The sequence below is a fragment of the Crinia signifera genome, chromosome 7 (assembly GCF_055691185.1).
Source record: "Crinia signifera chromosome 7, ASM5569118v1, whole genome shotgun sequence".
NCBI lineage: Eukaryota > Metazoa > Chordata > Amphibia > Anura > Myobatrachidae > Crinia > Crinia signifera.
The window spans coordinates 150,244,151-150,388,329 of NC_139223.1; the positions used below are offsets into that span (position 1 = coordinate 150,244,151).

Below are 144,179 nucleotides of genomic sequence, written 5' to 3' on the forward strand. Positions count from 1 at the left end.
CTGAGCGCGCGTCAACGTCCGGCGGAAGTGCGGGACTGATGACGCGGCGGCGTCCCGGCTGCCTAGCAACAGCAGGGGCGCTGGGAGTGGGACTAGTCGGAGCAGTGCTACTTGCATCCGCATCCAGCAGAAGCGCAGAGGGAATGACGCGACGGCGTCCTGGCCACCTAGCAACAGCCGGGGCGCGTCGCCCATGGGCCACCGGAGCCGCGCAGCCAGCGCTGCTCCTAACATACATTTATTTTGTTAAGTTAATATATCTGCAGTTGAGTGAACATGATAATGTAATATTATAAAATAAATGTACTATCAACATAGAATATAAACGTTCTTTGTGACTTAGAAGCTCAATATGGTGTTGGTCAGACAAAGGAACCAATAGCGTGAAATGGGAGGCATAAAAAATGTGCGTATAACAAGTTTACGCCTAAGCAAGCAAGTCCGTCTATGACCGTCTGAGCAGCAACATGACCAGATGAGCGTGTGCTAAAACTTAGATGGACCTGTAATCTCAATTAAACAAAAATGTTATGAAAAGAAAATCAAGCATATAGATAAAGGAGAAACATATGGTGGAGGTTACTGACCTAAGAAGCTCACAGACTGTTACAGTTTATGGAAAAGCAAATAGAATGAGCAGGTGACAATTAATATTCTAATTTAGAGTTATCGGCAAGTCCAGCTACATCTCTTCTGAGTTGAGTTGACCTTGTCAGTTTAGTTGTGTTAGCAATATTTATAAAGTGTAATCACAAGTTTGTCGCTTCCATTGCTTTTTTGTGGGATTTTTTTTAAGACTATACAAACTAAATGAGTTTATAGTAATATATATGTATATATATATATTATATAAAACGGCGTTGGCATGTGCAACAGATCGTGTTGTTACATTCTCCACACCGCAAGGTGTGTACTTGTTCGATGTATTTATGATGGCTGTCAAAACAAGTCTTGATAAAGGCCCTAATTCGGGTCGAAACGTTGACCAGAGTATTGGCAGCGTATGAAAATGATGAAATAAAGCAATGATTTAAAAATTTCAGTCTGGCGAGTGACCTTACCTGTACCCACGTATATATTATAAACTGTAAATATATACACTACTGTCCTTGTTAAATAGACCTCCGCCTCCCCAAGTGGTGATTGCTATAACAGCACTGAGGGCTTTAATAAATCGTGAGAAGCCAACGGCAGTACTTCTGGCCGAGTATCCAGTCCGTATCTCATTGACAGCGGTACTGTAAGTCTGCTGGTGGTTACTAGAGCATGGTTAATATTTTGGCTGTGAAACCTGGGGACCTGCCTTGGGTGGTGCCCCCATGGGTACAGCAGGCCTTAACGAGTACCATTTAAGTGCTCAATAGAGTAAAGTATAAGCCTTAAGGCCCCCATACATTGAGGCGATTTGGTCTGATTTCGGCCGATTGTGACCAATCGGGCCGTTAAATTAAACCAAATCGCCTTTCCCTGACATGCCATTGGATCCGATGCACGGTCCTGTGCGACCAACCAATCCTCCAGGCGGCGAGGCGGGCGGGAAGCAGGGACGCATGAGATCCATCACATCGGATCGCATGCATCCTTGCCGCCGGGGCAGGGTATCGGGTGTCCGTACACTGCTGCAAGACATTGCAAGCAGTGTATGGGCACCTTTACACTGGTACTGTATATGGGGAGAAGGAATCTTGGAATGCACACCCTAATTAAACACATGTACAGTATCAAGAGGTGCTATCATGCTGGAACTTGTAGTTTCACAAAGTAAAACCATAGTGCTGATGCACACGCCACAATATTAAGCTATGCTGTCTCCTATTGAGCAATAATTGAGGTTCTTGGTATATTTATTGGCCAAGAAACCTAACTAGCGTCTAGGTGACCTTGTATCTCTGGCGGGTCCCTAACAATAAGGGGATATTCAATCGCCGGCGGGGGAGATTGTCGCCGTGCCCTATTCAATGCTGTCTTCCCCGACAGTATTGAGCAGGGTTTCTCGGCACCACAAGCCCGACTTCCCAAGCTGTCGGGCTCGCTCTGCCGAGAACGGAAGGGAAGTGACGAGCTGCCGGCTGCAGCTCGCTTCTTCTCGGCAGCACGCCCCCTTCTTGTCCTGCTGCAAGCTCGACCGCCGTGACCTACACATTGAATACCCTCCTAAGTTTGAATTCCGGCGCAGGACACTAAAAAAAAAAAACCCAAGCCCGTTAAAAACCAGTATCCCCCGGACAACACACTGGTGAAAACGTAAAGTGTTAATAACTGTTAAATAGACCCCTATAACCTCCATTATATTACGCTTAATGATTGCAGTCATTTGAAAGATACTGCCTTTAATTAATCTATGTATTTAGTGTTTTCTCCTTCATCTACTATAAACAAATGCTGTGTACATTATCAGCATATTATTGTTCCAAGCGTAGTTGGTGCACCCACATATTCTGTAATACATTAGGCTTGTCCATATGATGCATTTGTTGTGTGATCCATTATACAATGTGCTTTGACAGGCTGTAATTATAGCAGATGGCTTATTACAATAGGGCACTTTTGACATCAGATTCCTCGCATTATTCTCCTTCATCGTGCTCATCCACGTCAGTGAGCTTGCAAGGGCTGTATGAAAATCACACCTACTGTTTTAATTACCAAAATGATTGTATTTTTCACAGAATAGGTTTTTTTTTGTAGTTCCAGTTTTATTCTTCATTAAACAATTTGAGACATGAAATTAGTATCACTTTACAGTTATCCGGCACGGGCTATTACACATTTTGCAAATGTAAAAAGAAGCCTACAGGTGCATATAACTTCAGATCATTAACTACTTCGGTGGTATGGCCGGCTGTCCGGGAAAATTTCTGGGCATACCGTGATACAGTAGGTGCGCGCCAGTGGTGCACCACCTCTAGGGGCACCCCCCCGTCGCTCCCACCTCTTGTCGCTCCACTCCCCCCCCCTCCTCATTGCTCAGCTCTGTTCTGGCAATCGTACGCCTGCCGCTGACCCCGCCTCCATTCACAGCAGTGACCAGGCGGCAGGCCCCGCTTGGGGATGTTCGGGGGGACTCGGGAGTTCGGGCATCTGAGTCTCCCCTGAGCCGCTCCGGCTATCCAAGGTGGGGACTCAGGACTGGCTCGCGGTGATCAACATGGAGGGGCGGCATGACAGGGGGGAAGGCTTCCCCTAAGTGCTGTGGTGGGTATTTCTTGGCTGGACAAACCTGCCCTGGCAGGTTTGTCCTGCTCTAGCAAAACCCACCACTCAAGGGGTTAAAGGAGCCATTAGTTTGGCAATTTACATGAAATAGTTCAACATACATTAGGTTGACATGGTCAAAAGGTTTACAGAAGCAAAATACTTTACTATACCAGTGGATGTGGAGGGGGAATGTCATGGTGTGAGGCACCGTGCCCAAAGCATGGCGAAAGCAGCAAGCCATGCGAGGGGATGTGGTATCCATGTTGACATACATCAACACACACACAAAAACCTTTAAAAACTCACGTCGACCTTAGCATGTGAACCCTTTGCCTGTGTTGACCTTTTGACCATGTTCACTTAATGAATGTCTGTCTTTTCCATGTGATGACCTACTGCCTGTCGGCCAATAGTGGTAGACCTAATGACTGTCGAGCTAGATACTGTTGACCTAACCCCTTCAATGTCTACATCATTGGTTCCCAAACTTTTTTGAATAACGGAACCCTAGAGAATCAGAATTGTTTTGATGGCGCCCCTACACCAAATGTTTCTTATTGAGAATTTTTAAAAAAAAATATAAAATGATGTAAATGGTGGTCATTGGTCATCCTTGGGTTCAGTTATTTGATAAGGGAAGGATTTGCTTTTGTTTGTCCACATATTTTATGATTTGCAGCCACCACTACTGGTTTTGCCTATTACATTGACCATAAACATTTTCCACGAGTAATAACTATAGCTGGTAAATCCATTTCAATGTCACAATGGGCCTGATTCAGACCTATTCACTAAGCTGCGTATACTCGCAGCCTAGCGACCAGGAAGCCCGTCCCACCCCCGCTGCCTGAATTCCCTCTCTAGCATGCCAAGGAATGTGTACGTGAACCCATCCCCTCGCATGCAGCCACCCGCCCAAAAAAACATTCGATGGTCACTCACCATCAAATAATTTTTCTGCCGTTCGTAAACAGAAGTCAGTTTAAACCAACTTTTATTGTGCCCGTAGATTGCGGAAACGGTGGCAGGTGCTGAAGTCATGTGACATCAGCCATTGATCATTGACATCACCCACTCGCCCTGAGCAGGCATCGTCACACCTGCGTGTGCAGGGGAACGCCCCCAGTAACTGTGTGTTTCCCTGCTACCACCCCCTGCCTGCCCCCTTCCCTCCTCTCCTTGAACGCTCGGCTCGGTAATTGTGGAACATTGGGGAAGGGACCGAATTCGGACCCGAACGAATGGGTCTGAATTGGACCCTATATACAGTGTTACGATACAGCAAGAATTGGGGAGTGACTTGTACACTTCATCCATTTCACCTACTCCTCCAATCTTGTTATTTAGTTAACTGGTACAATGTTGTTATGGTAGAATCTATTTTCCCTTCACAGAAAGGACCCGGATGTGATGTCAACTGAGAAGTCCTTTGATGCCATTACTGCATTTTTATTTTTTCTCTAATCTAGGTTTGTTGTAGGTTATTTACTTTTATTTAGGCTGCATTGCACACTCGCCATACTTCCAGCACGGTGGCTTTTTTCACTCGCCACAGATTACTATTCCCACTGGGAATATGTCGTAGACCCAGTGCATGATGGAAAAGGTCCCTTTTTTTTCATGCCATTCTAAGGCATAAGAATTTAGGTGTGTTACCATACTTGAATACTCAAAAGTCTCAATGGCAAACATATCCTGTTAGCAATGTACCTTGAACTCAACAATCTAGACAAACAGTCTAGTGCATATACACTGAATGATATCATTAACATGACCCGGCATCTGCTAAGAACAGGCAGTCGTTGAGGATATAGTGAACATTTGACTGCTTGTTCAGATTATAGAGGACATGGTTAATGACCCGCGGGAGTGAGCATCGATAACGATATAGTGCATACACACTAGATGTGTACAGTATATACAGTATATATACAGTATATTCAGAGGCTGCACATACTGTAGCCTCCATGTAGATATAACAACTGAGAAAGTGAGTTTTGGAGTACATGTAGCTACATACAGTATAGAAAGTACTAACTGTTTTCAGGACAACAGACATCCCAGCCCTTGCTGCTATTAAACAAACTACATGATCTTCTGTTTCAACCCTAAGGAGGTATTCAATCTGGGGTCCCGACAGTTGGAATCCTGGCTGTTTTCACTGGCTTCCAACAGTAATGTGACTGTATTCAAATTAGAGACAGTCGAGTGTCGGAAAGTCCTGAAATCATCGAAAACGGATGCGAGTTCGACAGTCCACGCCATTTCTGACCAAACAGATCTGATGGATCTGACAGCCTTCAATGCTGTCGGTAATGATAGCATTGACTAGGCAAGTGCCGATATTTATCCTGTCAGGAAATATCAGCACAGATTGAATACCCCCTTAATCTTCACTATACTAACAATCCCAAATCTAACCATCTAGGCCAGTTATTCCCAAACTGTGTACATATGCACTTCGTGGTGCCATGAGGATCTTACAGGGGTGCCTCGGGTTGGTGGTCCAGGACCAAATCAAATTATTTAAAGTGATAGGCAAAATCAGTAGCTGCCAATCATAAAACATAAGGACAAACAGAAGCAAAACTGTACGCTACCACATATCTGAACCTAAGGATGACAGATAGGCCCAAATTCATTTAATTTCATATTTTCCCCAAAATGTCAAAAATCAATAAAAAACTTTTATCCTAGCAGAGCTGTGAAAGAAAGCAGATACTCTAACGCACCATGATTTAAGATAGTTTGCAAACCACTGATTTAGACACAGGTGAATGAAATCCAAATCCTAATTCCCAACTCTTGCAGTACATTCAACTACTTCCTGGACCAGCACACATTATGGGGGTTATTCTTGTTAATTCACAAGGCTGCAAATTCACAGCCTTGCGAGTCCACCAAACCCCGCCTTGCGAATGGTGGCCTGGTCACCAGCCATTCGCAGACTATGTTCTCACGCACTGGCTGTGAATGGATGTTTTACATAAACATCCATTTGCAGCCTGCGGGGGAACACCCACATCATTCGATGGTCGCCGCTCAGAGCAACCTTAGATGCGCGTGTGCACTCTGAGGGAAGTGAGCGGGCAGCTGACATCCGGTGATCCATATGCCCCTCTCCGCCCCCCGCCCGCACACTTGGGTGCGCACGCGCGGCAAATGATCTATTTGCCATGGGCACACAGGCCCAGCATATGCACATGCGCAGAAATGACCCTACGCATACACCCACCATTGATGCCCTTGCGAATATTTCGTTCTGTGCAAACGGACTAGAATAATGCATACCTCCCAACAGTCCCGATTTCAGCGGGACAGTCCCGATTATCAGGGCCTGTCCCGCTGTCCCTCCCACGGGCGGCAGTGTCCCGCAGTGAGGGGGGGGCTGTTGGGAGTCCCCTCTGTCGGCTGCTAAGCAGCGGGAAATAAACGCTGTGCGCATGCGCACAGCGTCTATTCCCGCAGCCAGGGGGCTGGGGGCATGGCTAGAGGCTCACAGAGCCTCTGGGTCATGCCCCCATAGCGGCAAAATGGGGGCGTGGCCTCACGGAGAGCCGCACGTATAGGCCACGCCCCCGGAATTAGGCCACACCCCCGAAATTTCCGGCGTGCAGCAGCTGTGTCCCGCATCGGTCTCGGCAGAAGTTGGGAGGTATGATAATGTCTGATTATAAGCAGCAGCAGTAACAGCATACTCCTCATCTACCTACACTGTCTCCTAATACTTGTTAATTAGTAAAGTTATAATTAGTTTTACAGGAAAGCATCTTTTAACTTCAAAATGTAATCAAATGTCTTCTGCAAAGTCCTATTTCTGAACGTACTGTACTGTCAGGGAAATTATCCATGTGTGGCTTTAAATGAAGAGATTGTACTTGCAAGAATAACACTATAGATAGACGATGACAATCATAGGCATGCGCAGCACATTTTATTAGGGGGTGCACCATCAAAGGGGTGTGAGTAGCTCCACCTATTGGGCGTGTCTAACAACGCCAGTCAGGCGTGTCTTCCGTCATCTATTGGCACTCGCTACAATATAAAAAGTCTCTCAGCCACATCATAATCTCCTGGAAAAATTGTGAATATGATACAGCGCTAGGGTTTTTTCTGAATAAATTGATTACAATACTAAAAGAGGTATAATACAAATCGGTACTTGTGTATTATCACGGCGCCCACGTTTTCCATCGTAGGGCTTTGTACGACCAAAAATCGCATCGCATTGCATCGCATACGATATGATCGCATGCGATGCGACACGATTGGACCCGATTTTTAATTGTACAGGCACCCAGATGCCTGATTCCTATGTTAAATGCCCCCCCCCCCAGACCTGATTTTTGATTGTACACCCACCCTGATGGGTAATGACTATGTTAAATGCCCCCCCATTGTTAACGCCACCCCACTATCAACACCAATTCAAAGCGTGGCGAGCGTAGCGAGCCCGCGAGGGGTGGTGGTACGCGTCCTCCGACCTTTTCATACTCCCACTATCCACATCGGCGTGGAGTTGATTTTACAGAGTACCGAAGCGTGGCGAGGAGACGCGGATGACTTCACATATATTGCGCGGAGCTCGCTGCGCTCGCCACGCCAACGTGAATAGTGGGGGTATGAAAAGGTCGGAGGACGCATACCGCTGCGCTCGCCACGCTTTGGGTTGGCGTTGATAGTGGGGTGGCGTTAACAATGGGGGGGCATTTAACATACTCAATACCCATCAGGGTGGGGATACAATTAAAAATCGGGTCTGGGGGGGCATTTAACATGGGAATAAGCCCAAATCGGGCATGATCGCGTCGCATCGCATGCCATTATAATGGCATGCGATGCAACGCAATATTAAAATTGTATACCTCAGCCCGGGGAAAGGCTGAAATCGGGTCCCATCGCATGCCATCGCATACCTTAATTAGTGGTATGCGATGCGATGCGATGGGCACCGTGATAATACACAAGTACCTACAAATCATATACAATACATTGCTTATGAGAATTCTCATAAAGAAAACATTAATAAAACTGTGTGTTTAAAAAGGATAATTTCCAGCTAGCATTCGATATTGGGGCAAAAGTGAGTATTTTGGGTCCAAATCAACACCGGGGTATATAATTACCATGTATTGTGGATGACCTTATTAGGAAAGGATTTTCAAAGTCCCGGAGATTTCCCAGTGGAGGATTCCCAAGTGTCACACAAGTGGTGAGATGGTGAAAGAGGCAGTCCTTAAGGTATGGTGGATACCAGATGTAATGGCTGCAGGTTTTGGGGATCCAAGAAGGTATTGAAAACAAACTGGTCCGTGTATAATGTCCTGTGGAATTCCAAGGTCTAATGGATGGAAATGAGTGTGAGATGGATTGCTCTCCAATAAAGTGCTAGGGCAGGATGCAGTGGCTCAATGCGTTTCGGCGTGTTCGCACGCCTTCATCAGGAGCTGGAATGTTTTGATGCTGCCAGGGTTCTCCTTTATATACCCTAAGATCAGAGGCGTAGGGAGGGCGGAGCCACCGGAGCTCTTGCTTCGGGCGCCGATTGGTCGAATGGCGCCGCCGGCCCGCCCCCCCTCCGCAAAAATTATCCCTGCACAAGTAAGAACATCTGTACTAACGGCGGGCAGCGTGCGCCGGCGGCTGCCCTGCCCGGCGCCTGCCCCCTGCCCAGCTGCCCTGGCCTGCTCGCCCGGTCCGTGATGCTTGGGCGACTGACAGTGACTCACTTCGTCCAATCTAAATTGCTGCTGCTGCTGCTCGGACCGGCTTCCGGGTAGCGCAGCGCAGCAGCACTCAGACTCAGAGTCGCCTGCCTCGGCTCTCACTCCCTCCTCCGTCATCAGCCACAGCCATCCCAAGCGCTGGTGAGGAGAAAGTTTCTGCTGCCGCCCGTGCCGCCCTGCTATCATTATTGAAGGTGGATTTTTTTTTTCCAGCTAATTAATGATGGGGTTTAACTTGGGGTTTGGGGGATTCGTGGGTCCGGAGGGAGGGGAGGAGGGGGGGTGCAAAGTGAATCTCTCTGGCATCTGCTGCTAACCTGCTGTGCTGTATATATATTTATTTATTTACAGCTGTCAGCATCTTATATAGCGCAGCAGATTCCGTTACAGCGTCTTATATAGCGCAGCAGAATCCGTTACAGTGTCTTATATAGCGCAGCAGATTCCGTTACACTGTCTTATATAGCGCAGCAGATTCCGTTACACTGTCTTATATAGCTCAGCAGAGTCCGTTACAGTGTCTTATATAGCACAGCAGATTCCATTACAGTGTCTTATATAGTGCAGCAGAATCCGTTACAGTGTCTTATATAGCGCAGCAGAATCCGTTACAGTGTCTTATATAGCGCAGCAAAATCCGTTACAGTGTCTTATATAGCGCAGCAAAATCCGTTACAGTGTCTTATATAGCGCAGCAGAATCTGTTACAGCGTCTTATATAGCGCAGCAGATTCCGTTACACTGTCTTATATAGCGCAGCAGATTCCGTTACACTGTCTTATATAGCGCAGCAGATTCCGTTACACTGTCTTATATAGCGCAGCAGATTCCGTTACACTGTCTTATATAGCTCAGCAGAGTCCGTTTCAGTGTCTTATATAGCACAGCAGATTCCATTACAGTGTCTTATATAGTGCAGCAGAATCCGTTACAGTGTCTTATATAGCGCAGCAGAATCCGTTACAGTGTCTTATATAGCGCAGCAAAATCCGTTACAGTGTCTTATATAGCGCAGCAAAATCCGTTACAGTGTCTTATATAGCGCAGCAGAATCTGTTACAGCGTCTTATATAGCGCAGCAGATTCCGTTACACTGTCTTATATAGCGCAGCAGATTCCGTTACACTGTCTTATATAGCGCAGCAGATTCCGTTACAGTGTCTTATATAGCGCAGCAGATTCCGTTACAGTGTCTTATATAGCGCAGCAGAGTCTGTTACAGCGTCCTATGTAGCGCAGCAGATTCCGTTACACTGTCTTATATAGCGCAGCAGAGTCTGTTACAGCGTCTTAAGTAGCGCAGCAGATTCCGTTACAGTGTCTTATATAGCGCAGCAGATTCCGTTACAGCGTCTTATATATCGCAGCAGAGTCCGTTACAGTGTTTTATATAGCGCAGCAGATTCCGTTACAGCGTCTTATATAGCGCAGCAGATTCCGTTACAGTGTATTATATAGCGCAGCAGATTCCGTTACAGCGTCTTATATAGCGCAGCAGATTCCGTTACAGCGTCTTATATAGTGTCTTATTTTGTAAGTTTTTTCTTTTCAAATGTAACATGCAAACACATGTTAGCCACGCCCACAATTCATTACCGGGGTAGGGGGGCGCGAAATATGCCCTTGCTCCGGGCACCATGGCACCTAGCTACACCGCTGCCTAAGATTGATTATGGGACAAATCCCAGGTGTAGTAGGGCTTCATTGGAAGTCTCATAATAAAACACATAAATAAAAACCATTTATAAAAAATTGATCAGTATTGTACGAGTGCACAGAAGGACTTTAATTTTATTTAAACACAGTTTTATTAATGTTTTCTTTGTGAGAATTCTCATACGCAATGTATTGTATATGATTTGTATTATACCTCTTTTAGTATTGTAATATATGTATTCAGAAAAAACCCTAGCGCTGTATTGTATTCACAATTTTTCTTGTTCTTGTACCTTTGGGAGCTTTACACCCTCCCAATACAGCAGCTATAGCTACACTGGTGGTTCCTCTTTTTTATTACATCATAATCTCCTGCCTATTTCAGTTTTCATCTTCTAATTACTCTGTGTAACACTAACAGAACATGCAAATACTGTAAAGTCATACACATATATGGATGACGCAGGTATGTAGTAATATGACAATGGTCTAGTACAATTACCAATGCAAACACACATTATTGATTGATGGGCTCTTCTTTAAAAAGCTTCTTCTTTTACAGTTCTAAAAAGCAAAAGTCTTTGGTTAAAGCTATTGTTGGTATTGCTAGCGGCAGGGAGGTGTTCATAAGGGTGGGCACAGCATTAGCGGGTGCCTGTGCACCCTTAACATTCAATGTGCGCACACTCACAATACAGATTGAGAAGGGTCATCTACCTTCTGCATTCAACAGTATGGGGGAAAGTTACTAGCCTAAAAAAGTCGTATTTGTCTGAGTAAATACAAATTAATTAGGCGTATTCGTATTTTTGGCATTTACTATGCCAAAAATACACCAATTCGTATTCATATTGATGGCACATTCGTATTCATATTTACAAATACGAATGTATACGCCATCGGAAAATACAAATAGGAATCACCATTCAAAAGAATGGTTAAATCCTATTTACAGGCCGTATTTTCAATACGGCCAGTAATTATCGGCAATTAGCGGGATACAGCCGCTAATTGCCGGTAAAATATGGCTGGAAAATACGCTTCATTTCCAGCCGTATTTTGCTTTATCCTGCACGGAATAGGGCCGTTCCTGGTTCCCAAAATATGGGGGACAAAACAAGTAGGGGTCCCCCGTATTTCAAAACCAGCACCAGGCCCAACCAGCCAGCAGGGTAATGCCACAGCCGGGGGGAGACTTTTTATACAAGTCCCCTCGGCCAAAGCATTTACCTCCTGACCGGTGAACCTGGGCAGGGATCCTGGGGAAGTGGGGACGCCCCCAATGAAGGGTCCCCCCCCCCTCCAGAATTTACCTACCCAGGATGAAGGCTGGGACTGTCCCCGGTACTCCTGTGTAGTGGGTACTGGGCTAATTTTGGTGTAAATTATAGAAGAAACTATTGTATATTGCTGTGGAATTATGAGTCCCAGCAAGCCTCCCTTGCATGCAGGGACTTGGAGAACCACAAATCCCAGCATGTGGGGCATTAAAGGGCCCACTGGAACTTGTAGTTCCACAGCAATACAAATAGTAAAATAAACACACTGACACACCTGAAAAATAAAACTTTAATACACACGGAGCCCATTCATACAAATACTTACCTACCTTGACCCCGTAGGTAGGTCACCGTTCATCTGTCCGTCAGCTGGGTCCTCCGGCGTAGATCGTGTCCTCTTCGTTCCATGTAGGCATCCCCGGGTCTTGGCAACACCAAAAAAACGCTAAACCCGAGCCACCGGACTGAGGAAGAAGCCGCACGATAACTTTGTTTACATCGTGCGGCTCCTCCTTCCGAATGCCGCCATTGGCCACCTAACGACTCCTGATTGACCTGGTTGACTCCAACACCAGACTTCTTGGAAGCCTCCATCTTTTTGTGTTCTTTCAGGAAAACTGTCCTGAGATTTTGAAGCGTTTCTGCACCCATTCTGCATTGTACATACAGGTGAATGGGGCCTAGCCTAGCACTAGCACACAGTGACATGGTCAGGTGCTTGGGTGATGGTACAAACTAGTGCTGAAATAGCAGACTATACATTGGTGGCATCAGTGGGCATGCATAGGAGAGCATTGGGAGAGCAAACATACTAGGTTGTTGATGTGGGAGATGAGCCAAGAAGGAGAGTCCAACTGCACCAGCACTGTTTGCAATGTGGAAAAACAAGGCGCCGGGGGGAGTGTTTAGGAAATGACACTCAAATAGGCTGGGTCGCACGACGGTCGCCCCGACGGATGGCGGCAAAAAACACTCACGATCGGTCAGACTGGTATTGACGGATCCTACCTGCAGCACGTAGGACCCACGACTCGAGCAAACGAGCGGCGGTTACACGCATCGGATCGGAATCGGATCAACAAAATAACAAAACCCCACAAAAGTACATACAATCTACATACAATTGGTCGGTATTGTATCAGTATTGACGGGATTGAGGGAAAATCGTCCTGGTGTGTACCCAGCATTAGATTTTGTTCCTTGACAATTATCTCCTGTACCATTGCCTTGCGACTCCCAAGATCCAGCTGTATTATGAGGAATTATATTAGACCTTCATGCTTTGAGCATTCCTCACACCTAGCACTCCTTTCCTCAGACACAGAGATGCCTATAACCCAGAAAATAACATTCACCCTCATCAATGTTAATATCATCATTAAATAATATTAGCCCATCCCCACTGGAATCCACTATTACAGATGTCTTCGTATTTCGGCCCTTATTCCGGTTCACCCGCAAAGGCAAATTTCTTCCCAAATGGACAAAACCATGTGCACTGCAGGGGGGCAGATATAACGTGCAGAGAGATTCAGATTTGGGCGAGTTATTTTGTTTCTGTGCAGGGAAAATACTGACTGCTTTATTTTTACACTGCAATATAGATCTCACTTTGAAGTAATACTCCACCCAAATCTAATTCTCTCTGCACAAGTTACATCTGCCCCACCTGCAGTGCACATGGTTTTGTCCATTTGAGAAGGAATTTACTTTGCGAGTGAACCAGAATAACCTCCTTTATATAATTGTCAGGGATTTGTAACTCACGGAATTTGGAGTTCATCTCTATGAATACCAGGAAGTAGCCTCCTATTCCAATTGCTAACAATGTTTCTGGATGTGATAAACCCTCTTCCGGAGGGTGGGGCACTAAAGTAAATCTACTTTGCAGAAAGGACTTTGAATTGCCTTTTATCCTTCCAGTATTAAAAACAATATGTCTGACATCGTTGTTGATAAAATGACCATCCACCATTCATATGCCTTGCTTGAACAAAACACAGAAGTTTAATTTTTTTGTTTACTCTGTGACTCATGGCTTCTAGTAATGGTGTCACACTGGCACTGGAACATTATTGTTTTGCAACACAATGTCTGAACCTTAACAATACACACATTTCCCCCTGCCAGGTTACATTGCATATGTTACTCTGCATCTGTTCGTAGACCTTGGAGGAATCGGTCACATTTAAATCTTCAGTATTACAACTTTATCAAAGATGAATGAGTCTGCTAGCTAACAGAAGAATGAACCGTCCAAGTATTAGAAATGTTTTACATGAGGATAAAAAAAAAGTAATATCTATTTTCCTCATGTAATTCAACTCTGCAAATAAGCAGTTTGCAGATGCCAATGACATTTTTCCATTGTCATGAAATGTTTATTTTAATTTTTTTCATATTTGTTGAATATTTGGACGTGTTATAGGGATTGCGGCAATGCAGGGCTGCAGCTGCATTAGTCCCTTATTAGGTAGTTATTAGCATGCAGCACAGCGCACGGTGTGCACAATCTGTCACCGCTCAGCCAGAGGACGCTGCTGCTGCTGCATCAGACGGATAATTAGCTGCCCCGTACGGATGCCGCACTCTTCTCACCCCTGATTGCTATCACCTCCTTGCTCCTGGCAGTTTTGACACCTCATAATCAGCCTGCTGCTTTTCTCTTTCTTTCCCTGGTTCTTTCTGGGGTTTTTTCTTTTCATACCGTATTCCTATTTTGATTCTTCTAAGCATTTTTTTAATCTTTTCTTGCCTTTCAGTAAATATAATTACACGCGGGGAGATTCTATTTCTTGAATTTACTTATAGAAGTTACATTCTGGAGCACACAGCCTGTCCCAATCAGAAAATATTTAACCCTCTACCTTCCTCTGCCTGGAATGTGATTGTGTGTGTGTGTATGTATGTATGTATACAGGCCTTTGGATATATATATATATATATATATATATATATATATATATATATTTGTTTATATACACACACACACAGATTTCAGGCAAATGTATATATTTATATAGATATCTACTAGAGAGAAAAAGAGAGAGCATCTATCTATCAACACACACACGCGCGCACACACACACACACACACACACACACACACACACACACACACTAGATATTTATACCTATGTACCTTTCTCTCTCTCTCTATTTTTCTCTATATAAAGTGTATACAGTATATATATATATATATATATATATATATATATATATATATATAAAACTATGGATACATAATTATTGGTCAGGTGTATCAATTAGACTCGTTGCCACTGGTGTATAAGATCAAGCACCTAGCCAAGCAGTCTCCCATTGCAAACAATTGTGATACAAAATGAGTAATTCGGAAGAACTCAGTGACTTCAAGTGTGGTACTATGATAGGATATCACCATTGTGTGATACTGTAATAGAATATCACCTTTGCAAAAGGCCAGTTCATTAAATTTCATCTCTGCTGAATTCCATGGTCAACTGTAAGTGATATTGTTAGAAAGTGGAAGCATTTAGTAACAACAGTAACTAAGCTGCGAAGTGTAAAACCGTGTAAAAGAATAGGGTCAACGACAGCTAAGGCGCATGGTGAATACAAGGCACTCTGCTAAAGAGTTCCAAAGTCTACGGGTATCCATGTAAGCATAAAGGTCCTGATTCTGGTTCACTCGAAAAAAGCTAATTCTCTCTTTAATGGACAAAACCATGTGCACTGCAGGTGGGGCAGATGTAACATGTGCAAAGAGAGAGTTAGATTTGGGTGGGATTTGGACTTCAAACTGATATCTATATTGCAGTGTAAAAATAAAGCAGCCAGTATTTTACCCTGCAAAGAAACAAAATAACACCAAAATCTAACATCAGCCCCACTGCAATCCACATGGTTTTGTCCAATAGAGAGAGAATTTGCTTTTTGGAGTGAACCAGAATCAGGCCCAAAATTCTGTGTGGCGGGAGTTTAATGGAATGGGTTTCCATGTCTGAGCAGCTGCATGTAAGCCTCACGTCACCAAGGCCCTTATTCTGATTGGTGCGGCCAGAGCCGCACACGGTGCTCTGGCCGCACAAACCAATCCCCGCCCACGAGACGGATCGCCACGGCCGTCCGTACACGGACGGCTGGCGATCCGCATAAAAATGGTGGAGGCGTACGCCTCCACCATGGTGGGAGCTGCCCCCTGCATTCGATGGTCGTCGACCATCGAAGGCAGGTCCGCACGCCCCAGCAGCTCCCGCAAGCTGAGATCACACGGACAATCGTCCGTGTGCTAGCTTGTATGGGGGCTGAGAGCTGACATCCGGCGACGTCAGCTTTCCGCCCCCATGAGTTGCGTCATACCCTCATTACCATGCATACGCCCCGCGTTTGCATGGGAACGCCCATGAAACGCGGGGCGTACACATAGGGAAATGAGGGTATGAAGCCCCTCACGCCCCTATACGCCCCCTTTGCGGCGGACGAAATACGTCTGCGGCGAAGGGGGCTGCACATGCGCAGATTGACCTCTGCGCATGTGCAGAATAAAAACATCGGCGGTACGGCCGCACACGGGCCGTACCGTCCGAATTAGAATAAGGGCCCAAGTCTGATGCCAAGCGTCAGATGAAGTGGTGTAAAGCATGGAGACACTGGACTGTGGAACACTGGAAATGTGTTCTGTGGAGCGACGAATCACCCTTCTCTGGTCAGATGGGCGTGTCTGGGTTTGGTAGATGCCAGGAGTACGTTACCTGCCTGACTGCATTATGCCAACTGTTAAGTTTGGTGGAGGAGGGAGAATGGTATAACGGCTGTTACAGCTTACTTAGGGGTATATGTATGAAGCAGTGATAAGGGAAGAGAAGTGATAGAGTGCCTGGTACTTTATCACCGGCCAATCAGCCTTTTTTAAACCCAGCCTGTAACTTAACAGTCAGGAGCTGATTGGCCAGTGATAAAGTACCAGGCACTTTATCACTTCTCCTCCCTTATCACTGCTTCATACATCTACCCCATAGTCCCAGAGATCCCGCCTTGGTGAAAAAACGTCAGAGTTCATAGCGCTGATGTCTAGAGAGGAGGGAACCCAGATGAAGTCTGCACATGGGCCTTCTCCACTTTAGAAGTGCCTCTACCGCTTCTTTCCCCAGGAAGTGGGCAAGTCTCCTGTATTACCCATATCGTGCTGCCCACTTACCGATTAAAGTGGATAGCCTGGGTGACAAATGACATGATTCTCAGTTATGCATCATCGTAGCTATAACCCCATGGTACAATTCCAGTTATATCAGCATTGCATAGCTATGATGATGCATTCATTAAGCTATACCCCACTTGCAGCCTTGTCCATCACATCATGCCCCCTCCCGTTCGCTATACCTTGCCCCCTGCATCTTCAGTTGCTGTGCTGACCTGCCTTCCTCTCCCCCCCCCCCCCCCCCCCGCCAGAGGGAGCAGCACCTATGAAATTAAGTCACCTGTGTCTAAGCATGGATATCCTGAAATCTTGTACTGCTGCATACCTCCCAACTTTCAAAGTGACGGAGGCGGGACGTCGCTGCTGCGCGCCGCAGACGCGCCGAAAATTCCGGGGGCGGGACCTAATTCCGGGGCGTGGTCTATACTCGCGGCTCTCCCGTGAGGCCACGCCCCCATTTTGGCGCTATGGGGGCATGACCCAGAGGCTCTGTGAGCCTCTAGGCATGCCCCCAGCCCCCTGGCTGCGGGAATAGACGCAGTGCGCATGCGCACAGCGTCTATTCCCCGCTGCTTAGCAGCCGACAGGGGGGACTCCCAACAGCCCCCCCTCACCGCGGGACACTGGCGGCCGCGGGAGGGACAGCGGGACAGGCCCTGATAATCGGGACTGTCCCGCTGAAGACCGCTTCGGGCTTCGGGCTGTCCCGCTTCGGCCGCTTCGGGCTCGGTGGCTCGCTGCGCTCGCCACACTATTCTATTCTCAACTCCACGCCGACGTGGATAGTGGGGGTATGAAAAGGTCGTAGGACGCGTACCGCCACCCCTCGTGGGCTCGCCACGCTTCGGGTTGACGTTGATCGTGGGGTGGCGTTAAAAATTGGGGTGGCCATTTCACACTTCAGGGTGCCTATTTGGCCCATTTAACATTGTTTCCTATGGAAAAATCGGGTCAATTGAGGCATTGAACAGGAAAATTGGGTCAATTGAGACATTTAACATTGTTCCCTATGGGAAATCTCGGGCATCTCGTCGGTCGCATCGCACCCGATTTTTTAGTGCATTCAATGCCCGAGATGGCCACGATGGGCGCCCTTCTAGGTAAAGAGTACCCATTATTCTTATAAACACAACTACAGTCATGTGCGCCTTTATTTTTTGTTTAATTATTTTGTGGTTTACACAGGTTTTTTTTGCAGTGTGAACGGGTCGCATACCCGGATCTCATACACAGGTAAAACCCTTCTTTTTACCCGTGTTTGAGATCCAGGTAAGCAGTGACACGGGTTGACCCGTCCACACTGCAGAAAAACCTGTGTTAAAAGGCAAATTTACGGGTAGAACTTCTTTACCCAGGAATTTGCCTTGCAGTGTCTTTCTCACTGGCAGTGAGAACACGGTATTAGTAACTAATAAGTATTTGTTGAGAAAATAGCTTTCTGCATACAGCAGTGCATTTCATATACTTATTTGTGCACTTTATTGGTAAGAAATAATATATTTATAAACTTATTTGGATACAACTCAAAGGGCGGAATGCACTAAGATTTTCCGCCCCTCTCCGCCGCATATCGCCAGCTACCACATACATAATTATCGCATATGCACTAACACAGTGGTCTCCAACCTTTTTTGGGGCGTGAGCTACTCGCGGAAAAATTAACCACCCGAAGAGCTACTAAAATAAAAAAATCTGTGTAATAACCAAATAATGCCCTCTACACATTATGCCACACACTGTAATGCCCCTGACACATTATGCCACACACTGCAAGTCCAATATGCCGCATACATACCTCCCAACACTGGAGGCAGAGGAGAAGGGACAACTGCGCGTGGCGAAGGTACGCGCCCAAAATAAGGGGACATTACCTACTATCGTGGAACTCCTCATACCTTTAGTATGGAAAATTGCAGAAATACAGCAATTATACCTTTTCCTAATAAATAGTAAAACCAGGCCAGAACTGAATGTAAACTTATCAGAGCACCTTTGACATTATCATTAAAACAATTTTCGTATTGTGAATAATTGTTACCTACACACCAAACAAGAGTTTAAAACTGCCATGCCATACCATTAGTATCCCATGGGCAAAAACACAGACACATTGACCTGTACGGGGAAAGAAAATGCACATAAGGGAAAAAAACACACAAATAGCTCACACAGCAATTAAGTAAATAAAAATACACTGGCCTCTATCTGTGAATCAGTAGACGTGATGGTCAATTCCCCTCTTCCAGGCTCAGTGGGGGGAGTTTATGCAGCCAGAATTTGTTAACATTAGGAGCAGTGATCAGTACTGGGCGAGCAAGTGGGCAGGGAAGTTGTGTGCCTCACCAATGTCCTGGGTCTGTGGTCGCCGCCGCTGCTGCTTCCCTTCTCAAGGGGGAGGAGAGGAGGGAAGTTCTGTGCCTCACCAATGTCCAGGGTCGCCACCGCTTCTTCCCTTCTCAGGGGGGAAGAGATTAGGGAAGTTGTGTGCCTCACCGAGGTCCGGGCCGCCGCTGCTGCTTACCTTCTCAGGGGGGAGAAGAGACGCGCACCGAGCGTCTCTCCTTCCCCTCACTTCCTTGTGCCTGGGCTGTCCGACAATCAAAGCTCGCGGGCCGGCTCCTGATTGGCTGCCGGCCCGCAAGCTCTGATTGGCGGACGGCACAGTGAGGGGTAGGAGAGACGCACAATGCGCTCTCCTCCCCTCAGGGAAAAGGGAAGCTGCTGCGGCGGATAATGGAGCGGCGGCAGAGTGGTCGAGCCACCCAGATCGCTGCCGCGAGATACCGGTAGCTCGCGAGCAACGGGTTGGCGACCACTGCACTAACATATGCGATAATTATTGCAAAGGACAGCTCTTGCATTGAAAGCTGCTCTTTGCGTTGTGGCCGGCGATGCGCAGCGGGTCCCTGGCGGCACACCCTCCCTCCCTTACCAAGCTGATGCTCCTCCCCCTCCCTGTACCCAGAAGAGGATGTACAGTGCAGGGAGGAGGAGGTCACTGGGCCGGGCAGCACAGCACTGTGCTGCTCCAACACAGGTGGTCAGCAGGGGTCCGTGGGGGTAGGTGCAGGGTGGCTGGGGTCCGTGCGGGGCAGTGCCGGGTCGCATTAAGAGGAAACCCCTGCAGCGATAACCTGGCGTGCGGGTTTTTCTGCATGTCAAAATGCGGTAAAAAAACCCGATAACAAGGTTTCTACCGCATTTTTCGCGTAGTGCATCTTTCCCACAATCTGGCAGAAATGTAATCTCAATGTCTTTAGCCCTTTCAGGTCCAACATCTAGACCCTTATAGAGATCTCATCGCAGTACAAATTTGTTCTCAAAATGGGCGAAACCATGGCCCTTATTCTGATCGGTGCGGCCGGATCCGAATATGCGGCCAGCACCGTGCGTCCTAAACCCCGCCTTCCATACGGATCGCCAACTCCGTCCGAACGCGGTAAGAAGCTGTCCGAACGGACCGCACGTGTATTTCTCATGAATACACCTCCTCCATCTCAGGGAACCTCCCCCATCATTCGATGGTCGCAGACCATCGAATGCAGGACCGAGTAGCCAGGCAGCTCCCGCAACCTCAGACCACACAGGTATTTCTCCGTGCAAAAGCAGGGATCTGGGCGGGCAGCTGACATCCGGCAATGTCATATGTCCGCCCCCTACACGTGCGTCATGGCCGCATTACCATACGTACGCCCAGCGTTTGCATGGGAACGCCCATGAAACGCGGGGTGTAAACATATGGTAATGAGCCCAAACAGCCCTTCACACCCCTCTCCACCCCCTGTTCGTAGTGTACACATTTCATGCGGAATGTGGCCGTGCGTCCCGCTCGCACATGCGCAGAGACGCCTCTGCACATGCGCAGACACAAAACATTGGCGGCACGAACGCACGCGGATATTACCGCACCAACCAGAATAAGGGCCCATGTGCACTGCAGGTGGGGCAGATGTAACATGTGCAGAGAGAGTTAGATTTGTGTGAGTTATTTTGTTTCTGTGCAGGGTAAATACTGGCTGCATTATTTTTACACTGCAATTTAGATGTCAGTTTCAACACACCCCACCCAAATCTAACTCTCTCTGCACATGTTACATCTGCCTCACCTGCAGTACATACGATTTTGCTCATTTTGAGAACAAATTTGTACTGCGATCAGATCTGAATAAGGGCCCTAGTCAGGCTTAACAGCCCTATCGCTAGTAGCAGATCCAATGGTGAGCCACTTTAAAATAAGAACATTATCATCATTCAACATAGGCCTTTTTTAATTTTAAAAAATACAATTAATTTAAACATTTAAACCAGACTGTTAGAATTGCAAAAAAAATTTGGACTGCAAAAGGTTAACTTCATTGATATGTACAAACACTGTGGGGTTTATTTCTTAAAATGGGAGTTCTATTGAATATGGGATGTTGGCAATAGCAATCAATCAGATTCTAGAACATAATAGATATGGTTGCCTATAACAACATCCCATCTTCAATAGAACAGTGGTTGGCGACCACTGCTCTAACCATTCTCCCATCTATTCAATGGATGAAAATTAGTTATACGAGTTGGTTGACAGTCAATACAATATGGTCAACATACATTAGGTTGGCAGGTACAAAAGGTTTTTGGGTTCAAAAGATCAGCATGACAACGATTGATACTTTTTTTTACTTTTTAGCGCACTTTCGGAACACCTTCTTCATTGACTATCCACGTAGCCATCTATTGAGAATAGTAGTAGTACGTTTATTTATAAGGTGCCGCAAAGTGTCCGCAGCGCCGTACATAGCAAACAAAAAACGAATTACAAGGTAACATACAGGGTGTGTTGAAAAATACAGTATAAATAGGGGTATAGCTGGTAGAACTAAAATCAGCATCAGTTCAGAAGTAATGTCAAAATTGTCGAGGAGACTGAAGATGAAGTAGAGGAAGGGAAGAACAGGACAGGAGCACAGGTGAGGTAAAGAGGTAGGGTGAGTACGTGAGGAAGGAGGACCCTACTCATAAGAGTTTACATACTAAAAATAGGTGGGTGGACGAACAAAAAACAATAGGATAAGTAGGAATGGAGGGGAACGGAGGCAGGATAGGAGGATCAAAAGAGGTTAGGAGGAGGGAGGAGGCTAGTCGAAAAAAGTGGGTTTTGAAGGAGCGCTTGAAGGAGGTAAGGGAATCGGAAAGCCTGATGGGTGGCGGGAGGTTGTTCCAGTGCAGGGGGGCAGCGCAAGAGAAGTCTTGGACACGGGAGTGGGAGGAGGGTATTAGGTGAGAGGTCAGTCGGCGGTCAGCGATGGATCGAAGAGGACGGAAGGGAGTGTGGATAGAGATCAGTGAAGAGAGGTAAGGAGAGGTGGAGGAGGAGAGAGCCTTGTAGGTGGTGGTGAGGAGTTTAAAGAGAACTCGGAAAGGAATGGGAAGCCAGTGGAGAGATAGACAGAGGGGGGAGGCAGAGGTAGAGCAGCGGGAGAGGAAGATGAGCCTAGCAGCAGCGTTAAAAATGGATTGGAAAGGTGCGAGGCGGGTGAGAGGTAGCCCAGAGAGAAGGATGTTGCAGTAGTCAAAGCGGGAGAGTGAATGAGAATTTTAGTCGCGTCAGTGGAGAGGAATGGTCTGATGCGTGAGATGTTGCGTAGGTGAAAGCGGCAAGACTGTGAGAGAGCACGAATGTGGGGGGTGAAAGAGAGGGAGGAGTCAATGATGACACCGAGGCAGCGCGTTTGGTTGGTGGAGGTGATCTCGGTTTCACCAATGCTGATGGAGATAGTGGGAGAAGAGGGGATGTTCGGGGGATGGAAGATTAGAAGTTCAGTTTTAGCCATGTTTAGTTTCAGGAAGCGTTGGGTCATCCAGGCTGAGATGGCCGTGAGGCATTCGGAGACCTTGGACAGGAGTGATGGGGATAGGTCGAGGGAGGAGAGATAGATTAGGGTATCATCATCATAAAGGTGGTAATGAAAACCATAGGAGCTGATGAGGGTGCCCAGAGATGTGGTGTAGAGGGAGAAGAGGAGAGGGCCAAGGACTGACCCTTGGGGAACACCGACTGGCTGCGGGGTAGTAGGAGCTCGGAGTGGAGACGGAGAAGGAGCGATCGGAGAGGTATGAGGTGAACCAGGAGAAGGCCGTGCCAGTGATGCCAAAGGAGCGGAGGGTGTTGAGCAGGAGAGGGTGGTCAACAGTGTCAAAGGCAGCCGACAGATCAAGCTGGATGTGGATAGAGAAGAGGCCTTTGGATTTAGCCGATAGTAGATCGTTAGTGACTTTGGTCAGGGTAGTTTAAGTGGAATGTAAAAGGCGGAACCCAGATTGGAGGGGGTCTAGAATGGAGTTAGCAGTAAGGTGGCTTAGGAGACGATTATAGGTCAGACGTTCTAGGAGCTTGGAGGCAAAAGGGAGATGGGCCTGTAGTTGGATGGAGAGTTGGGGTCCAGATTTGTTTTTTTGAGAATTGGGGAGACAAGAGCGTGTTTGAAGGAGGAAGGGAAGATCCCAGAGGATAGGGAAAGATTAAAGAGGTGAGCCGGTAGAGGCTCCTACCCTGGTGGAGTGGAGAGTCTGCCACTGTCCGTGTTGCCTCTGGCCCACAAGGGTATACAGTTGTAGTGATGGTGGTCACATAACATAAGATTTTTCCCAAAAAACATGGCCTATTGTACCTTTTGACCTTAACATTGTTGATCAATTGAATCACACCCCATCTACTAGACACACATTTACATTGTATTGAACACTGTGAAACTGCAATTTTAAATGTATATATAAAATTATACTGCCCTAGTAGTGCCTTACTCGCCCCCTGCCTTTCCGTAGCTTAACCCTAGCAAGTCCTCCCTAGTGTCTAAACCTAAACCCTTCCCTTTTCCCGCCCCAGAATACTTACATTCGGCATCCCGACAGTTGGGATTGCTGGAATTAAAGCCGGGATTCAGACACCAGTCTCCTGGCAGATGCTGCCGTCGGTATAGTGATCGCTGGCATTCTTGCTCTATAACCATGGCAATTAACATCTATGGCAGTAGTTCCTAAACTCAGTCCTAAAAGAACTATAGCAGTGCAGGTTTTAAAGATATGCATGGTTGAGCACCGATGGTTAACTCAAATTGACCAAAGTCTATTTACAGATGGAGCCAGCCTCCCTCTTGCTGGCGAATCGCCAGATTGTCTCCGCTGACGATCCGCCAGTGGCGAGGCGCTCCATCTGACTGAGACGCACGTGCGTCTCACAAGCACGCGCGTCTCAGTTTCTGGGCGGTGGGGCGACGGGAACCCTGTCTGTCTCCACTTCAGGGAGATGGACAGGGTTAGGTGGGAGAGCGGGGAGGTGGTGGGGACCCCTGGTCTCCTTTCGCAGATCAGATGGCGGCTGGCGGGGGATGACGGCTGGCGATTCTTCCGCCATCCCCTGCAAAGCTGGGACTGGCTCCATCTGTACTAAATCTTGGAGAGAGATAAAGCCAATGGAGATAAAGTAACAACCATCAGCTCCCCAACTGTTATTTTTAAAACTCAGGGCTAGATGTATTACGCCTTTACAAGAGTTAAAATGGAGCGTGACATGGAGTGATAAAGGAGCAACCTTTCAGATTGTATCTGTTATCTCCTAGAAAGGTAAAACATAAATAAGAAGTAGGTTCTGATTGGTTGTTATGGACAACATCCCATCTTCAATAGAACTCCCATGGTACTAAATGTACCCCAGTATCTTATGGAGGAATGCATCTTACAGGTAACGTGTACACCGAATCACATCTAGTAAGATCTCCATGCTTTTTATTGTTTTAATAGAACCATTTATGTCAACAGAAAACAAAAAAATGCAAGGCTAGAAACAATAGCATTTGACTATTAAGTCATTGTCTAAAGGCCCATACACACTGGACGACTTTGAGCTGAAAGCCGCTGAAACAGCAAGTTTTTTGCCTGGGCCTCCTGCAATCCCCCTCAGCCCTCCCGGTTTTTGTGACCCCTCCATTCCAATCCAGACACACAGAGCAGGCTCTGGGCTGGCTCCGTGCATCCGCATGAGGCCAGCCCTGCTCCCCCTACTCCTCTCCCTGCTGAGATGCCTCCCTCACCACGCTGCCGGGTCCCTGCACCTCCTAAGAAGAAAAAGCAACACAGAAAGGTATAGGCTGGGGGAGGGAGGATTCTGCTTAATGTGAGGAGGGCTGTGTGTAATATAATTTAGTGGTGTGTATAGGAGTAATATGGGGGGGATTGCTGTATGGACTGTGTAATATGGGGAAGGCTGTTTTCAAATGGTATATAGTGGTGTTTGTAGGATTCCCACCTTTTTGTTTAGAGATTCCCGGACAGTGGCCTGCCCCTTGACCCACCCCTGCGACCTACTTTTTTGTGTTTGTTTTTTAACTTTTGCTCCAATTCTATTCTTGAGTTTGCACACCGTAATGCCACTTACACGTGCCAAACACAGTAATGCCTAATACACATTATGCAACAAATGCGATGCCTATAACATGTTATGCCGCACACCAATGCCCATTACATGTTTTTCCACACACTGCGATGCCAATTAGACATGTTGCCACACATCGCAATGCCCTTTACTCATTATGCCACACACCGCAATGCCCATTACACGTTACACCACAATGCCCATTACACATTACTCCACACACCATGATGCCCATTACACATTACCAGCGGCGTAGCTAGGATGGAGCCGGCGGAGCACAAGCTCCGGGCGCAGAGATATCACAAGGCGCCGGAGCCGTGCACTCTGCCACCGGCTCCCTTGCCCTGCTCGCCCGCTCCCCAGCGCCTCAGTCTCTGTTGGTCTCTGCTCAGCGGAGCAGGGGCCGGACGCACTCGCAGGGCTGGCAGAGCGACGAGGCATTTCCTGCTCTGGCTTCTAATCTGTTACACAGACACTGAGGCCGCTGGGCTGCCTGTAGGGGGAGCTCCAACGCACAGCTCCTCCGGCATTACTGTACTTGTCTGCTCTGCACTGGCTGGGTGAGGCAGCGTTTGACACACTGAAGGTATTTGTTGATGCAGGAGGGAGGGGGGCTGTATCTATAATAAATAATACTGGGCTGGCCCAGTGAGCCCTCTCCATGACTTTCTGTCTGAGGGCTCTGGAAGCCAGGAGATTTATGTGCTGTAATAAATGATGCTGGTTTTCATTTGTATGTGAAGCAGGTGTGTGTTACTTACAGTATGTGTATGTATACTGTGCATGTGTGTGTATGTATACTGTGCATGTGTGTGTAGGCTGCGTGTATACCTTGTCTGTGTGACAACTGTGTCTATACCATTTGTGTGTTTTTGTCAGCATTGTTTGTATACAATGTGTGTTACATAGTAGGTAAGGCTGAAAAAAGACTTGCGTCCATCTAGTTCAACCTGGTATAGATATCCATTGCTGATTTGGTAGGTTCTGGTATTTTACAGACAAATTATATTTCTTATTTGTACCCATGGATGTTTTTCTCCAGTAAATGTTTGTCCAACTTTGCCTTGAACGCATTTAATGAGCCAGCCGTTACCACCTCTCTGGGAAGAGAGTTCCAGAGTTTGACTGTTCTGACCGTAAAGAAATTCTTTCTACTAGCTGAATGAAATCTTTTTTCTTCTAATCTATACTCATGTCCTCGCGTCCTAGATTCCTTTCTAGTAGAAAAGAGGGTGCGTGACAGTTCCTTATATTGGCCCTTGATATACTTGTACATGTTGAGCATGTCCCCCCTTAAACGTCTCTTTTCTAATGTAAATAGTCCCAAATTGCTTAATCTCTCCCCGTAGCTTAAATTCTCCATTCCCCTAATAAGCTTTGTTGCTCGCCTTTGGACTTTTTCTAATTCTATGATGTCCTTTTTATAGTGTGGGGCCCAGAACTGTACTCCGTACTCTAGGTGAGGTCTCACCAATGCTTTATATAGTGGCATAATTACCCTTGAGTCCCTAGTTTCCATTCCCCTCTTAATACATGCCAGAATTTTGTTGGCCTTTTTTGTAGCTACATTACAATGGGCACTACATCCTAGTTTGCTGTCTATTTGGACTCCTAGATCCTTTTCAAGTATGGAATTACCCAGTTCCTCTCCGATAAGGTTGTAACTTGCACACTGGTTGTGTCTCCCAAGGTGCATAACCTTACATTGGGAGACACAACCAGTGTGCAAGTTACAACCTTAAGCTGTTTGTATGTATACTAATATGTGTGTGTGTGTGTGTGTGTCAGCTGTCTGTATGTATTCTATATGTGTGTCACCTGTATGTATGTATACTATGTGTTTGTCGGCTATGTGTATGTATACTATGTGTGTGTATGTATGCTAGGTGTGTTTGTGTGTGTCAGCTATGTGTATGTATACTATATGTGTTTTTGTGTGTCGGCTACATGTATGTATACTATGTGTGTGGCTGCAAATTGGCGACACTCACATATTCTTAAATCAAAAAAAGTTGCGGTCATATCTGAAGATGGTAAACTAGGCAACATGCTGCGACATAATTTTAGAATTACTTTAATGCATTTTTTTTTATGAGAATGCATAAAATCCTGCGTTTGCCCCTGTTGCCTGCAGTGGCCACTCCAAAGATGCCCACCGCTTTGCAGGAGACAGACACTAGAGGTAAACCTCTCGGGGATCCCTTTGCCCTGTCCCTGAATTCTCAAGCCTCGTTGACACCCTGCAACTCCCCCCACAGATTGGCGAGTACCCAAGGATCACTGTACTCACCAACCCCTCTTATGTGACCCCCTGTCCCTCCTTCCTCTGTGACCCCATCTACCCCATCTTCCCTGGTGTCTGATCCCCTCTAACCCCGCTGACCCCTCTCCTCTATGTGTGTGATCTGCTCAACCCCTTATCCATGTGTGTGTTAGACACCATTCCCAAATCCTTGCCCCTCTACCCCCCTTATCCCTAGGGTATGACCCCTGTACCAATAAACAGATGTCTGTGGCATTACAGTGTTTGGCATAATATTTAATGAGCATTACGGTGAGTGGCATTATGTGTAATGGGCGTTACGGTTTGTTATAGAGTATGTAATGGGCATAATGTGTTCATGTGTGGCCTTACGTGTAATTGGCATTATGGCATGTGGCTTTATGTGTAATGGGTATTACAAAGTTTGCAAAAATGTGCAATGGGCATTACGATGTGTGGTAAAGTGTTAGGCTGCGCACCCTTTTCGCTGCGCAAGAGCCTGGCCTACTACAAATCTGGGCGGGGCACGAAACATGCGTTTGCTCTGGGCACCGTGGGCCCTAGCTACACCACTGCACATTACACCACACATTGTGATGCCGATTACAAGTTACACCACACACCGTGATGCTCATTATAAGATACGCCACACACCATGATGCCTATTACACATTACGCGAGGGCTCGGCAATTTTTTTGAAAATGTAGGAGCCAGGATGAAAGTGTAGCGGCCAGACAAACCAGAAAATAGGGGTAATGCGCCAAAAATTTGCACCACAATGCTTATTAAACGTCACACACCCATTATATATTATACCCATGCCATAATGCCCATTACACATTATGCCACACACTGTAATGCCCATAATACATACCACATAATGTAATACCTGTTATATATTACACCACACGCCGTAATGCCCATCACAAATTCTACTAAACACTGTAATGCCCATTACACATTCTACCAAACACTGTAATGCCCATTACACGGGGTTGGGATCATTTGGTCTATTGCATTATGGTAGAAAGTCATTAGGTCGAATCCATTAGGTCGACATGCTAAAAGGTCGACATGATTCTAGGTCGACATGGGAAAAGGTCGACATGATTCTAGGTCGAAAGGTCATTAGTTCGACAGGTCATTAGTTCGACAAGGTCATTAGTTCGACATTGTCTATGTCGACATTCACAAGGTCGACATGGGGTTTTTCACTGTTTTTTTACCTGAATGTCAACACAGTCGACATGGACACAGTTTAAAGTGCACTGCATCCCCTCGCATCGCTCGCTGCGCTCGCTATGCGTCGGGCACGGTGCCTCGCTACGCTCGGCACACTATTTTATTCTCCCACCACGCCCTAGTGGATGGTAGGGCATGAAATACCGCCTGTCGGCACATGTTGGCTCAAAAAACAGTGAAAAACTCCATGTCGACCTTGTGAATGTCGACATAGACAATGTCGAACTAATGACCTTGTCGAACTAATGACCTGTCGAACTAATGACCTTTCGACCTAGAATCATGTCGACCTTTTCCCATGTCGACCTAGAGTCATGTCGACCTTTTAGCATGTCGACCTAATGGATTCGACCTAATGACTGTCTACCATAATGCAGTAGACCAAATGACCGCATCCCATTACATGTTATACCAAACACCGTAATGTCCATTACATATTATGCCTCACACTGTAATGCCCATTATATATAATACCACATGCTGTAATGCCTATTACATATTACATATAAGTGCTGCTTACCTACATGCTTGTTGCTACTAGTTTCATTCTTGATGCCAGGGGTTACATGATCCCGCAGCGGTTGTATGGGATAGGGTTACTCAGCATGGGATAGGGTTACTCAGCATGGGATAGGGTTACTCAGCAATGTATCCATCTTTGCGTACGATACAAAACTTAGCAAAGTCATCAAATCATCAGAAGATGTCATCATGCTTCAAAATGATCTTGCAATTCTAGATGAGTGGGCAAAAAAATGGAAGATGAGGTTCAATGTAGATAAATGTAAGGTTATGCACCTTGGGAGACACAACCAGTGTGCAAGTTACAACCTTAGCGGAGAGGAACTGGGTAATTCCATACTTGAAAAGGATCTAGGAGTCCAAATAGACAGCAAACTGGGTTGTAGTGCCCATTGTAATGTAGCTACAAAAAAGGCCAACAAAATTCTGGCATGTATTAAGAGGGGAATGGAAACTAGGGACTCAAGGGTAATTATGCCACTGTATAAAGCATTGGTGAGACCTCACCTCGAATACGGAGTGCAGTTCTGGGCCCCACACTATAAAAAGGACATCATAGAATTAGAAAAAATCCAAAGGCGAGCAATAAAGCTTATTAGGGGAATGGAGAATTTAATCTACAGGGAGAGATTAAGCAATTTGGGACTATTTACATTGGAAAAGAGACGTTTAAGGGGGACATGCTCAACATGTACAAGTATATCAAGGGCCAATATAAGGAACTGTCACACACCCTCTTTTCTACTAGAAAGGATCTAGGACACGAGTGCATGAGTATAGATTAGAAGAAAAAAGATTTCATTCAGCTAGTAGAAAGAATTTCTTTACGGTCAGAACAGTCAAACTCTGGAACTCTCTTCCCAGAGAGGTGGTAACGGCTGGCTCATTAAATGCGTTCAAGGCAAAGTTGGACAAACATTTACTGCAAGGGTCCTCAAACTGCGGCCCTCCAGATGCTGTGAAACTACAAATCCCAGCATGCCTTGCCACAGTTTTAACACTCCCTTATAGCAAAACTGTGGCAAGGCATGCTGGGATTTGTAGTTTCACAACATTTGGAGGGCCGCAGTTTGAGGACCCATGATTTACTGGATACAAATAAGAAATATAATCTGTCTGTAAAATATCAGAACCTACCAAATCAGCAATGGATATCTATACCAGGTTGAACTAGATGGACGCAAGTCTTTTTTCAGCCTTACCTACTATGTAACTATGTATGCTCTATGCCAGGGGTTACATACTCTTTGCCAGGAGTTACATACTCTTTGCTAGGGGTTACATACTCTGTTCCAGGGGTTACATGCTCTATGCCAGAGGGCACATGTAGGAGAGTAAGAGGTTTATTACCATGTGGGAGTTTGAGGCCACTCGACTCACTTCAGTGGTGGCGGTGCATTGGCACTGCTGTTTGCAGCTGTCTAAGTCACTGTCATTCTGTCTGAGGCTGATCTTGTGAGCTGCTGGCTGCTGCTTGCTCCTCTAGTGGGGCCGAGGCCTGGGGCAGTAGCTGGGCACCACTGGCCAGGTGAGGGGCTGATGGCACAGACATGGGGTGCGGTGGGACTGCTAGTGCGGGTCCAGGTCGAGAACAGGTCGGCTGGGATGCCTACAGAAATCGCAGTCAGTCAGCGAGCCCACCAACATGAAGCGCCGAAGGACGAGCTGGAGGATACATGACACACTGTCCCTCCTCCTCGCAGCGCGTGCCGCTGCAGATTGTCAGTGTCACTCACAGAGTAAAGCTTCCGCCGCGCAGCTCAGCACAGAATTCCCAGACACCCGGGGTCCGGACGCCGGTCTCAATTTCCAGACTGTCCCGAGTAATCCCGGACGGGTGGTAACCCTAGGTGTTTGTACTGAGAGTAATATGGGGGGCTATGTGTATTGTAATATGGGGGTTGCGATGTGCTATGAGGGGCTGTGTGTATTGTAATGGGGGGGGGTACTATGTTTAGTGTAATATAGTGGTGTGTGCAGTGGGTGTAATATGGGGGGGCGGTATATAGTGTAATATAGTGGTCTGTGTACTGGCTGTAATATAAGGGGCTGTGTATTGTAATATGATGGTGTGTGCACTGGGTGTAATCTGGGGGGGGGGGATGTGTCTAATATAATGGTGTGTGTGTCAGGGTTGCCTACACTTCCGCATTCAGCAGGGAGGCTCACAATTTTTGAATGAGCCACCTGCTGCCCCGCACTTTAGTTTTAGTTTAAGTGTATTGCTCCCCTAAAATACAGCTGTTGCCACAGTGTATGGGAGTGGAATGGTTTGTGTGTGCAGAGCGTCTGGCGTGCCGTGGGCGATTTTACCAGTGGCAGGAGGCCAGGTGCTGTGTTAAGCTGAGCTGCTGCTTCCTGTTGCTGATCTGTCTTCTCCAGCAGTGGACCCCTGCAGTGAATTGGAATCTGTCACAGCAATCTCCTCTTGCTGGCTGTGTTCCAGGGACCGGCCTCAGACGCAACCGCTGCAGTAGAACACAGATCAGCAGCACAGTAAGTGCCCACCAAGCAATTGTAAGTTAGGTAAAGGTATTGCTAGAACCCTAAAGCCCTGTGCACATAGACCTGCGGCGCCCTGTACGGGAAGCAGGCATGCAGCTGACATCTGCTGATGTCAGCTGCCTAGCACCCGCGTCGCCAGCGAACTATTATCGGAATGCCCATGGGACTGTGGACATTCCCATGGGCGTGACCACGGCCTGCCACCCCATGTGCCCCACTGGCTGCAGAAAATTCTACCCTCACAAATCTCCCTGAAAATGATTTTCAAAAGTAGGCAAGTATGCAGCAACTTGGAGTGGCGTTCAGCTGAAAGCCGCCCAGTGTGTATGGCCCGCATCATCGCCGGGAAAGCCGCTCATCTGCTGGTATTACCAGCAGATGAGCGGCTTTGAGGACGGCTTTGCAAAGTGCTACGCTATGCAAAGCCGTCTGCCCCCAGTGTGTATGGACCTTTAGAGGTCAATTTGGCACCTTAACCAAAGCACTGTTCTGTTAGACACATCCGTATGTTAAATGCAGCATTGGATATAAGAAATTAGAGCTGTATACTGTATATGTACAGTACACCAGTATAGTTTAAATAAAGAGTTCTTATGTCCCTAAAAGAACTGTAGAACACAACATATGTTCTGTAAGTTGTTACATAATTACAACAGCAATAAGAGATGCAGAATCCTCAAATACAGTAATAATAATATACTAATATCCATGACAAAATGGAGAGTCTTGGAATCTGTCACAGCGCTGTTTTCCTCTCTAATATAACAAGCAGTGACAGTATAATTATCTACAAGCAGCTGTCTGTGATTCCAGAGAGAGAATGGGTGTGCCACAGGCTGTGCGTGGCATTATATCTAGACACTGACAAAATAATAAGCAGCCCAAGGTGTGGGATTGCTGTCACTTCCAGCATTTTAGATCTTGCATTCCTTTTTGAAGATCCTGAACAGGAGGGAAGAGTGTACTGCATAGGATGGAAAAGACCACCTTCATTTACTTTGGCACTACCAGGGACATTAAAGGGACAATGCCCTGGAAATTACGGTCTTAAAAACAAAAACAAAAATACAATTTGAGCTGGTTGAATGCATCAAGGTTACACCATTCTCTGAGCAAAATGCAGGCTGCAAAATTCCACCATGATTTTCTGACCATTTGTGGTAAAACAAATGAGAACTTAACATTAAAAATGATCTTGCAGGAAGGTTATGCTCAGTTTTTAACTAAGTACCTTCATAGAACTACATGACAGTCAGATGTCAAGATACAATGACATTGTAGGTAGTTCCAGAGGCATAACTCTGGGAGACAATGGAGTCATCTGCCACCGGGCTCCTGCTCCCAAGGGGGCACCTATACTCCACTGTTTGAATCAGTTAATTGAAAGCCATTGATATCGCTTCTGTGGCTGATCCCCTCCTAGCAGGACCAAAGATGTTACACTCTCGTTAATTTAAATAGAACATACAGTATATAACATACAGTACATACACACATACATACATATATTTATATAAATATATGTGTGTGTGGGGGGGGGGGGTGGGAACACAAATATTGATCTTGCCTCTGGGCAACTTGGACGAACTTATGCCGCCAATGGGTAGTTCTACTTGTGCCAATAGGCAAAGGCAGGGGTAGCCAACTCCAATCCTCGAGAGCCACTATAAGTGCACGTTTTCCAGGTCTCCTCACAGAATCATGTGTAGTAATTAACTCCAGCTGTGGATCATTTCAAATGTGGCAGTTAGTAATGACTATACCTGTGCACCAGTTAGGCGGTCTGAAAAACATTAACTGGGCAAGGGTAACCATGGCTTGGTGGGGCTGTAGTTTTAAAACTGGTACTTATTGCTATTTTTCTTTGCTGTTCGCCTGACGCAGACTGTTTAACAGATGCCAGGCCAAACCTCAGTTACTTTATGTACTCACCAGGTTAAGGCTAATATCAAGATACATTTAGACCAGTGGTTCCCAAACTCCATAAGGCAGTGGTTCTCAACCTCGGTCCTCAAAGACCCCCAACAGTGCACGTTTTCAAGGTCTCACAGAATCACAGGTGAAATAATCAGCTCCACCTGTAATCTTTTAAAATGTTTCAGTGAATAACGAGTGCACCTGCCGTGTGACCTGAAAAATGTACACTTGAGGACCAAGGTTGAGAACCACTGCCTTAAGGGACCCCAACATATAACATTTTCCAAGTTATCCGGCAGGTGCACTCAATACTCAGCCACACTTTGTAAAATATCCACAGGTGGAGCTAATTATTTCACTCTCAAGTCTGTGATGAGTCCTTGAAAATGTGCACTGTTGGAGGTCCCCGAGGACAGAGTTTGAGAACCACACATGTTACATCTGCCAAAATGCATACCTCCTAACATGACCCTCTCCAGGAGGGACACAATGCTTGGTACTTATGTAGTATCTGGGCGTCCGATTTAGAAATCGGATCAGATCGCATCGCATGCGACCAAATCGTATGTGATGCGATGGTCAAGATTTTTCCATAGGATTCAATGTTAAAATGGTCTGAGTCCATTTTAACATAGAATTCAATGGGAAAAAGGGGTCCTTTTCCTTTCTCCACTATCCAAGTGGGCATGGAGTTGGATATAAACCTGTGGCGAGCGTAGCGAGCCACCGAGCCCGAAGCGTGGCGAGCGTAGCGAGCCCCGCGAGGGTACACAGAATACTTTTTAAGAAATATGCGTTCGCTCGCCATGCTTCGGGCTCGGTGGCTCGCTACGCTATATAAAATCAACTCTATGCCCACTTGGATAGTGGGGAAATGAACAGGACCTTCTTAACATTGAATCCTATGCAAAATCGCATCTGATTGTATGCCTTAAGGTAAGGCATACAATCACAAAATCGGACGCCCAGATACTACATAAGTACCCAATGCTCTGCTCCTGCACTTTTCTCTTAATGTATGATTGCCATCACCTGTGTTGAACAGGTTAATTGATAAGAAAGGCGTTTCAACACAGGTGATGGTAATCATACATCAGGAGGGAAGTGTAGGAGCAGAGCAATGTGTCCCTCCTGGAAAGGGTCATGTTGGGAAGTATGAAAATGTGTGGTTTCAAACATAACCAGCCACAAACAGCCATCAACAAACGTTCATGCTCTGAATACAAATCATTGGATTTATTAAGCCAGACTCCATACTGCCATAAATGGGTATGAATCATAGGATAGACAGCAACTAGGTCGACATGACTGAAGGGTGGCATGGGTTAGGTCGACATGGGGAAGGTGGACAGTCAAAACGTCGACATGGGGGTTTTCACTTTTTATGTCACAGTCGACATAGGCACTGTAACGTAGCGCCGCGTCCCCTCTGTTAAAACAGAAATAACGCATCAATAATTCTATACTTTTGTTATACTGTTTTCTCAAATATTGTTATTTATTGCTGCAGGTGGCGTTAGCTTGTTGCACAAGGTACTAGCCACGGCGTATGAGGCCTACCCTTTGCGCTAAGCAGCAGGTGTTTGTTAGAAGCAGCAGCCATTTTGTTGAATCATGACTTGCATAATAACATTATAAAATGGCTGATCATTCAGAACAGTGCTGTAAAAGTGATTTCTTATAGAGAATTGTTTTTGGTTTTAGAAGCTTAAGAATGTGATGTTGACAGTATAATGGAGCAAGGACAGAAAGCTAGTCTCCACAAACTGAATAATATGGGAACAAGGCCACACATGCGTAGACCCCCAAGGCCACTGAAGTTGGGTGTTGGGTTAATTATGACATCATGATTGAAAGCAGAGCTTTCCAATAAGACTCAATGCTTATGAGTAATTAATTAATGTGATTAAGGTTTAAATATCAGAGTTAGAGAAGGAGGAAGGAGGCAGTTGAGGAAGAACAAGGAAGCACAAGGGGCTGGAGGTAACTATGAAGGAGGTTTAATCATGGCTGATCACTGTCCGAAAGGTGTCCATTTTGATTTGATTTAGAATTACTGTTTAAGTATTAGCTAGTCAGTTTTATGTTTCTTGTGTTAGTCTGCATTTGCAAATACCTGTAATGAAGCTATTCTTTAAGTAAAGCATTGTCATACATTTTATAACAAGGTTGTGTGGGTGTGCAATCATTTCAGCGTTGCCGTTATATTTAAAGGTAATAAAGTAAATATATACAGGTTTGGGTTATCAATCATATCTAATCTTATCAAACAAATCTTTGCATTGTCACCTCGCATGGCTCACCATGCTTCAGGCACACTGCATGGTGGATGGTAGAAGGGGGACACTCATACACCAGCGCCTTTCGTTTGGATATTTTTATATCCTTTTTTCATGGTGGATGGTAGGGTACAAAAGAAAGTGAAAACCCCATGTCGACCTTCTGACTGTTAACCTTCCCCATGTCGACCTACTGTTTGTGTCAACCTAATGACACTGCATACCTAACCCATGTCGACATTGTCATGTTGACCTTTCTACATGTCGACCTATTGCTTGTAGACCCAGTGACCATATCCCCCAGAAATACAGGTGTGTCTGGCTGGGGAGATGTCCCAATATGTATGGCTTCTCAGCTATCTGGCCATTCCGGATTTAGGTAGGAGCCACCATTGACTGCTGGCAATGATTATTTCTTAAATAAGTATACCAAAACAGTAGATAATTAATGTTTATGGGTTCAGAGTTATGTTCTAACTTACTTACTAATTTGTTATACTTACTAGTTACCAGCCTGTCAAAATGATGGAACAAAGTATCTAATGTCACCACTCAAAAGGAGAAATTCTTGAAATGCCACCAGTGATCCCAAAACACTTGAATACCCCCACAGAGGTGAGGAGCAGCATTAGCCTTTTACTAGATAGGATAAAATACTTGCTAGATATTAAAAATGAGGACAATAATCTTTAGATGCTTTTTGGGGCCACATTAGTTCATTAATGATTTGGGCATATGCATTTTGGCACTTGTAACACCAGAAGCATGCAGCATCATTGGTACCAATAGGGTCATATTGACCAATAGCTTTCCGGAATTCACATGGACACCAGACAAAATTAAGTATTTTCTCACAGTGCCATTCGCTCTTCCTTTTGTCTTTTGGACCAGCGCTATTGTGCTATAGTAGTTTGTGGTCTCTTAAATCTGCTACAGATTAAACAAAGGCGAAGAAATCTCGGTCTTCTGATAGAGATCCTGGCCTAGTCACTCCCCCAAAACATAGGCTACACTTCCATTATATTGTGGGATGAAACCAAACCAGATGGAGGTAACCCATGAACACACAAGGAGTACTTACAAACCCCACACAGATAGAGCCTTGGTAGGACTACAATCCAAGGCAGTAATTAACCACTACTACAACCATGCCACCTGTGAGATTCAAAGGGTATTTCCACTCAATGAGTATGAGTGATTGTGAGTAATGTACACACATGGTTACATAGCTAAGGAGTTCATACCTAGAGGCAGAAATGCTGATATCTTACAAATGCCTTTACGTTGTCGCCCACACCCTCCAGCATTCACTATATATATATATATACAGCTCAAACATCTTGTATGACAACCCCTTTGTCCACCTAACCCTGCCTTTCCAATAACCCCGTTGCTTCTTTGCAGAAATCCACCCAAAAAAATCCCCCAATTGGCCAGACCAGTCACCAGTGTCTCCTACAACACTCACATCTTTGTAGTTTCTGACAATCTCTTTACTAAAGTCCCCACTCCCAGAATACTAACACTGGTACGTAGTCCCGCTGCTGTTCCAATCTCTGTGAGGAGCACTCCTCTTATCTGTCCACTATCCGTTGATCATAAGCAATGTATTCCCTACCCTTTAACTCCAGGTCTGCATTTATTTACTGTATCTTGTACAGTATGTACCAATAATATGTATGCGGTTTTCTCCATGGTCTCCTGCGGCATGGTACAGAGGAAGTTCCTAAACCACGAACCATAAAATCACTTGCAACAGATTATCAGCAGTCTAGTTTTTTTGAACCGGCGATGTTTCATCCCATCCCATCCACTATGGTGTGGTGGGAGAATAAAATAGTGTGCCTAGAGCTGCATGGACCTTGTGAGGGGACACGGTACACTTTGACAGGGCCCATGTCGACTATGTCAACATTCAGGACAAAAAAAACAAACAAAAAAAAACCTCATGTCAACCTTTTGACAGTCAACCTAATGCTTGTGTTGACCTTCCAGCAATGTCGACCAAAGTCCTGTGGAGCCTTCAGTGGTCAACTTAAATTGGATGGGCCCAATGCCCCACACTAGTCTAGAAATTAAAGAAAAATAAACATTCATCTGGATACACCAGTGGTTCCCAAACTTCCCAAATCATGGCACCCTACAGCATCAGAATTTTTTTTACGGCACCACTAGGCCAAAAGTTTTTTATTCTGTAAATTGATTTGTATGTCATACATAGGTTTATTTATGGGTGAGGGACAGGATTAGCTTCTGTTTGTCCACATTTTTTATTATTGGCAGCCCACCAGCAATGTTTTTGCCTTTTACATTGACCATAAACAATTTCAATTGGCACTGGACCACCAATCCAAGGCACCCCTGCAAGTGTCCCGAGGCACCCCAGGGCGCCACGGCACACAGTTTGGGAACCACTGGCATACACACATTTCCTACCTCCATGTCGGTTTGTTTCTACCCAGTTTGATTAATCACTGTTGTTTCCAATTGTAAAGCGGCAACGAAATATACTGTGCTATATAAGAAACTATAAATAAATACATTTACAAAAAGTAAAAATCTCAGTGTTTGTCCAAAATCTTGACACTCCAGTCAAGTGCCACACATTTATCCTATGCATTTACATCTTACAAAAGTTTAGTGGCAGTGCGGTTGCCATTGTTGTGTAAAGAAGTTATTTTCTTTATTTTTCACAAATCCCTCCGTGCCTTTGAAACACATGTATACGTTATTTATGTCATATGTGCTTGCCTGATTTATTTTTGTAATTTAAAAAAAAAAAGTTATTTCTTTACATATGATAGGTTGTTTGCATCAAAATTACTATTCATAAACTTGAGATTGCTTGTGTTTAACAGCATTTCCAGGGTGTTCCTGATCAGACATGTGGTATAATTAGTGGTGTAGGGGTTAGAAGAGGTGGGATAAAAAGCATCACTCTTCTCACAAGCACATCTTAGAATAAACAAGGTCTCTAGGTATAAAAGGAGGAAGGATGCTGCAGGAGGACTAAACGCAGGCTAAGGGTTGGGGATTTAGCACAAGGTTGTTAGAGAGAAGTTCAATATCCTTGCAGAGCAGCTGCTATGTATATCCACAGTAGATACACTCCACAAACACTCTGGTCTCAGCAGCCATGCAGCCTTGTAACTAGAACCATTATGGGGATAGTCTACAGTGGAACAATTCTGTTTACTCCGAAACGTCCTTTGTTACACCTTACATACGCCAATTCATTAATACAGACATCCTGACCCTGCATGCAAACATATGGCATACATAATATCAGTAAGCTTGCTTATCAGAATGTTCTATACGGTACAATAGCGGAAACACAAAATGTTACGCATCTTAAATGTCAGAAATTGAATTTCTTCTCTTGTATTATTGAGAAGATCTTTAGAATAATGGACTAGTACTGATAAATTGGTAAGTAAAATAATGATTTAATCTAGGAGTCCTAGAATCACAATGTTAATGCATTGTTTAACATAAAATACATATTTACTGGGAAAAAACGAAATCTTAGTTTTCGAGGTGCATTTTTAAATAGGGAAACATACAGCTTTATACAATCCCTACAAAATAAAATACAAATATAAATTGTTTAAATACATATAGTCATAATGCTTGTATTAACATTTTTTTAAAGGATATGCAGCAGAGTCATTGTCTCCTACCTACCACATTTTATTAATGTTCTAGCACATATTTGTAATAGAGACACGCCTACACGCATATAATCATTTGTGCATAAATCATTAAGAAAAAAACAAAAACGAATGCAGGTATCTTTATGCTTTAAGGGTTTTGTGTTCTGGTCAGGATCATTTTTATTTCAGCATTTTTTTTTTCAATTAAAAAGGAGAAAACAAGCAGTTTGTTTTAAGGAAAAATATTATATTTATCCCATAAATTCTCAGTTACTGAAATAAGTCGTACCGCTACAAAAACTGCAACTTACATCTTCATAATAAACATACTTGCAAGCATTTTCTGTATAACTGAAGAACTTTACAACATTTGAATTTCTATACATTTAAATCAATATACTTATCCTGTACAGATTTAAAATTCTGCTTCATTCGTAACATTTGAATTCTACCTAAATACATCTAAAATGTACAGTATTTTTTTTTTTTTTAGGAAAAAAAAATATTAACTTGAAAGATACAAGTTATCTGACAGTTTATAGATTCAAGCTACATGATAACTATGTAATGAATGTATAACATCTTACAGTACATGCAAACAACAGTTATATTGGACAACAAAAATAAGCATAATGCATTAAATTCAGGGGTTACTACAAAGATTACTACAAAGATTACTACAAAGGTACTAATTCCCAAAAAATGCGTAACCGATCATTGAAAATAAGGTCTAATAATGCAGTTATATACAAAGGCTTTAGTTCCATTTCGCACAAAATTAATTCATGTGAATTTTACAAAATAAAGTATTGCTAAGAGTGCTTGATCATATTGATTTCCTAAAACAAAAGTTTAAGACTGTCCAAAAAAGTGCGAGTTAAGATGTCTTAAAAACTCTTCTCCTGATCTAGTTGATGGTGGGAATTCAGCTTGGCAGAACTCACATATATCCAAAAAGTCCCGTCCACCCTTCTCATAGGTTGTAACGGATAAGCCATCTTCTTGAGGAGACAATGGTTTCCAAACAGACTGTAAGAGAAGAAATCAAATTTAAATTATAAGGTGTGGAATGTTCAACACCAACTACTTATTCTACCAACATTTTTTATTTAGTTTTAAGATTTATTGTATACATTAGAATGGTATCCGGACTCATGATAGATTGACTGTAGGTCGACAGTCATAAAGTCGCCCACTATTGGTTGACAGGGTCAAAAGATCAGCATGCATTTTTTAACCAAATTTTGAGCCGACATGTGCCGACAGGTGGTATTTCATACCCTCCCATCCACTATAGCGTAGAGGGAGAAAAGAACAGTGTGCCGAGTGCAGCGAGCCCGAAGCATGGCGTACACTTAGATGGTGTCCATGTCGACAGACACAAAAAACATGAAAAAATTTCGACATTTTGAATGTCAACCTTTTGACCCTGTCGACCTTTGGACCCATCTACCATATGACTGTAGACCTAGACATTGTAGATCTAATATACCATAAACCATTAGAATTGGGTTCTAAAAAATAAAATGGACACACTGTTTAATGTAGCATTTAAGAAACAAGGCAAGTCAAGATTCCACTGACAGCATTTAAAAAAAAAAAGGAATTGCAGGAACAAAAAAGGATTGGGACAACAACTAAAAAATAAATAAAACAAATATAGAGGAATATTTTTAGATCAATTGGAATTTTGTAAAAAAAAAAAAACCATGCAATTGCTTAAGTTTATTCAGTAGAAGAGTTTATATTTATACAAGGTCAACATTTTTGCATCTGAATATTTTATTACATGGGGTACAGACATGGACTAATTTGCTGGTGCCCTTATAAACTCATGGAGACAATTCTCCATTCCTCCTGGAAAGTAAAAATTGAAATTGAATGTCTCTTATTGTCTAAATTGTAGATTAAAACAAATAGACTGTGAAAATGAAATTATTATTTTTCTCCAAAAATATTCTAAAATGGAACACAAAGATTTGTTGGTATATTGGATTACAGTGATAATTCCAAACGAACTGCTTTCTTAAATTAGCATCATACGTATGGTCGTTAGTCTAATTTATTCATATGAGAAAAGTATCAACTCTACTGCTTGGTATCATCATGTGCACCGCAATGAAAATGAACCAGAGAAAGCAAAGGAGAAAATTGACTGAAGAGATTAAAAGGAAAGTTACTGTACACAAGCATCTCAAACAAAGAAACGCTTTAGGAACTTCCAGAGGAGATAAAAGTTAAAAAACAAAAATGATAAAGTACTTGGTCCCCATCCAACAGTTTTTTGAGCAGAAGGGATCTGGGATTATCTGGGAGCGTATCTAGGTGTGCCCAGGTGCTTTAAGGGAGGGTCTGTGTTGTCAGCGCCGGCCTTGATCATCCTGTCTCTGTCACTGAGTTGTGGAAGGGTCAGACTTATTCACATTTGCACAGACTGGGAAAATCATTAAATTAATAAAAAAATGGATATGCGACTAGACACTGGATAGTGATATTTCAGCAATTCACTCATATATACACAAGGTGGGTTTTAATCCACTCGCAGCCATCTGCAAATTTGCAGTTAAGTGATCAGGTCTAAATTAGCTACATAGTACACTTGAAGTAAGGACTCCTTTAGCTTGGAGTGACACCTCTCCCACATGTCCTGAATGCATTTAACTAGTATTGGTCTCTAGTATCCACAGACTGCATAATGAAAGGCACACTGATGATAAATCCTACAAATTGTACAATTCATCAGTTGTAGGGATGAGCTAGGGGCGCGGTGCCCCTGGGTTGGTATGGCCGAGCTGCATTGGGGCGGCACACTAGAATATTTAGTTTTGCACTTTTAAACACTTTACTACTACTACTAATACTACTCTCTTTAGCAATTTTAATTAACACCTTTTACCTGTGAAGCACTTTTTAAAGACACAGCTTTTGCTTCTTTACTAACACTCATTAACACCTTGGTCTAGAGTGCCAGCTTGGGGTTGCTGGCCTAGCGGGGTTCTGCACCACAAACTTCGTATTAGTGACCCATCAGAGATTAGGTTGTCTAGACATTGGTTGATGGGCTGGTATTTTTGGCCAAAAAGTAAGCCAAGATCCTTGTAGAGTGTACATATATAATATATTTATTATCAGGTGTGGGCCATTTCTGTAGGTGACACTCAAAAAAAACCAAAGGGCTGAACAAGGACAAACTGCGCGTGCGGAAAAAGAACTGTTGTCATAATCGGTAGGGCCTATAGGTTAAGAAAAGTATAGAGCAGATAATACAGGTTTGGGCAAAACTAGCACATTTTTGCTTCTAAAAATTAGTAAATGAGCTTTTTAAATATATAATATTTGGGGGATTTTAAACAACAGGTCTCATCTGTAAACTGCTGTGTTGGAAGAAGGACGCACCCTCTCACGGATCTGCTAGAAAAGGGGAAGTAGTGCATCTAACCTTTTAAAACACGTTTGACAGCACTACATTAGCCATTATAGCTCACCCTTATAGATCAGTTTGTAGTGTTTAGCAAGTTTCTTCTTCATGGTTACAAGAACAAAAAAATATCTAAAAAGTCTTTGCAATGTTAATGCAATTTTATGCTTTTCCCAAAAGGTACGTATAAACATGTAACAGTTGATGATCATTTTCATCACTGCGAGGAAATGTATCACAGTCTAGCAGAGTTGCGATGTATCCCTATCATCAATTACAGCTAAATAACCCGGGCTGCTTAGTATTATAAATAACTGTGTTTTGTAACAGAGCTTTTTTTCTTCTGTTGATGGGTTGGGGCACAAACATATGGACCATATGGGATCTCTTGAGCATATCGTGAGATGTCCACGTTAATATGTCAACCTCAAGAGTGGAGGAAGTGGAGTACAGCTGTCTGTATTGGATGTTTTAAGTAACAGATTAAAGCATATTGAGACCGGAGAAGGGAATTACTTGGCAGTATGTTAATGTGATGACTACATGATGAAGCATTGTATGGACCTCCATTATCTGCCGAGATAACAATGTGTGTTTCTCCCAATTGTGTTTTCAGTTGTCAGAAAACTTTTGTTCTAGTTGTTCTTCAACAGTGTTGCTTTCCCACAATTCCTTGTGCTGTTACTTGAGTTTTTTTGGGCCACGGGAGATCATATCAAATAGAATACTAAGAGGGTTTATTTAATAAATTATAAAAAAGCAATACAAGCAATATATACAGCAACGAGTCACAACATCTTCATATTTATGAACCTAATTTGCGCCTGATTCCTTGTTTTTTTGTTTTTCTTCTATACATTGTGTAGTCTTCGGTCAATATTATTTTAATATAACCTAATTTGCGCCTGATTCCTTGTTTTTTTGTTTATCTTCATATTTAACCCATGGCACAAAACCAGCAATGCACTGCAGGGGCTGCATGGGTGGATCTCTAACCTACGATATGAACATTATAGTTAAGCTCCTGAATACAGTACATTAATACAATATTTAATGAAGAGTGACTTATAAATTAAAGTATACGTAACCATTTCAAAAAGTGTTACAAGCTATAATAAACAAAATCAGACAAAAAAAGAGGAAGGAGCTAGGGGCCACCGATAAAGGCTTAGAGGGCCACCTGTGACTATCGTTACTGCATTCCTTCATTACACAAGGTTATTAATTAAGTCCCAAGTAGACAGTAAAGAACATACCTATAACTCCTGATCAGGAAAGCACAAATATCACAATGGTTATTATTATACAGTGGTAACATTATAGTATCCTCCAACTAAAATATCCCTCCACACCATGTCCATCCCAGTCTATGAACAGCATCTCCCCTTCTAAATATAGAATATTTTGGTGGTCTTGCGCTTTGTAATTAAGCAGCTCCTGTATTTTTAGTTATAGAAATCGTGGGGGGGAGGAGCGCTATGGGTTCTTAATGTTAATTGGGCTTATGGGCTTGTGGTTATTTGAGCTTACGTTTAAAAAAAAAAAAAAAAATTAATATATAGATATAAATAAATTAATGAATATATAATGTGATTATAAATATATTAGTGGTACCTGTAGGAAAAAAACTTTGATTAGTGCAAATGTTTACACTCTTTCGGTGAAAGAGTTTTGTTGAGATTTTTTTAAAAATATGTTAGTCCGGTGGTGCTATCCCGGTCTTACCCTTTGCTCCTGTTGATCTTTGTCCTGGCTTCTTTTTGGTCTCTGTGGGCTGTGAGGGCTTCTAAGCGCAAGGCGGCTGCACTGCGTTTGTGCGTTACAGCCGCTGCGCCGATGCTCTGTCTTCGCCGTGCGGACCGGAAGTGGCCGGAAGTTGGGATACGATCGCCGATGGAGCTGGGGATGGAGACGCGGTGATGGCTTGCCGGGGGATCTTGTCTCTCCAACGCGTTTCGTGCGTCATGGATCCTTGAAAAAGTGCGCATGACGCATGAAACGCGTTGGAGAGACAGGAGCATAGGGTAAGACAGGGATAGCACCACCGGACTAACATATTTTAAAAAAAATCTCAACAAAACTCTTTCACCGAAAGAGTGTAAACATTTGCACTAATCAAAGTTTTTTTCCTTCTAAATATAGGGCAAACCTGGTCCACAGGGTGGTGAGGGGGGGGGGGGGGGGGCTTCCTACATGAGGCCCCCAGGTTCTCCTCTATGGGTGCTTGGTTTGTTTCTATGGAAACTACACTATGATTAGCCCTCCTGCCAATTAAAGTGGGTGATCCTGACACATCCTTTGACTCCTTTATTAAATAAAGAGGCCATGTTCTTTGCATGTGTTCTATTGGTAAGCAAAGTTCCTCTGATTGCTGGCCACACTGCTTAAGCTTCGGGCCCTACCTTGGTCAGCCCTCATGTCCCGGACAGTAATTCTGACCTTAAAATATGCAGAAAATGTCACAGTACTTACACATCAACAGAACCTGGTATTATCAGCGCCTGTGTTATCATCTATAGCTGAATACATAATCCTTAATTTTTTTTTATACAATTGCTTTTATTGAAACTTCAGCGAGTGACCACATGTGTATTAAAATGTACATTATAAGTGTCCATCAAAGACTAACAGAATAAAAAGCATTTAAGCATGAACGATTTCCAGCATTTTCATTACAATAACAGTCACATTCTTCTCATTCCCCCTTGCATAATACGCAAGTGTACAATGTTATGGGAGGATCATTAAAAACCATACTAGTATCATACCAAACAGCAGCAGTTCTTAAACTGTTGGTCCTGACCTTCTCAGCATGGGGTCGTGACTGCATGTTGCTGACCATCAGGCTGATGACTTTTCTAATCTCAGTCAGGGATTCAAGGAGTCTGAAAAATCTGTTGAATTGTGCTTCCACAATGCTGCCGTGTATGTGCTGTCTGCTGACTACACATGTGATGTCATGACCTTCTGCAGTAACTTGCTGGAATCCTGTAATTATTTATATTGTCTGATGGGGTCCCAGAGCAAAATTGTTTGAGGACCTCTGCCATACGGTATTATGGAAACATTTATAAATATTTGCTTTCATGTTGAGTGGTAGCACCTCTATGTAACACTCCCAAGTTTTGAAAAAAACTTTTTGAAGTGATGCCTCTAACCAATCCATATGAAAAATGAAGAAAAGTTAATCTTTAAATAATTTAATGTAAAGGGGAATGTGTAGTATACACAATTGTAGTATGGTTTAAAGCAGGGCTGGGCAACACCAGTCCTCCAGATGTTGATGAACTACACATCCCAGCATGCCTTGCATCAGTTTCAGCATGGCCACATAGCAAAACTAATGCAAAGCATCCTGGGATGTGTAGTTCATCAACATCTGGAGGGCCGGTGTTGCCCAGCCCTGGTTTAAAGGGTCGCCTAGAGACTGCCAGAAGTAATTTTTGGACAATACGGGGGATTCTAATGTCAGAAGGTAATAAAGCAAAACCACGCCCATTCTGGTGTAAGAGGAGCATAATTAACTAAATAGTCTACTCTATCATAAAGCACCATATTTGTCTCTAGAATCTTTTGTGACTTTCCAAAATTCCCATTTGAAATACTCTATAAGTGGAGATATAGAATACAGTATGTGAAATTTATTAAAGGAACATTTCTGTAAAATTTGCTATGGGAAAAGTTGTTATAGAGTATTCCAATATTTTAAGAAGGTCTTCAACTGTTAGGTATGGAAAATGTTCAAGCCTTTTTGCTATACCAGTATTTAAAGAGGAATGTTCCACAGAGGTCCTAAGAAACCTATAGAATAAAGAAATTGCACCACTCGAAGGGGGAGGTTTTACCAATGCATTGTCTAGTAGGTTGTCCCAATCACCTGCTGGAATGAGGTGTGATCTCTTGCTTATTGGGGTTGAAGAATTAAAAAAATTGAGGCTCCAACCACAGGGAATTTGGTGGTAGCTTCCGTGTAGGACATTGGTTTACGTGTTAGGGGATCAATGAGTTGACCTACATTTCACAATCCCTCCCAACTGAAAAAAAGTTTGCGATGCTTCACAATATTGAACATTTTGATTTTATATAAATGGTAAATTTATGAAGCATTGTGAGCTTAATTTGTATTTATGCATTATTTATTAAAAGTTTCTTATATAAAGCACACATATTCTGCAGCGCTTTACAGAGTATAGTTGAACATTCACATCAGTCCCTGCCTCAGTGGAGCTTAATCTATATTCCTTACCACATTTACACGCACACACAGACATTCTAGGGTTAATTTTGTTGGGAGCCAATTAGCCTAACAGTATATTTTTGAATTTTGGAAGGAAACGGGAGTACCCGGAGTAAACCCATGCAAGCATGGGGATAATATACAAACTCCACACCGTTATGGCCATGGTGGGAATTGAACCGATGACCTTGGTGCTGTGAGGCAGTAATGCTAACCATTACACCATCTGTAATGCCTTAATATCAACCATAGTTTTCTAGTAGACATAAGCAGAGTCCAATATATCTGGTGGGATTTCTCAGTCAGTCATGTAAGAAAGTTCAATGAAGTTTGATTTAAAAAAAAACACATGCTTCTAAAAAGAGGTATTGGTATAGTTAAGGTGAGACATTGACCAATATTTAAGATGTCAAAGTATTGCTGCACAGTTATACATAGAATTATCCAGAAAATGGATGCCCCCATTCCATTATGGTTGACGTAACTTAATCATACTGTACCAATTTTTGCCAGTTTATTAATCCAGATAAAATTACGAAATAATTGTATAAGTGAGAAGTTATCTTTTAGATAACAAAAGTTGGAGCACCTGAAGAGGATCTAAAAGTTGGGGAAAGTGTATCATACTTAACAAAATCGCTCTACCCAAATAAGATAATCAAAGATGGCTCAGCTCCTTTAGATCATTTGTGAGTTTAGTTATAATTTCTTTAATATTGCATTTATATAGATTATGAATGTTTTTAGGAAGTGTAATTCCTAAATATGAAATACATATATGTTGAGTAAATCCATGCTTTAAATATAGTAAGCTGTATTGTTATAATAAAAGTTGCAAGTACTTCCCCAAGCTCTAAACAGAATTCTACATGTGCTTATGTGTGTTTGATATTGGGGGTGACATTCTATGTGCTGCGATTTGCGTTTTTTTGCATTAATTAGTAAAAAAAATGGCGATATCGCATTTGTCCTTCAAAACGCATATTTAATAGGATGCGCTAAGGGACAGAAATCGCATATTATGTGCGTTAATGCATGCTGACCAAAAGTGCGAGATAAATTCGCATTTTTATCGCATCCAGATGTTTTAATAAAGAAAAGTATACAAATCGCTTATTTAATGCAATGCGTTTTCGCAAATCGCACTTTTAAGCTGACTAATATTCGCCCTTATTTCAGACCAGGTTCTGTTTGGCAAATTAGCCAGAACCCTGCACAGATCGCAATGTTCTGTGCAGGGTTCTGGTGTAAAAAAAAAAAAAAACCTTTAAAATTAAAAAAAAAAAAACGAGCGCGGGGTCCCCTGCCAGAGCATAACCAGCCCCGGGCTCATTGAGCCGGTGCTGGTGACATAAAATCAGGGTCCCCGACAAATAGGGGTCCCCTTGATTTCATGAAACCAGCACCAGGCTCAAGGTCCGGCGCTGGTTCCCAAAATACGGGGGACAAAATAACTAGGGGTCCCCCGTATTTTAAGAACCAGCACCGGACCCAACCAGCCAGCAGGGTAATGCCACAGCCGGGGGACACTTATTATATAAGGTCCCGCGGCCAAAGCATTAACCCCCTGGCTGGTCAGCATGGGCAGGGGTCCTGGGGAAGTGGGGACCCCCCCAATGAAGGGGTCCCCCCCCTCCAGGACTTACCAGCCCATGCTGATAGTCTGGGGCTGTCCCCGATGCCCCTGGGCGGTGGGCATCGGGCTGATGGATTGTGTAAAAAAAAGAAGAAAAACTATTGTTGTCTACTGGCGAACTATGAGTCCCAGCAAGCCTACCCCGCATGCTGGGACTTGGAGAACCACAAGTCTCAGCATGCGGGGCATTAAAGGGCCCGCTGGCACTTGTAGTTCTACAGTACAAAAAATAGTTAAAGAAAACACACTGACACCCTGAAAAATAAAAGTTTAATACATACATAACACACACACATTGATACTTACCTACCTTGAGCCCGTAGGTCGGTCCCTGGATCCTGGGTCCGGGCTCCGGGGCAGAAGAGTCCGGTTCCGGGGCCTTGGTCCTGGTTCCGGGGCTGGTCCGGGGTTCCGGGGCTCCTGGGCTGAAGAATCCGGGGTCCAGGATCCGAGGTAGTCCCCAGGGGTACCTAAGGAAGGAAATCCTACTCACCTGGTCCCCGGCGACGACCTCGGCATCCTCTCCGGCAGAAGCGCTGCTCCCATCTGGTACCCGGCTCACAGGACTTACACAGGCGCAGAGATGTTTCTTCCTCGGCGTCTGTATTCAGAATGATTTCTGGCCAATCAGGAGCCGACTTTCTCGGCTCCTGATTGGCCAGAAATCATTCTGAATACAGACGCCGAGGAAGAAACATCTCTGCGCCTGTGTAAGTCCTGTGAGCCGGGTACCAGATGGGAGCAGCGCTTCTGCCGGAGAGGATGCCGGGGACCAGGTGAGTAGGATTTCCTTCCTTAGGTACCCCTGGGGACTACCTCGGATCCTGGACCCCGGATTCTTCAGCCCAGGAGCCCCGGACCAGCCCCGGAACCAGGACCAAGGCCCCGGAACCGGACTCTTCTGCCCTGGAGCCCGGACCCAGGATCCAGGGACCGACCTACGGGCTCAAGGTAGGTAAGTATCAGTGTGTGTGTGTTATGTGTGTATTAAACTTTTATTTTTCAGGGTGTCAGTGTGTTTTCTTTAACTATTTTTTGTACTGTAGAACTACAAGTGCCAGCAGGCCCTTTAATGCCCCGCTTGCTGGGACTTGTGGTTCTCCAAGTCCCAGCATGCGGGGTAGGCTTGCTGGGACTCATAGTTCGCCAGTAGAAAACAATAGTTTTTCTTCTTTTTTTTACACAATCCATCAGCCCAAAGCCCAGGGGCATCGGGGACAGCCCCGGACTATCAGCATGGGCTGGTAAGTCCTGGAGGGGGGGGACCCCTTCATTGGGGGGGGTCCCCACTTCCCCAGGACCCCTGCCCATGCTGACCAGCCAGGGGGTTAATGCTTTGGCCGCGGGACCTTATATAATAAGTGTCCCCCGGCTGTGGCATTACCCTGCTGGCTGGTTGGGTCCGGTGCTGGTTCTTAAAATACGGGGGACCCCTAGTTATTTTGTCCCCCGTATTTTGGGAACCAGCGCCGGACCTTGAGCCTGGTGCTGGTTTCATGAAATCAAGGGGACCCCTATTTGTTGGGGACCCTGATTTTATGTCACCAGCACCGGCTCAATGAGCCCGGGGCTGGTTATGCTCTGGCGGGGGACCCCACGCTCGTTTTTTTTTTTTTACTTTGCGCTTTCCTGCAAACGTGCGATTTTCAGACATGAAAATCGCACATTTTCAGGTCTAAAGACATCGCACCACTTCGCCGCAAATCGCACCACTTCGCACTTTTCAGCCTCCAAATCGCATTAAATATGCGAATTATGACTGAAAAATGCGATTTTAAAAAGTGCGAATAGCGGCGATGTGGTGCGCTAAAAAAAATGCGCATTTATCTCAAAGCATAGAATGTCACCCAGGGAGTACTAGTGCATCATTTTACGATATGCAGTCAACATTCAACATGTCAACAGTTATGATGTTGACCCTGTTGAAATGTTGCTATTGAACATGGTGACATGTGAAATACTTTAAAGAATGCAGACAATCGTGTACTAGACTGCAGGAGGGGAAGGTTAGGTTTGGATTAGGGATAGGGGTAGTGTACTCCACATCACTGGATCAGTTGACTCCTGGACCCAGAAGACACAGCTGCTTTGCAGAAACTGCTACCAGTAGCAGATATCACTGCACCACTGGGACACACACAGTTTTATTGCTATTTTATCAGTGATGACAGGATCGATGTCAAGAAATCAAAGACAATCCAATTACCAGTGTGCTTGCCAAGTAGAGTGGTGCCGGGACCAATGTCCATGCAGATATTTGCGATTATGCTCTTTTAGGCAGGGCCGTAAACTAGGAGAGTGACCAATGTGGCTGCGCACAGAGCAAGTGGTCTCTGGGTTGCACTGACAAGCCCAAGGCTGTTGCTTCTTCGTAGCAGGGTGTCTGGAAAGGGGTGCCAATGCCAATCATGTGGATGTTAGACAGGCATGCGGCAAATCATACACCTCAAGATGTCCTGGTCAATTGTGTACTTTCTGGTACTGCAAACACCCCCCTGAATGCTCAACCTTTATGTCAAGCACTGGTGAACCGGTTGTGAATTGTTTATGCTTATGAGATGGTGAGGTTTTGCTGCTTTATTACATAGGTTTTAAACAGCTTTTCTATGTGTATAAGCCAGGCACATGGTTGGTGTAAAGGTTAGCATAACTGCCTCATAGCACTCTTTATTTACTGATTGAGGCACTATCTGTATTAAGTCTGTATGTTCTCTGCATATTTGTATAGGGTTCCTTCTAAAATTCAATAAAATGTCTTGGTTGCACCATTCATACTTTAGCTGGGTTGTCTATGTGGGACGTGAGTACCGGGAAAAACCATTGTCAATTGGTGCCTTTTAAAAATATACGCGAGACCCGGGTAGTTTGGCCAAGGCACCAGCAAAGCCCGGGAATCACAGCATGTCTGAAAGAGGCAAACATGAGCACAAGTGGTCGATCCAAGGGATACCTGAACATGGTTGCTGAATGACTCAAATCTTTATAATTACCACTTTGCCAATGGTCACATATGGGAGCACAAATTAAATAGGTGGGGACAGATAATTCCATTTCCTGCTGTAAAAATATGTTACAGTATACTGAGAATTGTATTTCAACAACTGCTAGTGTTTCAAATAGCTTACCATAATTAAAGCACATTATTATTACATCATTGGATACTGTAGGTTCAAATAAAAAATAAAACTAAAGCATTTTTTTATTTATGTTGTGCATCAATCATGGACCCAAATGTAGGAAATGTAATACAAGTTATGGAAAAAAAAATTCTTTCACAAATGATTTTGAAGCTCACAAAGTCATCTCAAGATCCCCCCTTCACCCTGGTGCGAAAGTCAATTATCTAACCTTCTGCCCTGTGCCTTTTGACAGCTCAACACCAATTCACTTGTATTTTTTTTTTTTTACTTAAAGCTGCCTACTTTTCCATCAACTTGTAATTGCATAGCAGCTGTTTCTTGTGTTTCGGTATGGGAAAAATACACAATGCATACTGACACCTAGTGGACAAACAGGATAAAGCAGGAAAAAAGCCCCAGAATTCTAAACAAATGACAAATTGAAAATGTAACTGGAACTAAAGCACAAGTCAGCCAACATGCCTCATTATTTTTTTAAATCCGACATGTTCTGTATAAAAGTTCATATTTCAGCAGGTGTCAAATAAGATGGAATTTTTATAAACTAGTACAAGCTTCACACAGTAAAACTATGTTACAAGGTATTCCGACACATATTGTTTGTTTCTTACAACTGCAATATATTGTTTATTAGCTTCTCAGTTTGTGCCTCTGAAATGTGTGTTCAGCTCCCCATCTACTTTTATTTTCCAAATTGGTTAGTATTTAAGATAGATAAATAAGGATACACTTCACATTATAGTGTTCATTCTAGCACCCGCTATCTTTGAAAACCCATGTAGTTCCTCCTCACTGCCTGGGGTGTCGCTGTCTGCTGTGGTGTTTCTAGCACAGGTCTGGTTTGCATATCAGTGCTGATATACAGACCACACTGTGCTAGAAGCACTACAGAAGACAGCGACACCCCAGGCAGGGAAGAGGAACTGCATGGGTTTTCAAATATGGCGGGTGCTAGAATGAACACTACATTAATCATGTAAACCAGTCAAACAAGCCACTGGTTTGTATTATTACTGTTCAGTGAAAGGAGTTAGTGGAGAAGTTACCCAAAAGCATTCAATTGATAGGATTACATTGTCTAGGTCGACAGTTAATAGACAATTTTGACATGAGTTTTTCACATTTTTTTTCTCCATTTTCTGGACATTCATACTTCAACATCCACGTAGACTCCAACTGGGACCGGTAAAGTGTCCGAACCATGGAGAGCATGCAAGCCAGGCAAGGGTACGCACTACACGAATTGGTGTGCATGTCGACATTTTAGTGTCAACCTAGACACTGTATAACAAGTATTTCTAACATATGGCCCTCCAGCTGTTATGAAACTAAGTCCCATCATCCAGTTTTGCGATTAGGGAATGCTACAACTATGGCAAGGCATGCTGGCATGTGTAATTCCACAAAAGCTGGAGGGCCATAGTTTGGACATGTCTGCTGTAGACCTTTCCATTCACTCCCAAATAATAGATAGAAGTGAAGGGCTCCACTTTATGTCACTTACGTCTCCCAATCAGTCACTGGGGAGATTCTCTAAAGCAGAAATGCGGTAAAAACCCTGTTATCTGGGTTTTTACCGCATTTCTATATGCTCTATGGCCCCTCCACAGTGGCAGCGCTGCGGAGGGAATCGCCAGCAAAAGCTGGCAATTACCTGTTGAAGCATATGGGCTTCTTACCGCAGCGCTACTGTGAGGGATCCGTCACGGATCCCTCCCGGCATGCCCCCCGCCATCACTCTGCACATGACCCGGAAGTCCAGTGCCGGCACAGCATTGCAAGGGACAGTTCTTATCGCAAGAGCTGTCCCTTGCGTTAATAAATAACCGCATATGTTAGAGCATATGCCGTTATTAAGAATGCGATGGCCGGCGAAGGGGGGCGATAATGGGCAGCGGATGTTACAGCATCCCGCCCACTAAGAGAAGATGTAGCAGCCTGAAAACAACTGAAAAATCTGTCTGGATCATTTGGTTTGGTTTTCAAACCTTCCCAATTCACCCAACCATTTTCTCAGGCATAAGGATATGGGTGTGGCTCATTAGAGGGACATTCAATAAGTCGACCACTGTTGGTCAACAAGTAATAGGTATACATAAAAAAAGGTCAAAGTCCTGTTGACCTTTTTCAAGTTGGAATTTTAATTGAGCAAAAAAAAAAAAAAAAAAAGAATGTGCAAAATGCTGAGAGAGAGAGAGAGAGAGAGAGAGAGAGAGAGAGAGAGAGAGAGAGAGAGAGAGAGAGAGAGAGAGAGAGAGAGAGAGAGAGAGAGAGAGAGAGAGAGAGAGAGACAGACACACACAGAGGCAGAGACACACACACTGGAACAAAGGCATTGTAGCTTTGCTACACAAGTCTATGTTGTTATCAACCTGTTTCTAAAGCCAACAGTGATGAATGTGACCATATTTTTCTAGTAGACTAATGCTGTGTACACACGGTCCGATTTCCTTTCCGGTGTGGACGATATAGTCAACATCGGATCGGCATCGGATCAACATCGGATGCAGATCGCAAGGGTTTTAACCCTTGCGATCCCGATCCGATCCGCGTTCACGTATCGGAAGCCAGAAAGTCTTGGCTGCCTTGTCTATATAGTGCAGATCTGCACTATATAGTCAAGATAGGATGCAAATCGGATGTGCCTTAAGATCCTATCCACGATCCTATCTGATCAGATCATGGATATGATCTTAAGGCACATCTAACGTATGTACACACCATAATACAGATGTTTGCAATGACAGGATGAGTGGGCGCGATTTTGGTAGCTACATCATACACCAGAATAGCTAGGTGAACCCATGACAAAGACCATACCATACTTATATACAAAATTAGTCATTAATAATAAATACATATAATTCTGGGAAATATAAAAATCCATTAAAATATTTTCCTTGTTCTTAATGCGAATGTTCCTGAGCTAGACACCTGGTACATCAGACATTCTTTAGGAAAATATACAAGCTTTATGTCACAGTATATTTAAACTGCGCAGCTTGTAATTTTATTGCTGATGACTTGGCCACAGTTCTAAATGTGTGGACAAAGATACAAGTATTTCAAACCTGCCCTCTTCACCTTACACAGCAGAAAACTGGTTAAAAAACAAGCAGGTGATTTATGCACACGGTAAAATGCTGCTCATTACTGGCACTGAAACATGACTTGCATGCAAACACAAGTGACTCACTGAAAATATATAAGATTAATTACCCGGTGAGGTCCACGGACTGTCATCTCTGTCACTCGCGGAAATTCTTCCTCGTCAGGAATATCTGGAATGCTGAAAGTGTTTGTGCCTGTCCCAACAGGGCTTTTAGCCAGCAATAAAAGACAGTCTTCCTCAGTTGTTGGGACAACCTTGTCTCTATAGTTTGCTTCTAGCCCAACAAGCTTATGGTTGTCCAAGTGGCATGGTGTTTTTGGTGAGCGCGGAGAGTAGGGTGGGCTGCACCTGGCTGCATTATAATTCTTCAGGTGAAGGGGAGCTTCGGAGTTATTTTTGTTACAATTCATGTTCTCCCCTGTAGCAGGAAGAACAACCGGTAAGTTTTCTGTAGAGCTCTTTAAAAATTCAGACTCATTGCTGCTCGGTGGGAACTTAACACTGAAGGTCGAGAGGGATTCCACGGAGGTGCTCAGTTCGTCGTCTGGTCCCAAGCCTCGTGGGGTGATTGGTGCAAACCGCGATCTTACCATCTTATCATTTGGTTTCTGAATGGTGAGTGCTTCCTCGTGTTCCTCATCTGTGCACTGGACGGGCATAGAAAACTGCAGAGGGACTTCTGCAAATAACATGGAGTAGAATTATATATTTTAGGAAGACATTAACTCCAGCGCAAACAAAAACTAATTTAATACACAAAACCAATATATAATCTTACTATTAAGCAGGTGACAACCTACACAATGTATTCTTCAGGCAGGCACAAAGATTCAATAAAGCTGCTGCGGTGAGTTCACGCAGCACACATAGCAGCCCATACTGATTCTGCTTGCACCTCCATAGCTGTGGTGCTAACATCTGGGGAAGACCTACATTTTGGGACCCTGAAGCTTAAACTGATATTTGGCCCCCTCACAGCCAGCAACAAATGGGCAACATCCAACAAGGTCAATATGTCTACCTCTGACAGCACCCCCCTTAACAATCAGCTCACAGAACCCCTACTTTACAGCGCAAGCAAAATTACCCCCTTGCTACCAGCCTCCTTCCTGAGGCTCCTCAATTCCTGGGAACGTCACAAAGAAGTTCTGTAGACTGTGGGGTATTATAGTTTAAAATGGATACAGATTTCATGCTATCTACAGAGCTAGACTACAACTCCCAGCATCCCCCCCCAGTACTAAGACATACATCCAAACTGCAATAGCAGCTGTGCTGTACTACTAGGCTGGTTGTCATGGCATCAGCGATGAGCTATAACCACACAGTACATAAAAACAATTGGTGAAAATATTATTTTTGGTGTCAAAAAGCACAATCAAAATTCGATCACCTAAATATTCATATTTTAATTACACACACACACTTAAACTAAATTTTGATGAAAAATTCACTTATTTAATAAAGTTTTATAGCAGATCCACCCATTGTCAACATGCGTAGCTTCTATAGCCCTTGCCCAAGGCTTCTGTGCCCATTTGAAATGACCCCACAGATGGAGACACTATTCATCATTTGTAGTTTCTTCATAGGGCCATTATTTAAAGTTTCTATAATAGGTAGAGTGATGGGTGCTAAAATGGCCCACATGCATTCATGTATATAGAGAACACAGTAATATCTGATGAAAATTAAAAAAATTAGAAGTTAGCGTCCTCAAATCTGTCCAATTTCATACCAAAACACCATAGAACATTCTTAAACATTTTTTCAAAAGGCTGCAAAATAAGTGTGGGCAGTAGAATTGCAGACCAGTTTTCCATTATTTTTGAAAGATCTAAACTAAAATTATGCTATGAACATATATTATGGTAAGCAAAAGTTATTGTACGGTTTGGGATGTTCACCAAGTGTATACAAAATCATCCAAGGTGTCAGCCCTGAAGAAGTGGCCACTGTCACCACTAACGGACCGGTCTCATCGGTTTTCTACACGGACCTCTGCAGTTCTGCTATTTTGGGAAGAAGTGGGCTCATTGCAAAATAAAATGATTGCATTATTCAGAACACCATCAAAACCCATTTTATTCATTCATTTATAATCCACCCCAAAGGGTATTGATATTTATTGTAGTAGCCAAGGAACTCTGCAATAGCAGAGAACCAATCACAACAACACTACCATGACCTTTGCAAGCAAAGCTTCCAACTGCTGCCTTTTCCCAAAAATTTTGAAATAAATACAGTAATGCAGCTGATGGTTCTTCTGGTTTTAAATACACAGACAGCATTGTAACTGGGTATCTCTACAAAAAGAATTGGATCCAGCCACCTCCTACGCTATTGGGGTTATTGCATCTCCGAATCAGGTTTCCTGATCAGCTCTTATCCGACCTGATCCTTATATTATAAATGTATAGGACCTCAGTATCTCGCTGTGATTGGTTGGATTTAGCCTTACTTACGGTTTGCTACTGTAAACAAAGAACGCAAATTGACTCACTCAAACTCACCATGATAAGATATTACACTCAGTGTTAGATTTAGAATGAAAGGGTTACAGTTCGGTAGAAATATTGCTTTTCATTCACACTAAAATATAAAGACACATCATACGATTATCAGATGCAATTTCTTTCTTGAAAAACGTATTCAGCTGGCTGCTTTGTTCTCTTGTTAACTTGCAAATCCGATTGAATTCTTCCTTTAGATCGGAGAAAATCCGTTCAACACCTTGCCTGCATATAGAAAATTTCATTGAGGAGCATTCAAATGTGCAAATCTCTTTTCAGAATGAAAGTGTAACCCATAACTTTAAGTGCTTCATACGTTAAAGAAAACATATCCCTGATAATACCACAAAATATAAAAGCGCTTTACTAAAGTAGTCAGTAAAAGAAAAAAAAAGAGAAAGTACAAATTTGTTTTTATTACACTGAAAAAAGAATACAAAAAGAGCAACAGAATATTATACTATCTAACACATCTCCAATCCCTTTGCAGGGAAAAACGGCACTCACAAGATGTGAGTGCCGTTTTTCCCTGCAAAGGGATTGGAGGTATCTATTGCATTTACTGGCACCGCAAGCAAGCTGTTTATTTCCGTGCACAATTACTAATATTGGATACCTGAATTCTATTAAATTGTGAGATTTTAAAGATTATTTTTGTAACCCTTAGCTACAAGTTTACTTAAAACCAATATAAAAAAAAAATTAATTTGGAACCGTATTAAAAATATATTTGCAAGGACTGAAAATGACTAGTGGACAATGGCGATTAATATTAATAATAAAAGAGCCACAGAGACGTCTGTAAGACACAAGTGATGAGGACTCAGTGATGAAGAGCCGCAGACTCCTCCGGCAGCAGCTGCATCACTTCTGGGTTTCTATTGAGCACTACAGAGCACATGGACACAATATCTTAAACAAACATATATACCTTATAAAAGGCATACTATATGAATTGGTTGGTTCTTTTCCGACATCAATTCTTTTTCTGCAAATATTACTAATAATAATGACCCCTATCTTAATAGTGTAATCAGTAGAAGTCTGTGCTAATGAATAATAAATGAAAGTAAGAAGGTAGCTGACATGTTAGTGGGTACTAATTATGGATGACAGGATTGCTAATAAACGCTAGCAAATACATCCAGCAGGTGCTGCGATCTGTTAGACAATGGAGTAATGTGTTAATAAAAACTTACAAAAGCAAAGAATTAGATTAACAACTTATTCTAGTAAAAACTAATAAAACAGAACCAAAAAGAATGGAGAGTATTAATGGACATTAACAAAGTATAGTGTAGGCTAATTAGTGTCACCGGTGGCTGGTTAGTGCCAAACAGATTACTTGGGAATGCTAATTATAGAATATCAAAATAAGATATGCTTGGAACAGGCAGGGAAACCAGGGAAGACTGGTGTGTGTGTGTGTGTGTGTGTGTGTGTGTGTGTGTGTGTGTGTGTGTGTGTGTGTTAACATATGCAATAACACTACAAAGAACCAACTGGAGAAAGGGGAAAAAATTGCACTAGGAATGTTAATGATGGAGAATGTTCAGGGACGGTGGCTAATTAAGCTTTTTATTGTTAGGTATGAAAAAAGGAATTTAGTGGTATTATTTAAAACATTAGAACAAAAAAAAAAAAAAATTCAGCTACAGTATCTAATCGATCTAGAGGTGTATAGATCTAGATCATATAGTGCTATTTTTCAGCAGGAACCAGCAAGAACTCAGTTCCTGAACCTCTAATTAAATATGACATCATCAGGAACTGGGTTCTTGAGCCTGTTCTGGGCCAAAATGTACTTTCCATAAGATAAGTTTTATTTTAAAGTCACCTGTAAGTGCCTTCATGTCTAAATACAACAGGGACGTGCAGTCAGGGGAGGCAGGGGAGGCAGTGCTTCCCCAGTCAATTTGTTTTAAAATAATACAAAGAATATACCTATGACACATGTTCTGTGTCATAAGTATTTTTTTTATATTATTTTACTAGTTTGAATGATTTAACCTAGTTTGGGAGGCACGCTTATCGTGCCTCCCAAACAGAACTGCAAGGGGATGAAGCGGGGGGCGGGGCTTGGGGCAGGGCTAAGCAGTGGTCTGAAAAATCCATTAAAAATAACACTAAAAGCGGCACTTCTAGAAGTGCCTAATTGACAGGGGCTGCTGTGATTGGACAGCAGATCCAGCTGCTGTCCAATCACAGCAGCCCTTGTCATGTAAGCCGACAGTGCCGCGTTTGCTCCCTATGCTGTGACCTGTGCCACTGCCGGCTCCCGAGTCCCGGTTCCCTGCCTGTGTGGCTGCTGCTCCCCTCTCCCCTGCCCCAAGCCCAGTGAGTATCATTTTTTTCCAGGTAGGGGGGTACAGCGGGCGGGGACGTAGGTTTGCGGCAGGGGACGGGTGCTGGCTGCTGCTGGAGGAGGGGGGCAGCGGGTGTCGGCGGCAGCCAGGAGGGGGGGGGGTGCGGTGCGGTGGTGGCTGTGACAGTGCCTCTTCGTTCACAGCCACCACCGCACGTCACTGAAATACAATACATCTCTCTCTATTTTTATGTGATCAATCCATCCGCAGACCCGGAGTTCCTGGACCTATTTTTCCAGAAAAATATTAATATATATGCATTATTTCCAGTAAAATACGGAGAGTGACGCCTGTACGAATTGATATATTTGTGGAGACAAGTAAGTCTTTACTTGGAGGGCACCAGTTTGAAAAGAGAGAACGAATTGGTAGTGCTGGCACCATGGGACTAATAAATTAATATATGCCGAAATCTGTACCTTCAAGAATCCAGAAAGTGCCTTGCTTCAGAAGATCCTCCCACAGAGAAAGAGGCCACTGCTGGTCTATTACGTGCCTCTGTAGGCCCAATGGGGCCAATCTGGAGCAACCAACAGAACCTGAATGCAATAAATCAGAGGAAAATTCCAAGGAATCACCAGAGCATCGACCGATACTGCTGCCGGATCTCTTGTCCGTGAACAATTTTCTGTTAGCTGATGATTCCGGCGAGATGCCATAAGATCCACTTGTGGAAGGCCCCACCGGTAGGGTAACATGTGTAAGACCTAAAATGTAGGGCCCATTCTACTGGATCTGTCTTGCCGACTTAGATAGTTAGCTTTCCAATTTTTGATTCCCGAAATGAATATTGCAAAGAATGCACCGGCATGCTCCTATGCCCAATCAAGACAGACTTTCTGTCGATTTATATATGCCACCGCGGTGGCATTGTTCAATTGAACTGACCGTGTTACCCTCTAGTAGAGGATGTGCCAGTTGCAGTGTGTGGAACATGGCCCGCAGCTCCAGGATGTCTTGTCTTGTGTTGAGTCCAAAGACCGTGGAATTGAGATCCACAAGTCACCGCTCTCCAGCCACGAAGGCTTGTGTCAGTAGTGAGAAGCATCAAGTCCTACACTCCGCATCTCTTTCCCATGAGCAAGTACAAAGATATGAGCCAACAAGAGATAGTCTTGTCTTTGGGACCAAGGATACTCGGTGGTGTAAAAAAAGGTTGGACCCAATCCAGCTAAAATGGTCTGGAGTGGAATCGGCCTGGCAGGATTGTGTCCAAATAGCTAAAAACACTCCATGGGAGAAAGAACCAGATCACAAATTGGGCTTAGGGGCAGACTTAGGGTCATGTTGTGAAGCTGTTGCCAATGCTCGACCCCTGCCATGGTATCCACAAGAAGATGCTGAACTACCTCTGGAACGACCTCTACCCCGGTCGCAGGGCCGAAAGGACGGACATGAAAAGGAGTGTCTAGAGGCTCGAGGAGAAGAAGAAAGAAAAGCAGACTTACTCACAGTTGCTTCGGATATCCACTTATCCAATTCCTCTGCAACAAGTACTGTTCCAGAAAATGGTAATGCTTCTACAGCCTTCTTCTATTCAGCATCTGCCTGATATTGTCTGAGCCAAATACCCCTGGGAGAAGAAATGACCAATGCTGAGGATCTGGAGACCATAGTACAGACATCTTTAGAAGCCTCTTTTAAGTATGCCGCTGACTCTTGCCAACAGCCTTGTTCACACCGCAACCAACCGTATCTGGATGCAGAGTCACTCCATTTACGATATAAATGGATTTCAAGGTATGGTCATGCTTTCTGTCAGCAACCTCCTTCAAAGAGGTGGCCTCTGGTACACGAAGTACCGTCTGCTTAGATAAGCGAGATACAGAAGAGTCCACCGAAGGATAGCTTCACAAAATTTTCTGCTATCAGAAGCAAAAAGGATAAGTTGCCAGAAAATGACGTGTCACTTAAAATCTTTTACCTTTCACTGTAGCTGCTGCTATTACTATGCACAGCCTGTGGCACTGAAAAGCATAACAGCGCAGAGACCTTGGGTATGTGCCAGAGATTTGCTTCCGGCGTTGGAGTTGCCCGCCGCCAATTCCCGGGACTCGGCAGGTCGCAATGTTGCCTCACTTAAATCTTAAAAAGACTAATACTGCAGCGCTGGTTCAAGGGTCCCCGTAGCGTTGCCTCACAATTCTGGGAACAGTGAGTAAAAAACAAGGCAGTGGTGGTCTGGGGATGGGGGGCAAAGGTGGCTTTAATATTAATCCCCTATAGGTCTCTCTCTTACCCTACAGACCTCTTCTCACTCTGCACCCACCTCCTCTCATCTCTCCCCCTGCATCCCCCCTTTCACCCTACACCCCCTCCCACCCAGCACTCTTCCTTTGTCCGTCTCCTCCCAACATGCATCCCCCCTATTACATGGTGCCCCTCTCCCACCCTGTGACCCCCTTCCTCTGTCCATCTCCCTAGTAAGTCCTACTCACACCCTGCATCCCCCTCTCACCTGGTGGAGGGCACATAATAAACAGCAGTACCACTAAAACAAAAAAGGGACTATCACAAAAAAATTAAAAAAAGGAACATTGTATACGACAAGGGGGAACTGCAACAAAAAGCTTGTCGTGTCCCTAGCAGACCCATACTTACAAATGGTCACCCACCAAACTGCTCCCACACACTCATTCTTTCACCCTGTAAACCTGTCCATGCACTCTCACCTTGTCTTCCCTCATGCACGCTCACCCACCAAATCTGTTCCAGCACACCCACACTGTCACCAAATCTGTTCCAAACATTAACCCTGTCCCCACTAAACCTGTTGCGCACATGCACCTTGCCCGCAATCCCACACGGTCACCCACCAAACCTGTCCCCGCACACTCATTCTGTGCCCACACACTAACCTACCACACCTGTTACCGCACATTCACCCTGTCCCCACTCCCACACCAAACCTGTCCCTGCACACTCATCCTGTCCCTGACCCCAGTCACCCAACATACCAGTCCCCACAGACTTACCCTGTCCCCTCCCAGACCTGGCCCACACACTCACCAAGTCACCCACTACAATTTCACCACAAGCAATGAAAATGAGGGTGTGACTCAAAGTTACAACCTTCCCTGTAAGACAGGGGTGGGGAACCTCAGGCCCCCATACCCGGTCTGAGTGGCACGCCCAGCCACCCCGCGGCTTTGCTGGGAGTCAAGTATAGGGGAATTCTTGAGAGAGGCAGGTAGTTCTCGCGAGATTCCTCTTAATCAACAGAATCCCCATCCCTGCTGTAAGGCCAATCCCCTTGGTTTGAAGCCACACCAAAAGGCACACGCAATATCAGCCCCCCCCCCTTTTATTTATTGTGGTGCCCCCATGTCATATTTGTCTGGCTTCACCCCTTACAACCACACCTTTTTCAAGTGGCATTTTTTTTATTACTGGCCAGCTTTTAAACGTAGGGCATCAAGATAACTGCACATAGGCACAAGCTGCCATGCTACCGGTGAGGTCAAGGCTGGTATCTGCAAGGTGCGCTGCAGGCAGCGGTATCCAGAAATCCAAGAGCTGGGGACCCCTGCACAAACTCTAGTTGCGGAGGGGTCTCCCCAGGAACTCTCCCGGTGTGGACAGGCACAGCTGCCATTGCACTGTCTTCCTCTTGTTGCTAGAAGAATCTCTAGCTAAATAACATTACAGCACAGGAGAATCCAAAAATGTGACCAGCTCCTGCAGGCACTAAACTAAGAATGAGTTGGGGTATAGAGGGGAATAGCTGACACACTATTCAAATTATTTAAAGTGCCAGCTTCCAGTTACTACACTTACCCCACCGTACCCCAATACAACATACAGTAACATAATATAATAGAAGGAGATGCAAAATAAGATCCTGCGGTCTCAACAACTGCTCAATACTGTCATTGCTGAAGTACAGTATGAAGTAGCTGGAAGAGCTCTCAGACTACAACAATTTTAATGAAAGTACCAGATTTTGCAACAGCTGTTAAAGTTGCCCTATGTAAATATTCAGCAATTTCGGTTGTCTCCAAATCCATGTAATACGAATAGAGAAAAGTCTGAAGCAATCCAGCGAGATGAGCAATAAAACCCTCCGTCTCATCCACCTCAGTGATCATTTGTGATGCAAACTTGTTTTAATTGGCAGCTTGATGGGTTGTTTTGTATTTCTTTTATTTTTTTAACATCACAAAAGGTTATCGAATTCTAAATACATATGTGCACATGACTGTTTGAGGGATCTTAATAATACATGAAAAGGGTATTGAAAATTGGAGAGAAAGTTTAAGCCAAGCTTAACAGTGTTGCGGTGCAATAGTATGTACCTTGCACTTTCATTGAGCTCAGATGGTGCTGCATGCGGTTCTTGAATGATGTTCGGACTTCTCATCTAATAAAAAATAATTATATATACACATACATCAATGTTGTCCAGTAATTGGTTCAGTCTAACATAGGTCAACTACTGTAGGTTATCTATTATAGGAGCAGATGTTCTACTGTAAGTCTTGGAGAGAGAAAGGGAAAAGGAGGTAAAGAAGCAGCCAACCACTATCCTGTTACAGGTTGTTTGAAAAATGGCAGTTAGGAGCCAGTTAGTTGGTTCTCTATCTCTCTAAACGTGATCACCCCTATAAGGCTTAGTACATCTGCCAAATAGATTTTTCAGAAAGTTAAGGTCCACATACACCACAACTATTTGGGCCTATGTCACCCATTCCCAAAGGATCGGGCCGACATATCGGGCCAAATCGGATGCATGTGATGTCCCATCGGGTCCGATGCGCAGTCCCGTACGCATCAGACCTGAGTCGGAGGTCTATCCTGTGACTCGGACCCCCTCTTGGCGTCAAGGAACAGGGATCACATGCGATACATACCATGTAAAAAGGACCGCATGTGATGTATTGCTCACCATACACGGCGCAAGGACAGCACGTGATGTATTGCTGGCCATACACTGCTGTGATACATCGCAGTAGTGTATGGCCAGCTTTAGCTACCAGCCAGGTAAAGTTGCAATTTAAAACTCAAATACATACATTAACTGGAGATAAATACACTTTACTGTTTACTGTAGTATGTTCAAGGAAACGCATAAATATCATTATAGTGTAAATTATCATTTTAAAAAGAAGTTGCAGTGTTTTATCTCCCCCCAGTGGTCAATTTATGTATTGCAGACAAAAGGAGCAAAAGGAAAACCATCATGAATAGCACAAATCTAGTCTTTCATATAAAAAGATTTTAGTAAAAATGCACTGGCCTACAAGTCAAAAACAGTAAAAACTATTGTTAAACATTATGGCATAGCAACTAGTCCAAAAAAGGTAATTTAAACTGGAGTTGCCCAATTTGATACAGGAAAGTCTTTAAGTTTGAGAGAAAATAAATGCTTGCTGCTTTCCTGTATCCTAGCGAGAGGCACATGGCCTTCCAGTAAGTTTTCCCATTCATAGTAATGACCACTGCAAAGGCAGAAGGCAACACATCTGTAAGCACATCACTCAGTATATTTTATATATTAGTAATGTAGTCTCACTAGATTTATCACCTCCAGATTACATAGTACTGTACTGGGAATATTAGGCATTGATCAGTACCTGCCCCATAGGAGCTTACAATCTAATTGTTGCCTAACATATAATGGCAAACACAAAGTCAATTTATGTCAGTTTGTTTCTGGAATGAGGAAACCCTTGCAAACACAGGGACACACACACACACAAATAATAATAATAATAATAATAAATATATATATCAGACAGAGCCTAGTAGGAAATTGAATGCATGACCCGGATGGTGTGAGGGATTCAGTACTGAATCCCGGCGGTCGGGATCCCGGCGTTCAGAATCCCGACGCCGGAATCCCGACAGCCAAAATCCCGACAAGGGGGGGACGTGGATCGCCACGTGGATCGCCACGCAGCGGGCCCGGTGCCTCGCTACGCTGGGCACACTAATTTATTCTCCCTCCAGGGGTGTCGTGGACACCCACGGAGGGAGAATGTGTTGGGATTTCGGCGGTCGGGATTCTGAATGCCGGGATCCCGACCGCCGGGATTTTAACTGCATCCCGGTGTGAGGCATGGTTAGTAGGCACAGATATTTAAACTGCAGCAGCCATGTGCATACGGGCGTAGGAATGAGGCCGATTAATTTACCTCAGTTTCATGGACTGTTCTAGAATCCCGCATACCACTGGAGTCTTTCAACAGCTTTTTTAGATGTTGAATTTCTTCATTTTGCCTGCTATGCAAATTAACCTGTTTTTCTTCCATTTCCAAAAATTTGAGCTTTTCTAATTCCAGTTTTTCCTGAAATAAAAAGTAGTAACTTTGTGAGCAACTGTTAAGAAACATGATCCAGTGTATTATTTCATTCTTCAATTGTAGCCATGGATTCGGTATGAAATCCCAACGGTCAAAATCCCGAATGGGTCATAATAACGTCAAGGACAAAATCCCGATAAGGACCCCTTGACCTGTCGACACAGAGTCATAGGGCAGTACAGATGTTGTAATGGTTAGCATTACTGCCTCACAGCACTGAGGTCATGGGTTCGATTCCCACCATGGTTCTAACTGTGCGGAGTTTGTATATTCTCCCCATACTTGCGTGGGTTTCCTCCGGGTACTCCAGTTTCCTCCCACAATCCAAAAATATACTGGTTGGCTAATTGTCTCCCAACAAATTAACCCTAGAATGTCTCTGTGCGTGTACATGTGGTAGGGAATATAGATTGTAAGCTCCACTGGGGACTGATGTGAATGTTCAAATATCCGCTGTAAAGCGCTGCAGAATATGTGTGTGCTATATAAGAAACTGTTAATAAATAAATAAATGTTGACTGTTTCACCTGTACATTCTATATGTCGGTATTTTGACCTTGTCGGGATTTGAAATGTCGGGATTTTGTCCTTGTCGGTATTATGACCCAGTCGGGATTTTTACCGCATCCCGTAGCCACTTACAGTACAAGACAATGCAGGACAAGTTCATGGTTTATAAACCTTACAGTATTAGCGGTCATACCTCTCAATCAGCAGGAACCAAGGTTAGGTGATGCTGTAGGGAGTAAATGACAGTATATCACAGGATTTCAAACTCGGTCCTCAGGACCCCACACAATGCATGTTTTGCAGGCTTCCTCACAGAATCAAAAGTGAAATAATTTGCTACACTTGTGGATCTTTTAAAATGTGTCCGTGAGTAATGACTGCACCTGTGCAACTGCCTGGTGGCCTGGAAAAGGTGAACTGTGTGGGGTCCTGAGGACCAAGTTTGAGGACCAGTGCAGTATATAGTAACTTGTCGTTCTACTTCCTTAGCAGTAACAGCTCAACGGACAGCACTAGTGATACTGTCATATTGTGATACTGCCATATGCCATATTCTTTTATGTCAGAATTACTCTCAGTATTAGTAGATCCAAAGAAAAGTTACAATTACATCCATGTTAGCAGAGATCTTTTGGTAACGTACTGTATGTGACACCTAAACTAGGTCTTCTAAGTAACCGCCCAGGTCCGTATTTCCATAAGTAGCCTTCTGTGACATGGTCAGCTGTTTTTACCTTGTAGTTCTTTTCTCGCAGCAGGCAGGCTTTGACTTGTTCTTGTAGTTGTTCAACAGATAAATTAGGCGCACTCTCGCTTTTACAGCCATCATTATTCTCCGGTTTGGGGGAGATTGGTGGGAACAGCGCACCTCCTAGAACACATATAACCTTTAACCCAAAATAATAGAATGTACATTGCAATATGAAGTGTGTGTGTGTGTGGAGTTGGGATGAAACATATTAAATGTATAAAATATATCATCTACTATTTTTTGGTCTCCAGGTCCTTGTCAGCATGTTGACTGTCATGTTTGTTAAGTAGGCAACACCAACACAATAAATCATGATGGACCTATAAGCTGTAGAAACTAGTGATGTTCCTACCTCAGGTGACACCTGAGAGTCGGTAAAAAGGTTTGTGGCTGTGCGGGTTAGGGGCAATAACTTGCAGTTCAGACACTTGTTTTGTTAATCCGGGGATCCTGGAGATGCAGGCTGCCCCCAGAGTATTCAGTGCTGGCAATAACCAGAGCCAGGTGCTGCACATCATGTTACGGAGCACAACCCAGCTCTTGCGTCCCGAACCCCACTAGTAACACTACTGAATGGATTGTAAGTAAATAGAACTAGTCAAACTGCTCCTACCTTACACTTATGATGGCTGAAATACTCACAGATTCATACACACATCCCAACCTATATAAAACTTTACCTTAGGACCAAACACCAACTAAGGATCCAGTTCAGAAGTGGACGCAAGAGCGCCAAAGCTGCATCTATTGGCAGCTGCCCAACTGGTGGTGGCTGTAAACTGGTATGGACATCTCTAGCTCTTGGGCACACCTGGGAACAGCTTAAGGCACACTAGTGTACCATGCCACAGTGGTCGAAAAAAATCTAGTCTAGTTAATGGATCTTTCACTATAAGTGTCTGGGTAAAGGAAGGGATAAGAATCCATAATGTTTGGCAATCAGGGTTCACTGAAATATTTGGTTTTTAATTTGGAGCACTGTGTCTCCAGAACCCAATTGTTTATTGTTTGTGTTTCTGTAAAAGGGAGTAAACTGCTCCGATCTGGTCTAGCACAGAGAATGTCCTGCAACTCTTTTCAAAGAAGACACCCCACAATGAATGAATGTATGTATGTATGTATGTATGTATGTATGTATTGCAGAGCTTTTACCTGTAGCAGCAATAGATGAAAGCTGTGATGTCAGCAGGGAGATACAACTTTTCAGATTCACTATCTGTTTGTGCTGATCACGTAGCTGCTGTTCATAAAACTCGGTCTAAAAAACAGTAGAGGAGTTTTTTATGGGTAGGTGAAAGAAAATGTAAACATTTACTTAATGTACCTGATAACGCAGAAATGGAGGGAAAAATAAACCCTCCAAATACTCTGAGAGGGCATCCAATTACAGACTATTTGCACAATGCCACTCCAGGACAGGTTATCACATACGGCTTTGAAAATAAAGTAGTGATGTCAGAGTAACTGCCTGATACGGTATATGGGCAAACAATGGCAATGTGGCAATGCTTGGTAACAAATTGCCTGTAATTGAATTGACTGAGATTTCCCCCCTTCCCCAAAAGAAAAAAAAAGTGGGTGGGCGCGGTGCAGCCGGAAGCAGTGGAGCGGGGCCGCAGTGGAGTGGCTGGCAGGCCGAGGTCAGAGATCACATTGCACAGCTGGAGAAGAGAGCGGCCAGGCAACGTCTGAGCGGGTGTTCAGGCACTACCCAGCCTTAGACTGCGCATGTGTAGTCTAATCCAAAAATACCAGGATTGAAAACTCTGATGCCAGGATTCCAATGATAGCAATTTTCGGGGATTGCACCGATCCCCGGATTGGCCACCCTACACCAAACCCACTGATGACAAATACCTAGCCCTAACATATGCAGAGAACCGATCTATATGTTAATTAACAGACTATTCTAATCTATAACATAGGTTTTAAAAATAAAAACAGCAACATACAACAGGTCGGTATCCAATTACTTGCCAACAATAAAAATGGCCTGATAGAGGGATGTCTGATCGATGGTTTTTATTATTACCGCAGCTAATTGGATACAGGCCAAAGATGGACATACCATACGATCTAATTCTATTGGATACAGGCCAAAGATGGACATACTGTACGGTCTAATTCTATTTGATACATTTCAGTGTGACCCAGTGGACATTTACCTTTTGCTGCAGTTCTTTTTTAACATTTTCCTTCTCGATAGTTGCCTGCCGAAAGGCTTCGTAGGCTCTGTTAAGCTGATCTCCTGTGTTTTTATCCATATTTCCCAAACCTGTATCATCACTAAAAAGGTTGTGGATAATAACAGCAATCTAAAAAGAACCAAATAAAAGGTCAGCATAAATCTTTTATACATTTATAGGACATGGATTACATACTGTACCACCAGGACAAGCTAAAAGTACACATCTCACCTGAAAAGTAACTAGGACACAAGATTCCGATAACTATTTAGTATTGTCTTTATTTAGGTCATCTTTAGGATGTGTAACTGTACATTAGGGTTTTGTGTCTGTAAAAAAAAAAAAAGGGAAATTGAAATTATGATTTTCCATGCAATAAAGGCAACATAACATACAATGAACTATATATTAATAATAATAAAAAAAAATAGATATTTCAGGTGTTTTAAAAATGGTTCTTCAGAATATGGAAACTGGACAAACCTAAAACACAGCTTTTAAAGATAAAATACAGACAACTTTTACATTTAACAAGGAATGTAAGATTTGATAAAAAGCCTCTTCATTTATTTATTTGTCATTAGATACAAATGCAAACTTTAGACATATTCTGGCTCCAGGGGTGGATTATGAGAGGAGATGGCTAATGTGCAGGCTTCTGTGTGGGCCCACTCCGTCCTAGCAGCAAATGTAATGCTGCAGACTCTGGCCATGCACAGATCCACTTCCCATGTGCAAATCACAGGGACAAATTGCCACAGCATCATTTTCCTGGTAATTTGTGTCTGCAGCATCGGCCAAAGCATGGCCCTGGGTTAAGTATCGGAAGTATTCAAATGCTGCCTGGGGTAAGTCCATGACTTAAAGGCACCCTTACAATGATAATTCCTCTCAGCCGTAGGAGTTTTGATCAACAAATATCCGTTAAATATGTACTAAACTCGCAGTGACAATGATTGTGTGAAGAGCTTTTCCTGAAAGTTCTATTAGAACAACATCTGAGGAGTCTCACACTTTCATGAAATACTCCTCCTGAGAAACTGAGACCATACACACAGCGTCAGGGTCTAGAGGAGGATGGAGGCTGCGGAGGCTCCTTGTAGAATGCCTCCATAAGCATAAATCTTTTTACGCCATCTGAGGTGGCTCCAGTTGATCAAGCTACAGTGTCTAGATCAGGCATGTACAACTTGCGGCCCTCCAGCATGCCTTGCCATAGTTTTAGCATTCCCTGATAGCAAAACTGTGGCAAGGCATGATGGGACTTGTAGTTTCACAACAGCTGGAGGCCCACAGGTTGGACATGCCTGGTCTAGATAGACAAACAATAGGTCTACTGCAAAAGGTCAACAGGGTCAAAAGGTCGACATGAAAAAGGTAGACACATCACAAGGTTGACATGAGTTTTTCATTACTTTCTTTTATTCTTATACCAGTGAGATTTGGTCTGATTTGACCCAAGTCCGACTGATCGGGTACATAAATCGGATCAAATCTCATGTATTTGACATCCCACCTGACCCGATGCGCGGTTCAGTACACATTGTATCAAGTAGGGAGGTCAGACGGGCTCCACATAAGCTCCCCCGCCACCTATTTGCATCCCCTTCTCCCGGTTCCTTAGCTCCCAGCTCCCCCCCACCTCTCTTGCCGCCTGGCTCCCTCTGCATGCAGCTCCCCTGGATTTTACATGTAACAAATCACATAAGATTTATCACATGTAATCAAGTGCCTAATTGTATGTGGGGAGCTCCCGGGGAAATTAGGTCCTATTCAACTTAATGCAGTGGTTCCCAAACTGTGCACCTAGGCTCCCTGGGGTGCCTCGGAGCACTTGCAGGGGTGCCTCCGGTTGGCGGTCCAGAACCAATTCAAATTTTTTTATGGTCAATAAAACAGGCACAATCATTTCTTGTGGCTTCCAATCATAAAATATGTGGGTAAACAGAAGTGAATTATGTTCATCACCACATCGCTGGACCTAAGGATAACATTTAATCACAATTTATTTAAATTAATATTTTTTTCCTGAAATTCTCAGTAACAAACTTTTGGCCTAGGGGTGCCATGAAAAATATTCTTATACTGTAGGGTGCCGTAATTAAAAAAGTTTGGGAGCCCCTGGCCTAATGTATCGGGGCCTTTACTTCTTCATCCATGTCAGCATAGAGGGAGAACACAATAGTGTGCTGAGTGCAGCAAGGGACCGAGCCAGAGTCATGCGAGGGTACGCGCTACACTAATTGGCGGTCCACGACGACAGTGACAATTTTTTTTTTTTAAACTCATGTAGACCTTCTTTTCATGTGTCATGTGACTGTCTATCTAATAAACCACACCCATCTGAGGGGCTTCTCATCTCCATAAATTGTAGATCTGCAAACCCAACGCTAGCCATGGTGGCTGCAGAAGGAGTAGAAAAAATGTGATTACGCCTGTCTTTTCAGCTTAGTACATATGGAGATAGGGCAATTATTGCTCTCTTCAGCTAAACAGTCAGTGAAAAAGGGTTTTGTTGTACATAAAAATATACAGTGTAAGGAACATGTAAGCCATAATGTAGATCAGAATGTGCATGCAGTTTCCACTCTAGAGAAAATCAACCACAGCAGATTTTTTTTATAGTATCTAAAATTTCTGTATCCAAAAAATAAATAAATAATAGCTTTAATTTCTAGTCACCCCAATTACCAACTTCCTTTCTAGGGTCGTTCTAGTGTCTGCAAAAGGGAAATTGTAAAGTGGTGCGTAGCATGCAAGCGCTACATAAATGAATGTGAATAAAGAAAGAAGGCGCCTATGGCTGCACCATGGTAGTTAGCCAGTAAATTCTCTCTATTCATCAGCCATATGTACGTGTGGGCAGAAAACATTTGTGAACATGTGTTACCGTCTTTGAAATTGCCTGGAAACAGTCCATACACATTGATGGGGATAATGCATATGTCTACACAAAATACTTTTTCACACCCTTTTGTTTGTTGTCAACTATTTAATATTTTTTTATCTGTCAATCCTATTAAATTATTTCCTGCCTGATTCTATACATGCAACCAGAGGACTAAACATGACAGCATATCAAGCACCGCTACACTTTTATTGTCTTTCTACTCTTTAGAAGCAAACTAGGGAACTGATGCCAAGTATATTTAATGCAGAAGCGATACACAAATGTGGCTTGTCAAGACTGGAAATACAGAAAGTGGGTAAACACAGAATGAGAACATTATAGCAATGTGAAACCAAGCTAAACTGCATACTTGATGGCTGCGGCATCAGGATCGGATGACACAGTTTACCCTGAATTGCTTTATCGGCCACCAGGGGACTGAGCTTTCTGGATGGACATGGAAAGGTCTAGTGAACTACCTCTAGATTCAGGAGCCTCTACTGGCCTGCCCATTACAAAGTAACAACATTTACATTCTGCCATAAAGGAGAATGCTATGCCAAAATATCTAACCTCCTTTACTTCTGTACTATTGTCTTAAAAAAAAAAACACCTCTAACTCTATCCAAATCATATAGCCTTCAGTGAGCTGGAGGTGGGAGGCCATTTTTTGTAGAACACACCCTCCTTAGTCTTTTCCTCAGTATTTTCTCCATGGAATAAGAAACTTGCTGGAGTCTTATGGGATATCACAACTGTTTAAGGGCCTTAACATTCAGGAAGAATTTTTATTGTCATACTTCCCTGTGTTTGTTACTTTAAAAGCTTAAATTGCAAAGAAAATGATCTATTGGTTCTTTAAATTCAGTACCCTACAGACGGCAGCCTCCTGAAAAATTCCCCACCCACCAAGTGAGCCAGTGCATTTGTGTACTGGCATTGGCAATGGAAGCGCTATCTGCTAATCACAAACAGGCGGCCCTAGGGCATTCTTGCTGCCTTCCAGGCTGTTTAAAGGGGGTGGCATGTCAAAGAGGGCAGCAGTGGAGATGAGGGGTGGTACAGGGGCATGGCGGCAGAAACAAATAATTGTAGGCATGCCTCCAGCTATAGAAGCACAAGATCACTGTCATTATACAGCCAGGGGCATAACAAGATTAGCAAGAATCTCATAGTGGGTGGCGGGGTTTTGGTTGTGCAGAGAGGCTCTCATGTGAGTACACAGTATCATCAGAAGATCACAAATAGGCGATTGGGACAAAGTGGAATTAATGGTCAATCTCCCTCCTTGATTTTGGCAGATCAAACATTCTCTGGAGTCAATGAAAAAAAGAGTGGGTCAGATTCTTGCTCCTCATTACAAAGCTTTTTTTGAATGGTTACATGAAAAAAATAACGTGATTGGAACAATCAAAACTAATAATTTCCTGCACGAAGAAGATGCATTTCAGAGGTTACAAAAACTTTAGGGGGAAGGAGTCCCCATTTTCCATCAAACTTCTAATCCGGTTTATCGCTGGGGCAACGATTTTAAGATTACTTTTACAGCCAACACCCTGGGTCGAGGTTTAGTGGGAAATGGCCACATCAAAATGACCATGGTCCAGCCATCTAGGAATTTGACCATGCCAGCTACCAATGAATCAGGTAGGCTACTGTGTGGATGATGTTACCTGGGTCATTGTAAGCATACTAGTGTTCATTCTAGCACCCGCTACCTTTGAAAACCCATGCAGTTCCTGTTCACTGCCTGGGGTGTCAGTGTCTGCTGTGGTGTTTCTAGCACAGGTCTGGTTTGCATATCAGTGATGATATACAGACCACACTGTGCTAGAAGCACTACAGCAGACAGCGACACCCCAGGCAGGGAAGAGGAACTGCATGGGTTTTCAAAGATAGCGGGTGCTAGAATGAACACTACATACGGAGATCTGGATCACCAGCACTTTGAGAAAATGTCAGCTCCAAGCACTGGCAGACGGAACTCTTGAGTCCAACATGCAGAATTTAGCCGATGGAACACGGCTGCTAGTTTGCTACTAGTCACCGCCCATCCAGAGTGAAATCCCACTATGTACAAGCCTGCAAATTTGCAGCTGTGTGATCAGGTCTAAATAACCCCCTATGTTCCAGTTACTGAAGGTCCAAGTTATTGTTGGAATGGGAATCTAAGCAATCTGGTATATCTCTGAGAGAAGTTGACTCCCATGAAATTATGCAAAATCAACTTAAACTGTGCAAAATTCCTAATGGAAATGGAGATGGACAGCAGCACCCATGGATGATAAGTTACCAAATAAAAAAAAAACAAAGCAATTTACCAACCTGTGGTTTTTACATGGTGTGCATTGCCAAGATATATTATTATAAAACCATTTCTGCTCCTCATAGTATCTTAATATGTGTTACTTCTGTTTACCACAATGAAGAAATTCAACATGCAAACTACACCATCCCGTATTGTGTTCAATGGATAGAATTTATACCCATGTATCTTTATCCAATGAGAAGGTGGTACTGGAGGTTTGGTTAGACCAGTGGTTACCAACCCTGATCCTCAAGTACCACCAACAGTTCACGGTTTCCAGGTCTCCACACAGAATTGCAAGTGAAATAATTAGCTCCAACTGTGGATCTTTTAAAATGTATCAGTTAGTAATGAGTGTACCTCCCGGATGACTTGCAAAATGTGAACCGCTGGGAGTACTTGAGGATCGATGTTGGGAACCAGTAGGCTAGACTATTGGAAGTACAGAAAGAGGTTTTGCAGCTGTACCACCATGGCGCAGTCACAATACGCAAAGGAAGTAAAACAGTTCCTACTGAACACACTGCAACTTTATAAGGCCAATATATCCTGTACAGAAATCATGCAAGAACACATATGTTTGTAGAAGTTCAAAGAGCTGTTAATAAAGCAGTATTACCTGCTTTTCCTGTTCCAGCAACCACTTAGTCTTTTATGATGACTGCAGTTCCTTCTGCTTACTTTTATACAAATTCAACCTAACAGCTAATTCCAGATGGCATTCACCTATTTAGGATATTCGTATACCTTGACCAGACTGTGCCAAGACACCCTGTGCACTACACGACTAACTAAATTTTATTTTATGGTCAACTGAAATCACTTTCAGTCCAATGTTAAACCCTTCTAACTTTAGCCTACCGAGCGAGAGCCAAGTGATTGCTTGCAGACACCACAATTGTCTATGGTACAATAGATGTGCAAGGCACAGCATTCCGAACCTACATATGTATGTACTGTAGATGGCTCATGTTTCAGGAATGACACAGGGATGCTGGTTGCATAATGTGCTGTCTTTCCACAGTATGAAATAATTGAAAGGCTTCCTGTTTACTCATTTTAATTAAGTGAACTCCTATGGTGCCCATTGGGAAAGTATAGGTGGAACATCACTATTCTGATGTTTAATAAGTATGATCTCATTAGGGTGGATACAGCCCTAATTTATAAGTGACACACATACAGTACATACATTTATTTATTTATTACCAGTTATTTATATAGCGCTTTACAGAGAACATTTGAACATTCACATCAGTCCCTGCCCCCCCAGTGGAGCTTACAATCTATATTCTCTACCACATTTGCACTCACAGACATTCTAGGGTTAATTAATGTTGGAAGCCAATTAACCTACCAGTATATTTTTGGAATGTGGGAGGAAACCGGATTACCCGGAGGAAACCCATGCAAGCGCGGGGAGAATATACAAACTATGCACAGTTAGGTACATACATACACAGCGTTGGCCTGGCGCATGAAGGGCCCACCAGGGAATGCAATCATAGGAGCCCACTATGACCAGTCACCATAGAGGTTGCGTAGCACATCACCTGAGGGGTGGGACCAGCCATTAGAAGAGGATGCTCAATCCCTTAGAGAATTAAATGAGTTATTGGTACTTATGTATTATCTGGGCTCCCATGTTAAATGCACCCCATTTTTTCATACCCCTACTATCCAACTACGCATGGAGTTGATTTTATATAGTGTGGCGAGCGCAGCGAGCCACCGTGCCCGAAGCGTGGTGAGCGCAGCGAGCCCCGCGATCTCATAAGAAAAACAGGAGCCCAGATATTACATAAGTACCGAGTTATTTTCTTTGGAGTACAGCAGGTCCTTTACTATTGTTTGTAACAAATTGGTATTCTAGATCAGTTACAAGGATGTGCTAGGCTTTGGGTACAAATAACCAGAGGTAATAGGATGTGTATTTTTTCACACTGCTCGGGATTTATTTATTTTTTAATACAGTCTACTTTGTTTTTGCTATATCTATGTACCCAGCTTTACGTGGGCTTCCCCTCCTTTGGCAGTTGGTGCCAACTGTCCTCCCTCCATTGGCACTGAGTGTACTTTTTGGCGGTTAGTGGCCATTGGCTCCTGAGTAGGAGGTGCCTAGGAATCTAATCCAGGGTACTTGTGTAACAATTTGCTTAATGTTTAAGCCATACCGCTTGTTCTTTCTCATCTCTGATTACACATTCCACCTAGCAATATTTAAGAAGAACTTGTCTAATTTACAGAACAATTAACAAATATGCACAGCATATAATAACCTATGGTAACCAACACATAGAACCAACAAATGACAAACCATAAAACAAGACACTGCTTCGCAGAGTACACAGAAAGGGGTGACGGATTACAAGTCTTTTTATACTTCAATTGCACATTGTGGATTCACAACCCCACATCTATTCCACATCTATTCCACATCCAGCAAGGAATGCCTTGCTATATCAGCTCAGCCCTTGAAAAGCAGCAGTATTGTGGGTCATACTGTACCTGCCTACTTTCAAAAAGTTAATTCAGAAATATTAAATCAGTAAACTTAATGTACCACCTTTACTGTGAGGTGCCATGAGGCATGTTCTGCACCACGCATGGTGGCATATCTAGTGCCATCCAAGTGAATGCCCGGCACTACTCAGATCTCCCCACATGTGATCCACTCTCCACTTAGTGCCAAACCCTATGGTTCTACAGAAACTGCAAACGGGATCACGTCACCCTCATTGCTGCCCACAAATCCCAGCCCCTGCCTGTCAATCATTTTGCAAATGAAAAAAAAAATTATGTTGTCGTTCTATTGCTGTTGTACAGCTTACATAATTAACACACAAAACTTAAAAATAACTTGAGTACATAACTTAAATTGAGTGAACAATCAGATTACCTTTCCATTGTCTGAGAGCTTTGTCTTGCTTCCAAAGACCACTTTCCAGACATTCAAGTTGTTTTGTTCCTTATGACCTACTGGTTGTGTTAAGGCCCCCATACACTAGTGCAATTTGGACCGATTTCGATGGATCGGGCTGAGAAATCGGGCCAAATCGCAGGTGTTTGACATCCACTCTGACCTGTGTGCATTGGGTCGGAGGTCAGAAGTGCTGCATATATGATACATTTTGGGCCAAATGTAATAGGGTGAGAGTTTCAGAAAGTGAGAGATTTTGCCCCCTTTTTTTTAAGCAGCAATCAATTACACTGCAAAACCAGGTTGATTTTTGCCATGTAATTGATTGCTGCTTTAAAAAACTCTCCCAAAATCTCTCACCCTATTACATTTGGCCCTTTATGTGCAGACATCAGTGCTAAAATGCACCCACAATTTATCCCATGCGACTTCCCTTCCCATGTATAAAATTAGCATATCAAGTGCCAGACCTATGTGAGTTCCAGGTAAATCAGGTCAGACTTGCCCTTAAGACAAGTCAAACTAATGTATGGGGCATTTAATGTTGCTGCAAGGAAGAATGCTGCTGTGCGTTTGCGAAAGTCACCAAAATTTTAATTTTGATTGCTGCTCTACCACTAAAGATGGACTCCAAAGACCTAACAGCAAATCCTTATTTGTTCTTCAGTCTTAAAACTTGTTAAATGTCCAGTTTTGGAAGCACTTGAAAAAATAGTTTAAAAAATGGTTTTATGATAGCGACTTGGATGATGAAGACACAATTGTTTATAGTGGGGCCACACTGACTTAAGTAAATTGGTTACAATCACTAGTACTGTGGAAAAATCCCATGTAGTTATTTGTAGTACAGTACTAGTACTGTTGATGATGCAATGATCTGTATAAAGCAAAGTCACAGGCTGAATACCTACTGTACGACAGTTGAAGAAAACCATTTGCACAGAAACAGAAGCTATTGTAGGTCAGGATGCAATTTAAGTATTACACTGGGACACTTTACAAGCAACACTCCACCCATTTGCTCAATAGTGTCGGCAAAATTGCATTGACAATTTCAAGTGTGTGAGTCTTTACATTATAAGTGATACCCGTGACCATGTGGGGATACAGTGCATGCCTTCATTAAGGGTAGTTTTGACACACTTAGCAAAACTATTACTGAAATTGTAGTATGTTCACTACTTTAGTGATGCTGCTAGTGCACAATACATGACCTGCAAAAACTTTTTGAATTTATCCTTCCATAAAAGGATGACTTCGACATTCTTTGGCACATCTCATGGTAGGAGTCCGTGTGACAGTTAACTGTCTAGCTACTTGCACTAGTCTGCACACAGTGGAAACTCATCACCTCTTGACACCTTTTGAACCTGTAAACTGGGTAAATGAAAATGTACATGGCAAAAAAAGACTGCAAAACCAAGCTGTAGCAGGAACACATACTCATCACAGATTTCGGCCTATTAGTAATGATGAGCTACATACTGTACGTCAATTGTCATCAGACAACATGAAGACAGCAGGAGCCAAAGTTAGTGTCCTTATGATCACCGTGATCTGCAATCTGGAACATACATAGCAGAAGTGTACAATAACATCTGGTACATTGGGTATATTATTCAATGTAATGAGGAGGAACACGATGTGCTGGTACACTCCATGAAACTAAACCAATCAACAAGTGTGTTGTCCTGGCCTTCAAGAGATGTGTTTTGTTCATTTTAACACATCCTCTGAGAAACAGAAGTGCCTACTATCCATGGAAGTACTGGAAGGCAGTTTAAGGAAATTACAGATCATTGCAACAAAGGGAAAAATAATGCCATTGTTGTAACTTAGGTTATGTTATAGTTTTTCAATGTAATTGTTAATTACGTACAGGGTACATCAGTAATTGAATGTCAACTTTATATTATTATTATTTTTTCACTCCACTATTAAACAAAGTACCATGCTTTTTGTGATAGTAATGTATATCTTTGTTAAGCACCTAAACAAATTGAGATTTCTAAGGTTGATTGATTCATCTGCTTTAGGGTTCGCAATATGACAATCTGGTTTGGAATTTTGGATTCATGAGGAAAATTGACCTTAGGGGTCCCAATTTTGTGGTGATTCCTTAATAAAACACCTGTGATACTTCTAATAAACTGGATAAGGGAGCCACAATTAGTAAATAAATGAATACATTGAAAAATCAATATTTAATAAACTAATTGTCAGTTGAGATATTTGGCTGAATTCGTTGTTTTGATATGCTCTCTTAGCTAAATAGTTTCTTAAAAATCTGAGACGGTTGGTGGATGCACCTGGTTGAACTGACATGGCATGACCCTAATGCTATGCAATTCCGACAGCAGCACACACTATTTTCCAGTGCCCATCTTATGAATACGCTTGCTTCCAATGCAAAATAGATCAAAGGTACCATTTATAAGAATTTAGTGATTCATTTCATGTGTAGCCAACAGAATGGTACAATCCCCCAAAAACTGGCTGAAGTTTACTACCAATGATTCCTCAACTCTGATACAAGCTGTTGCATTTGATATGTAGACCTATGTCTAGATAGGGAATAGGTTGACATAAGTTGACATAGACTACAGTTGAGAACGGTAAAGTGTGCCGAGCGAAGCAAAACCGAGGCAACTTTGACACCAAAAAAAAATAATTGAAAAACTCATGTCGGCCTTTTCATGTGGCTGACTATCTAGACACTGTGGGGTTTATTTACTAAGTTTGAGGTTCCACTGAAGATGGGTGTTGCCCATAGCGACCAATCAATTCTAGAACATAATAGATAGAATCTGATTGGTTTCCCATAGCAACCTTCCATATTCAATAGAATTCCCATCAGAGGTGGAACTAACTTTGCTGCAGTGCACCAGGGCCCCTGAGGACTAATGGGCCCACTTCTGTCCCTGTCACACCCTGTCGTGTTGCATATTGTGAACTTGAGTTGGCATGAAGGAGGGGGGCCTAATTATATTTTTGCACCTAGGCTCAACACCCACAAGTTCCTCCACTGACTCCCATCTTAGTAAATAGACCCCAGTCTATTTTAAAATCCCTCCCATTACACGCTACATCACTGCTCAACTTAAATAGAAAGCCAGAGACCAGTTTCAACGTCACCATAGTGCACAAGTCAAACCTTATAAATAATAATAATAATAATAATAATAATAATAATAATAATAATTGGTGGATCTGTTGCCCATAGAAACCAATAATACATCTTAAAGACTGTACCAGTTAAATGATTACTAGAATGTGGTTGGTTGTCACGGATACCACCTCCATTTATCTTGGGGGGAGATGTATCAAACCTTCTAAAGAGGTAAGGTGAAAGTTTACGGAATCAACCCTCCTAAAAGCTAAATATTTATGCCTCCTTCTGCTTAATTGTAATAGGGAATGTACCCCAGCTTAAATTCAGTATTTGGCAAATTCTGTACGAATTGGAGACCTTTGGATGCACCATAGCTATGAATCCAGTAGGCTTCCAGACCATACTTGCCTACTTTTGAAAAAGCATTTTGGGTAGATCGTGACAGCCACCTTTATTAGTGCGGTGTATACTGCTGCACCCGAAAACGGACTTACAGCCAAAATATAAATGAGCCTCCACGCAGTTACTAAAAGAGCCTGAGGCCATTCAGGCCCTTGGAAAAACATTTGGGGGTAAGGTGCAATCAGGGAGATTTCTAGACTTTTCAGTGAATGAACTCACTGAAACTGCAGCAATCAGGGTCCAGTTATTGCTGGATCCAGGCAAGGAAGGTTCTCTGTGGAGTACAGGACAGAGCTGGTGGAGTCGTACATCAGATTTCCCACAATATACATAATGGAATGTGACCAAGAAAGGATGGGATAAATAAACAGAATTTTATGCAGAGGTGTGCATGACAATCTTGTGTACTGTGGGTCAGATTCTGATTTGGAATAAAAGCAAAAAAAAAAAGTAACTTGGCACAGTATCTGGAACAAACCATGTTTCCATGCAAGGGGGACACTGTATGGTTATAGCCAGACACAGACGTGCTTTTTTAAGCACTTCCAAATCAGAATGCGAGCCCTCAGTACAACTGGGGGCAAATAACACTATTTACTCAGTCTGGGGCTTTCCTTCCCTTCTCCACATGAATGCACTGTCCCAGTCACATGCCACTTAGTTCTCATTACCATAACGCCACAAGTGATAAGGTCACTGTTTTCCTCTCCTGCTCTGTTCATTCCACATGGAAATGTAGGAGGTGAAGTCTGAGAACATGAAGCTGCTCAGGCACTAGGAAAGTCATGTTTTTCCATCATCATACATACTATTATTATTCATATGGCACCACCAGGGTTCTGCAGCGCCCATTTATAGGAGTAGAAAAACAAATATGTCAAATAAAAACAGTGAGTTACAGATCAAAACAATGGGGTATATTCAATTCAGGCGGCGAGGGGGTTTGTATGGCGAGGATGGCTTGTTTTTATTGAGGATCACCAAAAACAAGCTATCCTCACCACCAAACCCGCTCGCCATATTCATGTTCCTGCAAAATCCCTTAAACGGCGCAAATGCAGCAGGTCCGGGCATTTTTATGGCCACACTCATCGTTTCGACCTAGCCTCAGGGCGAGGTGGAAACAATGAATGAAGGGGATTACTGATGGCGAGCTATCGGCGCTGCTCGCAATATATCTCACCTGAATATACCCCTATGTCGGACAAGTACAGGGTATATAAACTTCATTAGCAGACGTCAGTGAAATCAGTATCAGGGTGGTGGAAAACCAATGCGTTTTGATGGCGTCAAAGGGAGTATGAAGTAGAGATTATTTAAATAAGAGTAGAAAAAATAGAGGGTTCTGGTCATGAGAGCTTACATTCTAAAGGGGAGGGCAGGCAGACAGGGGTTACACCGATGGAGCAGACATGTGCACACTAGAGTTCATCAAGAAGCTAGCTCTGTACGCTGTTACGACTGTTTTAGTACCTTGTTGTTGCAGTCATGTCTGTGACTATGGGCCTTATTCTAGTTCACTCTTAGAGGCAAATTCCTTCTTAAGGTGTGTACACACGGGGGCGATATTGGCTGAAATCGCTGGAAATATGGTCGCTGAGCGACCATATTGCCAGTGATTTGGAGTGCTGCCGGCGATAAATCGCCGGCTGCGCGCTCCCGTGTGCACTCCCTAATGGCCGCTGGAGCATGCTCCTGCGACCAGCGACTTCCCCCGGCGCTGAGCAGGAGGTCAGCGGCAGAAGGATTCCCTTCTGCTGCTGCTCCCTCCTCCCTTCGCGTCCCTCCCTTCCTTCTCCGTGACAGCAGCAGACGCTGCTGCTGCTCCCTCCTCCGTACGGGTCTCCGTCTCTCACCCCCCCCCCCCTCGCCGCGTGATAGCAGCAACCAGAGACTGCTGCTCCCCCCGCCCCGTGACAGTAGCAGTGTCTCCTTTTCATCGCTGATGAAAAGGAGACACTGAGCAATATGATTGCTGGCAATATATTGCTAGCAATCATATTGCACCGTGTGTACACAGCATTAGATGGACAAAACCATGTGCACTGCAGGTGGGTTAGATGTAACGTGTGCAAAGAGAGTTAGATTTGGGTGGGGTTTTTCTGCAAAGTGAGATCTACTGTATATTGCAGTGTAAAAATAAAGCAGTCAGTATTTTCCCTGCACAGAAACAAAATAACTCACCCAAAACTAATTATATCTGCACCTGTTACATCTGCCCCCCCCCCCCCCCCCTGCAGTGCACATGGTTTTGTCCATCTGAGAAGGAATTTGCCTCTAAGAGTGAACTAGAATAAGCCCTATATGCCAACGGACTTTGAGCATCTTCAGATGGGGTACAAAGTACCTTGAAACACCCCCTGCTTGCCAATAAGTCTGTGGTTTTGCTATTTTTTTTTTCGAGGCAGCGGAGCAGAGCCGGCTGCAGTTATAACCCAGAAGAGCGTCTTCTTTCTATTTAGTCTGAGGCTGCTGCGCTGGCTGTAGGGGGAGCCGCACCATGCAGCTCATCTCAGGTATTACTGAGCTGTGCTGGCCAGGTGAGGCAGCGACTGCTGCATGAGGGACAGAAGCTGCAGGGTGCTGGGAGGGGCTGTATCTTTAATAAATGATGCTGGTCCCCGAGCACTCTATATTGATTCTCCGGTAGCCAGGGACTTACTGGCTGGGAAAGCAGGGAGTCATTTGGGAGGGAGCATATATATGGTGGCTTATGGGGTTTGACAGATTATGCTTATTTTTATGTGAAACAGGTGTGTGTGTGTGTGTGTGTGTGTGTGTATGTACACTATGGGGGCTATTCAGACCTGATCGCTCAGGTCAAAATTCGTCCCCAGTCCCGATGTTGGAGCTTTGTGCATGTCCAAATACGTGCTTGTGCAAGCCCCAGGAGTCAACAACTTTGGTGAGTTTCACACTCAACTGGGCATTTGCTCCAGGAAGGGCGGGCAGGGGGCGGAAGTAGGAGACCATGGAAACGCTGGGCGTACCCCTGACAACACTGTCTGCTTGGGGGGAGGGGGTTTATACACATGCTAGTGCGGGAATTCGCTCGGTGGGGGGGTTTCGCCATTTACCTGCATGATAGGCAGCGAATATACGCAGCCTAGTGAGCAGGTCTGAATCAGGCCTTATGTGTTTATGTACACTATGGGGGTTATTCTGATTCGTATCACCAATGTGCACGGGGGACCGATATTGGGCATATGAACAGGCGCATATTTGTGCATGTGCATACCGAGTGCACACAGCCAAGACTGAGGGCAGGGGGCGGCGGTGGATAGTCGCGCCCATGGGAACACCCAGTGTTTTATGGGCATTCCCATGGTAATCGTCCCGCGATGTGGGCGGCAGGCAGCTTACAACCCCGGATGTCAGCTGTCCGCCCACTTCCTGGCAAATGTCCAGGCATATCTTAGGTGCCCTGAGAGTTACTTTAGATGTGCATGCACTCACCACATCATTCAATGGTCGGCGATGACGTGGGTGTTACCACATTGCCTGGGATTAGATGTTTATGTTAAACGTCCATTCGCATTGAGTGCATACCAACGCAGCGCGCGAGGGGGGTGGGCGGACCGGCATTCAGCGTGCGGCATCTGGGGGACCCCTGTGTGTGTGTGTGCGTGTATCTGTCGGCTATGTGTATGTATACTATTTTTGTGTGTTGACTGTATGTATGTATACTATGTGTGTGTGTCAGCTGTATGTACGCAAGCTTTGTGTACGTATGTTTATGTGTACAGAGGTATGTATGTAATAGGGATTAAAAACATAGCACTCAATACATACACAGTAAACACAGACACAGTGTAGATAATAAAAACGGTCACATATTAAACATAACTAGTTGAATCGGCAGAAACCCTCTTCCCAAACAGTAGGAATCATGCTTTTATAAATAATAATAATAATAAAAAAGGGAGCGTTCAGTACATAGCCTATATTTTCAAACTAAGTGGGTCTTATGTCCCACACACACACTATACAAAATGTTTTAAAGATAATCGCTCAGAAGGGCTGAAGCCAGCCATGCGCGGGTACACGCTACACTAATTGGGGGACCATGTGCTCAGGTGTCGACAATGACAAATAAAATAAAAAACTAATGTTGACGTTTCCTTGTCAATGTCGACCTAGATCCTATGATACATACTCCTGCAGAATATTCAGCAAACTCCTGTGATAGCTATCACCAGGGACCTGGGGAAGGGGATACTACAGCCTCCCCATGTGGTCCGGATCGCTCCGGTTTTTGCTACATGCCCGGACCATACAGGCAGGCTCTGTCCCTCCTCCTTTCCTTGGCGACAGGTGTCACTGGCTCGCGGGGGTGTCCTTGACCAGGGGGGGGGGGGGGGGGGAATGCCTGTGATAGATTTCACCAGGGACATGGGGAAGGGGATATTACAGCCCCCCCGACAGTACACCCTCCACACAGGCACCCCACAGACCGGACACTACAAGCCCTGGAATGACAGAAATTGATGAATGGAGCCTGTCCGGTCCAGCGATGCGGTGTCCTATTCGGTCCCAGTTTGTACCCATACCCCAATACTTCATTGTTAGGTATTCACTGCTGTCACTAGTGGCAAGACAGATAGTAAATGATCTGGGAAGTATTGGCCCCTGATAATAAACAGGCCCCTCATTTACACTAACTAAATCATAATAATCCATGCTCTATACAACACACACAAAAGAGTCGTCTGTGGCTCTCCAGCTTGTGTAGAACAATCAGTACCAGCCTATCCTGCCAGTCACAGGATCTCCAGGCAAGCCGGCCCTCTTTAGCTGTTGTGTAACCATTACAATACTTCCCAGTTGGTGTGCTGGCACTTGTAGTCTCACAGCAGCTGACAAGCCCCAGGTTACACAAAGCTGCACACAAGATAAGTTATGTATCAGTGGACAGCCATGATTTTGATGTCTTTATTATTTTATTTACCAGCAAACTAATGATGTGTGCTACACAGAGAAAATCAACTCTTCTGCTTATAGTATACAAACGACCTTGGTAAGAGTATACTACAGGGCTCCAACTGCTACACAGTGCTGTACTTTACACCAGAGCACCTTGGCATCTCCCAGTCACATGCAGGAACAGTTACCCCAGATAACCCTGTGTTCTGACACTACTCACCAGTGAAGCTGCTGGGCAGTACTGGGAAGCGTTCCCCAGCCCGGGACACAGTGTATGGAGCAGGAGTTACTATGTAGCTGCTGAGCAGATTGATACTAATACACAGCTTTCACTCACTAAGCAGGAAGGGAGACAGAACTGTCCCGGTCCCACCCTCTGACGCTGCACTTACACCTCCTTTGCACACGATGCCACACAGGGAAACATAACCCTATAGCTCTCATACATACACACACTTGCCTAGCACACAGCCACACATCTGCTGTCAGTGGGTAGTGCCGGTATTGCAGCATGTCTGGCAACGCGATTCAGTTCAGAAAACCCACGTGTGAAACTATTCACCTGCTCTGATCGTTAATGTGACTGGGTGAAATGTAATAGGATGAGAGATTTAGAAAGTGAAAGATTTGGTAAGTAATCTCCAGTTTTTTTTAAAGCGGCAATCATTTACACTGCAAAACCAGTTTGATGTTGCAGTGTAAATGATTGCTGCTTTAAAAAAACCTGGAAATTTCTTACCAGATCTCTCACTTTCTGAATGTCTCATTCCTATTACATTTCACCCATTGGGCGGTATTCAATGAGCCTGATTCGCCATGTTTTTATGGCGATTTTGTGCTGTAAGGCGAATTTTTGACTAAAACGGTGAATCACCCTATTCAATGACCACATGGCGAATACATTTGAAGGTTTTTTTCGCCATGATTCACCGAGTAGCAATCGCTATCTTTTGATGGAGAAGTGGAATGTGAACTTTTAAAATAAAGTGTTTTGTTTTTTACATTTGGTGTAAAAAAATCAGGAATTTTATTCTGAGGAGGGGCATGCTACTTTTATTCATGTGCTGTAAGCACATGAATATATATTTAATTTAAATTTTTTTTTTTTTTTTTACACAGCAGCCAGCACGGCGCGCCGGAGCCGAGCCGCTCATTACATATTCATATATTCACTGCACCCGATCGTTACGATCGGGTGTAGTGAATATACGCTCCCCTGCTGGCACCCCCGGGGGGCAGCCTGTGCTGCCTGGCACCCGGGGAGCCCACCTACCCCCCACAAAGTTCTGGGGCAGGCAGAGAGACTACCATCTCTCTGCCTGGCACCGTCCTCAGGCTCCCTGCGGCAATCGCCACAGGAGCTCATATTCACCAGTCAGGGGCAGCGAACCCCTGACACGTTGAATACCGGAGCCCGCCGGCTCCGGAACGTGGCGAATGTGCAGCGAATCCTAAAAAGGATTCGCTGCACCTCGCAGGTATTCTCATTGAATACCGCCCATTATCTCTGCGTTATTTACAGCGATAAATAACGCGATTTATTTTACATTTCTACCTGTATATAGAGCTAGCTGCAGAAGTCAGACTATCATTATCACTGAAGATGCTGAAGTTCACACAATCACATTCTTTGGAATCTGGGAACCACTACACATGTAGTGTGGGAGGCACTTATGAACGCTGGGGTAAATGTATAAAGTAGTGAGAAGTGAGCCCCTGCAGAAGTTGCACATGACAACCAATCAGCATTGAAGTAACATCTATAATTTGCCTAATATGCATGCTATGACCTTCAAATGATTTTTTTCCCCTGTTCGCAGATAAAAGTCAAGCTGAGCTAATTATAACTATATCATTAGCAATATCATTGCGCATATCATTCAGTGTGTACGTTATATTGTTATATTGCACGCTCCTGTGGATTGTAAACGATACGTCCGATTGGCTGAACACGCAGTCCAAACTGCAGCTATTGTCAGTGACTGTATGTTCGCTAAGGGTGCCGGCACTGAATGATATTGTTCAGAGTTTATCCGTGGGTCATTTTTGCCACACCACCGATATTGTTAACCATTTCGTTGATGCCGCATATCATAACACCTTTAGTGTTAGTGGGTATCCTGATGGCAGACAATGAATAGATCGACAACATGTGGTCAACGATCATCACAAGCAATAGGTTGACATGGCAATGGCCGACACATAAAAAACCTCAATGTGAGTTTTTCACGTTTTTTTCTTTGGGACTTTTTAATACTTTACCACCGACTTGGACTCTTGGAACGGTAAATCTGGCCTGAGAAATGGCGAGGGAAGCGATACACAAACTGGGGGTCCGCATGCGCAGGTGTTGTCAATGACAAAAAAAGTAAAAAATTAATGTCAACCTTTAAATGTTTTGACTTTTTCTGTGTCAATCTTTTGTCCGTGATAACCTTTTTTCTGTGTCAACTATATGCAGGTCAACCTTTTAACTATTGACCTATGTCATCTAAACCACACCGGGGTCAGTGTATTTGCTCTATTTAGTGTTCGGACCAATTCAGACAACTTGTAGACATATGCTGCATGCAGTGGTGGACTGGGTAGCTCCCAGGCTCCCTTCAAGAGGCAGAACTGCCAGAGACACTGGAGTCATTTGCCATCAGGCATTCGTCCAATGATCTGCACCCAGGATCAGAATCGTATTGTAATATGCAATCCCATTGCTTGTATGTATTAATAATGCAGCACCTGCTAGCGAAGGAATCCTGCTACTTTTTTCCTTCACTAGCTGTTGCAAGGTGATTGACAGGAAGTGGGGGTGGTAACTGGTTGTTTAGTTTGAAAATGCAGGTCTCAGGCCAAATGTGCTGTTTTCACTGGAGGATAATGTTTTGTTGTTTTCTGTGGCTTAGAAATAAAGTGTTTTTTTTTTTTTCTGTATGGGTATAATAATTTCTGTGGGGATATTTTTTCTGTGGGGGATAATGGGGCAGATTTATTAAGCTCGGTGAAGTGATAAAGTGTCTGGTTTTTATCACCGGCCAATCAGCTCGTAACTGTGAAGCTACAGGCTTGGTTTGAAAAATGACAGGTAGGAGCTGATTGGCCAGTGATAAAAACCAGACAATTTATCACTTCACCAAGCTTAATAAAACTTCCCCAGTGTGTGGTAGTTTCTGAAAAATGAAACGCCCCTTGCAAAATTGTGAAAGACTTGCAAATGGATCGCTAATCACAATCCAGTGGCAAAGCCATTTGCAAATATATGATGCATAAAATATCCTTTGCTGTCTGTGCAAAATGTGAGTACAGTAGGTCTGAGGCTTCCACTAATCTGCAACTGAGACAGGGTAGGAGTGGTCATCTCTGACTTCAAAGAACTTCCTCAAAAACTCCTGGGCACACCTGCGTTTATTCAAACACACCCAGAAAATGTCATGTCTCCACCACCAAACATCGGCTTCCTGTCAGTCAAACCGTGGCTACACTGCACTTACCATCCATGTGCATTTTCAGTGGCTAATTTCTCTCACTCATGCGCAGTGCATAAGCTACGCATGTGCAGTAATTTGATAATCGCTCGATTTGCAAATTCTTTGATTGGTGATTCATGCTGAATTGTGCTCTGTTTTCTGTGGAGAATAATGTGCTCGGGATTTTTTTCTATGTGGGATGTGGCCGCGATGTGCCCGCGATGACCGCGATGGGCGCCGTTCTAAGAGTACCGGATAATGTGTTGTTTTACTGTAGAGAAGAATGTGTTGTTTTCTAGTGAGATTTGTTTTTTTCTGGGGGTATAATAGGTCAGATTTATTAAGCATGATGAAGTGATCATGTGTTTTTCCTGCAAAGAATAAAGTGCTGTTTTCGATTTTTTTTTTTCCTGTGGAGAATAATTTATTGTTTTCTGTGGGCGGTAATGGGGTCAATATGTGAGTTATATTGCAGATGGGATGTTGCCTATAGCAACCAATCAGATTATACTTGTTATTTATTTACCACCTTCAGAAGATAATAGATAGAATCTGATTGGTTGCTCTGGGCAACATCCTATCTGCATTAGAACTCTTAGTAAATATATCCCAATTTTTTTTTCTATAAAGAATCATTTATTTTACCTGAAAAGGATCATGTACTGTTTTCTGTGGAATGTAATAGTTTTCTATAGTGGATACTGTGCTGTTTTCTGGAAGGAAAAATGTGTTAATATTTTTTTCCCTGTAAATAATAAAGCGTTTTTGTTTTTTTCATGTAGGATATTTTTTTTTCCTGTGAGGAAATATATATATATATTTTTTTTTTGGGGGGGGGGGGGGGGGGGATTCATCTCGATGGTGTTCATACATAGTTTCAGCAGAGATTCAAACACATGCACAAAGTGTATTAGAAATGTGTTAGCCATACTTAGGGGGTTGGCTAATCAGATGCATATGTAATGAAGTATGGGTGAGTTGCTGCAAGTGGTTGTAGGCCATACTTAGAATGGGCTACTTGAAAGCTTCAAAGCAACTGTTGATGGCATCTAAGCATTATTGTAGCATCTGTAGTCCTTGCATATTTACAGATGTAGCCGGCCTCGTCTAATGGGGGTCTGGCGGTCGGATTGCCAAACACCAGCCCCTGCTTGAACAGAAGGGGATGCGTGCACACGAGACACTCACACGTCCCCTTCCAATGGAGCCCACCGCCACCTCAATGCCGCTCCCCCGTCGGTGCCTGCAGCTCCCCGTACCCTCTTAACCCTGCCCATCTCCCTGAAGCGGAGACTGGCAGGGTTTCCCTCCCCCGCTGCTGAAAAATTGGGATGCGCATGCGTGTGAGATGATCATTCTGGCGATCCCCAACGCTGAATGAGAGGCTCCATCTGTAGATGCTGTACACCAGGGAAGGGGCCAGCATTAGTATAAAGTCACGGATGCAACTTCAGCAAATGAGGCAAGGATGGACGCAACTGTGTCCAAATCAGAATCAGATTCCATGAGGAGGTATCTCATCCCATTCAACAGACTCCACCCCTCAACAGACACTTCCCAGGGTTGCCTACCCTCCCGGAATGGCCAGGATGCTCCCGAAAATTGTGTCCCCCTCTCGGCGCCCCGGAATTTGGGCAACCCTCCTGCGTCCTCCCCCACGACACAGCATTTAAATACAGCAATTCCACAGGTCTCCAAGAAGGGGGGGGGTGTAAAATATCATAATCGCATCATTTAGCCCCCCCCCCCCCTCCACGGAGATCTGCAAATCGGGATATTTGCAGTCCTGAGGACTGCGATCAAGCCTGTCCCCCAAAATTCTGCTGAAAGTCTCCTCTCCAGGCTTCTCCCGACGAGGAGACTAGAATAGCAGACAACCTTGCTCTTCCCCCATTAGGGCTGCTTTCCATTAATATCACCGGCTGTTTTTTTATTCCTCCCCTGACTGCATGTTACTGGTAATTTTTTTCCCCTTTTGAGGAGGAAACATATATAACAAAATGTACACACACACACACACACACACACACACACACACACACACACACACACACACACATTTATGTATGCTAAATGAGGAAGCTTCTGCAATAACAGAATTTCTCCAATGTCACCAGGCATTTCCCTGACTAAAAGGGAAGCTTTTGTAATTAAAAACCATGGTCCCTCTGTATCTGAGTATTGTTTTATCATGTAAACTGGATCTCAAAGCCACTCTTATAGCATCCAATTTGCATTTTCAATATACAATGTCCATTAGTAATTAGTACAATTTAAGTGACAAAAACAATAATAAATATATATTAATAATTATCTATCATCTTGCAAAGATCCAAACCAGGACTGAAATGTTGATCTCTCCCTGCCATGAGGCCTGATTAAAAGGACTTGTTTTTGCTTCAAAGACTGGTGAGTGTACCCCTTCTTATTGAATATATATATATATATATATATATATATATATATATGCAGCAACAAATAAGTGGCACTCGGAGGCTTGTTCAAAAGGTGAAATAACAGGAATATTTATTCCTAGTGCAGGGAAATTCCCTGCACTAGGAATAAATATTCCTGTTATTTCACCTTTTGAACAAGCCTCCGAGTGCCACTTATTTGTTGCTGTAATCTACTCAAGGACACCCCTTTTGAAAGAGGGCACCGGAGCAAGCTACTGGCATCTACTTTCAGACCTGAGTGCCGGCCTCATTGTTGTATATATATATATATATGTATATTAATTACATACACACATACATGGCTTGACAAAAATGCCAATAAAGGTGATAAACCAATGATTTGAGTTTTCATTTACTTATTTCAACAAGTCCGGAGTTCTGCAGATGGTGAATTTATATGTGTGACACGTACCTGTGCACGCAGGGCCGGCACTACCAGCTCAGCAGAGCCTAGAAAGCAGCGAGGCGCCAGACTATGTAGACGCTCTCCCTGCTCTGCGACTCTGCCACTGTGTGCAGGCATGTGTGGCTGCTGCCGGCTGCCGCTGTGGCTGGCAGTGTATGACAGACATCAGCGCTGGCAGCAGAGGGTAGAGAGGACTTACATCGGATTCTGAGGTACAAAGCAGCAGCAGCAGGGGAATTCCCTGCTCCTCCCTCACTGCAGTGCCGAGACCCCCCTCTCATCTTAGCATCAGGGATCAGGACAGCATGTGCCAAGCTTTGATTGGAATAGCTCAGCACATGATGATTAAGAAACCCCTGATTGGAGGAGCCTAGCACTCACATGATCCTTTGAAACACAGAGGATCCCACAGCATGGCTCATTTGTCTCTGTAGCTCCTGTCTCTCCATGGATCTTCTACCTCTTTTTTCTCTCTCTGCTCATCATCTGTCCCACCCCCTCTCTGCCCAGTATCTGCCTTACGCTCCCTGCCCACAACCTGTCCTCCCTCCTGCCCATCATCTGTCCCACCCCACCCTGCCCAGTATCTGCCTTCCTGTCCCTGTCCATCATCCATCTCCCTTCTCTCTGCCTAACATCCACCCCCTTCCTCTGCCCACCATTTGTCCCCCGTCTCCCTGTCCACCATCTCTTCGCCTCTCTCTGCCCATCAACTCACCCCCTCTCTACCCACCATCTGTCCTCCCTTTACTTGCCCACCATCTGTTCCCCCTTCTTCCTGCCCACCATCTGTTCCCTTCTATGTGCCCATCAGCTCTCCACTCTCTCTACCCAGTATCTCTCCCCCTCTCTCTCTGCCCAGCATCTGAACCCCCTCCCTGCCCATTATCTGTCCCCTCTCCCTGCCCATTATCTGTTCCCCCATCCCTCTCTACCCAGCATCTCTCCCTCATCTCCCCACCATCTGCCCCCTCTCTCCACATCTGTACCACCCTCTCTCTAATCAGCATCTGCCCCCCATTAATCTATCCCCAGCATCTGCCCCTCTCTCACCACATCTATTCCCCTCTTTGCCCAGCATATGCCCATCTGTGCCCCTTTACCAGGCAATTGTCCCCCCTCTCCCTGCCTATCATCTGTCCTTCTCCTCTCTCTGCCCCCCATCTACCCTATCCCCAGCATCTGCCCCCTCTCCCTGCCCATCATATCTCCCCCCTCTGTTTGCCCAGCATCTGTCCCCCCTCCCCCTGCCCATCTTCTGTCACTCAGGGGACAGTGACAGGTGGGGAGTTTGACTGGGGTGGTTCACCTTTCAACCCTGTAAAAACCGTTATGATAACAAACCGGTGACTAACTTAATTGTTACACTATATTTGTTACCTTTATAATACATATAAACCGTTACCCTTAGCAACAAGGTTACCATAGTGATGTAATCAGATACCTTACTCAGAGTGCTAAAGGCTCTCCTATTCACAGACACTTTTGAGGGCTGTAAACCACATTAGCATATGAATAGATGCTCTTGAATCCATTGTACAGTGTGCCCCACATGTTGAACCTGTTCACTGGCTTGATAAGAAATAAACCTATATACATTACTATATGCTTATCCAGAAATAAATCTATACTGCATGTCTAATGTGGCCCCACATGTGACTATGCGTGTGAATCACTCGCTAATACGACTAAAAAAATGATGCACATAGACACACGGTTATATTTAAGATCACAGATAGTATATTATATGGGAAAATGGTCCAAAAAGGGTAACAGATATTTACATGGTACTTACACAATACTGTTTAGACTATACACAGGTTACAACAACTATAACAACTATACATGTAAATGAACGCAGGCCCAATACCATCCTAACACCAGCATACACACATGGATACAATTACCGCCACAGAGACAGGGGAAAAGAGTCCTCCTTGGATCACATCTTCTTGGTGAGTCAGTGAGATCAGAGAGAGCCTGAGAAACATAAAGTATAGTTTTGGGGGCAGGTAAGGGGGCGGGGAAGTCAATCTTGGTTGGCATTGGCTAAAACAAAGAGACTGGGCCTCTCTTTATTGGCCCTCCTGTCCACAGGGGCATCTTCCTTTAGATACTCCCTTTGTTTCTGGCCATGAGGCAAGAACCTGTTTTGAATTGATTTGTCCTTGGTGTCCCACATAATGATTCACTAGATTACACAGTTAAAATATATCTAAGGTCATGCATTGTGATCACATTACAATCACCATACTGACCTTGCGTCTGTGGCGGCAATTATAACATTTCTACATATAAAGTATGGACGATCATATTCCAATACTTTGGGGAATACACAAATGTACATTTAAACAGGAATATCACTATGATTTAGCCATTAATGCATTACGTCCGTCCTTGTCCGTGAATTTATGCTAATAAGACGCGACTGCGCCTGAGTATTGCGTAAAGGCCGACCGTAATACGCCAATGGCGTTTGAGGTGCAAATACGTTTTCCACAACCCATAATGCAGGTGTCCTAAGGCGAGCTTAGGGAGGGCAGAAACCTCCCATGGAGCAGAAGGGTAAAAGTTTGCCTGATCTTGATTTTCAGTATAAATGTAGACCGTGAAAGCAGGGCTTCACGATCCTTTAGCTTTTTTGGGGTTTTAAGTAGGAGGTGTCAGAAAAAGCTTGCCTTAGGACACCTGCTTTACAGTTTGACAGGTGTACCGCCCCAGTCAAACTCCCCACCTGCCACTGTCCCCAGAGTGACAGAAGATGGGCAGAGGGAGGGGGCAGATACTAGCAAGGGAGAGGGGGACAGATGGTGCGCAGGAGGGGCCCATCATCTTTTCTCCCTATTCCTCTCTGCTCAGCATCTGTCCCTGTCTCCCCACCATCTGTCCTTCTTTCTCTACCCAGCATCTATCCTCCCTCACTCCCCACATCTGTCCCCCTCTCTCTGCCCAGCATATGGCTGCCCCTCCCCCTCTCCATGGCCAACATATGCTGTCCCACTCTTTGTCTGGCCAGCATCTGCACCGTCCTCTCTGCTCAGCATCTGGCTGTCCTACCCTCTCTCTCTGCCAAGCATCTGGCTCCCCATCCCCTTATTCCACCTTTTCCCTCCTATCTTTTTTTCCTTTTTCCTCATGTAACATTTGGTACTTATGTATTATCTGGGCTCCCATGTTAAATGCATCCCATTTTTTCATACCCCTACTATCCAATTACACATGGAGTTGATTTTATATAGTGTGGCGAGCGCAGCGAGCCACCGTGCCCGAAGCGTGGCGAGCGGACGCAGTCTCATAAGAAAAACGGGAGCCCAGATATTACATAAGTACCTAACATTTCTATACTCATATTTCACCATTTTCCCCTCAGCACCCACTTTTCCCTTGTTCCCCTCACAACTCACTACCTCTCCCATTTCCACTTGTTATGCCTCCTCTTTCCTATTAGTCTTTTTACTCTCTTCCCACCTTATGTCACTACTACTGTAGGCATTAGGTGCATTACTACTGTGGACTTTATGTGTAATGGGCACTATTGTATTGTGCCCACACTACTATTTTGGGCATTGTGTTTTTAAATAACACTACTAAGGGAGTTATGTATAAGGGGCAATGCTACTGTGGTTTTTTTTTCAGTGGCACCGCAGTGGGCATTTATGTTAAAGAGGCACTACTTCGATGGGCATTGTATATAAGGGGCACTACTGTGGGCTTTGTGTATAAGGGACACCATGTGCTGTGAATAAGATTATGCTACTATATGGTGTAATTGAACTGGTGGTACTCTTGTGCGACTATGCCCCTTCATTATACCACACCCTTTATTTGTGTGTGCTGTCCCTTTAATAAATATGGGATGGAGGGTGCAAATATATAGTTTGCAAGAGGGCCCCAGACACCCTTGCACTGGCCCTGTGTGCCCATGTTCATTCAGCATCACTGAGTGCCGGTGATAAGCAGCATTGTGATAAGCTGGTAATGTATTATTACGTTAGGTGCTTTGAAATGTACCCTGACTATGAAATCTTCGGAAAACCCTGCCGAGCTGTTAACCAGGTATGCTGTTTACCTGCTACAAAATAAAGACCCAGACTTCCTCTATATCCAGTGTATGTGCTTCCTTGTCACAAAAAAAAAAAAATATATATATATATTTTACCACCTTTTACACAATTCAACGGTAGACTGAATACAATTTAAAAACTGTTAAAATTTTATTCATCCGACATAGGATTCTTTAGTTCTTTCAAGATGGAATGTTACTGACACGTTTTGTCATAAACAACTTCTTCAGGGGAAAAACATTCTAAACCACAAAATACAGGTTTTACGGTTGAACTTTAAATGGGATCTCCATTTAGTGATGATCTTTAATGCATACGAATAAAAAAAAATTCCAGCAGGAAAAAGTTCTAATATAGCACAGGAAAGATTTAAAATTTTCCAACAGATATAGGGCAATGACCTGAACCAGTAACCTGTGTCTTGTGCCTCCTTAGTCTGAATGCCTAACAGGACTACGGAGACACTTGACACAGGAAATATAAGTGCTGCTACTATCTATTTAGCGCAAACAAAAGTCTATTTTTTATGTTATACTATGATGTCTATGTGAATACAAATACACAGCTTTTTATTTTGCATCAAAGAGTCTGGAGAGTGTGTCTTTTTGGTCTTTATATATATATATATATATATATATATATATATATATATAAATATAATCTATATATATCCTCTTCAAACTCCTCACACTCGCATACAGGGCCATCTCTAACTCCACTGCTCCATATATCTCCAACCTCATCTCCATTCATACTCCCTCCCCCCCTCTACGGTTGGCCAACGACTGTCATCTCCTCCACTGCTTCCCATGCTAGAGTTCAGGACTTTGCCCATGCTGCACCCCTTCAGTGGAATGCACTCCCTCCCTCCATTAGATTCCCCCGACTTTGCAAAGCTTCAAATGGGCACTGAAAACTCATCTATTCATCAAAGCATACCCTTCTGCTGCATAACTTAGTCCTGAGGCTTCTCCTCTGACCCCTGCTACCTTGCCTTGACCATCTCTGCCTGCTTACATCTCTGCCTGCTATCAAGCCACCTCCCACCTGCTTGCACCCCTTGTAATCTAAAGAGAAAAAAAGATAATAAGCAGCGCTAAAAAAATAAATAATATTGGACAAACACTGCATGATAGTTGAGGCTTTCTGGAATTGGTTATTCACCGCACAAAACCAACAAGATAACACCTCCAGCGGCATCCAGGACTTACAAATTGATTCCAAGACTTCCCCACAAGGCATTCATGCCTGGTTCAGTGCAGGTTATATACCCAATTATGAGGCAAACACATCTTAATTTGCAAATGGTTCTTGACATGTGATTTTAATTTTATATAATTTTATTATCTATTTACTGTGCCATTAAAATGGTTATATTATTGATTCACTTGGTAATAATATATATATTTTTTTTAGCGCTGCTTATGCTCTTTTTCTCTTTTTTTTCTAATAGGGAGCTGACTACTCCCTCTTAAGCAGCAGCTTTGGGTCAGCAACAGACAACAAGCGCTCCAAATTAACGAATTGTTAATTCTCCATTAGCTCATGTAATCTGTCTGTCTCCCCTTCCTACAAACTTGTAAGGCCCTCTTCCCTCCTGTTATCAAAGCCCTCTTCTCTTCACATTTCACTCACAGCGCTCCCATACTCAAACACTCAGCGACAATCTGCGTCCACATACTCATCTCCATCTTTGGCCACCAGCCCCTGGTAGCACATTGATCAAGTCCTCACTACTTACATTTAGGGGGGTATTCTGGTTGATTCGCAAGATTGCGAATTCGGAGCCTTGCAAGTCCACCAAACCCCGCCTTGCAAATGGTAGCTTGGCCGCCACCCATTCGCACGCACTGGCTGTGAATGGATGTTTTACATAAACATCCATTCGCAGCCTGGGGGGGTAACACCCACATCATTCGGTGGTCGCCGAGGGAAGTGGGCGGGCAGCTGACATCTGGTGATGTCAGCTACCTGCCTAATGCCGTCTACATCACCAGGCGATTTCCATGGGAATTCCATTGGGCAAGCCTCCTGGCCTGCCTCCCAATCCCCCGCCCCCCCCCTGTCCTCTGCACACAAGGTTTGTTCGCCGTGGACGCAGGCACTCAGCATCTGCACAGACGCAGATGCAAAACATCGCCCCCGTGCGAACGCATACTGCCTAGTGAATGGACCAGAATAAGGTCCTTAAACTGTAATGTGTATTGAATTGTGGCATTCATTTTACCTGTACTCTATTTTTGTTATTTATTTACTGTAATGTTAAGTTTTGTCTCACTGTACTGTTCCTTTGTACGGCGCTGCAAAACACTTGTGGCACCTTATAACTTAAATGATAATAATAATAATAATAATAATAATAATAAAAATAATAATAAATGCCCAGTGCCCGTGTGTCTCCGAAACACTGTCATCTGTTGGCAGCGAGTGAAAATACATCTCTTTCTATCTCTCACAGAGGCAACTAACTTTCGAAGCTTTTGCTTCGAGCGGGCTTATATGTGTGTGTGTGTGTGTGTGTGTGGGGGGGGGGGGGGGGGGGTATTATATATATATATATATCTGTACGGCGTCACTCATCAATACATTTACCTCACCACAGAAGTGAATGCAACGTTTCAATGTCTTTATTTTCACACCATCATCAGGCAACAAACTACAACAGACAGACATGCATCTTATATCCCCTTCAGGATATAAATCACCTGGAAACCACAGGTGAAACTGAGTATTGTGACGCCCCCTCCTGACGTCATCCGTCCTAGACTATCACCGCAGCAACAGGTGTAACAAAATGAAAACAAGTATCATAGTGCAAAAGTGAAATAATACAATACAATTTGAAACATGCAACATACAATTTAAAAAGGCAGAAGGTACATTATCAATAATAGACAAGTGTACATTTTCAGGTATTCACAGATATTCAAGAACACAACAATGTTGTCAATGTTTACAGGAATGCATGTAACCCCGCTTGCTCATTAAGGCCATATGGTGCCAGGGTATTCAACCTGTGAATCCATCTTGATTCACATCTCAAGATCGCCACCACAGATATCAGCCGGTATATGATCAATTAACATATATCTGAAGGTTGCCAGACTGTGGCCCGCCTCCAAAAAACGTCTTGATTCTGGCTGATCACTGTGTCCGTTAGATGTTCTTGATAAAAGTGCACAGGGCACTGAAACGTTAAAACATCAGACTTTAGTCTTTTGTATTTTTTACCGTCCGAGAGTGCCGCCCACCTTGGAGTATATATATATATATATATATATATATATATATATATATATATATATATATATAAAAAGCACTTACCCCCCTTGGTTGTAGAAGGATAGGAACCGGCACACAGGTGGATGGTGAAGAAAAGTTGATTTATTGTACAAACATGATTGCACACAACGACAGCTGTACACCTGATAGCTATTTCAACCGAAATAAACGGTTTTCATCATAGGTTTATTTCGGTTGAAACAGCTGTCAGGTGTACAGCTGTCGTTGTGTGCAATCATGTTTGTACAATAAATCAACTTTTCTTCACCATCCACCTGTGTGCTGGTTCCTATCCTTCTACAACCACGGGGGGTAAGTGCTTTTCATGTTCTAAAACTTTATGTTCCTGGCACCGGGATTTTTTTCTATTTAGAGTGCCATCCTGCAAACCAAAAGTCTATATATATATATATATATATATATATATATATATATATATATATATATATATATATATATATATATATATATATATATACAAAATACAAGTTATCGGAGTGCGCTGGTTTTCAAGTATCACCCAACATTAACATAAACTATTTAATTTAATAGAATATGAATATGTATCACTCTTCATCTGTTCGATATCTGGATGTGTTCTAAAATAAACTGCAGAATCCGTTGTTTGATGTAGCCATTTATTACAGAAGATACCTAACGCGTTTTGTCATAATGACTTCATCAGGGGCATAACAACAATAAGGATCTTATCACTAGATCCAGAATGATCTTTTTATGGTATGTATAATTTCATAAAATCAGATTTGGGCTGTTATAGTGAGGGAAAAGAAGGATGTACCAGAGATTTTTAAAAGTGGCCACAATTGGATTAACTCCTAATTCGTTCAACGAGGGTCCCAATGGATGAATAATGGACCACAATGCAGCTAGCAATAACATGTCACATCACCAGATAGACAGGGCCAGTTTTTCTTTTCTTTTTTTTAACTGCAGGAGTGCCGCCATGTGTGCTGTATAATTCCATGTGTGCCATATCAGTCCAGGGGTGCCCCCATCTGTGCCGTATAATTCCTTGGGTGAGCCAAGTCTGCTGTATAATTCATGGGGTGAGCCAAGTCTGCCGTATAATTTATGGGGTGCTGCCAAGTGTGTTGGATGAGTCCAGGGGTGCTGCTAAGTGTGCCGTATCAGTCCAGTGTTTGTGCCGCCCACTTGTGTCCCTGTGCATAATCATCCATCTACCTTGGTGCAACCTATTGGCCTAAAAACAACATTGTGAGGTGTTCAGAATAGACTGTAAATGGGTAGAAATGAATGGTATTTAGGTTAATAATAAAATAGGACTAAAAAGGCCCCCAAATTCTGAGATTTTAGCGTTTATGTTTAAAAAAAAATCCAGCTCCGAAACACGAAACATGGAAGGGTGGTGTTTTAGAACAGATCCAGATCCAAAACACTGATGGAGATACAGACCCAAAACACGAAAAGCGGCCGGTGCACACCCCTAGTACACATAAGTGCAACTTTAACCCTTTCAGGTTCAACATTAGTCAGACTCAATAGCCCTAGTGCTAGGAGCAGATCCAGCACTATAAAATAAGAACATTAACATCATTCAACATTCTTTGCAGACCATTTTTGTATAAAAAAATAAAATAAATGGTGCTTGTGTATAAGCACGGCGCCCGTTATGTAGTTAGCGTAGCGGCGCTGTCAGAATCAGCGTAGTGTTCACGCGCCCAGTGTGGTCAGCGTATCTGTCAGATTCAGTTTAGTGTTCCCGCGGCCAGCGTAGTCAGCGTCCCTGTCAGATTCGGCATACTGTTCCCGCGGCCAGCGTAGTCAGTCAACGTTATGCAGTTATCGTAGTCAGTCAGAGGGGAAGGTAAAGTGACTGCGTAATGGCTGCAGAACCTGTCACAATGTTTAACCTGCCGCAGACAGAGGAGGAGTCAGTGGTTTTTTTTTCAATCCAGTTAACAGTTAACACATGTCGTCATTACTGTCTCAGATGTATGTTATGACATATGATGATGATGTGAATGTGTTCCTGAAACACCCCCACTTTCCACGCCAGCCCTAAGCGTGGCGAGCGCATGTGTTATGCCTCCTCACGAACTTTTCATACCCTCACTATCCACGCCAGCGTGGAGTTGATTTTATAAAGTGTGGCAAGCCCGAAGTGTGGCGAGCGCAGCGAGCCCCACGTGGGGACGCGGAAGACATGTGAAGTAATCCTCGTCTCCTCGCGGGGATCGCTGCGCTTGCCACGCTTCAGGCTCGGTAGCTCACTGTGCTGGTCACACAGAGCTATGGACGCCGGGGACAGAGCCGGGCTGCCGTGGAGTCACTACGCTAACTACCCTAGGCAGCCATTGGGCTACGCTGACAGCGTAGCTTAGGCTACGCTGAAAATGTAGCGTAGCCGTGCACCGTGCTCTTACACAAGTACCAAATAAATTACAATTAATTTATCCATGAGACACACATTTTCGTTAGGTCACCCTTCTCTGTCTCGACCATCTTTCTATCAAAGTGTTGTGCTTGTTTATGTAATTGACATAATCATGGACTCACCATTATAAGACAATTCCATCATAGTACCACCCACCCTGGAGTTCCACTTCAGAATCAGTGGTCAACAATGTCAGTGAGTACAAAGGGGGTGATTCTGGTTCATTCGCAATGAACCAAAATCGGCCCCTGCCCTCACGTGCAAACCCAGACTGCGAACTTCCTCGGCAATTTACACTGTCGCTGGGCCATTCACATGAGGGGGGTGGGACAGAGGCTGATGGGGGGGTTCCATGGGGTGGGCACACTGGGACTCTTCACAGCTTACCAAGTCAATCAGAATCAGGCCAAATATGTGTGATGTTCATGCCTAATCAGTGTCCTACAGCAATGGTATTTTTCTAGTGGGGTATGAGTGGGGAACAAACAGGATTTAAAAAAAAATGTTATCCATGTAATTACTACAATTGTTATTAACTTTTTTACCAGGCATAATGAGGGTCCTAATGCAGATTGTAAACCTGTGGCATAATAATGCAACTGCAGTCCAAGCGGTGGCTTGGGGCAGTCAGCGCCGCATGAGTGTAGGCTCTCTGACTGCAGATTCTTTGCAATGTAGCCATCCACATGGAATATGCTGAAAATAGCCCTCAAAAATGTCCACCACCTTGAGGAGAGAAATGCTTGAGGATCCATTGGACCCCTAGTGTTTGTCAGGGGATCTCGCCATGTACAACGATTCCAGGAACGCTGGCACCCGCACCCAGGAAACCCCTGGTAACAAGCAAGAAACTCCTGACAATGAGTATGTAACCCCTGCCAATGAGCAAGAAATCTTTGGCAACAAGCATGTGCGTAAAAATAAATAATCTATTTTTAAATACTAGTAGTACTAAATAAAATATTTTGTCTGGGTGTAGATGGATATTGACGTAGCTCAGATACAGATTTCTGAAGCTGTTGAGTTTCCATAGCGAAGTACGCCCATGAAAATTATGGTACACCTTATAAATTCCTTTAATAGACCCACCTTTTTCAGAGATGGATTGAAACCTATTATCTCCATATCTACTTCATAAAATAATGTTTACAAAATAAATAAATAAATACATAAATAAATAAATAAATATATATATATATATATATATATTAAGTTTGGTAAAGCAAACGAGTGTAACAAACAGGTGGATTATGTGCTTTAAACAGGGTATTTCCAGTTACGGCTGGTCATAATATCACCTGTAAACTGCATATGGTACTGTATTTTAACTGTACTGTAAAATAACAAATTTATAGAAACTATTCTAAGCACGTTTGATAATGAAAAACAAGAGATCAGACGTTTGTAATCATAGAGTAAATAACCAATGCTGCTACCCAACAGCAGGGGTGCTAGTTTCCTTAGAAGTAAAAATCAAACAAAGGAAAACAAGAAGGGAGCACAAGTGGAAAAAATATATTTAGAAATATATATTCAATAAATCAAAGATGGTTACAAAGCACACACATATACATGCATATATATAGGGTGGATCAATAAGTACCTGTGTTAAGAATGAAGACGATTATTTTTCATAGATTTTTTTTTATTTTTCAACATAATCTCCTTTCACGGCAAGGCACTTTTCCCAACATCCCTGCCATTTGACTCATCATACCCCCACTATCCACGTCGGCATGTATTCCGCGTCCCCTCGCCCCATCATTGACCAATCAGCTCCTTACTGACTTTTTTCAAACACAGCTTCTAACATGGCAGTTAGCAGGTGATTGGCTGGACGTTTATCTCTCTTTGGCCCTTATTCAGATCTGTGCGGCCGGAGCCGCACACGGTGCTCCGGCCGCACAAACCAATCCCCGCCCACGATACGGATCGCCACGGCCGTCCGTACACGGACGGCTGGCGATCCGCAAGAAAATGGTGGGGCGTACGCCTCCACCATGGTGGGAGCTGCCCCCTGCATTCGATGGTCGGCGACCATCGAAGGCAGGGCCGCACGCCCCACCAGGTCCCGCAAGCTGAGACCACACGGACAATCGTCCGTGTGATAGCTTGTATGGGGGCTGAGAGCTGACATCCGGCGACGTCAGCTTCCCGCCCCCATCACTGGCGTCATACCCTCATTAGCATGCATACGCCCCGCGTTTGCATGGGAACGCCCATGAAACGCGGGGCGTATGCATAGGGAAATGAGGGTATGAAGCCCCTCACGCCCCTATACGCCCCCTTTGCGGCGGACGAACTACATCTGCGGCGAATTGGGCTGCACATGCGCAGATTGACCTCTGCGCATGTGCAGACTGAAAACATCGGCGGTACGGCCGCACGCGGGCCGTACCGCACGATTCAAAATAAGGGCCATTATCACCCTTGCATTTATCTCTTGTTAAAGCTTAATACATCTGCCCCATTATCACAGGTGAAATAATTAGCTCCACCTTTGATCTTTTAAAATGTGTCAATGAATAACGAGTGCACCTGCACCTGCTGGGGGACCTAGAGGGTTAGGATCATTTCATCTACAGCATGATGGTCGACAGTCATTAGGTCGACACCATTAGATCGACATGGGAAAAGGTCATATGGGTCTAGGTCGACATGGTTCTAGGTCAAAAGGTCATTAGTTCGACAGGTCATTAGTTCGACAGTGTCTAGGTCGACAGTCAAAAGGTTGACATGGGGTTTTTCACCGTTTTTTGACCCGAACGTCAACACAGTTGACAAGGACACAGTTTAAAGTGCACCGCATCCCATCGCGTCGCTTGCTGCGCTCGCAATGCTTCGGGCACACTATTTTATTCTTCCACCACTATGGTGACCCCATAGTATTAGGGACCTGCTCAACAAGAGATGACTTGGACGATTGGTGGGCAGGCCAATATCTCTGGCCAATGATACACTGACAACCTCTTATGATATATTATATTGTCATGTAATGATCGCATAGTGCATTTGCATCCCCTCTGTCTCTATGTATACCACATCTGCATTAGCAGTGGTCTGCCCAACATTTCCATGACCGCAACCATTATTTTGTGGGTACGCGCATGAAGCGCTGAGTGAACCCCAGCAAAAGCCCCCCCCCCCAGCCTGTCACTCAATTACGAAAGCCCCGCCCATTGAAAAACTCACCAAAGGCGTTCGCTCCGGGGGTTTGCACATGCACATGAGTGACTATGCACATGCGCACACCCCCACCAGATACGGGGTCGAATTTGGACCTGTAAGAACAGGTCTGAATGAGCCCCTTAGTGTGTGAGTGTGTATGTGGGTGTGTAGCTCTTTGAATTGCATATAAAAAAAATGATAATTGGGACAATGGGGCTTAAACCTCAACCAGTGTTGCAAAGAGTAATTCCAGTGCTAGTCTGTGGCTTCCAAGTCGGGTATAGTTGGTATATCAACGGCAATCAGATGGATTAGCAGGAGGTGGTCCAAAGTGACACTCAGGGTCCAAACCAGGGGGGGCACCAACGCGTTTCGCTGGGACTGAATTCCGGCTTTATTGAAACTGGTTGAGGTTTAAGATTGGTCCTGCTTCAACATCCTTCAGGACCGATCCCTCCAGCGATATCCCAGACAATCCTTCCTTGGACTGTATTCCATCGGGACTCATTTCCACGGATCAGTGCAGGTTATATACTTTGGTCCCCCTCACCACTTGGTCCTACCAACACTTGCCCCATTGTCCCAATTATCATGTGGATATGCTTTTATTGATTTCTAATTGTGTAATAAATTGTTATTTTTAACTATTAAGTGTCCTCCACTGTCAGCACTGCTTAAAAACCTCTTTATTTGCATATTTTAAGGGTTGACCTACCCTTATTCAAGCGGCTGCTTTTAAGAAAACAACTTGGGTAATTGCGCTCTATCTTTCAACTTAGGTTGAACTTTTCTATATAAAAAAAATGAGCCCTACTGTATCTAGTTATCTTGTTGATTATAAAACCATATAAAGTGTCAAATGTAATTTTATCTGACAATTCGTTGTGTCTTTGCTGATAATTTTTTTTTATAGTAATACTTGCTTTATTCTCTGAAACAAACGGCACTCTCCAGTTTTACTGTTAAAGTGCAAATACCACTTTTCAGACTATACAGTATGTATATATATATTAATGGCCGCAGTATTGGCTAAACAGTCCACATCTGTCCAGCAGCCCTGACGGCCATAACACCAGACCAGTGTTAGCATTGTGACTTACCTCAGCCACCCAGCAAGCACAACGGAGCCCAGCATTCCATGACAGTTTCCACTCACTCCGTTCCCGACTGTTTCACCCACCATCATAGCACACAACACAGCTCCAATATGATCATGGACTTACACTGAATTGCATAGTGTTGTCCGGACCGTAGTACAGATCCCCACAATGCTAGACGTCTACACACTGCTGAGCACACAACACGGAGCGGCAGGGGATTCCCCTCTGACGTCAGCACAGATTACGGCAGCCCCGCTCGGCACGGCTGTCAGTCACCGCTGACCCCGCTGGCATAACCAGCTGACAGGGTCAGTAAAGGAGGGACTGGCGCCTTTTCTTTAGGTATAAAACACCACCAGGCTCCCATTGTGTGTTACCCCTGACGAAAACCAGGACATCCTGGTTGAAACGGCTGTTGGGTCAGCTGTCTGTACTGTCTGTATAACCATGCTTTACCTTTAAATACAGAGTACTTTTTTCATCTACAAACGGGTGCTGGTCTTACTTTACTTCGTCTACCTGCTATCTGCTACGTGGATTGGGTGAGTGTGAATTATATATATATATGTGTATAGTAGTGTATATACATATGTGTATGTAGTTTTCCTGCACTACACTTTTGATACAATTATGCTATTAGCTGTCCAGAGGAAGGAGCTCCGGCTCTGAAACTGTTGACATGCAATGCTGATTTTGTTTGCATGCTTTTCTTTGTGATGATTTAATACAGTTTTTCACTTTTTGAGAGTGCCGTCTCCTGTTTATCATTCATTTGGAAACTCGACTCTATAATTAACCATTGTGGAAGGCACCTCCTCAGCAATTAACCAGATGGTTCCAAGTGCCGTTCTACACGACATGTATATATGTATATAAATAAATAAGGATATTCAGACCGGCACTCTCCTTGAATGGGAAGTATAGCCTGGGTGCCTCCTGTAGAAAGGGTATTGGTGAAAACTTGGAGCAGCACTTGGCGGGTCTTTAACAAACAGGCAATTTTAATGTGGTCAACCGACGTTTCGGGGCTATAGAGAACCCCTTTTTCAAGGTGTACAAATGGTCTGTACACCTTGAAAAAGGGGTTCTTTATAGCCCTAAAATGTCGGTTGACCTCATTAAAATTGCATGTTTGTTAAAGACCCGCCGAGTGCCGCTGCATGCTTCTGCAGTTTTCACTATCTATCTATCTATCTATCTATCTATCTATCTATCTATCTATCTATCTATCTATCATATATAAAACATTTTTTAGTTAAATTCAAATATAATAGAGTAAGAGACATTTAAAAAAAATTAATAATGCACAAGGAAAATGTGGTTGCCCGTGGCAGAATGTTATATTTTGTTTTCAAAGACGCATTGAAAAATATTTGTAGATTGCTCACATAAATCTAAATGGGAGTATTTATCAAATAGATTTTCATGTTATTTATTAAAAAAAATATATATATTTTTTTTTATGTATTTTTAATATTGTTGTTATATACTGCAAAAGATCTGTTTTTTGAAATCTGAAACATTTTATTCTTTGTACTAGACTTGACATGATGAATAATTTAACAGGAACCAATGAGATGAATGAGGAACTTGTGTGTATTGTAAAAACTGTTAACTGTCAGTTATCCTTTTACCACAGAAAGTATGTAGGAAGACGACAATATGCCTAATGGGTAGAGGAGTGGTTATTGGTTCATTTATATATTACTGAGGTAGAAAATAGCTTTAAGATACCTATCTAGAGAAAGGACACCACTTCCTCCTTAAATGTGGTCAAGGTCTTATCCGAGCAGCAAGTTTCTTAGATAGTGCATAAAGGAGATCTCTTTCTGGGCCGGATTTGGATCTACTCATATGCCTACATCCATGTTTCCAAAGTCCACTCTTCAGGGACATCAAACAGAGCATGTTTTACGGATCTCATCATCATAACTGAAATACTTTGCTCCATCTGTTGTTCTTACAAAGGGCTAGATTCTCTAAGCTTCAAAAGTGATAAAATGGAGAGTGACAAACAGCCAGCCAATCAGCTCCTACCTACCATGTCACAGACTGGGTTTGAAAAATATCAGACAGGAGCTGATTGGCTGGCTGTTTATAACTCTCCATTTGATCACTTTTGAAGCTTAGAGAATCTGGCCCAAAATGTGGGCCAGTAATGAAAACACCTGTTCATCAAACAATAAAAGAAGCAAAAGAAGCCAGCACCAAAGCAGGACTGGTTATTGTTAAAAGATGGAAACAAAATGTATAGGCACCCATGTAAATGATGCAAGCTTCTCCAGCCTGTTCCAAGATGATCACACTATAACGGTGTTAATCCAGCACTAGCACTGGAAATTGGCCCCCCGGTTAAATGTGTTACAAGATGACTGTAGTTCTTTGCATACTGACTTCTTGAGGTCACTTAAGGTCATTCATAGTCATTTGTGACCCCCTTACCATATGAAACTTTGACAAATGTATTTTTGGCACCCATGGTAGTAATGTCATTGGGTACAAAGAAGAGTTCCAATAGTATTAAGCATGGGGTTGGTTTGCCAGGGGCAAGATAAAGGGGCCTGTTTGCTGACCATCCACCGGAAACATTACATATCAAGGGGTACCCACAAATATTATACCCAGGATATATGTACGGGGAACCACAACAGATATTGGCCTGAATGTATCAAGCAGCCTTTCCCCAATACTTAACACTATCTTCAGATGAAGTTATGTATTGTAGCCTATTTGGCTATATACAGTAGCGCACAGTTTACAGGGAGGGGGATCCATGGAAATGGGCACCCACACATGTGCGGTGAATAGACCATCCATGCACTGTAGCATGCCTAGGTGCTGAAGAACAAGTGAAGTGATTGCATTAGAACTCACCTCACTTCTATAAAATCTTTTTGGAGCCCCTATCCGTACATGTTTTTTTTTTTATATATCCAGACAATCATTAATTTATTATTTCTATGACTATAAAAGGATGGTTCAATAAGTAACAAGAACTCTCACATGTGTAATGTTGTCTATTCTAATTTCCCACCAGGCCCAAGCAGGTAGACCCCAGCTTCCACTCATGGACATTATACTGAGGACCAGATGTATCAAGCTTCAAAACGTGATAAAATGGAAAGTGATAAACAACCAGCCAATCAGCTCCTACCTGTAATTTTTCAAGCCCAGTCTGTAACATGGCAGTAAGAAGTTGATTGGTGGGCTGTTTAACACTCTCCATTGTATCACTTTTTGAAGCTTGATAGCGCCTCTTATCAGTTATAATGCATACCTCCCAACATTCTGATTATACAAATTCGGGATCTGCCACGCCAAAGAGGTGCAGCAATCATAGCAGCGGTGATCTCTGGCTCCCCCCAACTGCCCGTCCCCCTACTGCAGGACATTGCCAGCTGCAGGAGGGACAGCCAAACATTCTACAAATAGCAGGACTGTCATGCTAGAATAGGGACAGTTGGAGGGTATGATAACATCATTTGTAAAAGGTGGTGCTGTAGGGTCCTAGTCCAGGTAGAAGGCATAACTCCCTGAAGCAATAGTGAGGCAACTTCCAGGTTCTAAGCTCTGAAGTGGCACCTGTATGTAGAGCAGCACCTAATGGTATGTACACACGGTCAGATGTGCCTTAAGATCCTATCCACGATCCGATCAGATCAGATCGTGGATAGGATCTTAAGGCACATCCGATTTGCATCCAATCTTGACTATATAGTGCAGATCTGCACTATATAGACAAGGCAGCCAAGACTTTCTGGCTTCCGATACGTGAACGCGCATCGGGATCGGATCGGGATCGCAAGGGTTAAAACCCTTGCGATCTGCATCCGATTCCGATCCGATGCCGATCCGATGTTGACTATATCGTCAACATCGGAAAGGAAATCGGACCGTGTATACACACTATAAGTGGTTGACAGCAGGATCCATGTGTGACCGCTGCTCTTCCAATGGAGCTCTGAGGGGCACCCATTGTTGCTGCAAACTGTAAATACTCGGCTCTATCCCAGGAGCCCTGTAACACCTACAATAGGGGGCAGGACAGCTCCTGGCAGGTACTGCTCAGCCTGCACTGCAGCAAGTAATAGTTCACCTGCCACTGCTGCTGGACTGTGAGGGGTACATTTACTAAAATGGGAGTTCTACTGAAGATGGGATGTTGCCCATAGCAACCAATCAGATTCTATTCATTATCTATTCATTATCTATTCATTATCGTCAAGAAGGTTGTAAATAAACAGGAAGTAGAATCTGGGCAACTCCCATCTTCAATAGCACTCCCACACTATCTTTGTTTTCCTTTTTTTTTATTTTTCTGTAGGGGGGGGGGGGGGGGGGGTTGTTTCACCAAATTCCAAACTGCCTCCAGCTGACTGGGATGAACTTATGCTGCTGGTCTCAACCTTCAAGTGTGCATAAATACACACACACAGTTACACACACAGTTACACACACACAAACACACACACACACACACACACACACATATACACACACACCGATCAGAGGTTCTACATTCCTAAGTATTGTAGTGGAGACCCTTCTACTTGGACTAACACCCCATCAATCTGTCCTTAGATGTTGGTTCCTTGTATTTGCTGTACATACATGAGAATTGGCACTATTATAGGTAATAGCTGGATACATTTATATATTATGTCAGTATTGGAGAAATTAGGGGCCTACCTGATTAGTCACCTTGACTTGGTAGGTGGGCTCATATTTTTACCAAAATTGTGTTCAAAACCTACAGTTTATTCCATGTTAAATGGTAAAGTTTATTTAAATTGTTTAGATTACCAGTGTTCTTAGTGCTTAGAGTGTGCACCTGCATCTATCTGTAATACAATACAATACAAATTAATTGTCATCAGCAAAAACAAAATGAATTAAACAAAATGAAAAGACATTGTACAAACGCTGCAATTAAAACCAGCAAGATCACAAAACAGCACATAAAACAATTAATTTAAAAAACAAGCTGTCTATCTATGTATCATTGTAATTGTTTAAATAGGGTTCATGTGCCTTTGAATGACTCATTACTTTGCAGCTATTTGAATTCCTCCTGCTTTTAAAGAGGAAACAAACAGTGAACTCATCACTTTGTTTTGAAAGCAGGAGAACTAAATCAGATATGAAGTTACGTGACACATTGCTTATCTATGCATTGTTCATTAGCGTGATATATAATATAATGAACTCCACATTGTAAATTCTATGAAAATTAGAGAAGTGCTATACTGTATGGCCTCCAATATTCATATTCATTAACAGTAGGTGCTGCATTATTCTTTACCATACTGAAGTTTTCCTAATGAACACAAATGATGTCACCAGAACCAACGATTATAAATTGATGATGTCAGAATTCAGCATCTATGCAAGTTTTATATTTGCAATAGTTTATACTGTACATATATTATTTGTGTATTATAAGAGGTTATACTAACAAAACTCTATTTCAAAAATCGGTTATGTGGAGGCATGGTCGTAGCCAGTCAATAGGATGCTCTTAGATGGCCCTGCTCCCCATAAAACTTGTTAGTGGTTGGCCCAGGGGCAAAAATATAATTTGGGCCCCCTCCTCTACTCCAACCCACAATGGGCCTTATTCTAGTTCACTCTTATACCCCTTTCCGACAGAAAATTCTGAAAATCCTGGCAAATACACTGCATTTCAAATGGCGTGTCATTTTGCTGGGTGCAGCCTGACCCCCCTTCACCCGGGTATTTCATTTTCTGTGTGAAAGGGGTATTAGAGGCAAATTCCTTCTCAGATGGACAAAACCATCTGCACTGCAGGGGGGCAGATGTAACAAGTGCAGATAGAGTTAGATTTGGGTGAGTTGTTTTGTTTCTGTGCAGGGAAAATACTGGCTGCTTTATTTTTACACTGCAATATAGATCTCACTTTGAAGAAAAAACCCACCCAAATCTAATTCTATCTGCACATGTTATATCTGCCCCACCTGCAGTGCACGTGGTTTTGTCCATTTGAGAAGGAATTTGCCTCTAAGAGTGAACTAGAATAAGACTCAATATGCTACACAGCAGTGGATGTCTGCAGTGGGCCCGTTAGTTCTCAGGGGCCCCAGTGCAATGCACCTGCTGTGCCAATGGTTATTCTGCCTCTGAATGTCACACATTAGGGATGCTAAGACTAGTGGGGAGAAGATGAGCTCATAAACAGTTTTATGCAACTCTGTGGCTACATGGTGTTGTTCTAGGCACCCTGCCTGGTGTTGTTCTAAGTACAGTGATGGGCATCGGCACCACTCGGCCATCCCCTAGTTGCAGCCCTGTGTGAAGAAAGAGAAATGTTATACTTGTTGTACCTAAAAAATATCAATAATGTATGGCTTAATCTACAATGTATGGGGAAATCTAAGGTGGGTATGTATTAAAGTTGGAGAGAGAGAGAAAGTAAAGAGAGGCAAAGTACCAGCAAATCAGCTACTTAGTGCCATTTTACAGGCTGGGCTTGAAAAAGACAGTTACAGTAGGAGCTGATTGAGAAGTGCCTTATCTCTGTCCACATTATAACTCTCCATACATACTGTATCCCCTTAATTTATCAAGAACTTATGAGCCTGCCTGGCTTGCCATTTAAACTAAAAGAAAATGGATTAGGTCACAAATACTCTTTATACTATATTCATGCACTTAACTTGAGAGCTCTTTTTATTTAGTTAAAATTAGGGATGAGCGCTGGGGCCAAAGATTTGGATTTGGATTCGTCACCGAGATTTGGATTTGGCTTTGTCGAGTAGCGGTGAAAAGCTTTGGATTTTTTTGAAAAATGGTCAAAAACGCCCAAATCATGTAATTTTTTGCATTTTTTTTGTCCCTAGATTAATATTAATCTCAATAACATTAATTTCCAGCCATTTCCAGACAATTTTGACCACCTCACAATATTATTTTTAGGGCAAAAGGTTGCATGAAGGTAGCTGGATAACTATGCTAAGCCACACAAGTGTGTGGCACAAACACATGGCTCATCTAGGAGTGGAACTGCAGTGCCAGACAGGATGACAGTTTGAAAAACTAGGCACCAAAAAGCATCAGTTTATTTTTTTTTTGTAACGCTGCTTGGACGCAGAACAATCACACACCCTTCTGACAGTGTTTACTATGGGTGCACTACACACAAAGAATGAATAAAGAAAGACGAGAAAACATTTATTAGGATTTTTAAATTTAATTTTTTCAATGCGCAGCTTGTATAATGCTGCTTGGATGCAGAATAACCAAGCACCCACCTTCTGACAGTATATACTATGGGTGCACTACACACAAAGAATGAATAATTAAAGATGAGAAAAATTGATTAGGATTTTTAAAATTTTATTCGTTTTTAATGCGCAGCTTGTATAACGCTGCTTGGACGCAGAACACGCAACTTGTGATGTATACTATTGGGGTGCAGTATAAAAAAATTATGTATTTTTATATTTTATTTCTTTGTTATGGATGGGCCTTGGATAACACTGCGTGGACCGGGGAGACAGAACAATCACCCACGCAACTTGTGGAGTATACTATTGGGGTGCAGTATACAGCAAAAAAAATAAAGAACAACAAAATTAATTTTTATATTGTATTTTTTTTATTTTTATGGATGGGCCTTTGATAGCACTGCGTGGACCGTGGAGGAACAATCACACACACAACTTGTTCTGCTTCTGACAGTAGTATATGGTGTATTGGATTGCAGTGCAGCACACCACAGTGACCACACACCACAATGAAAAAAATTAACAAAAGCTGACAGCCTGCCTGTGTACTACTGTATCTCACTACACTGACTATCAGCCTGCCTGCCTAACACACAACCAGTACAATCAATATAATTAAGTATATTTATTTATTTATATGTATAATATTAATATATATAACCCAGCACACAAACCCCTCTGCAGTCTGCACTGCATAAACCCCTCTGCTGAGTCTGCACTGACTGAACTGCCACAAACTCCTCTGCACAGCACAAACCCCTCTGCACTGTACAACACCTCTCTACACTGCACAAAACCCCATTAGTCTGAACTGCACAACACCCCTCTGCACTGCACAACACCCCTCTGAGTCTGCACAGCACAAACCTCTCTGCAGTCTGCTGCACTGCACAACACCCCTCTGTCTGCACTATGTCTGCACTGCACCACTCTGCACAACACCCCTCTGCACACTAATGATTGATGTGACAACTGACAAGTGATTGATGATTCAAGTTCAAGTAGTTCACCCCAGGCTCAAAAGAAAAAAGTTTGGTACCGTGTTAGCCAGTTGATAAGAAAAGTTTTATTGTTCCTCAGTGAGAAAAACAAAATAGCAATCTAGCAAATATGATACCTTTTAATGGCTAACAAAACATTTATTTTTGTTAGCCATTAAAAGGTATCATATTTGCTAGATTGCTATTTTGTTTTTCTCACTGAGGAACAATAAAACCCCAGGCTCATGCACGCAGCACAACTAGCAGAGCTGTGCGTAGCTGGAAGCGTGAGTGTGAAATGGCGCTGAATTCTCGGGATTGCGAGCTTTTACAGACTCGGCGTCTTGCGAGAATCCGACGCCATATTCTTGCGCTATGGTTTCCGAACAAATCCAGAAACTCGCGAGTGCGGCTCGCGGGCACTTGGGCCGGGGATGTTTGGAGCAGTTTGGATTCAGCAGATTCCGCGGATTCCGCGGAATCTGAACCGCTCATCTCTAGTTAAAATACCCTTTAGTAAATTACAATATACTGCCATAACTAGTTGTTTTACAGTCAAACATCATACTCATTAGCTATGTAATCTACATTTAAACTATATGAAGCTACTTGTACTTTGAAAACAAAAATCAGCATTGCAGTTGAGCAGATCTAAGTAGGGTGTGGCCACATTTAATCCTGTGCAGCCACAAACTACATAGACTTGCTCAGCTGCAACGCTGTTAATTTTAAGTGGCTCACTTCGCACCACCCTAGTTATGGCCCTGTGGATAGCATTTTATTATCAAAGCAGCCTATCACCACTGACATGTCATTTTTCTTGTTATCGTCTAGTTTTTTCCACTGTACAGATGTGTCCTCATTCATCTAGCCTCAATACGACATGCCGCAGGAGATGCATCTCTGCTAATGTCAGGCATGTTTTCTGCCAAATATGTTGCTTAATAGTAACAGCACGTGGTTAGAACTCAAAAGACTGTATGGATGAATTTGCTATATGACTTTTGTATATTGTGTGTGACTGAGTCTGTGTGTAGAGCAGAACACAACTTGTATCGATTAAACGATGCGACACAGGGCCGCCAACAGGGGGGTGCCAGCCTGCCAGGGGTACAGCTGTCCCAGCCCCCGGCCTCTGCAGGGGCCCGGGCAGCTGCCTACAGTGGCATGGCACCCCCCCTGCACCCGCACAGTATCCCCCAGCCGGCGCCGGTGGCCAGGCGCACACAAAACACAGCGCAGCCTGCAGAGCGCTGAGCCTAGGATACAGAGGGGCTCAGTGCTCTGCAGGATGCACTGTGCAGTGAGTGCTCCGAGCCACGAGTCCCGGAGGGAGAAGATGCTGCGCCGCCGCCACCGCTGGCAAGTAATAGTACGAGGGGGGTGCTGCTGGGGCCCAGGCTGAAGGTCAGTCCCGGGCCCCAACATTACTAGTGGCGGCCCTGATGCCACAGGTACATTTTAGCACTACGGGGCCTATTCTGACCGGTTTGGACAGGTCCGAATTCATTTCCGTCCCCGATGGTGGTGGTCTGTGTATGCATAGGTGATAATGTACATGTGCAAACGTAAGGCGATACTGGGCTGCGCATCTGTATCGCAAGCCTCCTAAACAATGCAACTTATTTTTTATTCTATTTAACTATATAATTAAAATTGTAGCCAATATCCCACCGTGTGTACAGATGGAGCGCCCTTCATTCTTGCAGGGGCTAGCGGATCAACAAATGCAAGCCGCCGGAAGGGACGTGCACGCACATGAGATGCACATGCGCCCCCTTACTACAGAGCTTGCTGCCTGTCTCCCTGATGCAGAGACGGGTATGGTTCACGTCCCCCCGCTGCCCCGGAAACTGGGACGCGCGTGCATGTGGGAAGCTGGCACGTCCTAGTCAGATGAAGCACCCTCTCGCCAGCGAGGGCAATCTGGCGAGTCCCGGTGCTGGCTGAGAGGCACTCCATCTGTACATCCCATAAGGACGACAGGTACAGATGGGGCAGGTCCCATCTTGGCAGGGGATGGCGATGGCGACGCTAGCCGCCATCCCCTACCAGTGCCATATCGATTGCGAGAAGGGGACGCGTGCGCACGAGAGGCGTGCGTGTCCCCTTCCGACGGCGCTTCCAGCTGCTCCCCCGGGTCCCCGCCGGCTTGTCGGCGGTAACCCGGGGTCCCCGCACCCCCCCTAACCCCCGCTAACCCTGGCCGTCTCCCCGCCGGCGGAGATTGAGACGCGCATGCGTCTCAGTCTGACGGCTGGCGGGGCTGCTGGCGGATCGCCAGCGGGGACGTTCTGGCGATTCTCCAGCCAGGAAGAGGCCTGCCCCATCTGTACCAAGGGCATACCTACCATAGGTGCAAGGGGTGCAGCTGCTATGGGGCCCACTGCTGAAGGGGGTCCATCTTTACTGTATAAGTAATATATTTTACATACATTTATTACCATTAGTTGCTAAATAGGGGGACCTTACAAAATTCTGCTATGGGGCCTTCAAATATCTAGTCATGCCCATGACAGGTACTGTAGGCACAATTTACTTTATTTAATTTTTTTGTCAAAATATATCAAATTAAAAAATATTTATTTTAGGAGTGCCGTTTAAAAAAAAGGCTACAAAAAAAAACCTAGGGTGATTCAAAAAAGTTTTGGAACCACTACACTAAAGTATTCAGTTTACAAATTAAAAAATATTAGCCAAAAGAAATTTGGAATGAAAAATAATTTACAGATTTTGTGTAACTCAAACAAAGCCAAGAAAACCAAAATGTTATCGCCTGATTAATGTTGTCATTTACCCACAGTTTAACCTGTATTCATAGACCTTATCGTGCATTGCAGGACATATCCTGTTTTCATGTGCAAGTATAATCTCCAGAGCAAAATACTTTGGTTACAAGCAGAATTTCACGAATTACATTTTCTAACAACAAATAACAGTCAAGTTCTAATACTTATTTTTAAATGTAATAAAATAAAGTGTAAAGCAAATTTCGTTGTTACTGTTATCATTTTATGAGAGAAATGCTAAAACTAAAGGCCAAGCTGAAAATGAAAAAAACAAACAAAAACAAAACAAAAACGTATAATATAAAAAATACTATCTGTTCTTGATTTACTCCAAATATGAACATCAGATTACAATGCTTTGTAATATCTATTGGCCTGATTCGCTTGATTATCGAATGACTGCGCATACTTTTGGATCGTAGTGTGCATGTCCGAGCCGAAATAGCATGCACACTACAAAATATCTAGATATCTAAGTGGAAATATCTAAATCACAATCCCCTCGCAATTTGACTGACAGGAAGTCAGCTTTTCTGGGAGTGTCTGCAAAAGACATTTTTCAAACACAGTCTGTGACATGTCAGGTAGGAGCTGATTGGTTGGTTGTTTATCACTCTCCATTTTATCACTGTTGAAGCTTAGTGCATCTGTCAAACCTTACATTCATAGCTGCAACAAATATGGCATACGTATATGCTGAATATAAGGAAATGTTAATTTGGAAGTCAATTGACAAATTACTTATTTATGTAAAAATTTCTTTCAGACTGCTCAATATCACAGCCAAAATTGCTACTGCAAATGATATAAAACCTTTTTTTTTTTTAAATAGTAAAGTTTCCATGTGGTTCTAAAGGTCTAATAAACAACTTAATGTCACACTGTAATTATGAGATAAAAAGTTTTTAATTATAAAAATATAAAATAAAAACAGAAACTCGTATTATTAAAATATAAAACGAAACCTCATTTAGAATGCTGCCTGTTATACATTTTGGTGAACATGTTTAAATTAAATGTTTCATTATGCAAAATCTTATTGATAGCAATACATGATCTGTATATGCTACATAATGAGTTTAACCATTTATTGCAGGCGAGTTACGAATTCAAAAATACACTGTTGATTTTGTAAACCCTCCATTTATAATTACAGTACAACTAATTAAAAAAAAAAATAAAAACAAAAAAATTATTAGTAAAAAATAATAGACAATTACCTTAGTTTTCTCCATTACAATAATCCTTTTGACAAAAATTATACATATGCAAAATGAGAAGGACGGTGGAATCGATTCAACGAGTCTGAATTGTGAGTTTTCAGCTAGTAGACTGGCCTGTGCAGATGGTGATTGCTACTAATGTCTGGGAACTTCCAGGGGGAATCCCCACAGCACAGCTTCCTTATTTGTTGTACATATCATCCAATTGCTTATAGTGTCTCTTAACCAATTATGCTATGTACGAGTGGGCTATTCTTAGACAGACACACTTATTTTTCTAAGAATACGTAATATTTTGAAATATTTTAAAGCTCATTCACATATATGCACAGGGGTAAGGCGGGTAACGGATATAGCAGCAAACTTTCGGAACTTCTTAGTGTTGTGTTTTTATATCCATTATTATTCTACCAACACAATGTAGTGTAGTTTTAGTATTATTTAGCACATGAGAATTAGGCCACGCCATAATCTAACGCCTACAATATAAAGCAGTGTTAAAATGTAATGGTTGGAAGGGTACTATTGTTTATTTAACCTATTTTTAATGCTCTTTTTTAATGCAGTTCATAATGTTTGAAAACTGCTAAGGAACTGATCCTGAAAATGAAACTGATTGCAGCCACCCAAAACAAGGGCTAGATCAGTGGTTCCAAAACTGTGTGCCTTGTCTCCCTGCGGTGCCTCAGGACAGGGGTGCCACGGGTTGGAGGTCCTGGACCACTTCAAATTATTTATGGTCAATTATTTATGGACAAAACCAGTGCTGGTGGCTGCCAGTCATTAAATAGGTGTACAAACAGAAGCAAATCATGCCTTTTACCACATACAGTAACTCAGGCATGTCCAAACTATGGCCCTCCAGCTGTGGTGAAGCCACAAGTCCCATCCAGTGGTGTAGCTAGGTGCCAGGAGCAAGGGCATGTTTTGCGCCCCCCCCCCCAATTTGTAGTAGGTGGGGCTCTTGCGCAGTAAAAAAAGGGGCGCAGCCTAACATTATACCACACGTAATGCCCATTGCACATTTTTGCGAATGTTGTAATACCCATTACACATAAAGCCACATGCCGTAATGCCATTTACACATAAGGCCACACATAATGCCCATTGCTTACTATATAACAAATCGTAATGCCCATTACATACTATATAACAAACCGTAATGCCCATTACTAGCAATTTTAGTCCCCCTTGGCAATGAGTAATTTCAGTCCCCTTTAGCTCATTGCTAAAGGGGACTGAAATAACTCATTGGCAAGGGGGACTGAAATTGCTCTTTGCCAAGGGGACTGAAATTGCTTGTTGCCAAGGGGACTGTAATTGCTTGTTGCCATAGCTCATTGCTAAAGGCGACTAAAATTGCTTGCTGCCAAGGGGGAATGAAATTGCTCGTTGCCAAGGGGGACTGAAATTGCTCGTTGCCAATGGGGACTGAAAAAGCTTGTTGCCAAGGGGGACTAAAATTGCTCCTTGCCAAGGGGAACTAAACTCTGCAGTAGCCCGTTCCCGGCTCCCCGCTCCCTGCTGTGCCCAGCTCACCGGCGCTAGTTTAAATTCAAGTCTACTGCTGGACTGCTAGCCAATAGGCGCTCACAGTCCAGCAGCCACCAATAGAAGTGGACCACACGTCACCTGGACACAGCGGGAGCCGGCGAGCTGGTGGTGCAGGCACAGCTCTGGTGCCCTCTGATCTTCCAGCACCCGGAGCTCGTGGTCCGCGCTCACTACGCCCCTGGTCCCATCATGCCTTGCCACAGTAATTCTATTAAGGAAGGCTAAAACTATGGCAAGGCATGCTGGGATGTAGTTTCACAACAGCTAGAGGGCCATAGTTTGGACATGCCTGACATAACTGAACCTAGGTACCAGATATAAACACAATCTACTTAACTTTATATATATATTTTTTCTACATTTTTTCCCTAGGGGTGCCGTGAAAATATTCTGATACTCTAGGGCGGCGTGATTCAAAATAGATTGGGAACCCCTCAGAAACTTTTACTAGCGTCTCTGTCATGTTATGACCTCTTTAGAAACAAACTTGTAAACATAATGGCAGACACAATTCAAAGATTCACAGGACCCCCTCTGTAACCAAGCATCAGAATACTGTAGGCTGTATCCTGTTTCAGCTGGTCCCAATGGTCCTCAGACAGATCACAAACCATGACAATTTTGCTAGTTGGGACAATTAGAATCAATAAATTTTTAAACTAAGACCGGTCATTCCCTCTGTTTTTTCGGCACACCATCTGCCTGGGCGAGCTGGTTGTAAAAGGAGTGGAAACAGGACCTACTCCATAAAGATACCTTGATAGGTGTATCATATCCACATCTATAGTGAGTATGGTACGAAGTAACCTTGTTCATTCTTGCTAATTGATTGTCTGAAGACCATTCTGGTATTAGAGTTAAAAGATACCTTTATATGCTTAAAGACTCCTGAATTATCAGTGAGTACGGTATGCATCTGAGCTCATTGGCACCTAATTTTGGTACGTATTTTTAATTCATCACTGTGGTGAACCTTTAAAGAAACCGCTACACACCTGTCACACTTCACTGCAGAGTGAGTTTCGGTACGAGTTTCTTCCCTGGGTTCATGGTACCCCCATAAGTCAATATTTAAGATTGTGTCACTGATACACATTTTCTCTGTTTACTTTTCACGTGAGAGAAAAAAATCACATCACGGAACATACAAGTCAAGCGCCTGCACTTTCTCATTTGTTCTGGAGAGTTGGCGAGTGAGGATTACTGGGTGGTCCTCCATTTGAAAGTGAGGCTGCAAGGATCGATTGCGCCTTGGGACTTTTCTACTTTTCTGTTTTTGTTAGAATTCTGTAGGCTGTTAGCTAGAGCAGAGACGTGCAGGAAGGGGAGGTAGTGCTTCCCCTGAAATTTTGTTTAAAATCATACAAAGAATATACCTATCACACATATTCTGTGTGATAAGTACTTTCTTTATATTATTTTAGTGATTTGTAATATTTACAATAGTTTTGGAGGCACGGATAAGTGTGCGACCCACTAACTAGTGTAAGGGGGATAAAGCGGGAGGGGGGTATGGGGGGCTAAGCCTTGGGCTAAAGAAAGCCAATTAAAAATTACAGCAAAAGCGGCACTTCTAGAAGTGCTTCATTAAGCTACTGGAAGCACCGCTCTCCCCTCCTCTGTCACCTTTGCCCCAGCTCCCCTGTCCTCCCTGTGTCCTGGCTCCCCTGGTGAGTATAATTGTATTTATTTTGTTACGGGGGTAGTGGCGGCTCCGGCAGCAGCCGTAGGGGGAAGGGGGGTGCTGGGGTTCATTTGTCGGCGGCAAGGGCGGGGGGAGGGGCTCAGTGGTGGATGTGACAGTGCCTCTCTTTTCATAGCCACCACTTCACGTCACTGAGCTAGAGTGATAAATACCTACAGTACATCTAGCAGATAGGTAATAAGGCTCATCCAAATCCACTACTGCTCCATAACTAAGCTATACCTGCCAGTGTCAAGACTTTTGAAGCCTATTTGGCCCCCAGAAAATACGAATCAATTGCCCCAGTCAGATTTTAAAGGTCCACATATTACAATTTGCCAGTATATTAACCAACACCAACAGGGCCTTTTAGGCCCCTATCTGAACAAGGCCCCTTACATCTACTGTTGTCACAGGAATGTAGTCCCAAACCTTGGGTATTAATAGTTCCTACAATGTCCTATACAATTGGTGCACTTTTACTGTGAACTGAGCTGAGGGGGTCTTGTTGGGAGTGATGTGTGTGCACTGTGCAGATGTTATTATTTGCAGTCATATGGGCACACACCAGCAGATGGCCAAAACTAAAAACATCCCAGTTACCTAACCAGCGGTGTTGGTTTATTGGATTACAACTGGTAAAGTCGTACTCATTATAAACACTGGTGATGGATCAGAGCTTTGAGTGATGTAGGAATCTATACAGCTCACCAGCCAGGGAGTCTCTCTGGAGCTTTGCATGGAGACTTGTGTCTTCACCATTATCACATTACAGTCTCACAGACACTGACTAACAAAGGAACTACAAGATGGCTACAATCACATGGTGTATCAGCAAATCAGATTGGAGGACAGAAGTCCCTGGGTCCTAGTGCCCAGCATGTATGCACAGTAAGAACCGGGTAGGAGTGCACTGCTTCCTAACAGTTTTCACCAGGGTCTGACTGTCACAAACAGTAGAGATACCTCCCTTTTGGCAGTCTGCCAGCACCGATAAAGGTGTCTAATCCTGGGTCTGTCCCTTGAACCAGTTACATATAACAATATATAGACCTAAACTCGAAAAAACAAGCAATTTGAGCCATGGCTATCTTAGCAGGGGGAACAAAATATGGTATCCTAGTAAAGCATTCAACAATACACAATATAGTGCTTAGACAAGGGTACGTTTGTAAATAAGTCTATAAGATATTCCTTCATGGAATAGAACAGGGCTGGGCAATTGCGGCCCTCCAGATGTTGATGAACTACACATCCTAGCATGCCTTGCATCAGTTTAAGCATGGCCACATGGCAAAACTAATGCAAAGCATGCTGGGATGTGTAGTTCATCAACATCTGGAGGGCCTCAATTGCCCAGAATATAAAATTTAACTTTTAATAGTTTTGCAATAAAATTCGGTGAAATATTAAAAATTAGAAAGAAATAAAGAGCAGAAATAAGATTAAAATAATATGGCCACTGCTCAACTCCGTTCTATATTCGCAGGGTTTAAAATCTCCCTGTATGTTCCTTTTTTATCCTGTCAGGATACTAAGGGCGGTATTCAATGAGGCAGAATCGCCAAGTTTTATGGCGATTCTGTGTTTCTTTCATGTGTGCCGGCGATTTTTTGAGCTGAAAAAGCGAATCACCCTATTCAACGTCTTCTATTCGCCGATGACGACCGGTGAATGAAGCACCAATCGCCAAATGTTATTCTCTACAAATCGCCGTTTTTTGTGTATAGGGATTTTCATGGGGATTCGCCGGTAGTCGACGGGAATCGCCAAAAGTGTATTCAATGAGAAGTTGGCGATTCTTATTTCTTGTTTCATATCGCCGTTCCTCACCGAGTGTCCCTCGTCATCTTTTTGTGGTGAACTTTTATCGGAACCTGTGAAATAATTGGTTTTAAGTGTTCAATTTAACTCTGCAAGTGTAATGTATTATTATTTGCTGCCCTTGTGTGATGTGATGGTCGTAGAAGTGCTATACAAATATATATTTAATTTTTTCTGGTATTTTTTTTTTCTCCCACAACGCACTGTTCTTACCCATGGTGCACCTCACTTACCCATGATTCTCCTCCCCACCTCACTCCTTCGTTTGGCCTTTGAGGAGATTACACAGCTTTTGCAGTCTGCTGTATTGGAATCGTTTTTTCAGGGTAATTTGCATTTTTCTTGCATTTCACTGCAATTTCTTACAGTACTGAAGCTGTTTAGGGAAACGCCGGATTGGCTGAGAATCGCCGTTGGGGGCGGCGATTCTCAGCCACGTTGAATAGGGTGACACAGCTAGTCCCGGCGACTCCCTACGCTTGGCGAATCGACGTAAAAAACCGGTGAATGGCTGGCGAATGTAAAATCTGAATCACTGTGACCAACGATTCAGGTCATTGAATACCGCCCTAAGTCTCAGATTATTTTTCTGAGATATGTGTTATTTTATAGTGTATTGTTGCAAAAAACGAGTAACAGTATTTACAGTTTCTGGCAGCTGTCAATATTTGCGGTAGACAGGTGATAATGCCAATAGTTTCCAATAACTGTTACTTTCAGAAGTGTTATCACTTTTATTATATATAATAATATAATAAAAGTGATAACACTTCTGAAAGTAACAGTTATTGGAAACTATTGGCATTATCACCTGTCTACCGCAAATATTGACAGCTGCCAGAAACTGTAAATACTGTTACTCGTTTTTTGCAACAATACACTACAAAATAACACATATCTCAGAAAAATAATCTGAGACTTAGTATCCTGACAGGATAAAAAAGGAACATACAGGGAGATTTTAAACCCTGCGAATATAGAACGGAGTTGAGCAGTGGCCATATTATTTTAATCTTATTTCTGCTCTTTATTTCTTTCTAATTTTTAATATTTCACCGAATTTTATTGCAAAACTATTAAAAGTTAAATTTTATATAACATCAAAGGACCTTCAGTGCACCTACATTATACTTTCTTTCCTTGTTTGTGATATGTGTAGATACTCAAGTAGTAGGTAGCACCTCCTTACTGTCAGCAAGAAGGAAATTATTCCTACAAAATATCAGTATTGAGGGAGAAAAGAAAGTCCCAATATATAAAGACTGGTGCGGGTATCATCTTTTCCCCTTCTCTTTGCCTCAATTGCCCAGCCCTGGACTAGAAGTACAGGTCACTGAGAAGCCTAAAGCGGTAGAAAGGCATGAGCCTCACAATAGCAGGGGGCAGTGATGTTCAATGACTGCATCACCATTGGTGGGTAGATATAGGAGGAAGGGCACAATCGTAGCTGTACCGGGGACAGGAGTGAAGGAGTTCTTGAATCTTGCCACTGAAGAGGGTGATAGCCACAAGACGTTTAAGAGGGGGAGCACAAGTGATAAATGATTGATAAGACAATCGCCTGGGCGCTGTAATTCTCGCTGTTTTGCTGCCTATCCTACATCCTGAAGGGTTATTCCTAGGTAACCCGAAAAGTAATCTTGAAGAAGGGGTTTGTTGGATGTGGGATATGGCGCTACACCGGGTCAAGCACGATATATGAGTGGGGATACTTAGCTTAGGTATTCCGGGGATCTTTTTTTCTCCCTCTTAATTCTTCCTTCGCGTGTTTTCTCGTCGAATTTTTCGGGTGGAAAACAGAAGGAACAAAGATATTTTAGGTTGGAACGGGGGTGAAATTTTGTTTCCAAAATATTATTGTTCTTGTCCCAGTTTTCTGATATTTTTCACCTCACTTACATATGTATGTAGTGAGGGTAAGCTTATCTGGGTTTCTTTATGTTGGGTGATGATTTGTGAGAGGCGTACCTCACTTACACGTTTCTGCACATGAAAACTCTCATCAAGGTATCTTTATAAAAAAACTGCGTACCAGTACTCACGATTGATAATGTGTGTACCCGTGCATTAAGGTATCTTTAAAAAGTCCAGGCTGACTTCTTATCCAGTAGAAAAAGGTTTTTATTTTACAGTATAAAATTTTTTTTTAAATTTTTTCTTTAAAAACGGAATTTTAGTATAATCCGTACATTTCTACCGTCTGCTGGTGGAGGAGCACTGTTGTCCCCCTTAGGAATAGGGCAGGATTAGTGTTGGGCCACTGACCGGTAAGTGGACTCCGCAACTGTGAGAAAAAATTCTCTTTGTCCTACCTTTTTCTCAGGGGGCAATCAGGTTCCTCAAAAGGCTTCCAGCAGAGAGTTAGAATCCAATGTCAACTCAAAAGCAAGTCCTACTGCCGACGCGTTTCGATATGTGCATCTCTTTGTCAAGGCATCAAGATGCCTTGACAAAGAGATGAACATCTCGAAACGCGTCGGCAGTAGGACTTGCTTTTGAGTTGACATTGGATTCTAACTCTCTGCTGGAAGCCTTTTGAGGAACCTGATTGCCCCCTGAGAAAAAGGTAGGACAAAGAGAATTTTTTCTCACAGTTGCGGAGTCCACTTACCGGTCAGTGGCCCAACACTAATCCTGCCCTATTCCTAATGGGGACAACAGTGCTCCTCCACCAGCAGACGGTAGAAATGTACGGATTATACTAAAATTCCGTTTTTAAAGAAAAAAATTTTAAAAATTTTTTATACTGTAAAATAAAAACCTTTTTCTACTGGATAAGAAGTCAGCCTGGACTTTTTAAAGATACCTTGATGCACGGGTACACACATTATCAATCGTGAGTACTGGTACGCAGTTTTTTTATAAAGATACCTTGATGAGAGTTTTCATGTGCAGAAACGTGTAAGTGAGGTACGCCTCTCACAAATCATCACCCAACATAAAGAAACCCAGATAAGCTTACCCTCACTACATACATATGTAAGTGAGGTGAGAAATATCAGAAAACTGGGACAAGAACAATAATATTTTGTAAACAAAATTTCACCCCCGTTCCAACCTAAAATATCTTTGTTCCTTCTGTTTTCCACCCGAAAAATTCGACGAGAAAACACGCGAAGGAAGAATTAAGAGGGAGAAAAAAAGATCCCGGGAATACCTAAGCTAAGTATCCCCACTCATATATCGTGCTTGACCCGGTGTAGCGCCATATCCCACATCCAACAAACCCCTTGTTTAAGAGGGGGAGCCCACTACAGTCTTGGAAATTCCCTATAAAGCTCTCCATAATATATGAAAAAGAGGGGGTCACCTATATGGAAAGCGTCCTTATCAGAAGAATTATTGGAGTCCTGTCCTGTGCAGGAGCAGCTGCAATACAAGGCACAGAATAAATACAAGTCAAAGTTATCGGATTGGGAAAGGCTGATATGGATTGCCTTGCAGAAGAAGTGCCTGCTGAGAGGAAGAGAGAGATCTGTGCAAAGAACAAGAGGAGTGCTGCTTGAATGTAGCAAAAGACAATGGAAAGAGAGCCCCTCCAAAGGCCCAGTGGGAATATTCTATTTGTACGGTTCATGGAACCTCTTTGTGGAGAAGTGAAGAGGAGGGGCCAAGTTATAACTACTATGGGACAAGAAAAGGGAAGTCCTCTTATTAATTCCACAATTTCAGTTTATTTATAAGTGGACAAATATGATGTAAAAAGGTGACCAGATTTTGAGGACAAATAATTTTAGAGGAGAGGCCAAAATGAAGGGTGTACAACTTGTGCTGCTGACCAGGGTTTATTTTACAAAATAATTTATTGTATTTCAATGGACAATAGTACCTGCAAAACTTGGGGGAGTCTCTTTGCACCATCCTATTTATTCATGGAATGGTGGGAGGACATGGAATGGTGGGAGGACTCATACAATAAAAACACATAGGGCTATTTATACATTATATTGATAATATCTAGGGTTACCACCCATCCGGGATTAGTCCGGACAGTCCGGATTGACGGCGTTCCCGGACTATTCAATGTCCGGGAACAGGCAGTCAGGCAGGCGCATGCAGGGCTTTTTCTACAGGCGGACAAGCCCTGCAACCACACGGGGCGCCGTGCCTGCCACCGCGGGACGGCACAGCTTGTTCGCTCAGCTGCTGACTGTCACTGCTGCTATCGCAGCCTGGCCGCCAGCTCCCCCATGACCCTTGGCGCAGAGGAAGCTGGTAAGCGGGGTAGCAGGGTTAGCACAGAGGGAAAGCCGCTCACCTCTACTGGCTATCCCCGGATTGCTACCAGGAGCTCCTGACTGCACTGCTGCTATCACCGTTGGGCCACCAGCTCCCCCGTGACATGCGGGGTAGCGGAGTTAGAACAGGGGGGAAGCCGCTCACCTCCGCTGGCTATCCCCTGCTGCCAGGAGCGCCCCCAGCCAGCTCCCAGAGGTCTGGATGGAACGGTCACTGGGGATAAGTGGTAGCTGGCAATTAAGCCCACTCTCTTTTATATATATCACTTGCTTCTCTCCGCTACATTATCATCGACCAGATACCTGACGACCGGCGCGGGGGTGACAGGGGTAAAAAACTCCTAAGACTCGAAGCCAAGTGGATATTCAAATTGGACACTGTACGCCCGAGGGGGTTAAATGAACAATTCTCTATCAACATCTTCATATGAACTTTTATATTGCTGTCATGTCTTGCTAGTATGCGTCCCGCACGCACCGCAGATTCTTTCACAGTTGTTTTCATTGTTTTAGTGCACTTTTGGTGTGTTCAGTTATGTAACAGTATCTTCCTATGTTTCAGACACAGTGCACAGACCTCGGTGTCGCCTAGCAACCACCCACGCCGTGCAGGAGATCCCGGAGCTTGGAGATGGTGACGTCATCTAAGCGGGCGGACTCTGACAGGCGGGACGGCGGGGATGCCGGCGCACAGGTCTGGGCTCGTGGTGCTGAACGGAGGGTACAAAGGTATGTGTTTGTTTCATTGTCAGTTGTTCTTAACCTTGAAAACGGAATAAACCCCGAAACGTTGGTATCACACCCCGTGTGTTGGTCCTCTTTTTCTGCAAGTCCGAGTGTGTGCCTTGATTTCCCTCCTGTATCTTTCCTCTGCAAGTGCACCCCGGCTATTTATTATACATCTTCACGTGGAGTGCCATCCTCATCCTGTCTACATACCAGTACCGACACCAGTTGCCTGTACTCACGGATTGTGCACCCCTTATTGAAACCTTTATCTACAAGACTGGAACACCCCAAGACAAGTGCCGCCGTGGCAACGATCAACTGATTATACCCGGCAGATTTTTTAGCAAAAGGTGGTAGCTATTGCGGTTGCCAGTTGGGCACATCATCACAGGCATGTCGATCTCTGCCTTGCAATCTGACAGCAATTTCCTTGGAACACAGCTACCATTGGGCGAAAGGCTACACTTCTCTGAAGATGAATCGAGATCTACGCTATTCAGCCAGAGATTCACAGAGCTACAAGGCGATCTGACCCCTGATGACATCTTTAATCAGCTTCTCAAACTAAAGAAAAAAGAGGTAGAGTTCCTCCTTCATGGTGTAACTCTATCCGAATACTTTAGAGAAAAGAAAATCCCAAGGGGTTTTCGGATCCGGAATACCCCCACGATTGGCAGATATAATCAGGACTTTTGCCGCAAATGGTGCGCCATACTGAACAATTGTTCGTTTGACCTAATGACATTGGTAATAAGTGAATCAGCCAGAGAAATGGAAGCTACACGCTCCAAAATAAATGACTATGAGACTCTACATCTTTCTACACTCTCAACGGACACCGAGCAAGATTGAATCAGTAAACTGTCAACACAAGTGTCGACATTTAAGAAAGAACTCATCGAGTTCAAGAAAAATAAATTCAACAAAGTCAACAAAGATTACATGGAGCAGAGTGTCTACAGATGGATATCGGGCCCGCACAGACCCCCGAACAGAGACAGACGATACCAACGCCGGCCAGCTCGCACTTCCGCTCGAGACACCAACAGTGATACCTTGTCCTCAGCGAGCGATTCAGGTGCTAGAGCTCCGGTCTCAAAAAACTCCATGCGCCAACTACCAGGAGTCAAGACCCGGGCAGAACGCATAAGAGGCAACGACCCCCTCGACGCGGAGGACAACACCGCAGGCTCCAAAAGCCGAGTGAAAGCAACCAAGAAGCCCTGATCTTTAACATTTCCAAAAGAACCTTATCCCCATTGGAACACAAAATGCTCAACAAAGGGTTATCATTTGTCCCAACCAATCGTTTTGATCCCTTCACATGGAAAATTGAGAATATGCACCTTAACCGTAATTTACGGTTACAAGAATACTTCAGCAAAGAGATGCCGGACAGAATGCCATTGCAGCCTTCGATCTATAATAAATTCAAACTCAAATCTAAATTCGACCCCCTTTCACAGAACATCACCATCCAGAGCTTTTCCAGGATCCTTGAAACCAAGGTGAATATTGACCAAGAAACGATCGGCCAGACCAGTACCAATCCCCCGCTAAGCAATAAGAATTTCTCTAACTTCTCCAAAGATGAATGGACTGCGCTCAAACTGATGAGCTCTTATAACGATGTGATGTTCTTACCGGCCGACAAGGGGGGAGGCATCGTGGTATGGGGCTTAGAAGAGTACAAAAAAGAAATCTACTCACAATTATCCAATGTGGAGACATATGAATCGTTGACACATGACCCGACGGCATGTTTAAAAAAAGAACTGGACATTATCCTATCCCAAGCGGTTCAGGATGAGATATTCCCTGTCTCGGTTAAAGACTTCCTCTCCACTGATTACCCACGGGTCCCGCTGCTTTATTGTCTTCCTAAGATCCATAAGGATGCACAGTCTCCACCTGGCCGACCCATTATTGCGGCCAGAGATTCGCTATACAGTCCCATCTCCACATTTCTTGACTTTTTCCTACAACCAGTGGTACAAAAAACCCCTGCATATCTCAAAGACACCACATCTTTACGTAATAAACTTCATGATTTGGGAACCATACCCCCTACGACCTGGTTGGTGACATTGGACATCTGTAGTCTCTACACGAGCATCCCACATGACGGTGGAATCAAGGCTACCAAAGATCTTCTTTCGAATGATCCAGAATACCAAGGACCCCCCATTGATCTGTTCATTACTCTGCTGACACTCATATTACATCGTAATTACTTTTACTTCAACAAACGCTATTACCGCCAATGCACTGGGTGTGCAATGGGTTCCCCCATAGCCCCTTCTTATGCCAATGCCTACATGGCATCCCTTGAACAAGACATCTTCTTGAGTGGCAAGCTGCAAGACCACATCAGCTTCTACACCCGTTACATCGACGACGTGCTACTATTTTGGACGGGTTCTCAACAGGAGTTCATTAAAGCCATCGACGACATCAACGCTTTGCCATGCCCCATCAAATACACCTACAACATGAGCCTTGACACAGTCAACTACCTCGACGTCTGTATCACCAAAGAGTCTGATGGGCTTTGCACGTCCATTTACTCTAAGCCGACGGATCGGAACACCCTCTTGCAGGCACAAAGTCACCACCCCCCTGCCCTCAAGAGAGGGTTACCCTTCTCACCACTTCTAAGAGTGAAACGTATCACCAGCTCAGAATCTGCACTGGCTGCCAATCTGGACCAGATGCAACAGAGATTCCTTGACAGAGGTTACTCTAATTCCACTGTGATGAATGCACGCAGAAAAGTAGATAACATTCCCCGCGCTACCACGCTGATTGGGAACAAGATCAAGGATCCCTCTACAGATGTTATCCGATGGATCAGATCCTACAATGCGGCAGATAATATAATCACCTCTACAGCAAGAGACATCTGGCCCACGATTCAGCACGACAAAGAACTCAAGAAACTCAAAACGTCAAGATTAATGTCATGTTACACTAGAGGTAAAAACCTCCGTGACTGGTTGGTACGAACTGACATCTCTGCGAGGATGCCACCAGGCACATATACCAAACCGGGGGGTTGTTATCGGTGTACAGGGTGCACGACATGCAACGCAATGGTGCAATCCAGGACTTTTGCTCACCCTCACCATGTCTTCAACTACAAAATCAAACATCCTTTGACATGTTCAAGCACCCACGTCATATATCTGATATTGTGTCCTTGCGGCCTTGGATATGTTGGTAAAACCATCAGGACCTTTAAAGAGCGCATTGCGCTGCACAGATCCGCGATCAAAGCAGCCCTCAACAACAAGCCGATGGACCAACCTGTAGCCAAACACTTCGCCACTGCAAAGCACTCACTTGCTTCTCTCCGCTACATTATCATCGACCAGATACCTGACGACCGGCGCAGGGGTGACAGGGGTAAAAAACTCCTAAGACTCGAAGCCAAGTGGATATTCAAATTGGACACTGTACGCCCGAGGGGGTTAAATGAACAATTCTCTATCAACATCTTCATATGAACTTTTATATTGCTGTCATGTCTTGCTAGTGTGCGTCCCGCACGCACCGCAGATTCTTTCACAGTTGTTTTCATTGTTTTAGTGCACTTTTGGTGTGTTCAGTTATGTAACAGTATCTTCCTATGTTTCAGACACAGTGCACAGACCTCGGTGTCGCCTAGCAACCACCCATGCCGTGCAGGAGATCCCGGAGCTTGGAGATGGTGACGTCATCTAAGCGGGCGGACTCTGACAGGCGGGACGGTGGGGATGCCGGCGCACAGGTCTGGGCTCGTGGTGCTGAACGGAGGGTACAAAGGTATGTGTTTGTTTCATTGTCAGTTGTTCTTAACCTTGAAAACGGAATAAACCCCGAAACGTTGGTATCACACCCCGTGTGTTGGTCCTCTTTTTCTGCAAGTCCGAGTGTGTGCCTTGATTTCCCTCCTGTATCTTTCCTCTGCAAGTGCACCCCGGCTATTTATTATACTTCTTTACGTGGAGTGCCATCCTCATCCTGTCTATATATATATATATATATATATATATATATATATATATATATATATATATAGAGGCATCTACCCAACCTTCTTTCGTACACTTTATTCATTTATGTAAGTCTAATTCATTTTTTTGTGTTTGCACTTATTAAAAAACTCCTAATTTTAATGTAATTGGAGTTATTCTCTTTCTGTGCAATCACTATCGCCCAAATTTGGAGCACTACTGTGAACTCACTTGGGGACCAAAAGGTCTAGTCTGGATAGTAGCCGGGAAGGTCCTGGTAACCAGCACCACCAAGGAGGAGGAACAGTATTATTGATATGCACTTTATTCTTCATTTCACGGTACGCAGAACTTAAATTAAAGTCACAGTGAAAACACTAACTTACTACACTATAGACCGCCATTCTCATCACTTTCTATATATATATTCCTATAATCCCCCCAGCGCCCCTCAGTAGTGCTGTTATATCACACCCCAATTACCTTTATTTTATAATACTCACCTATTCTAAATGAATGAAAAAGAAAATGTACCCACTATACAACCCCCCTCCTGCACACTTTACCTGTGACACCAGTGCCCCCCAGTTCACCCTCTCTAACTCCCCCCATTACCTGATAGCATGACACTCCCCATGGTATGGCAACAAGCATGTTATCCCCCTGGGCAATGAGCGTGTATTCACCCCATGGCAACAAGCATGAAACGCCCCATGTTATCTACCCCTGGGCAACGAGCTTGAAATCCCCCATGGAAACGAGCATGAAACCCCTTATATCGTGCATGTAACTCCTGCAACTTGCATGTACAGTAGGTAAGTGGCACTTATGTGGCATTGTCAGGAGAAGCCACAGCAGCGCACGGTGGGTTCTCTACTTACCCCTCCGTGTCCGCCGGTGGCTCTCCTGTGTGACAGGCAGCTGGCGGTCAGCGGCAGGGCAGCAACAGGGAGGCTCAGTGAGAGCCATAGATCCTGGTGGCAGCAGTAACTTCGGCGTCGGCGGGAGGCCGGTGCCGCCATCTTGGATGTGGGCAAAGTGCCCATTTGGCCAGGCAGTGCATTTCCGCCCCCCTGGGCTGGTCAACCAATGGCAGCTGCTCCCTGGGGATTTAGGGAGGCTGTCTAGGTCAAACCAGCATTGGTGCAAAAGGTCTTCCTAGCTTGCTGCAGCTGGAGACTCCTGGCTTCCACGTTTCTTCCCTGCTTCCTGCTCTGGTAATCTTGCCGTCCGGGGATCCTTCAAGCCTAGCCTGCTGCCTCTCCCGCTCAGTCCTGTGAACGTGGCTAGTCCAGTCCGCTGATCCGCTGGGTGTCACGCCAGTACCTTCCGCTAGCCCACCGCCATTCCGGTTGTTACATCAATCTGATTCCTGTTCCATATCCTACTTCTCTTCACTGATTCATCATTCCAGCCATTCATCACGTTTTCCAGTTCTTCTACCTTGGATGTCTCAGCACCACCACCACCATTCCAACTTCTTTACCACGTCCAGACCATCCAACCGCAAGTACATCATTTTCCAGTGGTATCATCGGTCAGCTCTCCCTCAGTTTCATAGAGACTTCCTCCATAATTTCCCGTCAAGGACTTAAACCTGAATTTAAGGACTATCGTTCAGAGACTTTTTAGTTGTATTTCGTTCAAAGAAGTATTTTAATGTTATTGCTTTATTTTATCTTAAAGAGACACTACCTCATTTATGTATTCTTATGAAACCATCCATAATTAAACCAGCACGATTTAATCCTATTGTACCTGCTAGCCCTGGAGTGGTTCCTGAACACCACACGAACCCAACTAGTCCTACGCCTGTGACAGGCATATTGTGTAATGGGCATTACAGTATGTGACGTAATGCGTAAGTGGCATTACGGTGTGCAAAATCAAGAGTAGAATTGAAGCAAAGGTTACAAAATGTTATAAGGCAGATCAAGGGGTGGGGCTGGGGTGGGTCAAGGTGCTGTGCTGGGGGTGGGCCACTGTCTGGAAATCTCTCTGAACAAAGGTGGTAACCCTAATAATATCATCTATATTTGATAGGAAGAGGAGAAAGAGTGTTTTTGTGAAAGTTTGAATTCCAATCATTTAATACATGCCTGAAATGTATAAAAAGTCAAGAAGTTTAATTTCTAGCGATATATAAGGGATTAATACATTTTGTACTAAAACTTCTCAGTAAGCGAACTGATAGCAATTCGTACATTAGTATAAACAGCCATTACCATCCCAGATGGCTTCAAAACATCCCAAAAGGACAAGTTCAAAGGATTAAACGGAACTGCACTGATGTTTTTTTTTTAACCTGTTATTTAGTAAATTATTGTGACTGCTCTTTATATAAACTATATTTTTTTATTTGTTTAGGCGGTGACAATGTGCTTTTTCATTTTTTGGAAACATAAGAGGAGTTTTTTGTATAACAGAGTGCAGAAAGTGTCAGAGAAAATCAAAATATAAAAGCACAAAATCATTTTAATCAATGAATTTGTTATTTTGCATAACTTGAGTAAAAAAAAAAAAATTGCTTGGCATCATTTCAGCCTTTACATTTACCAGCTGCTGTACCATATTCATATGCCTGACTGATTTTTCAAAGGCAAAACACACCTGTTCCTCTAGCATTTTACCCATTTACTGCAGCCTGTAACAGATTTCCGTCTGCAAGCTCGCTACAGCGTCACAGTTTATGGCATTTACCAGTCACTAAGAAATATTATCAAGAAATAAAGTACATTTATGATTTACTGAATAAGAAATCTGATATTGGTGAGTTAGCCAAGACAACGTAAAAAACACAATTATTTTGCTGGTCACTAAAGAAGAACTCCATCTAAAACTACTATTTTACCAATAGCCACGCCCCAAAGGGAAAGAACCACATTTTCCACTCTGTTGCAGTTCAATATTATCTAACCCCTGTTGAAATGTATTTAGCAATGTTTGAAGAAGACACAAAAAGCTAAATGAAGTAAAATGATCTAAAGGTGCAAACCTGAATTCAGGCATTGCCTATCAGTATATTATACCTCCCAAATACCCCAATATCCACCTGTTGTGTTCCAATAGCGGGTAGGGTGTGTGTGTGTTTGTGCGTGGGGGGGGGGGGGAGTTGTGGGAGCCTGAGATCACTGTCACGCTACATACAGTGCAGGGACATGGGTGTTGCCATGCTGTTTGGGGAGCACTGGGCAACCCCCAAAATGCTGAAATCAGAACCATTCCATGAGTGGTTAGCCATGGCCTGCTCAAGCTGATTTGCAATGGCATTGGTCATTAGTGCAGGCCTTTTTGACCATTTCCCTTGCTGCTTCTGGCTTCTTTTTTCCTCTCTTTAACCTCTCTTTCCACTGTTGTATTGAATCCCGATGTCTCGCACTGTCTAGTATAATCTGGCCTCAGCAGGCGGGGAGATGATGTGGCTTTACTTTGCCATTTATCACTGATTGAATTAACTTAAAAATGTCCACCGTGTTGGATGAAATGTGTATTTGCCCTCGGTACCTACAGTATATGATGCCAGCACTGTTGTCTTTCCATGATGAATATCCTTGTACTTTGACAGTTCCTGCTAAAATGTTGGATTAAAAAGGGACAGTTGCCTCATACAACTGATACGCTGTCACCGGAAAATGTACATCCTTTATCCAGAGAGATTATGAGGGTCGTTTTATAAATGTGGTAAAAAAAAGTAAAATACTTTTTGAAAAAAAAAATCACCTTTATTTCTCAACATAGGGCAATACACTTGGTCCAAAGATTTCCCAATTTTTTAGTATGGTGTCTCAAAGCCTGCAAAATACTCATTGACAGTGGCAATGACTTCCTCATACAATGATCATTTCTTCCCACCAGCCAGACATTTGGAAATAGGAAGAAGTCACTCAGGGCCAAATCTGGAGAACTGAGTGGACAGGAAATCAATTTGAAGCCCAATTTGTGTAATTATGTCATTGCAACAGTTAAATTGTGGCACATTATCTTGGTGGAAGAGCACCAAATTTGAACGATTTTTTTGTTAGCTCTTACAAATAATGTTGTAAAGTACTATCATATTATTGTCTTACCCTTTTGCAAGTAGTCAATTAGGATACATTAGGATACATCTTTGGGAATATGGCGCCAGAAAGCATCCTGTCATATTGCATTGTAGTGTGGTTCGGAAATAGCACAAATAAAGATATTAAGAAATTGAATTGGGTGATACACACTGCAGAGGCTATTATTGGCTGCGATTTGTCTTCCATGGAAGACATTTTTATCAATAATATTAGGCGAAAAAGGAACAGTATTATGCAGGATTGCTACCACCCTTACAGTATAATCACATTTTCTCTTTCTTACTATCGAATAAACGGTTAAGGTGCATTAGGTCCAGAACCTCGCGTTTGAAAAAAAGCTTTTTCCCAGCTGCAGTTACTGATTTTAACCAAAATTGTTAATTTGCCTTTTCTGTGTCCAAGATTATAATTTTGTTGTTTTACAATCTATCTGTTGTTTTACAATGACAATAAAAAACTATCTTACTATCTATCTTATAAAAAAAACTGGCAACCCCTTTCCAACAGACAATACAGTCTTTGCCTTCTTTCTTCAGTCATTGGGGGTCATTCAGAGCTGATTGCTGTTGTGTGAATGCACAAGGAGATCGATTATCTAAAGATTGCACATGCGTGCAGATCGTAGTGTGCATGTGCAAGGCAAAACACAATCCCCTAGCAACTTGACTGACAGAAATCCATCATTTTTTTTGGGTGGACTGTATTCTGCTGTATTCTGGGAGTGTCAGAAAAACCCAGGCATGACCAACTGTTGTGGAAGGGTCATAGTTCCGCACACTTGCATAGACTGGGAAAATCATACGATGACTCGGAAGTGTAGTAGTTGATCCAAATTTTGTTCACAGTAACAAAAGCCCCGTGGATTGCACTTAAACATCACCAAACATTCATTGAAATGTTCTTTTGCATGCATTTTTAAATGATAGTCAGCAACCTACAGTATTGTGCAGACAGGTTTTTCATTTGAAATGTTTCCATGCAGAATGTTATGCATACCTATGACCTCAACAATCGATGACCTTTCAGAATGATACCATGGATTTTTTTCAACAATATCCAACATGGGGACCTCAACTGGCTGTCAGGAATATGCTTCACCTTCAGTGCAAGTTCAGCTAAGTTCTCCTCCTGCCAGGAGTAGAGCCCCAGGAACTTCATCTAACTCTACTTTAATCAGCGCTGATGTCAACTTACTTAAATGAAAGTGTTTTATCACGGCACAGAATTAGTTTTTGTTAATTTTGGTGCTAAACCGTTCACTTCAAGAGACTACTGCAAGACAACGCTTCACTACCATCTGCAATTTGTCCTTGGGGTAGAAGGGGTTAGAAGAGTGGAACTTTCCAGGCATCGGGGGAAATTTACTAAAGGAAATTTGTAAAAAATAGGTGTATTTGTATCCAGAAATATACTTATTTTTGACATTTACTATCCCGAAAATACGGCCATTCGTATTCTTATTGATAGCACATCAATACGACTACAAATTGCCGTATTTTCGGGATAGTAAATGTCAAAAATAAGTGTATTTCTGGATACAAATACACCTATTTGTTTACAAATTTCCTTTAGTAAATTTCCCCCATCATGTCACCAAGGGATTATGGTGTATATATCTCATAGAAATATACCACACACAGAAGTATACCACACTCAAACAACCCTTGTAAAGCAACCAGAGTGGACATGCCACCTCTGACTGTTAAGGAGTATAACTGGGGCAGAAGAGACCCTGGACAGGTTGTAGACTGCAAATGCCTTGCAGTGATAGTGATGGGATGTGATGGTATAGTCCCACTGGAGGTCTCCAATACGGGCAGGTGTTGTAGCTTACCCTAGCATGGGTACATCCCTGGATGGCTGACGTAATCCACAGCGGTATTCCAGCTGCTGCCCTCTGTCAGAGACTCCATCCTGGAACTGACGGGTGTACTCATCCTGAGTGCGCAGCCATCAGCTTTCCAACTGCGGGACTTGGGCAAATAGCTGATAGGCGGCATGTAAGATGGTGGGTGCCTACTTCTGCGGATAAGGTGAATATACAGTCAGCTCACCAATGTAGTTGGCCTCTCCACCTCGTCCCAGAGACTGCAATTGCAATAAATCTCTGTCGTCATTGGAATTGTCATGGCGACGATATAAAGGTAATGGCAGTAAGGTTTATTCCTGACGCGTTTCGCTCCACCTGGGGATTTTTCAAAGAACCTTATGTAATGTATTTATTTCTTAATCATTTCTTAATCATTTCTGTAAATAAAATGATATCATCTAAACATTTTCATCCTGCTAATTCTTTTTGTTAACCATTTATAAAAGAATCTTAAAATTAGTCCACTGAAAATGCAACCATTAGTCCAATATAGTAAAAAATGCCCATGACACCAAATGTAAACCTGTAGTTATCTTTATTTATACTAAAGAATAAAACAACTGGTTAGATACCACCAGGTATTGCAACAGCGGAATACAAACTTTACATAAAACAAGTAAATAATAAAACAGTGTAATAACAAAAATGATATTAAGAAAGTAAAAGTGTTAACTTTGGTAAAACTTCACCTAAAATGTTGAAGTATTATCTGTGCTCATAATTCTTTATATTTACAATATCCTGCTAAAGATAATGAAAGATAACAACCTTTTTATACATGTTAAATTATTTTGCCGAGCAATCAGCTAAAATTTAGAAGCCTTTACAGCACATAACATATGGCATTTTCTATCACCTCAGCTGCTGCTTGCCTGTAACAGCCAAGCAGCATCCCAATGTTACTTTTCATACCACCAGGATCTTAAATATTACTGTTGTGGTTGAGTGTTAGTCAGAGTGGGCCCTGAATATAGGCAAAGTAGGCAAATACATGAGGCATACAGAATTCCTAATGCCTGGCCCAACTTAACAGTGGCAGGTTATGAGGCCTTCGAAGGATGAGCCGGCGGGAGTGCCAGAGAAGGGACAGAGGCTAGGATAAACAAAAATGGTTCTGGAGGAGGGCTGTTACACATTCTTAGCAGCAGCTCCTCCTCCCCCCACACAGGGGTGTAGGCATTGGCAGAACTTGTGGAGCTCATGCAAGGGGCTCTGGGCTGGCCAGGGTGAAGTAGAACTCAGAAGGAATAACAGTTACCGGAGTAAATGTTGGGGTGCCTGTGTGAGTTGTCTTAACCAGCAGCAATCTGAAAAAAGGGATTGTCAGTCCCTATGTAGTAACAAAAAATGGAAAGAGTGTAGATTGCGCTTAATTGATGGCAGAACAAGGTTAAGTAATAAAAGCACTTTAATTAGTACAAATAACACACTAAAATTAGCACAAATAAAATAATGCAATAATATTATAAGAGGGGGGGGGGGAATGGCAAGTGGGTAAGAGAGCTGCATCCAGTTATTGTAACATCACCTTTGAGAGTCCACAGTTCAATATGAAGCAGGGAGAGTGGTTGATGGAATTATCCTCCAGCCCTGACCAAAGTGGGATCCGTACAATACTTCCTCCAAATAGGTAATGGGGGTGGCGTTCCTCCCGGTTGGAATATCAGAAATTTTGTAGGTGGTCCACTGGGTGACCCGGGTAGGTGGTTAAAGAGTCGGCTTGCCTTCAGATAGTTGGTACCATACTCCGGTAGGTGTAATATAGCCAGTGGTGGTCTGGTTCTCCTATTAAAGCTTTCAGGTGGTAATAGGGTGATGACTGGAACAGCAGCGTGAGGGGTGGGTAGGCTGGGTGCCTGGGCCAACGCGTTTCGCTGCTGGGTGCAGCTTTTTCAAGGTAGCTTTGACAGGCATGGGATGGGGGTGTATATACCTTAGATAATTAGTAAACCATGTGCACCTGTACACATACAATCAATTTTGCATTAAAGAAAAACATTGTTAAACATACCTTGTTATGAGTAGGAGACTAAACTTAAGTAGAAGTATATGATAAAAAGTAAAAACGAGTATTTCTAAGAGTATAAAAACACTTTTGTTTAGAAGTACCTCGGCCGGCGTCATCAGACTTCCGGTTGCGTACTTCCGGTATCTGAGTGGAACGCATATGGAGCACACAAAAGTATAGCTAAGTATTATAAAGCTTGCGTCTAGGACACTGTTAGTGTGGTCCACAGCGTACAGGGTTCGAATACATTGAAACCACTGGATCTGTTTGTGAGCCATGTGTAACCAATAATTGTTTCCCAGATATTAGGGAAACAAAAGTCTTCCTGTTAATGGGCCTATGTGTGTTTGTTATTATAGGCATTCCTTTTGACACGCATATGCGGTCCACTCAAAACGGCCAAGACTGATGATAGGTATGGAACAGTTGATAACATACAGCACATTAATTATACCTTATGATATTTATACATTGTTAGTAACAGCATGAGCAGGTAACAGGAAAGACACAGATATGAATATAGATCATAATTTATGCGTTCCGTCGATAATTTTCATATAATATAAAATACAGAGCTAAGATCTATAATGAGTATAATTGGAAATGGGAAATTTCCTAATAGTAGTTGGTACATAATCACGAAAATGGACAATAAAATAAATTAACACAAAACAAAACAACCTGAGGTAGGAAAGACTGAGAGGCATATTAAGCATATGCATACAGTACACTAAATATATCAAATATCTGTATATCTACACTCGTGTTGGTACTTGGAGTGTTTTTTTTTATATATATATATATATATATATATATATATATATTTATTATGTGTACTATTGGTTAAAAAAGACAAAAAAAGGGAGAAGGACCATCACAAGAATGAACCAGCATTCATGAAAAGTGTTTATAGCACAGAATTCAGCTCGACGGCCTCATTGAGGCCCTCGGGAAGAATTGTGTGCATCTGGAACATCCAGAATACTTCCTGTTTGCTACGTTTTTTGAATCTGTCACCGCCTCGGTTGGTCTTGGGTACAGACTCTAAACCAGTTATGCTAAGTCCCCTGGGGTCTCCCGCATGGGCTTCGGCGAAGTGTCGCGATACGCTGTGTGTTAATATCCATTTATTGATGTTCCTACGGTGCTCTAGGAAGCGTACTTTTAGCGCCCGAGTGGTGCGGCCTACGTATCCCAGACCACAGGGACAACACAGTAGGTATATTGCATATTTTGTATTGCAATTAATAAAATAATTAATTTTATATTGTTTGCCTTCTCTGTTAAATATTTCATAGTTAGATTTTTTTGTAATATGGTCACACGTTATACATCTATTACCCCTGCATTTGAAGAAACCTTTTTTTTTTGTCCTAACCAAGTAGTTGTGGGTGCTTCAGTGATAGTGTCCTTGATGGGTTTAAGGAAGCTGGGAGCTAGCATGTTCTTTAGTGTTTTGTTCCTTTTAAAGATGAAACGGGGATTAGTGGGTAACAGATCTACCAATAAAGGGTCTTGTTTAAGGATGTTATAATTTTACAATTTTTTGAATTTTGTTTGAGTGTGTATTGAACGTGGAGATGTACATTACTTGGTTTTGGTTGAGCTTTATGTTTCCATCCTTCTGATTCTTATTTTGATATTTCAGGAGGATCTCTCTACTCATAGATGTTACTTCGGAGAGAGCTTGATCAATCAGAACCTTTGGGTATCCCCTCTGTAAAAAGGACATTTTCATATCTGTTGGCCGAAGGATCTTGAGTCGGAACAGTTCCTATATAATCTAAGGAACTGTCCCTTCGGTATGCCCTTTTTCCATGGGGGATAATGGGCACTGCTATAATGCAGATAGGCGTTAGCTCCAACTTCCTTTGTAAAGTTGGAGGTAACAATTTTGTCCCCCTCAGCTTCAAGGGTCACATCCAGGAAGGAAGTCTGCCTCGGGTCAAGATGGTGAGTGAAGGATAAATTATAAGAGTTGGTGTTAAGGTGATCAACAAAAGTGAGTGCTGTGGTGGGGGTCCCATCCCAAATAATAAACAGGTCGTCGATGTAGCGGCCATAGAGTACCAGGTTCGCCCCAAATGGGCTGTCCCAAATTAGATGTTGCTCCACCTCCCCCATATAGAGGTTGGCGTAACTCGGAATGAACCTGGTCCCCATCACCGGCAAAAAGAAAGTGTCCTGGAACAAAAAGTAATTGTGCTCTAGAATGTAACTAATAGAATCCGTGATAAAGCATTGGTGTCTCTCCCCCAGGTCCCCATCAGACACAAGTCTTCTGGCTATAACATCTTTACCAAGTTTGTGCGGGATGTTTGAGTATAAACTCGCAACCTGGGGTGAGAAATGAATATGAATTTTTCCATTCGATGTTCTTAATCAGCAGCACTGGGACAGATGTAAAACCTTTCTTGAGTAATGATCAGCTCTGCAATGGTACACCCCCATATTTCTGCTCCCCAAAGCCCATCTGTCACACATCCGCATCCTAACCCCAATCAACTAAACTCCTCCTCCTTTCTCACTGGGGTATGGGTCATAGGGCAACAGTAATTAGGTCCACAGTCAATAGGTCAACAAATATTGGTCGACAGGCAACAGGTTGACAAATGGAAAATGACGACATACATTAGGTCGACATGGTCAAACCTTGACACAACCAATATGTCCACATGGAAAAGGTCGGCATGAAAATATTGACACAATTTTTCTTTTTTTTGGTGTCTATGTCAACATATGTCAACATGGACACCGTATAAATACATACAATTTATTTGAACCCTGCACTAATTAGCAGCAGGTCTCCTATGGAAGGTACACGCCCAACCTCGGATAACTAATATACACAAAAAAGTATAGGTAACCGGCGATGTGTAGGAGATGAAAAATGTTGATATCTCAAAGGGGTTAATAATCCCCTTTTTTAACCTCTACTGAGACTCCAGATCCGCACTTGCACGTAATTGCTGTGCAATGTTCTCGGATGTCAAATGGAAGTTAACTTTAAAATTCTATTCAGGCGTTCACATAATGGTATCTTTGCGGTGACTTCAAGTTATAAAAT

At 43.4% G+C, this 144,179-nt stretch overlaps 1 protein-coding gene across 2 annotated transcripts; it reads right to left on the minus strand.

The window, feature by feature from the left end:
- Positions 1 to 39,614: 39,614 nt before the first annotated feature.
- TANK (TRAF family member associated NFKB activator) lies at positions 39,615 to 119,165 on the minus strand. Of its 2 annotated transcripts, none has more exons than XM_083153954.1 (10): positions 119,147 to 119,165; positions 70,240 to 70,337; positions 69,988 to 70,137; positions 68,975 to 69,080; positions 67,806 to 67,942; positions 66,394 to 66,546; positions 64,555 to 64,619; positions 57,997 to 58,118; positions 55,488 to 56,059; positions 39,615 to 40,866 (listed from the first exon to the last, which is right to left on the minus strand). In XM_083153954.1, exons 3-10 carry the CDS (start codon positions 70,084 to 70,086, stop codon positions 40,690 to 40,692), a joined length of 1,431 nt encoding a protein of 476 aa, XP_083010080.1. In that variant the 5' UTR covers positions 70,087 to 70,137; positions 70,240 to 70,337; positions 119,147 to 119,165; the 3' UTR covers positions 39,615 to 40,689. The 2 variants fall into 2 exon arrangements, with proteins under 2 accessions (XP_083010080.1, XP_083010079.1); XM_083153953.1 differs by lacking the exon at positions 119,147 to 119,165 and adding an exon at positions 86,784 to 86,964.
- Between the last annotated feature and the right edge of the window lie 25,014 nt (positions 119,166 to 144,179).

What these genes read in the sequence shown, in the direction of transcription:
- TANK (XM_083153954.1), bottom strand. Translation starts at nt 70,086, where the DNA reads ATGGATAAAAACACAGGAGATCAGCTTAACAGAGCCTACGAAGCCTTT. An exon ending in GAACAGTCCATGAAACTGAG is followed by an intron (nt 64,620 to 66,393) that starts GTAAATTAATCG and finishes ATTTTTTATTAG; the next exon opens with ATGAGAAGTCCGAACATCAT. An exon ending in CAGTCCGTGGACCTCACCGG is followed by an intron (nt 40,867 to 55,487) that starts GTAATTAATCTT and finishes CTTCTCTTACAG; the next exon opens with TCTGTTTGGAAACCATTGTC.